This window comes from Girardinichthys multiradiatus, chromosome 11 (assembly GCF_021462225.1).
Source record: "Girardinichthys multiradiatus isolate DD_20200921_A chromosome 11, DD_fGirMul_XY1, whole genome shotgun sequence".
NCBI classification, from domain to species: Eukaryota; Metazoa; Chordata; class Actinopteri; order Cyprinodontiformes; family Goodeidae; genus Girardinichthys; species Girardinichthys multiradiatus.
This window is the reverse complement of record NC_061804.1, coordinates 20,361,156-20,505,334: the sequence shown is the minus strand read 5'-3', so window position 1 is coordinate 20,505,334 and position 144,179 is coordinate 20,361,156. Positions and strand designations below refer to the sequence as shown.

The 144,179-nt window shown below is 39.1% G+C and overlaps 1 protein-coding gene across 1 annotated transcript; it reads right to left on the bottom strand.

Moving 5' to 3' along the window:
- Positions 1 to 28,211: 28,211 nt before the first annotated feature.
- On the bottom strand, positions 28,212 to 137,921 carry LOC124876821 (reticulon-4 receptor-like 1). Its single transcript, XM_047379832.1, has 3 exons — positions 137,681 to 137,921; positions 34,306 to 34,760; positions 28,212 to 32,646 (listed from the first exon to the last, which is right to left on the bottom strand). The coding sequence occupies exons 1-3, from the start codon at positions 137,919 to 137,921 to the stop codon at positions 31,747 to 31,749; spliced, it is 1,596 nt and encodes a 531-aa protein (XP_047235788.1). The 3' UTR covers positions 28,212 to 31,746.
- Between the last annotated feature and the right edge of the window lie 6,258 nt (positions 137,922 to 144,179).

The following is a 144,179-nucleotide window of genomic DNA, read 5'->3' as shown; positions in this document are numbered from 1 at the left end:
ATTTATTCCAGTCCCAATGTTCTCTGCTTGTTTCCAGTTGTTTCCATCTGTGTGGATTTAGGTTTGTTTACTTTGTAATCTGGGTCTCCTTATAGGCTCTTTGTTTATAATTAGGTTGCCTGACCTTAGGTTGTTGTTTGTTCCTCTGTTTCCTTTAGTTCATGGTTATTCTAGTTTTCCTATGCTTCCTTTGATTATTTATCTTTGACTATAAGTTTGCTTGGTCTGTGTGTCTCTTTATTTGTTAGTTAGTTCCTTTGCCATGTGTTAGTCTTGTTATTAGGTTCACCTGCTCCCTCTGCCTCACTGCCTCCTTGTCTCACCTGTTCTCAGTTCCTTTGATTACCTGCCTTTGTTCTCCCTCAGTATATTAGTTGGTTGGATTCTGAGTCGGTCCGCAGTACCGGGAAGGGGGAAGAACGGCTGGCTGCTATGAAGCCGTCATCCAGAACCAGTTACGGCTGCAAAAATTCCCGAGCACACAAAGAAGATCAGATCCGCTACCAATAGGCAGTCTAAAACATTCCACGTTGTTTCTGAACTGTTCTGCTATGGTGGAGCCTCAATGCACTTGCTTTGCTTCTCTCCCCTCGGAGCTCAAGGCTGTTGTGAACGGCCAGCCTTTAAAACGAGCACCGCTACGTTTAATGTCTGTCTGCTCGCTGCTAAATACCCCAGTTAAAAACAAAGGGAGAGTAACTAGTTGTGTTTCATGTTATTTTGCTGAATTACAACAACACAGTACAGCTTGAAAACACCGCTTATGATCAGAGATTTCACATACACTACACGAGAGCGCATGCGCGCTTACCTCCAAAATAGAGCGCTTGCCAAGGAGATCGGTGCATTTGATTTAATGGACTGGGACATTTTACACAGGTGGTACACAGACATAAATAATGCTGCTTGCATTAGGACAGGACAAACAATAAATCACTTACCATCTACAGACTTTTAAATAAAACAACCGAACTGTCGAAGTTTTAATTTAAATGATATCAAAACTTGACCACAATGGAGAGAACAATAACTTCGTGGTTCAAAAGAAAAGACAGGGAAACTGAAGATGGAAAGTTACCCCAGAAAATCAGAAAAAACAGCTGATGAAGATTTTGAGCAAGCTGAGGTTCAGGGTGAGAAGGCACGATGTCAGGAAGAAGAAGTAGAAGCTGCAGGATCTTCAGAACAAAAAACAGGTCATGTTGCTGGGCCTACTGATTATCCCTCTGTCTGGACAAAGGATCAATATGATCAGTTTAAAAGCAAAAATGAATGGTTATACACCCAACATGCAAAACTGGGATTCACTCCATGCCGTGAAGTTAAGAGTCTAGGTCTCATGGCATCCCGTGGTGTCAGTATTCCCAGCCAGTGGGCAGAGGGAAAGATATCACAATTCGGTAATAATTCTAGAGCTATCCAGATTTTATCACTACGCAAAAAAATTCACAAGCACAGAAACTCCCAAGCACACAAAGAAGCAATTAAGATTCTTCAAACAGCAAAGAAAGACATTCAGTCTGCATTTGAGTCTACTGCCAGGGTATTCAGAATGGCGTATTATGTGGCCAAAAAAAACAAGCCATTCACTAACTTTGAGAGTCTGATTCAGCTGCAGGAAGCTAATTCTACTGATTTAGGTCATGTTTTGCACAGCAAAACTGTCTATTGATGTAGTTGATCATGTGTCTTCACAGATGAAGAGCAAACTGCTGAGGGAGATTATAGAAAATAAGTGTAAAATCACAGTGCTAGCTGATGAGTCAACCAGTGTGGGGCACAGGTCAACATTGATTGTGGAACCTATTGCTTTTCCACTGGATCTTGTGTAGCTACAGAGTCTGTGTTGCGGTTCATATCAAAGAACAGCTCATGAACTGTTTGTTCCAGAGTGGCTTCACCATTGAATTGCTGCAGGATGTTTTTATGGGATTTTGCAGTGATGGGGCAAGTGTGATGCCGGGAGTAAAGTCAGGTGTTGGGAAGCCGCTCCAGAATGACTTTCCACACATTGTACTGTGGCACTGTCTTAATCACAGACTGGAGCTGGCTGTGGACCAGGCACTGGAGGCCACGGGGGGAACAAAAGACTTCCAGGCATTCCTTGACAGCCTATATTCACTGTATAGCCAGTCACCAAAAAATATGCGGGAACTACGTGAATGTGCTCACGATTTGCACATGACACTCAGAAGAATTGGAAGAGTGTTCAGTCTCCGCTGGGTTGATTCTTCAGACAGGACAGTCAGTGCAGTTTGGTATTCTTATCCCGCACTGGCTCAGCATTTCCATGAGGCATCAGAGGATGAGACAAGGGACAGCAGAGAGAGGGCTAAATTCCAGGGTCTGCTGTCTAAGGTGTGCTCTATACATTTCCCAAAAAGTCTTGCGCTGATGACAGATGTCCTGACTGAACTAAAGAACCTGTCAGAGTTTCTTCAGAACACGAAGACCACACTCCCAAAGGCCCATGAGATCATGGCAATGTATGTCAAATGCATTGAAAGTCTCAATTCATACCATGGACAACATGTAGATCAAGCTAGACAGGCAGAGGAAGAGATGAAATTTAAGGGAGTACACTTAAGAGTTGGCAGGTTTCCCATCATTGACGCTGCACAGTTTGTTCAAGGAGTGGCAGAGAGTTTGAAAGATAGACTCTCTACAACTGCAGCTAACAAAGCACAGGCAAGTGTCACGGCCAACAGAAAAGAGACTTACAGCAGACTTTTAAATCAAATGACAGTCCTTAACCCTAACAAATGGGACCATGACAATCCCCGACATGGAGAAGATGAGTTAAGGGCTTTGTGTCATGTCCTACACCTGAATGAACATGAGGCCCATCTTGGATTCATTGAGTACAAGGCAAGTGGGGGGAGAAGCATGCCTAACAAGATGAAGCAGTTGCTTGTGGCAGTGGATACATTGTCAGCAAGTAATGCAGACTGTGAGCACAGGTTCAGTACCATGAACAATATCATCACTGAGTATAGGAGCAAACTGACAATCAAGAATGCTACAAACCTCCTCTTTGTCAGCTCAGTTGGACCACCATGCATGCAATGGGACCCAATGCCTTATGTGAAGACCAGGGTGGGTAAAGGAAGAAGAGCAGCTCATGCAACAAGTGGCATGGCATGCCAACATTCCGAAGAGGACAACTACTTTAAGCCTCTGTGGAAAATATTTTAGCTGTTATGTTTTGATGAGGTATGGAACCACTTGGGGTTTTGCTCATGACGGAATGTCTGAATATTGTTCAGGTTTGATTTAGGCCCGAGCAGGAAGCCTGCAAGGGCCTATTGTAATTGTAGGATTTCTTATTACTATTCCGGGGACTTTTGGCAGGGCTGTTTGGGGGCTTTGCCATGCTCCAAAATGCGTGTAACTTTACCCAAAATTGTCCCCCGTGTGAAATTTTTGTTCTTTGTCAGTAGGCGTGACCAAACCTTTTAGCCACACCCCCAAACGTGAGATAGGCCAAACCGTAAATCTTAGAGATCTGAAATTTGGCACACAGGTAGAGCTCCTCAAACCAAGAAAAAAAGTATCTTGGGGGTATGCCCTAAAGCGCACAGGAAGTCAGCCATTTTGGGTCAAAGGCCAATTTTTGGCCGTTTTTCACTTTTACTCACCTCAAACTCCTCCTAGGGATTTTGAGTTATTGGCTTCAAATTTGGTCATTATGCAGTTAAGGCATGGGGGATTAAAAGTTATCAAAATCGTGAGTTTTTGGCCCTGTTTAGGGGAAGTGGCTGAACTTGGCATTCGCGCCAAAAGTGATAAGTTGCAATAACTTTCCCAAATAAATGCGAAATCACACCAAAGTTGGCATGAAGGAGGACCTTCGGGTTCCCAACGATCCTATGGGGTCATATGCTGATATCATCAGAGCCACGCCCCCTGAGAACAGGAAGTCACTTTTTTCACTTGGAAAGATGCCTCTCTGACCCTCTTAACCCAATCAACTTGAATGTGTGTCTGAAGACAGATAACTAGTGGGTCTAACTTCGTTTGAAGCACAGTGACTTTTCATAAAAGGGCGTGGCCATGATGGCGTGGCGAAGTTAGACATCACGCCATGGCCATACGTTTGACTTTAATTTCCGCATACATCATCTGATCTGCACCAAATTCAATGTGGTCGATCCTAGTCTAGTCCCCAACAGAGATCTGATGACATATTTGGTGGGCGTGGTCTAATTCGTCCACAGCGCCCCCTAGAAAATAAAATAAAATCAGCCCCAAGTCACGCTTTGACCAAGGAATCTGAAATTTGGTACACATATGTAACTTCTCAGGGCCTACAAAAAAGTCTCTTGGAGCATTGGTCAAAACCCCACAGGAAGTTGGCCATTTTGGATTGAATTTGTTATTTTGACCCCGGATTTTCCCTTTCTAGCCCGCATATCTGAGCAAACTCCTCCTACAGCTTTTGACTTAGAGACTTGCAAATCACTCAGTATACTCTTAAGGCACTGGGGATCAAAAGTTATCAAACGTTTTTTGATATATGAAAGCGTGTTGTGGCCACGCCTCAAAATATGACTTCTCGCCATGAAAGACAAAATTGATATAGCTCCTACAAGGAAAGTCACAGAGACCTGAAACCTTCTAAGATTGATCTGCCTCTGGCCCTGAACAATATTCACTGATCAGATGCTGACATAATCCAAGCCCCACCCCCTGAGAACAGGAAGTGTCATGTTTTCCTTTAGAGAGTAAATTTTTGATGTTCTTCACCTAATCAACATGAAACTGTCCCAAGTGACAGATGACATGATCGTCTAAGTTTTTGTCTATTACTGACTGGTTTGGCTGGTTTGGCTGGGTGTGGCTATGACGGCATGGCGAAGTCTGATGTCACACCACGGTCATACGTTTGGCTCTAAATTACATACGCATGGTCCGATTCACTCCAAACTGAATATGGTTGATCTTTGTCAGCCTCCAAACAGCTCTATTGGATTACATTGAAATTTGGATCAACAGCGCCACCTAGGACATTTTAAGTGCTGTATCTCCCTCATACATCACCGGATCCACTTGAAATGTAGTATACATCATCAGGGATCAATGCTGAGCAGGTTACCACAGTCTGTTCATGACATTTCAGCTCCGCCCACTAATAAAAGACTCAGTGCAGTTTCCATCTGGAAAGTCGGATTTCCCCAAAATTTTAATTGCTTCTCGCCAGATTAGAACTCTGCATGACCAAAGATCATATGACATGTCGCTCACAGTCCCTCCTAGTGGCGACGTGTGGAACTTACTAGCCTCTTCGGTCGTGCGCAGCTGGCGATGCCAGGCTCCCACGGTCGCTGCACCGGCCAAGTTGCACTGAGGTGTGAAGGCCTTCAAGGCTGCTTGCAGCTTTAATTTGTTATTGTTGTAGTTTGAAAATTTCACATAACTCTGTTAAAAGAAATACTTCTTTGAGTTTTTAAGTAAATGCTGTAATGATCCATTATGGATTAATATTAGGTGTTCATTGTTGTTGCACTGTTACTGTTCTCTGACGACAGATGTTTTTGGTTTACAAGGAATGTTGGGGCGCTTTCTGGAAAGAGGGGGTTGTTGATGAAGGGCTAAAAGTGTTGGCTTTACCATGTTGTGTGAGCTGCCCTGGTATTGTTCGACCTTAATAAATCAGTGTTCAGAGCAAAAGGTCTGTCTGGTGCTTGCGTGTTCTAGCGGAACATTACAATGCATCAGAAAATGGTTTATCATTGTTTCATACATGCTAGTTCTTTAACAATTAAAAAACAACAAAAATAATTATGTATGTATGTATGTATGTATGTTGATTCTAATTTCTGCCTTAAACAGACAGCCTACAGTAAAGTAAAACATTGATACTTTTTAATTAGTTTGAGTTTGGACTTTGCTGAGAGAGAGAAAAGGAGAGAGAGGGATACAGGGGTTGGACAATGAAACTGAAACACCTGTCATTTTAGTGTGGGAGGTCAGTCAGTCAGTCATTTTCTACCGCTTATTCCATAGTGGGTCACAGGGTAGCTGGTGCCTATCTCCAGCAGTCTATGGGCGAGAGGCAGGGTACACCCTGGACAGGTCGCCAGTCCATCGCAGGGCAACATACAAACAACCATGCACACACTCATTCATCTAAGGGCAATTTAGAGCATGTCTTTTGGATTGTGGGAGGAAGCCAGAGTACCCGGTGAGAACCCACGCATGCACAGGGAGAACATGCAAACTCCATGCAGAAAGACCCCAGGTCGGGAATCGAAACCAGGACCTTCTTTCTGCAAGGCAACAGTGCTACCAACTGCGCCACCATGCAGCCATGCAGTGTGGGAGGTTTCATGGCTAAATTGGACCAGCCTGGTAGCCAGTCTTCAATGATTGCACATTGCACCAGTAAGAGCAGAGTGTGAAGGTTCAATTAGTAGGGTAAGAGCACAGTTTTGCTCAAAATATTGAAATGCACACAACATTATGGGTGACATACCAGAGTTCAAAAGAGGACAAATTGTTGGTGCACGTCTTGCTGGCGCATCTGTGACCAAGACAGCAAGTCTTTGTGATGTATCAAGAGCCACGGTATCCAGGGTAATGTCAGCATACCACCTAGAAGGACGAACCACATCCAACAGGATTAACTGTGGATGCAAGAGGAAGCTGTCTGAAAGGGATGTTCAGGTGCTAACCCAGATTGTATCCAAAAAACATAAAATCACAGCTGCCCAAATCAGGCAGAATTAAATGTGCACATCAACTTTCCTGTTTCCACCAGAACTGTCTGTCGGGAGCTCCACAGGGTCAATATACACGGCCGGGCTGCTATAGCCAAACCATTGGTCACTCATGCCAGTGCCAAACGTCGGTTTCAATGGTGCAAGGAGCGCAAATCTTGGGCTGTGGACAATGTGAAACATGTATTGTTCTCTGATGAGTCCACCTTTACTGTTTTCCCCACATCCAGGAGAGTTACAGTGTGGAGAAGCCCCAAAGAAGCTTACCACCCAGACTGTTGCATGCCCAGAGTGAAGCATGGGGGTGGATCAGTGATGGTTTGGGCTGCCATATCATGGCATTCCCTTGGCCCTGTCACTGCCAATGACTACCGAACCATTCTTGAGGACCATGTGCATCCAATGGTTCAAACATTGTATCCTGAAGGCGGTGCCGTGTATCAAGATGGCAATGCACCAATACACACGGCATGACTGGTGAAAGATTGTTTTGATGAACATGAAAGTGAAGTTGAACATCTCCCATGGCCTGCACAGTCACCAGATCTAAATATTATTGAGGCATTTTGGGGTGTTTTGGAGGAGCGAGTCAGGAAACGTTTTCCTCCACCAGTATCACGTAGTGACCTGGCCACTATCCTGCAAGAAGAATGGCTTAAAATCCCTCTGACCACTGTGTGGGACTTGTATATGTCATTCCCAAAACGAATTGACGCTGTATTGGCCGCAAAAGGAGGCTCTACACCATACTAATAAATTGTTGTGGTCTAAAACCAGGTGTTTCAGTTTCATTGTCCAACCCCTGTAGATCTCAAGGGGGCCACTGATATATATATATATATATATATTAATACCTGAGATTTGAGGACATTATCTGCTACGTCCCTCCTCACAGAAGTTCAAACCGCAGAGGTCTAAATCACTACTGTGAGTTGACTTCTCACATCTCAACCTGTGGCTAAGCCTAAAGTGAGTTCCAGCCATAGAACTCAGCTGTTGTAGCTCTGCTCCAAATACTACACCACAGGAACCTCAGACGATAACTCCTTCAGAACTTTAAAGTATGATACAGTCATAGGCAGGGTTGAAAGTAGTTTTAAATTCTTGCTGGTACTCAGGGGCGGAGCTAGACGGGTGGAGGGCGTTGGCACTGGGGCACACACACACACACAATTCGTGGCATTTTGGGGTGTTTTGGAGGAGCGAGTCAGGTATCGTTTTCCTCCACCAGTATCACGTAGTGACCTGGCCACTATCCTGCAAGAAGAATGGCTTAAAATCCCTCTGACCACTGTGCAGGACTTGTATATGTCATTCCCAAAACGAATTGACGCTGTATTGGCCGCAAAAGGAGGCTCTACACCATACTAATAAATTGTTGTGGTCTAAAACCAGGTGTTTCAGTTTCATTGTCCAACCCCTGTAGATCTCAAGGGGGCCACAGATATATATATATATATATATATATATATATATATATATATATTAATACCTGAGATTTGAGGACATTATCAACTACGTCCCTCCTCACAGAAGTTCAAACCGCAGAGGTCTAAATCACTACTGTGAGTTGACTTCTCACATCTCAACCTGTGTCTAAGCCTAAAGTGAGTTCCAGCCATAGAACTCAGCTGTTGTAGCTCTGCTCCAAATACTACACCACAGAAACCTCAGACGATAACTCCTTCAGAGCTTTAAAGTATGATACAGTCATAGCCAGGGTTGAAAGTAGTTTTAAATTCTTGCCGGTACTCAGGGGCGGAGCTAGACGGGTGGAGGGCGTTGGCACTGGGGCACACACACACACACATATATGTATATACATACATACACATACATACATTTATATATATATATATAAATATATATATATAAATATATATATATAGGGGTTGGACAATGAAACTGGTTTTAGACCACAATAATTTATTAGTATTGTGTAGGGCCTCCTTTTGCGGCCAATACAGCGTCAATTCGTCTTGGGAATGACATATACAAGTGGAGGAAAACATTTCCTGACTCGCTCCTCCAAAACACCCCAAAGTGGCTAAGTAATATTTCGATCTGGTGACTGTGCAGGCCATGGGAGATGTTCAACTTCACTTTCATGTTCATCAAACCAATCTTTCACCAGTCTTGCTGTGTGTATTGGTGCATTGTCATCTTGATACACGGCACCACCTTCAGGATACAATGTTTGAACCATTGGATGCACATGGTCCTCAAGAATGGTTCGGTAGTCATTGGGCCAAGGGAATGCCATGATACGGCAGCCCAAACCATCACTGATCCACCCCCATGCTTCACTCTGGGCATGCAACAGTCTGGGTGGTACGCTTCTTTGGGGCTTCTCCACACCGTAACTCTCCCGGATGTGGGGAAAACAGTAAAGGTGGACTCATCAGAGAACAATACATGTTTCACATTGTCCACAGCCCAAGATTTGCGCTCCTTGCACCTTTGAAACCGACGTTTGGCATTGGAATGAGTGACCAAAGGTTTGGCTATAGCAACCCGGCCATGTATATTGACCCTGTAGAGCTCCCGACAGACAGTTCTGGTGGAAACAGGAGAGTTGAGGTGCACATTCTATTCTGCCATGATTCAGGCAGCCGTCGTTTTATGTTTTTTGGATACAATCCGGGTTAGCACCCGAACATCCCTTTCAGACAGCTTCCTCTTGCGTCCACAGTTAATCCTGTTGGATGTGGTTCGTCCTTCTAGGTGGTATGCTGACATTATCCTGGATACCGTGGCTCTTGATACATCACAAAGACTTGCTGTCTTGGTCACAGATGTGCCAGCAAGACGTGCACCAACAATTTGTCCTCTTTTGAACTCTGGCATGTCACCATAATCTTGTGTGCATTTCAATATTTTGAGCAAATCTGTGATCAGGCTGAACAATTGGGAAAACTTTTAAAGTGTCCCCAAGTGCAGTCGCAAAAACCATCAAGCGCTACAAGGAAACTGGCTCACATGAGGACCGCCCCAGGAAAGGAAGACCAAGAGTCACCTCTGCTGCGAACGATAAGTTCATCTGAGTCACCAGCCTCAGAAATCGTAGGTTAACAGCAGCTCAGATTAGAGAACAGGTCAATGCCACACAGAGTTCTAGCAGCAGACACATCTCTAGAACAAGTGTTAAAAGGAGACTGTGTGAATCAGGCCTTCATGGTAAAATAGCTGCTAGGAAACCACTGCTGAGGACAGGCAACAAGCAGAAGAGACTTGTTTGGGCTAAAGAACACAAGGAATGGACATTAGACCAGTGGAAATCTGTGCTTTGGTCTGATGAGTCCAAGTTTGAGATCTTTGGTTCCAACCACCATGTCTTTGTGCGGCGCAGAAGAGGTGAACGGATGGACTCTACATGCATGGTTCCCACCGTGAAGCATGGAGGAGGAGGTGTGATGGTGTGGGGGTGCTTTGCTGGTGACACTGTAGGGGATTTATTCAAAATTGAAGGCATACTGAACCAGCATGGCTACCACATCATCTTGCAGCGGCATGCTATTCCATCCGGTTTGCGTTTAGTTGGACCATCATTTATTTTTCAACAGGACAATGACCCCAAACACACCTCCAGGCTGTGTAAGGGCTATTTGACCAAGAAGGAGAGTGATGGGGTGCTGCGCCAGATGACATGGCCTCCACAGTCACCGGACCTGAAGCCAATCGAGATGGTTTGGGGTGAGCTGGACCGCAGAGTGAAGGCAAAAGGGCCAACAAGTGCTAAGCATCTCTGGGAACTCCTTCAAGACTGTTGGAAAACCATTTCAGGTGACCACCTCTTGAAGCTCATAAACAGAATGCCAAGAGTGTGCGGAGCAGTAATCAAAGCATAAGGTGGCTACTCTGAAGAACCTAGAATATAAGACATATTTTCTGTTGTTTCACTTTTTTGTTCAGTATATAATTCCACAAGTTTTAATTCATAGTTTTGATACCTTCAGTGGGAAGCTACAATATTCATAGTCATGAAAATAAAGAAAACTCTTTGAATGAGAAGGTGTGTCCAACCCTTTGGTCTGTACTGTGTATATATATTGTATATATATATATATATATATATATATACATATAGTGTATATATATATATACAGGTCCTTCTCAAAATATTAGCATATTGTGATAAAGTTCATTATTTTCCATAATGTCATGATGAAAATGTAACCATCATATATTTTAGATTCATTGCCCACTAACTGAAATATTTCAGGTCTTTTATTGTCTTAATACAGATGATTTTGTCATACAGCTCATGAAAACCCAAAATTCCTATCTCACAAAATTAGCATATCATTAAAAGGGTCTCTAAACGAGCTATGAACCTAATCATCTGAATCAACGAGTTAACTCTAAACACCTGCAAAAGATTCATGAGGCCTTTAAAACTCCCAGCCTGGTTCATCACTCAAAACCCCAATCATGGGTAAGACTGCCGACCTGACTGCTGTCCAGAAGGCCACTATTGACACCCTCAAGCAAGAGGGTAAGACACAGAAAGAAATTTCTGAACGAATAGGCTGTTCCCAGAGTGCTGTATCAAGGCACCTCAGTGGGAAGTCTGTGGGAAGGAAAAAGTGTGGCAGAAAACGCTGCACAACGAGAAGAGATGACCGGATCCTGAGGAAGATTGTGGAGAAGGGCCGATTCCAGACCTTGGGGGACCTGCGGAAGCAGTGGACTGAGTCTGGAGTAGAAACATCCAGAGCCACCGTGCACAGGCGTGTGCAGGAAATGGGCTACAGGTGCCGCATTCCCCAGGTCAAGCCACTTTTGAACCAGAAACAGCGGCAGAAGCGCCTGACCTGGGCTACAGAGAAGCAGCACTGGACTGTTGCTCAGTGGTCCAAAGTACTTTTTTTCGGATGAAAGCAAATTCTGCATGTCATTCGGAAATCAAGGTGCCAGAGTCTGGAGGAAGACTGGGGAGAAGGAAATGCCAAAATGCCAGAAGTCCAGTGTCAAGTACCCACAGTCAGTGATGGTCTAGAGTGCCGTGTCAGCTGCTGGTATTGGTCCACTGTGTTTTATCAAGGGCAGGGTCAATGCAGCTAGCTATCAGGAGATTTTGGAGCACTTCATGCTTCCATCTGCTGAAAAGCTTTATGGAGATGAAGATTTCATTTTTCAGCACGACCTGGCACCTGCTCACAGTGCCAAAACCACTGGTAAATGGTTTACTGACCATGGTATCACTGTGCTCAATTGGCCTGCCAACTCTCCTGACCTGAACCCCATAGAGAATCTGTGGGATATTGTGAAGAGAACATTGAGAGACTCAAGACCCAACACTCTGGATGAGCTAAAGGCCGCTATCAAAGCATCCTGGGCCTCCATAAGACCTCAGCAGTGCCACAGGCTGATTGCCTCCATGCCACGCCGCATTGAAGCAGTCATTTCTGCCAAAGGATTCCCGACCAAGTATTGAGTGCATAACTGTACATGATTATTTGAAGGTTGACGTTTTTTGTATTAAAAACACTTTTCTTTTATTGGTCGGATGAAATATGCTAATTTTGTGAGATAGGAATTTTGGGTTTTCATGAGCTGTATGCCAAAATCATCCGTATTAAGACAATAAAAGACCTGAAATATTTCAGTTAGTGTGCAATGAATCTAAAATATATGAATGTTAAATTTTCATCATTACATTATAGAATATAATGAACTTTATCACAATATGCTAATTTTTTGAGAAGGACCTGTATATATATATATATATATATATATATATATATATATATACACTATTTGCTTCCATCGTGTCATCTGTTTTAGGAATGTAATTGCAGAGAAGCAATGTCCAAAAGTTATTTCCCCTAAGAAGCACAAGGTATTTCACAACCTTTCAGTTTATTCTTTTTTTAAATTCTCATACAGATATCTGTCGGACTCAATAATGAAACACTGCTTGGACTTCAGTGCCGGTTTGTTGTGGGTGATATCCTTTTTTATCTCCCTTCTATGATCCATCTTTAAACGTGCTGAACAATGCTTACCATTTACGTTAACCTTATAAATGAGCTTTTTCCACTAGCTCTTTAGCTTGAATGTTAAAGCTGTTTTACAATTACATTCTATAATGTCCAGAATTAAGTTTAAGTTGTATAACTCTTCAAGACACAGACGATTTTGCACATTTAAATATCCTCACAGCTTCATTGTGGGAACAATGTGAAGATAATTTGTTTTTGTTGCTCAAAGAATACATGGTGGCATTAACATTTTCTCCACGTTCTTCATATTAAACCATAATCAGCTGCAGATTTTAAGTGAATATAAAAGGTTTTTGTGACATCATTCTTTACTGTCCTTTTCTTATCATAATTACATCTTAGCGGCTGCTGTTCCACAGTTTTTGCAGTTATAGCTGCAGACATTGTCTGCCCACAGCTTTTCATGTTCTGATGTTCTTATCACTACATTTGATACAAAACATACATTTTTGCTTTTTAATTTTGAATATTTGTATCAGATGTTGTAAATGTGTCTTAGACAGATTCATCCATATAAGCTGTAAAAATATCACAATGTCTACATCGTCTTCAGTTTCTGTCTCTGGAGTGAATACAAAGGGTTCGTGTGATGCACGATTTTGGGCTCCGAAGCTGATATATTTTGTGTAGGTTTATCATTACAATTATCTCTGCTGGGCTGAGCCTGGTATAACTTGGGAAAGATGAAATTACAATGCAGATGTAAGCTTCCGGTTCAGTGTGTCTCCTACAGGAATGCTCTTGACTCACCCAGGGAAGCTGAGCACTCAGGATTTTCTTTTTAAATGCTCATTAGTAAATAAGTTTTATTTAAGCATGCTGAATATTGTTTTTGAGAAAGCAGATGAAAATACATTCATGAATTGAACTATTTTCCTTCACTTTCAATAACTGTAGCAGACATAGGGCTGGTTTATTTGTACTTTGACTCAGCATAGGCTTGGTTTGGGTTTAAAGCTAGAACATAATTTGAAAAATTTAGTTTTTAAAACCATTAGATATTTCTGTCATATTGTTCCTGCATTTATAAGTTCTGTTTAATTAGACACTGTAATCAATGCAGACTTTTTCTTCCAGATATGGAGCTTTGTGTAGCATGACTCCCACCGGCTTGTTGCTTTGAGATGTCAGTCAGAGTGGAAATCTGAAGAGACATTATGAAACCAAACATAACAATTCAACCAAAGCTATCCGCCTGTGTTTGACCCAAACTAAGGGGACAGTATGACAGACCTACACGGCTTATAACAGAGTCTTTTACAGCACAACAGCGAGCATGTGAGACTTCAATGTGAGTACAGTGGATTTTAGGAAAACCCAAAAAGCCTTTCATTGACTGGGAAATGATCAAAGAGTGCATGGAAGCTGTTGGAGAAACACTTTTTGATGGAAAACAACTTAAGTAAAAAGTTAAGGAAATTGCCATACCTGTCACAAGCGCAAATAGTAGACCAGATTATTATACCAATATATACAGACCCAGCTTGACTGTGCCAATCAAAGTGCATTTAATATTGGTACTTAAATTAGATTACACCTTTCTGTTCAGCAGATGATTTAATGGACATATGAATAAATGATCACTAGTTAAAAAACAAAAACTTCAGTGTCAATTAAATGTTAAATAAAAATAAAATAAAACATATTCGGGCCCCAAAGTGTTTGGATGATGGAGGAAGTGGACCTCCTGCTATTTTGTTTGGGGACCCCTGGCCTAGACAAAGACCAGAACCTCTGAAAGTATGTGCTTTAGACAGAAGAGTCTAAAAATGAATTACAGGTCCTTCTCAAAATATTAGCATATTGTGATAAAGTTTATTATTTTCCATAATGTCATGATGAAAATTTAACATTCATATATTTTAGATTCATTGCACACTAACTGAAATATTTCAGGTCTCTTATTGTCTTAATACGGATGATTTTGGCATACAGCTCATGAAAACCCAAAATTCCTATCTCACAAAATTAGCATATCATTAAAAGGGTCTCTAAACGAGCTATGAACCTAATCATCTGAATCAACGAGTTAACTCTAAACACCTGCAAAAGATTCCTGAGGCCTTTAAAACTCCCAGCCTGGTTCATCACTCAAAACCCCAATCATGGGTAAGACTGCCGACCTGACTGCTGTCCAGAAGGCCACTATTGACACCCTCAAGCAAGAGGGTAAGACACAGAAAGAAATTTCTGAACAAATAGGCTGTTCCCAGAGTGCTGTGTCAAGGCACCTCAGTGGGAAGTCTGTGGGAAGGAAAAAGTGTGGCAGAAAACGCTGCACAACGAGAAGAGGTGACCGGACTCTGAGGAAGATTGTGGAGAAGGGCCGATTCCAGACCTTGGATGACCTGCGGAAGCAGTGGACTGAGTCTGGAGTAGAAACATCCAGAGCCACCGTGCACAGGCGTGTGCAGGAAATGGGCTACAGGTGCCGCATTCCCCAGGTCAAGCTACTTTTGAACCAGAAACAGCGGCAGAAGCACCTGACCTGGGCTACAGAGAAGCAGCACTGGACTGTTGCTCAGTGGTCCAAAGTACTTTTTTTCGGATGAAAGCAAATTCTGCATGTCATTCGGAAATCAAGGTGCCAGAGTCTGGAGGAAGACTGGGGAGAAGGAAATGCCAAAACGCCAGAAGTCCAGTGTCAAGTACCCACAGTCAGTGATGGTGTGGGGTGCCCTGTCAGCTGCTGGTGTTGGTCCACTCAGTTTTATCAAGGGCAGGGTCAATGCAGCTAGCTATCAGGAGATTTTGGAGCACTTCATGCTTCCATCTGCTGAAAAGCTTTATGGAGATGAGGATTTCATTTTTCAGCATGACCTGGCACCTTCTCACAGTGCCAAAACCACTGGTAAATGGTTTACTGACCATGGTATCACTGTGCTCAATTGGCCTGCCAACTCTCCTGACCTGAACCCCATAGAGAATCTGTGGGATATTGTGAAGAGAACGTTGAGAGACTCAAGACCCAACACTCTGGATGAGCTAAAGGCCGCTATCGAAGCATCCTGGGCCTCCATAAGACCTCAGCAGTGCCACAGGCTGATTGCCTCCATGCCACGCCGCATTGAAGCAGTCATTTCTGCCAAAGGATTCCCGGCCAAGTATTGAGTGCATAACTGTACATGATTATTTGAAGGTTGACGTTTTTTGTATTAAAAACACTTTTCTTTTATTGGTCGGATGAAATATGCTAATTTTGTGAGATAGGAATTTTGGGTTTTCATGAGCTGTATGCCAAAATCATCTGTATTAAGACAATAAAAGACCTGAAATATTTCAGTTAGTGTGCAATGAATCTAAAATATATGACTGTTAAATTTTCATCATGACATTATGGAAAATAATGAACTTTATCACAATATGCTAATATTTTGAGAAGGACCTGTATATGGACACTAGAACAAAACCAAATACAGTATTCAAGGAAAACAACCTCAAATTAACTGTGAAGCATGGAGGTGGAGTCATCATGGTTTGGGGATGCTTTGCTTTCCAGCTCACCATCATAGAATCAAGCATAAATTCAACTGTGTATCAGAGGCTGCACAGGGAAAATGTTGGACCATCTGTAAAAAAATAAATAAAGCTGAAGCAGAGCTGGACCCTGCAACATAACAAGGATCCCAAATTTGATTAATAAAACTAAGTTTTTTTGTTGTTTAAATAAAGATATGCAAACCATTCCTAACAAAGAACTGAACATATTGTTCAATGTCTGACTCATGTACCATTAACAAATTGGTGAAAAAATCGATTTTCTTTTTGTGCTGTACTTAAACTGCAAGTGTCAAAACAAAACTGGGGCAGTAAATGTGATTTTTCCCAAAGCCTTATTATTATCATGCTGTGCTAGTTGGCAACCTTTTCTACTATATCTTTTTTTAATGTGTTACATCAAATTTACAGAAATGCTTGCAGTTCTGTGCACTGATAAATATTAGTTCATCTGAGCTGTGAGTCCACAGAAGCTGAGAAGCTTTGAAGAAAGAAACAAGCAAGAGCTTGTTAAAAACTTCTCTGTTTATTGATGTGTCTCACACTTTGTTTCAATTCACTTTTGGAGTATGGAGTTGCAAACACTGCAGTATACACTCACCGGCCACTTTATTAGGTACACCTTGCTAGTACCGGGTTGGACCCCCTTTGGCCTTCAGAACTGCCTTAATCCTTCGTGGCATAGATTCAACAAGATACTGGAAACATTCCTCAGAGAGTTTGGTCCATATTGACATGATAGCATCACACAGATGCTGCAGATTTGTTGGCTGCACATCCATGATGCGAATCTCCCATTCCACCACATCCCAAAGGTGCTCTATTGGATTGAGATCTGGTGACTGTGGAGGCCATTTGAGTACAGTGAACTCATTGTCATGTTCAAGAAATCAGTCTAAGATGTTTCGTGCTTTATGACATGGCGCGTTATCCTGCTGGAAGTAACCATCAGAAGATGGGTACACTGTGGTCATAAAGGGATGGACATGGTCAGCAACAATACTCAGGTAGGCTGTGGCGTTGACACGATTCTCAATTGGTACTAAAGGGCCCAAAGTGTGCCAAGAAAATATCCCCCACACCATTAAACCACCAGCCTGAACCGTTGATACAAGGCAGGATGGATCCATGCTTTCATGTTGTTGATGGCAAGTTCTGACCCCATTGAGTTATTTGAGTTACTGTTGCCTTTCTATCAGCTCAAACCAGTCTGGCCATTCTCCTCTGACCTCTGGCATCAACAAGGGATTTGCACCCACAGAACTGCCGCTCACTGGATATTTTCTCTTTTTCGGAACATTCTCTGTAAACCCTAGAGATGGTAGAGCGTGAAAATCCCAGTAGATCAGCAGTTTCTGAAATACTCAGACCAGCCTGTCTGGCACCAACAACCATACCATGTTGAAAGTCACTTAAATCATCTTTCTTCACCATTCTGATACTCGGTTTGAACTGCAGCAGATCGTCTTGACCATGTCTACATGCCTAAATGCATTGAGTTGCTGCCATGTGATTGGCTGATTAGAAATTTGCGTTAACGAGCAGTTGGACAGGTGTACCTAATGAAGTGGCCGGTGAGTGTATTTTACTCATGCGTGTAAACCTAAATGAGCTCATGTATCCAGATATATTTTCATTCCTTAACAGCTAAAATGTTCTGTATAAAACTAAATGTTCTAAACTAATGGTAATGGGAGAGTACAGATTAGGTTCTAAATGTTTATTAATACTTATTAATAAATGTCAAAACTTATTTGGTTTTGCAATTAAAGTTTTGTTTTGCTTTTTATTTGTTTTATTCTTTTACATGTCTGATTACTTTGCTGAGTTACCTTTTCTAACAACATGAAAATGAGCAATGTGAAAACAGGCAAATCAGATTCTTTAACCGGGTCTGATACATTATCTGGATCTGATAAACCATCCACTTTTACTCAGACACTTGTGTATATATTTAGGAAAATGTCTTCTGAATATGCCAAAGAGTTAGGTGGGTTCTGCTGTGTTGGAGAGGTAATAAAAAAAGCAGCAGTAGCATTAACATGCAGAAAAGCAGGCACAAAGGTTTTGATCCTGAATAGTCTGTGCAGATTGGTAGCATCATTATTATATTGCATATATTACAGTGACTACAGTGGTAGCATCCATTCCTACAAATAAACATCCAAGAAGGGAGACAGGCCCCGGAGAGGACAGAGAAAAGCTGATGTCCTTTCGCTGAGACCCAGTTCCTTACCTACACACCAGATGAAGAAGGGTGAATTCTCCTGTCTTTGCACTTAGCCTTGTGCCAGAGGGGCACAGAGTGGACAAGGACAGGAGGTAACAAGCCAAACCCAGCGTTTTGAGCATTTTACATAACCTTGATAAAAGGATGGCTGAATACTTTAAAACTACTGTCCTTTCACAACCTACTGTGGCTTGCAAAAGGATTTACATCCTTTGACTTCTCTACATGTTGTCACATTAGTACTGCCCGCTTCAGTGTATTTTATCATGATGTTATGTCATAGATCAACACAAAAAGAAGCATAATTGTGAAGCAGAGGGAAACTGAAGAGCATTTTGTTTTCCAAATATTTAGAAAATTGGTGTCTGCATTTGTATTCAGCCACCTTTGCTCCGATGCGCCCGAAAAAAATCCAAAGCAATGACTGGCTCTAAAAGTCACTTAATTAGTTAATAGTGTCAATCCATGTGTAACTTAGTTTTAGTTTGAAGGCTTCCAAGGTTTGTCAAACATCATTAGTCAAGATCAAAGAACGCAGCGGACAGGAAAAGGGATGAAGTTGTGGAGATCGTCAAAGCAGAGTTAAGTTATAAAATAATATCCCAAGCTTTGCACATCACACCAAGCACTGTCCAATCCATCATGCATTAATGGAAATAATATGACACTATTACTAAGACATGACCTTCCAGCGAAAAACAAACAGGCCTGGCAGGAATCAATAATTTAAAAAACAGCCAAGGCAAGAAGCCCAAGATACCTCTGAAGGTGACACAGATATCCACAGCTTAGGTGGGAGATACTATTGACTGGACAAGTTATTATTTGTCATGCACTCCATAAATCTGGCTTTATGAAAGAGGGTCAGGAAAACTATAAGAAATACAATATAGAATTTTTCCATGTAAGGTAGACATCATCAAATGTGTTAAGACAAAAATGTAACTTTTTTCACGTCATGCAAATGGCCTTGTGCATGGGAAAGCTAATACTGCACATTATCCTGAACATTCAAACTTTCTTGATGAAACATGGTGGTGGCAGAATCATACCAAGGGATGCATTTCTTCTTCAGGGACCAATAAGTTCTTCTGAGTTGATGGCACAATGGATGGAGATAAATACAAGGCAGTCCTGGAAGAAAGCCTATTAGGGGCTGCAAAAGACTTGAGACTTGGGCGTTGTTTCGCCCTCCACCAAGACAATGACTCTAAACATACAGACAGAGCAACAATTGAATACTTTAGATCAAAGCATTGTCATGTATAAGAAAGGCACAGTTAAAGTTCAGACCTAAATCCAACTGAGAATCTGTGACATGACTTCAAAGTGGATGTTCAAAGACAAATAAGAATAAGAATGAGCAAAATGTGCAAAGCATACCCCAAAAGAACTGCAGCAGTGAAGTGGGGTTCTACAAAGGCTCAAGCAGGCTGAATTACAAATGCCCCTAGAATTTTGCTATATTTTTCTGTCAAAAAAATAAAAACATGTATTTATTTTTTTTTCCGTTTTTGAAAATGTGCTACTGTGTTGTTCAATCAAGTAAAAATCCGATAAAATATTTAATGTCTCTGCAACATGGCAAAACTTGAATAGGCTGGAGGGGTGTGAATACTTTTCAGGGTACTGTATCTCTACAGGCAACTCACTCACCTGCCAACTATTCCACTCACAAGGTTTCACAAGGCACTCACCCAAGTCTCCCGTCATTAAGCCAATTATCCATATCCTCGAAAAGGAAAACACACCGCAAAACTGTCAGGCCCATACACCTTCATCTTTGCTAGAGCATTGACAGCCGTCTGAAAGACGGTGGCACAGGAGGCACTGCAGCACTCAGACCTGCAGTTCTGACTGCTGTATGAGGTATTCATTGTCTGGTCAGTTTAGAGCCAGTGAGGGACAGACGTTCATCCATCTGCTCTGCACTCATCCAAAAATATTGATGATGGTTTTGGCCGCAAAGCCTTGGCTCAGCAAGGTGATAAAAATCCGGTTGTTGGATTGAACCCAGCTCTGGCCCAGGATGTAATTTTAAGATGTAAAAAAAAAAAACTATGGTTTGACATAGCTACATCCTGAAGACAGTGGCCCTATCTGTTAAAAATCCACACATAAGTTGGAATATTATATGTAAATGCAAAAGTGTAGCAGAATGTAATGAAAGATTTGTCTAATAAAAGCAATCCAACCACACCTAGAAGGGTTTAAGCTCATGGTTTCATGCATTAGTTCCGCTGACGCCGCATGGTGCTGTACATTTCTCCGATTTGAAACAGATATTTGCCTGTAATGAGTGTAATGTACCCTGATGGAGTTATGGCAGCCAAAAGAGCGCTGGTGTTAAATGGTGCTTACAAGAGGGCATTGTGAGCAATGTGAGCCGGTGCGTAAGAAAGGAATGTTGATGGGAATAATAACAAAATCGTTTCTTACAGGCAATTTCCTGCATTCTTCTTGGGGTACAACAAAAATGTGGTGGAAACAACAGGAATCTACATTTTGGGAATTGTGTGTCATTGTTCAATTCAATTCAGTTTTATTTATATAGCGCCAATTCACAACACATGTTGTCTCAAGGCACTTCACAACAGTCAGGTACATACATTCCAATTAATCCTAACAATTGAACAGTGCAGTCGGAGTTAGCTTTTTATTCAAATTGGATAAAATGTTTTTCTATCTAAGGAAATCCAGCAGATTGCATCCAGTCAGTGACTTGCAGAGTTCTCTCCTCCCGGATGAGCATGTAGAGACAGTGGACAGTCACTGGTGTTAACTTTGCAGCAATCCCTCATACTGAGCATGCATGTAGCGACAGCGGAGAGGAAAAACTCCCTTTTAACAGGAAGAAACCTCCAGCAGAACCAGGCTCAGTGTGAGTGGCCATCTGCCACGACCGACTGGGGGTTTGAGAGAACAGAGCAGAGACACAAAGAGAACACAGAAGCACTGATCCAGAAGTACTTTATATGGGAAGGAAAAGTAAATGTAAATGGATGTAGCTCCTTTAGTCGTTACACCTAGAAAGAAAGAACAGATAAACTATGAGCCAGTTTTCAAGGTTAGAGTCTGAAAGAGAGCACATATAATTAGTTACAGTAAAAACTCAGTCAAATTCCATGTCTAGGAGAGAGAAAGGGTTAAACACTAAAAGACAGGGCCATGTGGATCATCGGTAGAGGGTGAGCATTAAGTTGTTGCCAGCAGAAGCTCGGACGATTCCCCTCTCCAGAAAGGTGTCACAGGCAGACACAGAGCCAGGCCAGGTGTAGCTTCTAGGAAGAGAAAAGAGAGAACAAGGTTAAAAGCTGAAATAACAGCAAACAATGCAAAATTGGAGAGTAGTGTGAGAATGTAGCGAAGAGGGTGAAAGTGGTCGTTATGTCCTCCAGCAGCCTAAGCCTATAGCAGCAGGGTGTCTGCCTCACGGACTAAAGCTGGGAGCTGGTTCCACAGGAGAGGAGCCTGATAACTAAAGGATCTGCCTCTCATTCTACTTCTAGAGACTCTAGGAACCACCAGTAAACCTGCAGTCTGAGAATGAAGTGCTCTGTTAGGAACATATGGAACAATCAGATCTCTGTATGATGTATGATGGAGCTAGATCATTAAGGGCTTTATATGTGAGGAGGAGAATTTTAAATTCTATTCTGGATTTAACAGGAAGCCAATGAAGGGAAGCTAAAATAGGAGAAATATAATCTCTCTTTTTAATTTTCATCAAAACTCTTGCTGCAGCATTTTGAATCGGCTGAAGGCTTTTAACTGCATTTTGTGGACATCCTGATAGTAACAAATTACAATAGTCCAGCCTTGAAGTAACAAATGCATGGACTAGTTTTTCAGTGTCACTCCTGGATAGGATATTTCTAATTTTGGCAATGTTCCGGAGATGAAAGAAGGAAATCCTAGAAACTTGTTTAATATGGGATTTAAATGACATGTCAAAAAGTAACACCAAGGTTTTTTACTTTATTATCAGAAGTCAATTTAATGCCATCCAGGTTAAGTGATTGACTAAGCAGTTTCTTTTTTAAAGACTCCAGTCCAAAGACGACAACTTCTGTCTTGTCTGAATTTAGAAGCAAAACATTTAACGTCATCTAAGTTTTTATATCTTCAAGACATGCTTGTAGTCTATCTAACTGGTTGGGCTCATCAGGATTTATGGATAAGTAAAGCTGAGTATCATCAGCATAACAGTGAAAATGTATCCCATGCTGCCTGATAATTGGACCTATTGGAAGCATATATATAGTAAAGAGAATTGGCCCAAGTACTGAACCCTGTGGTACTCCACAATTAACCTTGGAGTTTAAAGATGATTTATCATTTACATGGACAAACTGGAATCTGTCAGACAGATAAGATTTAAACCAGCCTAGCGTTGTTCCCCTGATCCCTACAGCATATTCCAGCCTTTCTAAGAGAATCTTGTGATCGACTGTATCAAATGCAGCACTGAGATCTAACAGAACCAGAACAGACACAAGTCCATTATCTGAGGCCATAAGAATATTATTAGTGACTTTCAGCAGAGCTGTTTCAGTGCTATGATGAGCTCTGAAACCTGACTGAAACTCTTCAAACAGGTCATTGCTGTGTAAATGCTCACACATTTGATTAGCAACTATTTTCTCAAGAATTTTAGATAAGAATGGAAGATTGGATATAGGTCTGTAATTTTTCAAGTCATCTCGATCAAGCGAAGGTTTCTTAAGTAAAGGTTTAATTACAGCTAACTTAAAAGCCTGTGGTACATATCCATTTACTAAAGATAGATTAATCATATCTAAAATGGGGCTGGTAATCAGAGGGAACACTTCCTTAAATAATGTGGTTGGGATTGGGTCTAACATACAAGTTGAAGGTTTAGATGAAGCTAATATTTCTGATAACTCAGGAAGCTTCACAGGATCAAAACAGTCCAAAAAAGGTTCAGTATATTGCGCAGACACATGGACAATTTCTTCTTCATTTCTATGATTTCCCTTTTTCTTTTCTTTTCTTTTCTGCTTTGCTTTTCTTTTTCTGAGCCTCAACTCTTGTGGGATTCACACTGAGAGAAATCAATTTTGCCTGGCCCCTTTGCCTTTGGAAGGGAACACAGGCATATATAAATATTCACAGGCGGCTATTTCAGATACCCAGCTTAGGGACTGGATGAGCTGTTCTTGTGTTTGATCATGGAGACTGCGTACATGCGTCTCTGGATGATTTCTCACTTTCTCCGCGCATCCCTCTCTTCTTTAATTTTTTCTTTCCGTAAACTCTCACAGTTCTCTGACTCTTAACAGCAGCCTTCGTACCCTTTGATTTCCCGTTCCTTCTGTCAACTTCTGTTTATGTATTATTTTTTCCTTTATGTTGTTTCAACATTTCTTTTTATGCATTTATCCTGCTTTTCACCACCCCAGTCATTTATCTTAATATTTTCCTCACTCGCCTTTTTTGCTTTGTTCTTCTCTCTTTACTCACTTTGTTATTCTCTTTGTCCTTAACGTTTTATTTATATGTCACATTCATCATAGTTTTCTTTCTTCCTGACCTTTCTTTCTTCTGCTTTTACTGTCTCACTTGCTTTCCTTAATAAGGAGTCGGGAATCTTTAAAATCCTCATTGCCTTTTTCCCTTGCAGCTTTAATGTGGCTTTTTATTGTTTATTTTTTAGTGTTTTTTTCTATAGATGGATCTTACTTCCTTCACCCTGCCAGTCTTTTTCTTTAACAATTCTATTTCATTTATGTTTGAAAATAACAACATTCAGCTTTATCAATAAAACATTTAAATTAAAGCTATGTAAACAAGTTCCAAGGGCTGAGTCTTATTTATATGTGACCTGCTTTAATCTAAACAGTAATAACTTCAGTTTTGAGGAATCAACAGCTCTGTAATATGTAAAACTTTGTTTTTCTCATGAGTTAAGATTAATTGTACAATTAATAAAGAAAATTGTTGAAAGCTTTGTTACCTTCAGTTTTGCACATTCTAAGACAAAAGGGCAAAAACACTGGTAATATTCTAGCAGAAGTATAGTTTATTTATTTATTTTTATTGTGAGGTAAATAAGAGCTGTGAAAACGACCAGACAAAAACAGCAAGAAACCCAAAAAGGACATAAATGCACTTAAACCGAGTCCCGAGTAGTCCATTTTGAGTCTTTCCATTTGTTTTCTATTTCCTACTTTACTCTACTTGACTTTACATGGTTTTGGATGTTTTTCATTACAATTGAGTAATATGAGTAGGGTCGTCAAAGAAAGGCGGCCCGAAAAGTAACGTGACGTGATTTGTGTGCAACACAAATGAATATTTTCTCATTTCGGGTTGCTCTGTCTAGCTCCCTCTGTACTTTCTCATCAGCCAGCAAGCACAAAAATGTCTGCGTCATGTCGTTGGACCATGGGGTTGATTTAGGTGTTGCCATTTACCTTAAATCTTGTAATAGGCAGTCACTGTCGCAAGCTTTTAAAACTCCCTAGTAAATCAGTGACCAGCAGCTTTTTACTGTCGCTTTTTCAGCTCGAATTGGCTGGCTTGGAACCGTGGCTGAGTAGATACCAAAAAAAGGATGTGGTACCAAGTACTATCACCAAACGTCGAGCTGAGTAGGTACTTGTGGTAAAAGGGCTATAGTTGTGTATAGTGCAGTACTGTAATGATTAATGTGACAAAAAATTAAACAAAAACACAGGTACTGACAGTATAGAAAGAAACCACCATTGAATACAATATTGCCAATGACAATAATATTAATTAATAATAATAAGGATTTAATTAATTATAACAAAGTAGTTACATGAGAGGTATTAATATATATAAACATAGACATATGCAACTTTATAAAACAAATATATTTAACAATATGTCCAACGAGTGTATAATATATATGTAAATGTTTAAGTCGCATAAATGCATAAAGTTAAATTATGATTACGTTTTTTTACAACTTAAAAACTGTCAGTTCTAGAGGAAGCCACTGAAGGTGTGTGGGGTGCAGTGCAAATAACGCAGCTAGCAAATCCTAACCCCACAGAAAGGTCCCCAGTATAGGCCATCACTGACATGTCTGCCCTTTTCTTCTGTTGGTATAATAAAAAACTTTCCATACTTTCAGAAGCCATAATCTAGACATGGAAAGATGGGATAGGAATCCTATACATACCCTCTCCTTAATGTACTTTGGAGTTTTTTTTCTTCCTATCATGTTCTACTTCTGACGTTATTTACCTGTTAAAATGCTCCAGTGAATTAGCATGTGTTGGTAAAACTGCTCAGCCTCTTAAGACCCACATTGCTTAGGGTCGCAGGACTACAAGAATTCTCTCCTCCTCCTTTCCATAGCTGTTGATCTCCTTAGGACTGGGGAGCTCCTGGTATCCTTCTCTCCCACCTGCATACTATCAACTAATCAAGAAATAGTATAAGAAGATAAACTGGGCTCCCATTTGGTGCCAGATTATCCGCCTTGGTTACAAATTACCTACCTGGAGTCTACCTTGTATCTCCACCTGACCATCCCTTCAGTCTTACGTCCTGATTCGATAATACTCCTCACTCTTCTGCCCAGGAAACTTACAAATCTCTATGGGGCTTGCAACTGAATCTATAAATTACACAACTTACCATACTCTGCCTGTTTGCCCTAAAATCAAAAACAAACCAACTGCTCAGTGCCACCTACCTGTCCTCTATCACACTCATCTACCCCTGGACTCACAGTACTCCTAAGACTATTAGCATCAACTTACAAAGCCATTCCCAGATTTTATGCTTTGATTTGCTGCCTCTTAACATCAATATTTAAACTTTACAATAAGCTACTGGTAACCTTACTTGTGCATCTGTAAAGTGTTCTTCTGCTGCTCTCACAAAAACCAAACCTGACAGATTTACAGATGGCGCAGTGACATATGACAGATGTAGCCATCTACATTTCATAAAATTAGAGTATCATAAAAAAGTTCAAAAATTTTTGTCCCCCTTTTCAGAAAGTAAAACTCATATTTCACATAGTGTGAAATATTTCAAGTGTTTATTTCTTGTGATTCTGATAGTGGCTTACAGATAATGAATTTAGTGTCTCAGAAAATTCAAGCATTACATAAAGCCGTAAAAAAAGATATAAGTAGAAATGTCAGGCTTCTCAAAAGTATGTACCTTTCTATGCACTCAGTACTTGGTGGGGCTTCTTGTGCTTGAATTTATTTAGTCAGTCTGTGGTTCTGCTGAGGTGTAATTGAAGCCCAGGTTGCTTTGATTGCAGCTCTAAGGTCATCTGCATTGTTGGACCACTGAGCAACAGTCCAGTTCCTTTTCTCCTTAGCCCAGGTAAGACATTTGTAGCCTATGTGTAGGATTCGTCTGTATTTAGTGGCTCTTGATGCTCTGACTCCAGTCTTAGTCCACTCCTTTGAAGCTCCCCGATATTACTGAATTGATTTTTCTTGACAAACCTCTCTAGGCTGCGGTTCTCCAAGATGCTTGTTCACCTTCGCCTACCACATTTTTTCCTTTCACTCAACTTTCTGTGAATACGCCCGGATACAGCACTGTGTGAACAACCAGCTTCTTTAGCAATGACCTTTTGTTGGTTACCCTCCTTGTGGAAGGTGTCAATGACTGCCTTTTGCACATCTGTCAAGTCAGCAGTCTTGAGCAGTTTAAGGTTATTCAGCTGATTAGAGTGTGACACCATGAGTTTCTAATATCTAATATTTTCACAATATTATAATTTTTTAAGACACAGGATTTTGTGTTTTCATTATATGGGAGCCATAATCATCAAAACTGCAAGAAATAAAGAGTGGAAATATTTTACTCTATGTGTAATGAACCTACATATGAGTTGCACTTTCTGAAATGAGCGACACAAATATAAATTTTGTAGATATACCTGCATATCTGCAAGGTGTGACTTAAAGACACTTATTGTTTCAGAAAATAGTGTATTTAAACTGAATTACATGCTTTAAAAATGTTAAGGTTGACCCTGATTTCTTTATTTTGCATAGATACATAGATTTGTGGGTGTTAAAACATGATGGTATTTGGCCTTCAAACATCAGCTTGCGTCATGCAAAGCACCTCTACATGTTTGACACTGATAAATACTTGGCAGACCTCTTGCACAGATTTCTCCATCCCTTTGTGTTTAAATCCTCACTCATTCTCTTTCTCTTCTCATTGTCAGCTCTGTTTTACAAACAGAGTAGTGATACTTTCCACTCCGCACCCCAATCGGCTGTCAGGCTGGATGTGCCATGACAGGCGGGCCTACATGGTGGACAAACACAAACACATGAATATAAAGCATGAGGAAACATTTACGTCCCAGTGCCTTATGTGACCTCACCTTGACCTGACACTGGACACCTCCCCCTTAATCCTCACAGCTGATACACCTCGACAGGTGTGTGTATTATGTGTATAAACTCACAGTCACTTTAATGCATATTTCATATGAGGCTGCTAAATGTGTGGCCAAATGTAGGACATGGGGGGAGGAGGGCGGGGCAACATCTACCCTTGTTAAATGTGAGTGTGCTTTTTCCCCTTCGTAGCAGATGAATGCATGTATTCAATTATCTTTTTTTTATTGCCTTTTAGTTTTTGACCATTTTCTTTCCTTTCATTGCCTTATCATGCAGCCTCAGGGCTCATTTAGAGGTATGTCTATTAACCACACACTCAGACAGATGTGCACACTTGCCCGAACAAAAGAAGGCAAACAAACAGAGACCACCTCAGCCGTTTGAGGACACTATCTGTTTAATGTTATTTATAAACAGCTTCAGTCTGGCATTGTTTGATAACCACATAGAAAACATTTGGGTTCCACAAAGAAGTAGAGGAAAATAATACACAGACATGTGTGTGTATGTGTATATGTGTGTGTGTGTGTGTGCTTGTGTGTGTGTCTGTGTGTGCTCATTGAAAAGAGGGAACGGCAGCAGAGGAAGATGAGACGGTAAAGAGAAACAAGGAGGAGGAAAGATGGAGAAGGAGAATGACAAATGGAAAGCAAGGAAAGACATAAGGAGGAGAAGCACGTAGGACAGTGCAGTGTGTTGTTTATCTTGAGTGACTCAGCAAGACAAAAAGAGTGAAATCCAAACAAATAAGCGATTATAAGAATGTTATAAAAATAACAAAGTTCCAGCCTTTAGCTCTCTGTACATTTTTTATAGGAACAAGTGAGATGTGACAGAGAGTGTCACTTCTCCACTTTTTCTTCCCTTTTATTTATTTTTGTTTTATTACAAAATTCATTCTCACGAGAATAAACAGACACAATTTACATCACCTCTTGATTTACAGCAGCACAAACAAAGTTCACTGGTATAGGGGCCTAGAATCTTATTTGTCAGGACAGTGACACTATAGTAACAGGCCACTGAATGTCCTGACATCAAGATAGACATGAAAAGGTGGGGCTCAGCTGGAAAAACACACAAGCGGGGTACAATTATAGTCCCTGCCCTTGGATTCCTCTACAAACCAGTTCCTATAGGTAGTCTGCAAACTGGACCACACATTTTGGAGCTTTTTGTAACAGCCTGTTATGATTGTAATGTTTTTTAAGCTTAGTCATTGTTTGGTCATAAGTAGAGATGCACCGATCAGAATAATACAGTGATTATAACCAGTGGTCAATGAGCAAGAGGTTGAGTACACCCTAGACATGTGTCCAGCTCATCACAGGACAATGAGACTCCAGATCTTTAGTTGGAACATGGTCGTTCAGCTGAGCAAAAAATGACAAGATCAGGGGTTCACGACGTCCAAGCAGTTCAAGTTCATGGATCTGGAGAACCATGCCAGGGCCTTTGTGAGTGGCAGTAGATGAGGCAGATTGATACAGCTGACAGTCTTTATTAAGGTAACTTTAGCATAGTGATATGGACGTCAATCAGCTAAGAAAACTGCAACAGATTCAACAACAGTGTTGCGAAAGTGTAGACAGTCAACAGAACTGTGTCACATAGATGTGAACATTTTCAGTTTGAGTTATTTTAAATGGCCAAAATAGGTATAAGCAGATAGTTAATCTGATTCGCTTTGAGGATTTAACTTTTTACAAATCTGAGAAATGACATCTGTCTGCAGCAGAAAAGACAGCTGTTACTGATAAGTTCACAGAACTTTGCTTAAGCAATCCAAACTATCCCTTTAACTTTGAGATTTCCAAAAGGCTACCAACATTTTCAAATCCAGCATGTTCCATAGAAGAATGAGGAAGTTTCAAGGGATAGAACGGAGCAATTGTGCTGAACTCAGACTTCCTGTTATCAGCTAAAAATCAAACTTGCTCCCTTTCTTGCAACCTGAAAGAACTACAGACATGTCTCAAAACTAATTTCTTTTTAAGTAGCTTCTGTGCTGTTTTTTTAAACGTGAACCTAACTTTGAGTCTTCTTCACTCAGTAACAGCATCCACACTATTAAATGTTCTTGCTAGTGCAGCAGTAAGCCACTAGTGCTTACTCAGTGATAAGAAAGTGATCAGAATTTTCGAGTTTCCAGTTGCTGGTCATCTGTTTCGGCCAATCCAGCTGAAAACCGTCCACTTCCTGTCACCAGTCAATTTCTTGGTGCATCTCTACTTAAAAGGAGCAACTAGTTCAAATAGTGATGTCACTGCTTTGTTGTGCTGTAGGAAATAATGGATTATTTTGCTTTACCAACTGGTTTCCACCTCTTGCAGTTGAGCTCTTGAGACCTTTGGTGAGTTACACAGAAAAACAGAATGTCTAAAGGAAATCCGAGTGAGTCTCTGGTTCTTGGCTCACCCTGGACTAACTCGGCATAGAGGTTTGCAGTGAGCTGTGAACGTGGTTAATCTTTTTTTTTTTCAGGGGGAAGACCATGCTGGAACTACCCTGTTATCAAAAGGGGTCCTGTGTCCCAGGGTTCCTTCTGTCATTGGTAATTCTTTAAGAAGAGCCCATAGCTTCCAAAAGGGTCGTAGGGATTTTCTCTCTTCAGACCTAGCAGCGATAAAAATCCAACTCTTCAGACAGGCTTGCAGATCAACAAGTCCTCGTTAACACACCAGAGAAGTCCATTCGCTCCTTCATGCTTCACCGACTCTGATCTGACGTTTTACTCAACAGAGGCTGATCAGACCTCTGACACAGAATCTGTTTCTTGTGACTGTTTGGACTGAATGGTGCTTTTGAACAATACACAGCATTACAGAGAGAAGTGCACATTAGTTTTAGTGAATGAGAAGTTATATGACCTAGGCTAAATCCTTAGCTTTTTCTTTTCCTGCAGAGAGGTACTCAAGCAAGAGAAGGTGGGAGTGAATGAAGTCGTCTCTTGCCTCCAGATGTTGTTCTTACTGATTACTGGGTCCGATTAGGCACTCTTGTTATCTAGCTTCGTGTTACCCGCATGGCTTTAGAGTATTTTTTTTTTCTTTTTCCACTTTACACCCCCAGTCATACAACAGTTTCTCAGAAATATTCACTCACTCTAGGACACTGAATGGGACCAGTTGGCTTTTAAAACAATTTGTTGGCTTGGAATGGCTTTTAGGTTTGTATGCAAAGTTGAGGATAAACGATAGCTTTCAACTGGACTGATTTGACAAATTGACACTTATATTGCTGTGTGACAATTTCAGCTGTATTATTTAGATGCCGAAGTGTACAGATGTGCATTAAAACTACTGCGAGACATGGAAGCAGAGCCAATTTGCTGGCAGATTGATAGTGATTACAGCTATTACTGCTGAAACTCTTCACAATGACTCATTTTCATGCCACCAGTGTCTGCGGTACTTTGTTTCCTAATCTTAAGGTGCTGTTGAGTGAGCACAGAGGCAGCTTTAAATGACTGTCTTTGTCCTAGTGTGAGTGACAGATCAAGGCTGTGCTGTGAGAGCACTATTGAGTCAAGAGGGTTAACTGTTTTGATACTTACCATGCTCTTACGTTTATTTGAATGAATAATTGGCTCATTATTTCATGAGGCTGTACAGTTGTCATGAGTACATAATTTTGATGAAGTGACTGATGCCAAAGAGACAGAAGTTTCCCTGTTGTTTCTATGCTGACATCATCAAAACAATGGGCTAAACTGTTTTCCCTGACTCCATTTTTTGACTTAAGGAAGGTTCTTGCATTTTTACCACAGGAATACTCCATAATGTTCTCAATACAGTGTCAAGTACACACTTGGTTATCCATATATATCTCCTTAAATAGCCAGAACAGGGTGTTTTTTTAGGAGCATTAATCATAAGGTTGCATCATAAGCACACGAGTGTCCTGGTCCTGATTCAGCGCAGGATCACAAAATAGATTGACAGAAGCAGAGCTGATGACAAACAGGGAATGTATACTGCTGAGTGGGACCCTGTGTTATTATTAGCTCTCTGGACTCCACTTGGTGGACCAACAGAAGTTCTGGGGATGCACTTGTTCCTCCTTCTTGAGGATCCAGACATGTCGTATTTATCTCCGTCTGGAGAGTAGTCCTTCTCAACCCCATGCTGAAGAACCTGCACCTCATTGAGCCCCACTTTTGCCTTGCGGCCCCGGCGGGTACAGTTTTTGCGGCTTCCCTTTGGCGGTCGCGGCTGGGGTGAAGGTGAAAGCACATTGTGCTGGTCCCCATGCGGCAGGTAAGGCTGCTGATGATGGTTGGGATGGTTTCTGTGGCAGTTCAGTTGGTTTAAATAGTCTCCATGCTCCATCTCCCCTCCTGAGGTACCTCTTCCGTGGCCCTCATTTGACAAGCAGCTGGGTAGCTCTTCCTTCTTCACATTCTTCATGTCCTTTCCTGCCAGCTCCGGCGGAGAAACACAGATCAGAGTGGAGGTGGAGCCCCTAAACCTCTGTAGCCAGTCCCAGAGTGATAGGGCCTTGCAGTCACATTCCCAAGGGTTGTCGTTCAGACGCAGGTACTCCAGGGCGGGCAGCTGCATCAGGGTGACACCGGATAGCTCGGTGATGGAGTTATTAAACAGGAAGAGCGTGGTGAGGCGCCGAAGGTCATGAAAAGCTTGCCGATCAACCCACTGGATTCGGTTCTGGTGCAGAAGGAGTCGATCCAAGACCCCCAGTCCTCTGAAGGTGTTTTGGCGAAGACTCCAAAGTCGATTTCCATGCAGGAAGAGATGACTTAGGTTCAGAAGGTCAATGAATAAATCATCCTCTAAGAACTCTAATTTGTTATCCTAGAAAATAAGAGGGAAGATAGACAAAAAAAAAGAATCTTTAAGTTGGTTATGGATCACTTACAATAACCTTCAAGTTATTTCCAGTAATGTTTAGTATTCTTTATTGGAATAGTGGCTTTAAAGCAATGTATTGGTTTTCAACAGTAGGCTGATCTTGCATTTTATAATAAACACAATATTTGCATTATACCACACAGTAAAATGTTTGTTTGTCATAAAGATTACCTTCACACAGTTGTACACTATGAATTCCAGGGAAAAGATGAACTATGCAGGTTTGTAGGATTACTGGTAATCTGCGCGGCTCACAGAGGCTATAAAATACGCTGAGCTGTTTTGGAGGTCACTAAAATGATTTGTGCATGTCTTCATGTGATTGTTTCTGTTTGAGGAGTCAGTAAAAATGGGGTTAGGCGAGGTCATATCAAACAAACTGGTTTGGCTATTTGGTAGATTTCATGAGCAGTTGCACAAAACTATGAATGTTCTAAGCGTGAACATGTGAGGCTGTGAGTTTTACCCCTTGTTTCAGATTTCATGGACAACCAGCATTGTAGTCAAGGGCGGGCTGATGCTCAGCAGAACTGACAAAACAATAAAAAGCTTTTTGTCTGAGGCAGTTCAGTGAATTTCTACTCCGGTAAAAGGGTCAATACAGCAGATAAACCTCAGCAGTCTGAATGCAGGGTGCATTGTTTGTTTGGTCTGCACACATACTTCTCTGTGACATCATTTCATAACGGGCAGTTGTCAAATTTGCAATTACTACTAATAATATAATAATAACTGTTATTGCAATAAACTTTTTTTTTTTTTTTACATTTTATATTATTATTATTATAATTATGTTAATAATGATGTTGATAAATACATTTTTGCTGACTTCACTCTTAGCCTGTACACTTTTTGCATATTTCACCACATTTTAAGTAAATAATACATTTAATTGTGGTGAATTTGCACACAGTAATCATGATACCTTTCATATCATTTGTACCTAGTTAATGGTTTTTGCATCTATGAATTGGCTATAGAGTCGCTCTATTGGCTCTAATCATTGGCTGTCAGGTCAAATACAGAATAATTTTTTTTTATATCTTAAATACACTAAAACTAAGAACTCTTATCATTTTAGGTCCATAAATGTATCACCTAAAATGTATTGCTTTGATGCATTTTATGGGGTCTTACTGACATATGTTTGGATGCTTAAACGGGTTTATTCTGCCTTTATTTTATGTTGGATTCAAAAGTACCTTCTATCAAAGAACCCATAACACATTCTCTTATAAGTTTCAATCCATAAAAGAAAATCAGAATCATCAGGTCCGACTTCAAAGGAAATAAGATATCAGGGCAATATGCTGTGCATGTTGTTATGTAAAATGGTTTATGTATGTTTTGGTGGTTTCTGTTTTGTTGGGTTATCTGTAATATGTTGTGTATTTGATGATTTTTTCTCCCTGGCTATATGCTTTGCAGGATCAGGCTTCCGTTGATGGGTAAATCATTTTATCTGCTACTGGCATTTTATTAGTGTCGAATTTCGGGCAGTAGGTGCGAAAGCATGCCTAAGTATGGGTAACACCATAAAAACCCTACAGTGTAAGGAATGCAGATGTAAAAGTAAACAGCACAGATAAAAGCTGGCAGTACCTGTAGGTAGAGATACTGGAGATTATGCAGGCCTGCGAAGATCCCTGGAGGCAGGCTGATCAGGCCACAGTGGTACAGGTGCAGGGCGTGTAACCGACCCAGACCCATAAAGGTGTCCGAGGCGACGGCCTTCAGGTGCCGATTATCCCCCAGGTCGAGCTCTTCCAGCCGGTCGAAGCCGTGGAACGTGGACGGCTGTACGTAGGAAATGTTGTTGGAGTACAGCCACAGCATGGTGGTGGTGGGCGAGAAGTGGCCTCGGAGGAGCCGCTGGATCTTGTTGTTTTGTAAGAAGACCCGCTCGCTTTGAGCGGGGATGCCCTCGGGCACGGCGTGGAAGTTGTGGGCCTGGCAGGAAACGGTGCTGGGCGAGGTGTAGCAGATGCAGTGACGAGGGCAGGGCTGGGAGAGATCCAGGCCCCACAGGACCAGCAGTAGCTCCACCCCCCCATAACCTGAGAGAACAAAGAGAGAGGAAGGGAGAGAAAGAGGAGAGTTAATGAAATTCATACAGCAGAGCTTCTGTTATCAGACACATCTTTAATGAAACACTGAATGTAGTCAGTTTACAAGGATTTAAACGGGAACTGTTCTATGTGGGACAAAAGATACACTGCTGACATGATTTTCTCTCACACACACAAACTCAAAACTTACCATTCCCAATGGGTTTGCCTACCTTTTACTACTGTCTTCACTCTAAACTTTTTACAAATCTTTACATATTTCCAAGAAATTTTTTGAGTACCATTTTTATTGTGTGGTGGTACAGTTTTAAGAGAGGTGTATACATCTTATGTTCACATTCCCTGCAACAGTCATGACAGTACTGCACACACATCTGCCTAACATGCACAGCGTTATATCCTTTGGTTATCCTCTAAAGCCGACAGAAAATCGATGTTTCTCCTGCTTACAATACGCCACACACCTGTAATACGTTCCCACAATAAGGGAAAGCCAAAAAGGAGTGAGGAAGGAAGGCAAAAAAATGGGGGGGTTGAGAAGATCCACAGCAGACATCTGACGTGGGTATTACTTTTCTGTTATCAGATTCCCCTCATCTCACTCATTTATTTTTATATTTATTTGACTATTTTTCCCTGCCTTGGATCATTTTAGTGTTTGATGTTTCTTAGAGCTAGAAATAGAGCGAGAGAAGAAAAAAAAAAGTGGGTGAAAGGAGTGGAGGGTGGAGACACACTGATCTTGGAGTAAGATCTGGATTGAACCAGAGATAAAAATCCAACCTCAACATCATTCGTTCAACCCTGTGAGTGCATATATGTTCCCTCCATTTAATTTGAAACCACAGCAAGGATCCAGTTAATACGTATACATATTTGGTCTTTCTAAAAGCACTTAGATTAGCGGCCATTGCATTATATCAATGAGCATCCTCTTAGGGAAGTAAAGGAGATCATGTTACAGGAAAATCGGCAGATGTGATTGACAGATGCCCCTGCAATGCTCTATTAAAGAGCGACATGTTCTCACATGTTAGCAGAGGACTCCAGAGTATAATCCCACAGCTGCATGACCTGGTAACATAATGTGTGTGTGGCAATGTTTGTCGGTATGTCTGTGACAAGACATATGTTGCATTTGACATATCTGACTCTTTCTTCTGAAAAAGTTAAAAGAAAAACATCAGTAGCGGCCGTATTGACAACCTAATTCTTTTTTCAATTCTTTTTGCTCAAACCAAATCAACACTTTCATATTGTATAATAATACAATAATAAAGTGTAATAAAGAATATTTATTATTAGAGTGGTCAGACAACAACTGCTAATTATTTGTGAGTTCGCACGTTTTTACAACTTAATCTGGAATATTAATTAAATGTTAAGTATCAGAAACAAATGATTTAGACAACTAAACTGCTTTATAACCCATAGTACATTTTGTCTTAGTTTCAACTGTCTGCTATCTGCTAAACACTTCAATTTAAGATGTATTTTAAATACAGCTATTATATTTAAAAGTTGCACAATGAGTAAACAAGTCATTTCTGTATGTCATATATGTTAAAATTCATAAGGAGTTGAAATTGTGTTTCTTTTGTCCAGATGTTATGTTCTTCAACCAATAGGGGGAGTTTCTAGAGAAATTAGGGATAAGCATTAACTTTTTTTTAGCCTTGATTTAGTCTCCAGGGTAACTAACTTTTTCACAGTGGTAGCGGTCGCTATCATAATGTGCTGAGGTTGTGCAGGACCAAAGTGCAAGCAGGAGCGTCAGAGCCACACAGTGAGTTGAAGTTATTTAATAAAAAACGGAACTGATACTTTACACAGAGACGTAGGGCATGGAACACGGGCAGAGTTACAGGCATGGAGCTGGTGGGCTAACAGTGACATGGAGCATGTAAACCAACAGTAGGATCCAATGACGAGCAATAAAAACCAAAGTTTAAATACAAAAGCAGGGTGGAGAAATGACCAATAAACTAGAAGATCTAATCAGATGCAATGTGGAACAGTTGGTGGCAGAGGGAATGTAGGGCAACTGAAGAAGGGAGTAAAATTAATACAGAAGAGTGCGAACACAGGTAAGTACAAGGAAGGCAACTATGAACCTAATCTACAATGAATGATTTAAAAAACAACTAGAGAACAAACACATGAGGGGAGAAACAGATCCATAAAGAAACTTACACACCTTGAGATCATGACAGTAACACTAATTATTCCTTTGGGTTTTAACTCAGATATGCATCACCTCAGTGGATAACTCTTTTTTAGTTAAAATACATCCATAGACATCTGAGCTAAAACTGAATATTTCAAAATCTGCTGTTTTTTTAATATTTATAATTGTAAATTCAGACCTTTTTTTTCCCTGACATCGACAAGAATTAGAAAACATTTGAATAAGTGGGCTTAAAACTCAGATCTGACCAGCACAGTCTACCAGATGAGCTGCACGACTACACAGGTAAACCTGTGCAAATAGTATATTAGTCCAGTACTCTTCTCTTGTGATCCAGTCAGGTTTTTGGTCTCCTTGCTAGAGAAGCAATGACTTAATTTAAGCTGTCTCTGTGACATCCTGCACTGCATTGTTTCCGTTTCCATCCATTACGTCAGTACAGAATGTAAATGTATGTCAGCATTTTTAGTAATTTTCTCTTAATCCTTATCTTCAGCAAAAGAACCAACATGCAGAGCACTGCCCCATGTTTGGGAACTGATGCCACTAACTCCTTAAAAGTGATATATGTTTTGTGTTCTTGCTGCTTACCTAAAACCACACAGTTGTTATAATGACTGCAGATATGCTTTGTCACAGACTCAGATGGAAGACAAAAACTGCCATCTGGTTTGTAATACAACTTCCTCCAAAACCTGTAGAAATCATTTACCCTTAATGGCTTCTTCACAGATGTGCAGTTTAACCGTGTGCACTGATACTCCAATATTATGAAAATTTAAACAAATGTCTCAAAGACACGTCAGGAGACAAACATGATGTTTTTGTATTTATAGACTCATAGAAAGGTTAAGAAGAGAATAACAGGTGATTAACAGTAATATAATCAATCAAACAACATTTGTTTCACTATGCCAAATTGATCAAAATATATTAAGTACATCATCTTCTGCTATTCTGTTCTTTCATCAGTTTTACGCACTTATTTTTATTACAGTCCAACAGGCCTGTCGGTCTAATTGGTCAGTAGTTTTCCTTGTAAAGTGACTATATAGCAGATATTCAGCCCTGAAGGCTGTCATGATTTCATCTCTCTGTTCTACCTCTTTTCTCCCCTTCTCTTTTGCTTTGCCGGTTCAGCTGTGTCTGCATGGTTGTTTTATGACTCTATGTCTGGTTTCTCCAGAACAGTTGTCTTCCTCTACCGCTTTATCTTCATCTGCTGCTTCATTCCTCCTGCTGTGTCTGCTAATTAGGTGTAAAACTGCTGTTAGTAACAGAACTCTGTGTGCACGAGGCTATGAACCATAGATTGTGTACATATGTCTTTCAGTTTCTTACAAAGGGTGCAATTGTTTTTATATATAAATGATTCACATTTTGTTCAAAAAAGAAAATTTAGAGGTTCCTATATTAGATGTGTCACAAATTGCGTGATAGTATAAGTTTACAAACTGAATCAAACAATAATGTTTCTCCCACTGTATCCATTGTAATTATTAAACAAATTGTCTCCCGTGGAAATCTGCTTTACACATGGTGATAATAAGCGCTCTGAGCATTAGTTTGAATTTCCAATTGCTTTCAGTCCCTCACTGCCATTTGTTCATGCCTGCAGTCTTCCATTTTTTTTGGTTTACTTTTTTCTTTATCATTTCTATCTGATTTTGACTTTGTCCCATCTAGTTTTTCCAATCAGGCTGGCCTTCTCTATGTTCTATTTTTATGTATTCTTGTAAATTAAGTGCAGATGTTTAAACATTAAAAACAGAGATTGTAATCTAAAACATTATATTCATTAATAATCTGCCTTGCAAAACAATGAATTACTGCAGGAACAGGAGCAATAGATGTTAAGGTGGCTAAAAAAAGAGACAATAGAGGTGTGAACTAGTCATGTAACTTGGAGTCGAGTCATACTTGAGTCACAAAACTGCCTACTTTGGGATTGAGATGATAAAAATCACAAAATCTCAACTTTAAACCCAAAGACTTGTAAATTAACTTGAACTTGAAACTTTTGAATTTAAATACTTGATATTTTACACCAGAAAACATAATTTAAGCAAATGTGTAACTCATACATACAACTTTAATAAAATTTACTAAATTTAGACTAGAATAATTTAATTCTACATACAAAAAAGCATGGAATGATAAGTGAAACCCCCAATTACAATGCCTTAGGTTCATTGGTTCTCAATCCTGGTCTTCAGGATCCACTGTGCTGCATGTTTTAGGTGTTTCCTCGCCACCACACGATTCACTTGAATGAATGAGTGATTTTCAGGCTTCTGCAGTGCTTGATGGCATGCTGAGGAGGCAATGCAATCATTTGAATCAGGTGTGCTGGAGCAGAGACACATCTAAAACATGGAGAACAGTGGGCCCCGAGGACTAGGATTTAGAACCACTTCTTTAGCTCATTTCATTAGTTTAGATACATGTTCAGGTGGTCAACAGGAAATCAACTGCTGTTTGCAAAATGTGTGGGTTGAGAATTATGGATGGAGAGACAGTAACTTTCAACCTTTCTCCTTTTAAGACTGGATCTAATATCTACTTAAATGATCAGAAAGGAGAATTTTATACCATTGAGATACAGTATGTATAAATGCCAGCGTAGTACACTAGTAATTTGAAATTAATAGCGTATTGGAATGCAGTTAATGTTTATTTTTTACAATGCATTAAAATGCTCTACAGTTTGTCAGTTTACTAAATATTGGTTTGAGATATATTTTTTAAATAATTACCTTGTTTGTTCTGATAAACAGTGTAAACCTCAGAGGTAGTAACGTTTCTTTTTTATTGCTGGTTTGTAAATAAATTGAAAAGAAGCAAATCTTTCCTTTTTTGTAAGATTTACCCATAAACTATTTTAAGATAAAAATGTATTTAAATGCAATTGCCAAATTTTCTGTTATCTAATAAGAGCATGCAAATTAATGTTAACACATGTGTTTGTATGCCCAGGACATTTTTATTTTAATTTTACATGTAAAATGCCCATTAACATACAGTGCCATTTTAAAGCAGATATCTCAGACTTTGGTCCTCGAGAGCTGATTGTTCTGCACATTTAGATGTGTCAACACATCTGAAATAAATGATGAAGCAATGTGCAGAACTTCGAAGAACATGACTGCATGCTAAGGAGATAATCTGTTTGATTTAAGTAAGAATAGTCACACAGAAAAACAGAAAATTTACTTTTCTTGAAAGGGATTGTTTTAATATGAAATGGGTAAGGTACAGCAATAGGACAAACAAGGAATGTCCTCTTGTAGAGCTGGGTAATTAATTTTTTTATTCATATAAAGTACCTACTTTATAATATATAGTACTGGGTTTTGTTTACATTACTTTCACTTTCTGCTTGTTCTGACAAATAAATGCATCTTTTGAAAAGCATTCATATGTTTTTGAAAATAATTTCTTAGTATTTTGTTACTGAACTACATAATTGATCAGTGTTCTGACTGGAATTTCAAAGTTCAAGACATCCAATTTAACTCGAGACTTGAGTGGAAAGACTTGAGGGTTGCAAAACAGTGTTTGGTCCAACCTCTGAGAGACAGACATTCAGAGTTTTAGGAAGTAAAAGGGTCTCTTGCTTTCATATTTTTATGAAACAAAGGCTTCCAGGATGGACACGTTTCATCATGCGTGACATCAGCTTTTCCTTTTGTTTACTTCTGTAAACTTTCTACTTTCTTCATCTCCACTCTGAAAATATGCAGCTAATTGTAACTGAAACCGTTGGGAACAACACTAGGATGATGTTACTCCACCTCTCAACATGAGAAAGGTCTTAGCGAGAAGCTTTGAGAATCAGTCTTTATAACACATTTTCCAAATGACTCAATATTAGTTTCACTCAGGTCATTTGTTTCTGAGTGAATGTTTCAAGAATGAGTGTTCATTTGAGCTCTCATTGTGAAAACAACATAAAAATGAAACATTTTCAGATGCAGGTCCTTTATCAAAGGCATTATGGGCTTAAGCATTATTGCTTTATGTTTGCTGTGAATCATTTGCAATTTGGATTCCTTAAAATAAGTGAAGGAGGCACTAAAGGAAAGAAATGCTCCAGTACGCTGCTATGCTTCATTTTTCTCATATGCAGCTACTGCACTCTGTCAGCTGTCTGTCATTAAAGCTTAAAATGCCCAGAAAAATACTTTAAGGGGAAGAAAAAATCATCTGCTGCTATAACAGATTTCCCTATTCTTGGAAAGCTTTTCATAAAAACTATGAGCCTGGCTGCAGGGATTTGCATTAGTGGGGTTGGACACTTATGTTGGATGTTCTTATCTAACTTCTGAGCGTGTTCCCACTTCATCTCTTAAGAGGTGGATTGGATCAAAAACTGATTGGTCAGTCTCACTGAAAAACCTTTTTTCGTCTTGGACATTTTTCTTCTAACAGAGTTCATGGAACCTGTAGAAAGCTTTCTTTTAAATCATTTCTGTTAGTACTTGTAGATGTTTTATCGGTATTTAGCTCATGTTCACTGTGGAGTTGTGTATGGAGCGCAAAGATTAGATTTACATCTTGCTTCAAGTTTTCCGTCTCACACACCTAGACATTAAGCCAACAAATGCACATCTGGCCTCATTTATCTGTTAGACCAAGGCAAAGTGTAAGAGAGGAACTGATAATCAAATAATGGCTACTGTAAGCTAGTTGCACCAACTAGAGGAATATTAGACTAGTCAATTCTAGGGCTCTGATAGACGCACTCACGTGACTACATGTGACAAAACATGTACACCAGGTAGAAATTATAACATTGTGGAAGTATTTTACTAAAGATGATCTTTTTGGGTCAACCACTATCACATGAAAAATCTGCAGGGCTCTTCTGAAATACAACAAAAATAATCAAATGAAGAATCAGCTTTAATGGCCAGGTTTGTGTGTACAAACAGGGAATGTGACTTCAGTTTCCAAATCTCACATCCTACAGACATTAACTATAAATATATAAACCTTAAAGGACAGAAAACAGCATATTTTTTCATTAAGAAAAAAGAAAGGCAGATTGTGTTTGTGCAAATATGCTTTTTTTTTTTTTTTTACAAATTCAACATATTTGCACATTCATTTAAGAAAACATATGGTGTTAAATTCTAAGAGCAAACAGATAGACTACCTGTTTTTTTCTGTTCTATTTTTTTATTCTGCATTGTTACGGCCTGAGGCCATCTGATTTGCATAAGACTGTGCAGTTACACGTCTGGGATTGGCTGGCTTCTCCTAACTCCTACTGATGAACATCTGGAACCAGATTGGACTGTTTATTTACAGCTCTTCCAATCACAGAAGAGACCCTTCTTTTTAAACTTGGCTCACCTGTCACTGAGGGTGGTTTTGATTTAATCTGAGCAGCTTGCATCTTTGTTGGGTGTAAAATTATGTAGTATGTGCCAGGTCTGGGTTGCTAACAAGAGTTTATTTCAGAGCCCTGTCTTGTGTACCTTTAAAAGCATTTGTGAACTTCTGAAGACAGGCTCAGACGTTTCAATTTGGGAAGTGTTTTGTTTGTTTAGCTTTAATTTGTTAAGTGACTGAAAGCTTTTTGTTTCAGCCCTTTTGGTCAACCATACTTTTGACATTTTAGTTTTGGTGAACTACATCTTAAACTTTGTTTTACTGGGGACTGTTCTTGTTTCATCTGATTTTTATTTATTAGAAATTATCTTTGTAAACCTCAACTGATGGTTTGGACTAGTTCTAGTACCCAGCTTTTGTTCTCCTTTTGCCAAAACCTGAAAATGACGTACCAATAAACCGCTTTTTATTTTAAAAACCACCTACATCTAATTTAATAATGGGTGTTTGCTGTAGATTTAGGTAATAAAGCCTGTTGCTGCAAAATCTTCTCTGCTGCGTTTGTATAAGATCACAGTGACTAGTCAACTCGACTTTCACCATATTGGACTTGTCTTGTTTTGCCTCAAAACCTGTTTTGAGGCAAAAAAAGGGTGAGGGTGTTAAAGGTATCACTGCATCTCTTAAAAATACTAGAGCACCTTCAATGTTTAGGTTTATTAAGACCATGTTAGAGTTCATAGTTGAAGCAGAGTTAATGCTTTATATTGACCTAAATGGTTCTTTGCTCTTGCTCAGACAGCAGCAGTGGTATAAAAGACAACCAATTATCTGCTCCTTTTACACAGTTGTTGGTGTTTAACAGGATGAAATATAAACATTCAGAACTTACAATAGTGTGTCATTAACACATGCTTATTTAAGTTAAGTTGTTCGAGGTACAACTACAGACTTGACGATGTATGTGAGACAAAAATACAACACCTTCTAGACCTCTAATATGACTGTTTAAGTAGTGTTGTGAACAATATACTTGACTCTAAAGAGAACTGTCAGGTAGTCAGTCAGGCCTATGGGCTGCACGGTGGCGCAGGTGGTAGCCCTGTTGCCTTGCAGCAAGAAGGTCCTGGGTTTGATTCCCATCCAGTGCTCTTTCTGCATGGAGTTTGCATGTTAGTCCAAAGACATGCCTGTTAGGTTAATTGGTCTTGCAAAATTGCCCTTAGGAGTGTGTGCATGGTTGTTTGTGTGTTGCCCTGTGATGGACTGGTGACCTGTCCAGGGTGTACCCTGCCTCTCGCCCATAGACTGCTGGAGATAGGCACCAGCTTCCCTGTGACCCACTATGGAAGAAGCGGTAGAAAATGACTGACTGACTATATACAATTACAGTAATTGTACCAGATTGCCAGGAATCCCTGCAGGTCACAACTACAGGTCTGTTATTTTGAAAAATGGCAGACATGATGCCCAAGTTAAATTTTTATATATACATATATATATATATATATATATATAAGTTTTTTTAAGTGTTAAACTTTCACAGTATCGCTACAACTTAGGAGGCAGAGACTTATATGAAACCTGAAGAAAAAACACCTTGCTTTCAAAACTAAAACAGTGAAATCCTCAGTGTCTTGTTAAAAAAGGAGTTGATGACACTCTATTTTACACCTTTTGCAAGGACTTGAAATTTCCTCTCTGAAATCTGAAATTAGTATGCAATTATCAAAACAACACAAAGTGTGCTTTTTTTTACACACAATGCCTTGCAGAAGTCAAAATATCTTACTGGGATTGTATGTGATAAACCAACACAGAGTAGTGCATAGAAGGAAAATTTGTTTTTGTTTTTTATGATTAATATTGTCTTGTATGTGTATGAACATGTCTTGGTTGGCTTGGTTGTGCCATAGTTTTATAACTATCAGATGAACAGGATTTTGTGAGATGTTTAATAATTGCAATATCATTTTAAAATCTAACTCCTAACTTTTGGGGGCTGAATGCCACAATGCCACGATGTTTAGAGTTTTATTTAGAAGAACTTATAAAAAACCACATCTTTCCTTCCATTTCACAATAATGCATGACTTTGTGTTGATTCGTCACAAAGAATCCCAGTGAAATACATTGCAGTTTGTGGCGGTAACAGAACAAAATGCAAAAAGTCTCAAAGAGAATGTCTGTCTCTAACATTGTGTACACCATTACAAATTTAATGGAAACGGAAAAACTCTGTCAAATTTCAACATAACCAGCCCCCATGTGATAAAGTGAGTATAGAAAATGGGTGGAAATTTCAACAAGATTGAATAATTTCTTTTTTTTTCTTTTATGTTGTATATATGTGCATGGGTACTTTGTCTAACTCTCTCTTTAGAGTCCATTTCCCTTAGCTTTTTTTGTCCAAGTCCACATCTAAGCTTTCCTGGTTAGATATTAGCTGGAAGCTTTATCAAGCACGGCTAGGATACAATTACAAGATTTCGTCCTTTCACTTTCTCTCATTCGTAGTCCTTCAACCCAGTCATTAATGTGCACACACAAACACACAGTGAAGAGTAGGGGTGAGGTGGGGTGGGGACGAACCAGCAGAAGCACACACGTTGCTTTTCAGGCTGTCGACACAACTGCCTTCCAAGAACAGCTTGGCATCTGCAACAGACACCTGCCACTCATTCTGGCAAACACAAGGAGAAAGTAAGAGAAGGAAGGAAAAGTAATGGAAAGGAAGATGGAGAGAGAGGGAACAGGCAATATCAGGCTCAAAGGGAATGAAGACGTCTTATAACATGAAAGCATAGGGAAGAGGAGAGAGGCACAATGCAGTGGTGTGGGAGGGAAAAAAGAGCAGAGAGAGTGATACTGTAGCTAAAAAAAGAAGACGAGGATGACAGGGATGTACTGTGAAGCACAGACCATTATATAGGTAGGTGTGTGAATGTCTGTCTGCTTGGTGAACAGCACAGTTACGATTTTGGATGAATTTGGATATAATACTGTTACCTTCTGCAGGGTGTTTCTGATAAACACCTGCAAAGCGTTCAGACATCGCAAACCTGCACTGTCACAGAAAGATGAAAAAGGGCATTTAATGAAAACGAAATGTGTGTTCTTTAGGCTTCCACAGATCCAAGCTGCAGGCAAATACACCCACAAGCAGATATAGACAATCAACACTAATTAGCAGCAGTGGTGGGATGTTTCAGGAAAAAAAAAATACAGCAAAACAGAAATCAAAAGAAAAATGTAAAAAATGTAAAAATGGCAAAAAAAAAAGCATAGAATATGATGGGATGAAAGAGGAGGGAGGGCAACAGCTATAGTTCAGATGCTCAATATAGATGCTGCTCCCCTCTTGTTAGTGGTTGATTTAGCTTAGCATAATCCCAAAGATCATTTAGCGTTGCTCATTCAAATGATGATAAATCTCTGGCAGAGTTAATGAGAGATTTAAATGGTGCAATTGCTTTGACGACAGCTGAAAAATGTCTGCTGCAAATAATCCTTTCCTCTCATGTACCACAGCTGGACACAAATCAGGTCAGTACCAGCAGCCCTGCATCGCTGATTTATTTAGGCTGACAAAATACTGTTTGGTTTTGTTCAAATCTACTTTTGTTCAAAGTCCCCATTCTGTAACCCCATAGAAAAACATTCAAACAGCAGCAAAAAGCAGGTCACTGAGAAGGTAAGGCAACTATTGTTTCTTCATTCTTGATGGTATTAGACTGCTTTAAGAGCACATTAGAAGGTAAAGTTGTAATGTATGTAGGATCTTTAAGTGACATCCTAAAATCAGTCAGTCATTTTCTACCACTTATTCCATAGTGGGTCGCGGGGGAGCTGGTGCCTATCTCCAGCAGTCTATGGGCGAGAGGCGGGCTACACCCTGGACAGGTAGCCAGTCCGTCACGGGGCAACACACAAACAACCATGCACACACTCATTCATACACCTAAGGGGAATTTAGAGAGACCAATTAACCTAACAGGCATGTCTTTGGACTGTGGGAGGATGCCAGAGTACCCAGTGAGAACCTACACATGCACGGGGAGAACATGCAAACTCTATGCGGAAAGACCCCCGGACGGGAATCGAACCCAAGACCTTCTTGCTGCAAGGCAACAGTGCTACCAACTGCGCCACACATCCTAAAATCTTAAAAGGTCAAACATTTAGGGTTTCACATTTAAAACTGTCAACATTGGTGCAGTTATTATGCTGGATTTGCCCCTCGTCCATGGAAATTTATTTCTAAAGTAATTTCCAAAGTCAACATTTTGAAAGTCATTTGCAGTATTTCCATGAAGACAAGCTAAACTAAGATTGTATGAAAAATATCTTAAAACAACCTTCTTTGTTTATACCCACTTTTGTTTTGTGTATTGAGCATATGCTAGAAAACGCAAAAACAAAAGTATAATTTTTACCTATTTTTTCTTAATAAACATGCATTGTACTATACTGTTTATCATTAATATTTAATAATGTACTAGGAAGAAATTTGAATAAAAATCTAAATTTCTCTTGAAATAGGTTTGCTATTAAAAAATTTGGCCGTCATTAATCTTGTTTAAAAAAACTCTTTCCATGCATCGGTTGCTGCTGAATATACAAAATTATCTCCAACTTGTTTAAGTGTGAAAAAAATATTGTGGCACGTGTTTCGCAACTTAGACACAATATATATAAAGCCCATGGACTGTATGGCTGTGGGATTTATGCAGGAACTACTCCAATATTTCAGCACTGACCTCTCATTAGCTTTACTTTATCTCTTGCTGCACTTTGACGCTCCTGATTAAGATTCACTTACCTGACGGTGCTAATTGTTTTTGCTGCGGGAAAAACAGTATAAATGTTTTCCAAAGCGAGAAACTTGATAAGAAGTTCTGGTTACTTCACAAAGTTAAGAGTTAGAATAAGTTGGTTTGTCAAAATATTCTCCTTATCTCAACTAACATCTGGATCCTGAAGAAAAAGGTTCATTGGAGAACACTGTCCGGCAGTTTTTAGAGGTCTCCCAGCTGCAACACATCTGCCTTAAATGAATGAGTGATTAACAGTCTTCTGCAGCACTTGATGGCATGCTGAGGGAGTAATACAATTATTTAAACCGGGTGCACTGGAGCAGAGACACATAGACAGTGAGCCCTGAGGACCAGATTGAGAGCCACTGATCTAGAGGATCTGAGCATGTATCACAAATTGTGTATATTTAGGTAAACAGTCAGTGAGTCAGCAGACATGAATTAATAATGATTAAATATTAAGCTTTAAATTCAGTTAATATTTATGCATCTCTGGAAAACAAATTGTAACAGTAAAATATAATTATTACAGAATTAATAGGTTAAATGGTTTTTCTTTAATGATGATTAGAAACAATATTTTTTATCATTATTATTTGCTTTAACAGCATTCTCACAACTGAACGCAATTTGCTTGTAAAGAAAGGACTGAGTTTCACAGTTTCATACTCTCCAGTGACCCCAGCATTGATATTTGCAACATAAGATTAACAACTCTCTTTGACTCTACTTTGTGACTGGAATGTTAAGGACACGGGGAAAGCCCTTGGGTGTTTTGTGACCCTGTAATATATATACTGTTACTCCTAAATAAATTAGGTTTTAATGCATGCACTTTTGGTGTCTAGTTTTTCTACCCCCGAAGGGATGGGTAGGACAGGGGTCAGCAATGTCTGCAATGCAAAGATACATTTTTGCCCTGAATGCAGCTACATAAAACCTGTTTAGCGATGTTAATGTTACCTCACCTCTTGCAAAAAGACAACTTATAACTATATATACATACATATATATATATATATATATATATATATATATATATATATATATATGTATATATATATATATATATATATATATATATATATGTATGTATATATATATATATATATATATATATATAATTGTAAGTTTGTTGTCATTTTTAAAGAACCATACTTATATTATGGAGCCCGCGAGGGGACATGGAGGATTTTTTTTCTTTTGTGTCCCCACGCAATACTTTTGCGTTCGCTTGCAATACTTTATGCGTAAGGGAAATAACGCTACACCTGTTTTTGAGATTTATTGAGTTTTAATTTGAAATCGGCATTAAATATAAGGATATTCAGTAAGACTTAAACACAGTTATTATCCACAAGCTGCCAGACTATTGAACGTTGGACAATAATACTGCACTAAACCACATTTGTGACTCTTTATTAGCTTATTGCTGCTGCACGATGTGTACTTTTTTATTGCATGCCATTAGTGCTTTTATTTTTATAGCGAGTTGAACGGTTCTTCTTATCCCAAGGATTTCATTGCATTATTGACTGTGTGTTAACCTGCATTTGACAAATGTGTTAAGTTACCAATGCCATATCTGTGCTGTTTGTTTTGTGAGCAGTTTGACATGTGTGCTGCTGTTCCAAAATGCACAGCTTTCTCAAGGTGATTTACAACTATTGCGAGGGAAAGCAAAAAGTATTGCGAGCGAACGGAAAAGTATTGCGTGGAGACGCAAAAGAAAAAAATTCCCCCATGTCCATTCGCGGGCTCCGTACTTATTTACTTATATTTCGATTTTTAGGTTTTAAAATAAATAAACTTTGGCAAAAAGAGCATGGATTTTGTTCTACGGGATGTTATTATTTATGGAAAATGATGCAAGAAAATGAATCTAGCTTCCAACCTGATGTCAAGAAAAACAGGTCTAAAAATATATTACTGGTATGTTTAGAGCGATTATCCCTTGAAAAAACAGAAAAACTGCTAAAACCTGCATTTGTTATTCAAGGGTCGTTTCTGACATATTTTTGAATCTCCGCTCCAAACAATCCACATACATGAGGGTGTTTTTTTTAAAGGTGAAACACTTTGGCTATCACACCACAGTATTGTTTCACAGGCAGGGTTTCCACTTTTCCCTCACAACCCTTCGTGTCCTGTGCAAGGACCAAACTGTATAAACTGGGAATGGGAATCCATCAGCAGCTGAATAATTAGCTTGCAATCTTGAGCATTCACATAACATCCTTTTTATAAAAGGCCTTTTCAAAGCAATGACAGCACTTGTCTCCAGCCTATGATGGTTGGCCTTTTAGTAAAAGGGTGGATGTTTATTTGCCGTTCTACAGGTGATAATCCTCTCTTTAACTGTGCTTGACTATAGTTGTTGATTGATGCAATTAGCATAAATCCTGTCATCTTACGCAACAAATAATGTTTTGTCATCTTGTAGTTGCTATTTCTGATTGCCCATTGATTGTTCTCTCTCTCTTTTCAATGTTTGTCCCCCATTAAATTCTTAACAGGCAAATGGAACAGTCCTCTACAGTGGACAATTGAGTTTTCCTAAATAACAAACATCAACAGGTCAAATTAGTTCCTTTTTTAATATGGGAATGAATGGTCAAAGAAAGAAAAAACTTGTTCATTAACATGAAGAACCTTTTCTGGTTCATTGCTTGTTTCACAAATTCAGGAAGACCTGCTTGACAGCCATGTTTTAAGGTATTTTTATTAATTGGCCATGTGCAGTCCAATTTCCAGTGCGTGACAGCCTTGGTGGTGTTGGGTTCTCCCTCGGCCCCAGCAGCCTGACATTCTGACATCTCTTCAGGATGTAACGCAGTGGCTCATTGTGTGTGTGTGTGGCCCCCACAGACAACTCCGATCACTGTGACTGCATATATGTTGCTGTGTGTGTGTGTGTGTGTGTGTGTGTGTGTGTGTGTGTCTATGTGTGTGTGTCTATGTGTGTGTGTGTGAAGTTGACTGAGACAGAAAAGATGAGAACAAATGCCAAAATCACCTCTACCCTATTTACATGCGGTAATTGGGTCATTTGAAAGGCTAAGCTTATCTCAACACTAATCAGGCTCTAATTATACACAGAAAAACTTTGCCCACGCCTTCATCTCTCTTTCCCTTCCTTTATCTCTTCCTCGGACTCACACTCTCACAGACAAACACACACACACACACACACACTCTTGTTTTGCTATATGTAGTGAGGACCATGTGTTGACTCCCATTGACTTCCATTGATTTTCAGTCATTTTCAACCCTTTCTATGCCCTAGCCCTGACAATAACCCTAAACCTAACCATTACCAGTGCATGCCTAACCCTAACCTTAACCTAAACCTAACCGTTAGCAAAATAGGTTGTGAGGACCAGCAAAATGTCCTCACTTTGGTACAAACGGTCCTCAATCTGATGGTGAAATCGGCAAAATGGTTCTCACTGTGATGCCAAGACAGGAACACACACACACGCATATACACACACACACACACACATACCAGATGCTTAATCAAATGATGCAGGTCACAGCTTTCCCAATTTAAATTTGACCTATTAGTGGCAAAATGTAAGCGGGCATTCAGCACAGCTCTCTGTCTTGCTGTGTCTTAGAGAAAATTTTTACCAGCAAGGTGACTTCTGCATATAGGAAGCAAAAGGCATCTTTGCATTAGGAGAAGGTGTGTCATCGCCTTGTAAAGGTGCTAAAACACATTTTCACACAGGCAGAAAGCCAATGTTAACGTACTCTCTAATTGAGAAAAAAATGCAAACATGTATAAACTTGTAAATGTGTTAAAATTAGCTTATTATACCCTTGGATTTATTGGGGAGCATTGGTAAACAACCACAGATCTAAGTAAAATACATCATAAAAGGGCCTACATCTTTCTGGCTTGCTTTGCCTCACTCAGTCATTTTTTGCCAAATCTGTTATGCCTTTTCAACATTTCTCTTCACTTCAAAGTTCCAGTCTAGGCCTTATTGTGTTAAACTGCCAGGTGGATTGGGTAGGGTGGATTCTATCTAGATCCAATTTTTCTTCTTCACATCAAGGCTGATCTGCTTCCGGTTTGTTCTTGTGCACAGGTCGATGCTGGAATTTACGTTAGGCCTCCTTATATTGAGAATACAGTTGAGATATTTACTGTTGGCAAATGTCTGAAGCTTTTTAGTAATGGTGCTGGTCACTTGCACAACTAATACAGGGTCAAAGTCTGAACATGAGTAAAGTTCTGACCAAATTTTTATTTTATTACCTCATTTCTTAATTTATTAATGGTTTAATTCACTGCTTTCAAGTACTCTTGAGTAAAACACATTGCTTCTATAAAGCCATATTTTCATTTAGCGTTGAAATAGACATTCTGGCTAGCTCATGAGTTCAAATTTGTTCAAGTATATGCAACATTTACAAAAAGTTTTAAACTTTTATTGGGCAAGCTTAAACAAAACTGTCTTCACAATGAAATCCCATTTGAATACACACAAGACTACTGCACATAATTTATTAATTTTTCAATTTAAATTTTCTTCCAAACAGTCTGACTTCCTGGTAATTTTTTTCAAGTTGAGCATTAGGTGCTTTGACGCTCTCACCATCTTTTTGAAATTCTACCATAACACAGAAGATGTATTCTGTGCTATGTGCCTCAGTAAAACAGATGTGTTGGTGCCTATGTTTAAAACTGAAGTCTTACTTTTTTGGGACAGTGTCTTTGAGCAGAGATGGGCATTTCTATTGGGTTTTAAACTGGTTGGCATCCGCTGTGTACATGCACATTAATTTCTACTAATTGAAGTCATACTGCTCATGAGCCAGGGCTTTCCCATAGAGGAAAATCCAGTTTTTCCTGAGTCCACGACAACAGTGACTGGGATGTTTTTAAAACCTTACAATGAAAATAAAAATGCTCACCTCTGACTTTGAGGTGTAGGGTTTTGAATTACTCTGACATTCAGAAACTTGCTCATTTGTGTCATTGTGCTTTTTGTTCTTGCCATTCTTATCTCCTTAGATATTTAAGTTCCCGACCTTGGATGTGATTCATGTATTTGGACAAACCTGCACTAATGGTGGAATTTCATTGAAAATTGATGGTCTGCGTTTCAGAGCAAAACACCTAGGGATCGAAGCATCATGCCAGTAGTTTACACACAACCTGCTCTCTACCTATCATGGCTGCCTGTTAACACACATGCTCACAGTAGATATGAAGGCCCTAATACACAAACTGGCACAGATGAGTATCCACACCAGTCAAGGAATAAAAGAGAAATTTCCTAACTGATTGTCTCTGATCTGGCAGCCGGAATCTGTGTTTGTGTATAAAAGTGTGTATGCAGTTTTAACATGTATGCGCGTGCATCTCCAAACATGCAGACTGTGGTTTGGGGGATAAGGGGGTGCTAGTAGCCCTCCGTGTCAGGCCATCACTGGGTCTGGAATGCTCTTTGGCAGATGTCCTCTGTGGAAAACGGCGGAAAATGAGCTTCTCCCACAAACCAATGAAAAGAGGAAGAGAGAGTGAAGCAAGGGGGCGAGCTGCTTCTCCTCTTAATAGCTGTTTGTCTCCCAGCACTTGGAAAAGATCTCATTCCCTGCAATCTGCTCAGCACTACAGGTATGAATCATCCTTTGTTGGCCTCCTCCAATCTCTTCCCTCTTGTTCGTTTAGTTTGCCATCTGTCTCTATTACAAAGCTTGTTAAAGTACATCAGGAATTATTATTACAGGCCTCTCAAATAGTGACCGCATGCACCACCTTGTTTGATCAGTGTTTGTTTTGGAGGCTCTCAGGGCAAGACATTTTTGAAGGGTTGCTAATCCAAGTAGGCAGAATGTGAATATTAACTGAGTATATTTTACCACATTGACATGTTTGAGGTATTATCTGTAACCAGGGTACCGGACTTCCTCTGGACACTTTGATTTGAAACAAACATGAGCTGGCCATTTCTCAGCCCAGTTCGAGAAAACCACTCTGAAAGATCAGTTTTGGGTCTCCAACAGCTGACAAATCCGAGACCTAAAGTGACAAAATGATTGATTTGGAAGCGCAACTACAAAAGCAGTGTACAAAGTGGGAATAAAATATCTTGGATCAACACTTTCAATCAAAATCAACACTGTCAGATTGTTTCTAATGTACTGTTTTTACAAAATGATTAATATAATTACATAGAATTGCTTGCCAAAGTATTCATACCTCTTGAACGTTTTTACATTTTGTCATGTTACAATCACAAACTTGTTGGGATTTTATGTGCCAACCCAAAGTCGTGTAAGTGGTAGGAAAATGTTACACAGTTTTCAAAATTGTTAACAGATTAAAAATCCATAAAATGATGGTGTGAATTTGTATTGAGTTTGTAGAACCTTTAGATTTCTTGTGCTTTTGTTTTTTGCAAAATAGCTCAAGCTTAGTCAGATTGGATGGAGAATATCTGTAAACAGGAGTTTTATCGTACTGCCACAGATCCTCACTTATAAATATCTGGACTTTGACTGGGCCATTGTAAAAAGCAAGTAAGTTTTGATCTAAACGTGTTCCAATGTACCTAACTGTTACTGTATGTTTAGTGACATTTTCCATGTCTTGGAAGCTTACTAGTTTTTCTAATTTGTCCATTTTTTAGAACAAGGCCTTAACAAGGGGCCAGATTATACTGGATGTTTCTTCCTGTTAAAGGGGAGTTGTTTCCACAGGTCACCAAATGCTTTCTTAATATGCGAGATTGATGCAAAGTTAATGACACCTTGCATTGTACTGTCCGCTGTCGCTACATGCTTGTGTAGGAGGATGGATTTCTGCAACATCAGTGACAATGCAGCCTGCTCTCTTTTATAACTAAGCTTAAATTGGAGTGTATGAATGTATCAAATGACTTTGAATCTATTTGTATGATTGGAATGGATTTTGTTGTGAATTGCCGCTTTACAAAATAGGCTGAACTGAACTGAAACAGAACTAAACAATGCTCAGTGAGATGTTAAACAGTTGAAATTCTCAGTTCTACTTTCCATTTCTTGTTGATATTATTAAATTGTAACACTTGTGGGCAACAGGGGAAACACCAGAGATCATTCAATAAGACAAACTGAATGAACAAAAGGTTTCAGCACTTTGTTCCTATCACTCAAATAAAGATTGATGACCAAAGAAAAGCATGTCCGACTCCTGGCTAACCTGAACGTTGTTGGTCAAGCTCTCACATAAGGTGAGACTGGGGAGCATCTTCTCCCGATCCAGATCAATAAGTACTGGTGCCCCCCAGGGGTGTGTTCTATTCCCACTCCTCTTCTCTCTGTACACAAATGACTGCACCTCATCGGACTCGTCCGTGAAACTCTTTAAGTTTGCAGACGACACAACTGTCATTGGACGGTGATGAGTCTGCATACAGACAGCAGGTGGATCGGCTGGTACACTGGTGCGGTCAGAACTACCTTGAACTGAACCCACTCAAGACTGTGGAAATGGTGGTGGACTTTCGGAGAACACCACCCCCATACACCCCCCTCACCATCCTCAACAACACTGTATCGGCCGTGGACCACTTCAGGTTCTTAGGAACCACCATCTCTGAGGACCTGAGATGGTCTTCACACATAGACACTGTTCGAAAGAAGGCCCAGCAGAGACTGTACTTCCTGAGGCAACTCAAGAAGTTTAACCTTCCACAGGAGCTGTTGGTCATCTTCTACACTGCCATCATTCAGTCTGTCCTGTCTTCATCCATCTCAGTGTGGTTTGGCTCATCCACAAAACAGGACAGGTCCAGACTGCAATGAATAATCAGGACTGCAGAGAGAATAATCAGAGCTGACCTTCCCTCCATCCAGGACTTATACAGGTCTAGGGTCAAGAAAAGAGCTGCCAAAATCTCTGCAGACCCCACACACCCTGCACATAAACTGTTTAGAGTTTTACCTTCAGGCCGCCGCTACAGAGCACTGTTCACTAAAACCAGCCGCCACAAAGACAGTTTCTTTCCCCAGGCTGTTTCTCTGATGAACATTCAATAGAGTACAGAACAACAGCATACTGATGTTGCAAATGCACCTTTTCTATTAGATATGTGTATATTGTACATTGTAAATTGTAAATTTGTATATTTTGCAATGCAAAAACAGAACAAAAGAGCAAAGTGTACCGGAGTCAAATTCCTTGTTTGTATGCACGAACTTGGCAATAAAGCTGGTTCTGATTCTGATAAGTCTTGGGGTCTGGCTGCTGTAAAGCTTGTATAAATCTTTAAGTGTATGTTCTTGTGCTTTATCTATACTGCCAAGAAAGTTGAGGCCTATTTATTTCTCATCTGTTCAGATCTTTTTTTGATCTTCTTGATTCTACGCAAGGTTAAAGATTAAAAATGTGACTGAAAAAATTGTTCCCTGCTACTACATAGAGGAGGGCTGCTCTACAGCTTGAATTCACAGTGCTTGCAATAGATTTTTGCAATGACTCAGGCACAGCATGAAAGATGTCTCCAAACATAACAAAACACTTATGGAAACCTTTCAAAGCACTCCTGCAACACAATCATAATCTCTGCTGGTGAGCTTTATGCTCACTTTGCCCCACGAAATCACTAAATATAACAATTCACTTTGAGGGTGCCGGGGAGCTATGCAAACACGGGTGCTTGGAAAGAAACAGTGTTGTTTAAACATTTCATGGGTAACGAAACCAAAAAATCAAAACATTTCATTGAACCTGCATAGAATAATACTTTCTGTTTACCATATTAAGACTCCACACAATGTAAGTGGTGCTTTAGGTAACAAAAATGCTGGACTGCAACGATTCTTCCCTCTGGGAATCACTTCTTTTGTGGTACCCCAGCTTGGAATCTTTAATGAGCCTAACCGTAGGCCTTCGTTTTATATAACTTGAATACAGACAGCCAACACTCTGAACTTGTTAAAAATAAAAAATGAAACTTGGATGAAGAACAGAAATTTAAACATTTGAACAGAGTAACTTTTTTTTATAATGTAAACATCTCGTTGGTTTCAACTCAAATAGCTTTCTTTCTTTCTGTGTGTTGTACAGATAGCAAAACATTCATATATTTGCTCTAAAAAACTTCTTCTCATCCTATCTTCTTCTCATGCTTGCCACATAGGGCTACAGGTGGGAGTATCAAATTTTTTTATGGAAAATGGTCATAGTTGCATTTGGATGCTGCCAGTAGTTTCATGCTAAGCAGCAGGGGGGAAACATGATGTTGCAGTTGTGATTTTATTGAGTCTTAAAAAATCATCCACAATGACCGAGACAAGACCAAGAGTAAAAAAATGTGGACTCAAGACTGGTCTCTAGACCAGTACCAAGACAGGTCTTAAGTACCACACGACTACTCTATTCACAATCTATGAGAACCCCCTAGTGGTAAAATTATTATAATCTGAACTGTTTAAAAGAAAGAGCAAACTACCCCAACGACACACGAATGCAGAGCAATCCACTCCAAGCATTCAGCATACTGAGGTGAGTGAATCTTACATTGACACACACAGAGCATCAGCATGGTAAAGCCTGCAGCTAAGTTATGTAATTTTGGGTCATTGTTACATTGATACATATATGGATAGCACTTAGAGTAGGAGACACCATTTTTGACTTGACAAATAAATCCATAGTAGCCTAGCATAGATGGAGATCAGAAACAAAATATGTTTTATTTGCCAAGTTTGTGCACAAAAACAAGGAATTTGACTTTGGTTCCAGTTAGTTTTCAGTGAAGGCATTTTAAAATATAAAAATATCAAAACATTGTTGGTAAATAAAAGTTTATTCTCTTGTAAATATGTATATATATTTACATTATTTTAACAAAAGAGGAAGACAAGGTTGAATTAGTGCAAATATTTGTAAAACAAGCATTGGAAAGCAGCAGTAACTGGATTTAAATTATTATGTATGTGATATTGTTGTTGGTGACAAATGAGCTAGTGTGAATATTCAGAAACTGCTGATCAACTGGGATTTTCATGCACAGCCAGGTTTATGGACGATGATTTGAAAACGTTCAAATATCCTCTAAGCAACTGTTGACTATAATTTACAAATGCTCACCAATATTGGACATTAACAGACTGGAAAATATGAACTGCGACATACAGGTGGTAGCATCAGAATTTCTTATATAGAACACGATATTGTGTATCAACTGGTCAGGCAGATGGTGTAATGGTGTGGAGGTGTTTTCTTGGTAAATTTTGGGCCCCTTAGTACTAATTGAGCAGTGTTTAAAAGCCAGGGTTTGCCTGATTATTGTTGCCAACCATGTTGATCCTTGTATGGTAAAAAGTGTACCAACTTTCTGATTTCTTCTTACAGCAGGATAATGCTCCACATGACAAAGTTTAAATAATTTTTAATCATTTTTATTTTTTACTCTGACTGTGAGTTTACTATACCTTAGTGGCCTCCAAAGTCACCTGATCTAAATCCAACAGAGCACCTTTATTTCTTTTGGAACAGAAAGTACCTATCATGGATTTGCAGCTGATGGCTATGGAGCAGCTGCAAGATGCTATCATGTCAATATGAACCAAAAAATCTGGGAGGTTTAGATGAAAAAAAGATCTTCTTGTCAAATCTACACCACAAAATATTCAGGCATTTCTGAAGGCAAAAGACAGTCCAGTGTGGTACCTATTAAAGAGGCAGATAAATGCATCAAAGCAATACATTTTATGTGAAACTGCTTTTACATTAATTTTTTTAATTAAGATCATGATTGGATCACATCCATAAGACGTGCTGTGTGAAAGACTATCGTTAAACTGAATTTGTTTTCTTACAAATCTTAAATTCCATCCTTTTTTACCGTTTCAAACACACAAGGATAAGGGTTCTTCAGCTGTGTTATTTAGAATTTTGAGGTAAATTGAAACGTTTTCTTTCTGACAGTGTGGGTTCATTCCTCCCCCGAGGCCAGGAACAAAAAGAGAGAAGCGTGCCCAGAGTGCAGCATGTCCCTGATCTTTTTCAGCACAGGGGCCACCCTGCACTCATCACAACTCCATAAATGCTCTGGTTTTCTTCCTCAAGGCCACACATGTGGTACTGTAACACTTTCAGACACATACAGGCATTAGTTTGAAAACCCAGAAACACAAACACATGCATCCAGTCATCCCTATGAACACATTCCACACCTTTTAAAACACGTAGAACAATCCCACAAAGCGTTCAATCATAATGTTTCAAATATTTACGGGGGTGAACTGAAGTTCTGGGCCAATGCCAACCGTAATATTAGTTGAGTATTTTTTTCTTCAGTTTTCTTTAATACCAACAAAACAATGAAATAAAGTTTTGGACCTTTCCTAGAGTAATTTGTTTTCAGTGTGTTTGACTGACCACAAATCATTCAAAGCAAAGGTATAGACAAATTGTTATTATAACATTTCACATGTAAATGAGAGAAAAGCTTTCTAGAGTTTTTACAATATTACTTAATCAATGCATTTCAAGTGATAATAAGGACCAACATCTAGGCTTGGGCAGTATTACAATGTTAAGATATACTGATAGATTTAAAATAACAACTGTAATGCTTTAAATAATGTAATTAAAACTTCTTCAAATTGGCTGTTGGCCATCCAAAATTAATAATTATAATAATAATAATAATAATGAATATTTCTTTTCGTCTGTAGAGGGTGTTCTTCCTATAAACTGTTTCTCTGCCATTCCTGTTGTGTAGCTGAGTTATTTCTCTCAACAGTGATGTGTTGTGGTTAGTGCAGATGCATCCAGCATTAATCTGTATATTTTCCAGATAAAGATATAAACATTTCTGTGATCACAGAACTACTATTGGGGCAGTTATATATTGAAGGTAAAATGATAGAATTTATGAGAAATAAGGCATACGCATAATACAAACTGGAGAGCTTTAAGCAAAGGAACAATAAACAACAAAGTAACAAATAACTATAGAAGCCTTAGAAAAATCTGCAAACTGACACAACTAGCTTATAACTGCGGAGATTAATGAGAAATACAAAGTTAAAGTGATTAACATGACACAAAACACATGGATCTGTTACGGTTTGTGAGATATAGGACCCCAGAATGCAAACGAGCAGGCAGCGTGATGGTAAGTGCAAAGGTATAATAACAAAAAACTCACTCACAGCAGGAGGCAGGAACAAAACAACAAACGGGCAGACGAGACAGGCATGGCATGAGCAAAAAAACAAGACATGATCTATGAACAAGACATGATCAGAGAAAAATGTTTCCGCCATGAATGACAGAACAGGTGTGTATATATGGAGTGAAAACCAGGTGGAGCAAGGAGACAGATTAACTTGGAGCAGGTGAACCGAATAAACTTAATTGACAGACAGAACAAAAACGTGGCTGTGGCAAAAACTGAGACTAATATACAAACAAAACCAAACTTGACAAAAACATGAACAAGACTAAAACATGACCAGAAAAATGATAAACAGAGGCCTGATTCAAAACCTTAACTGTGAAAAACATAAGAAAAAAACCCGAAACCAAAAACCAAACAACCCCAAATCATAACAGGATCATGAAAACCATTATAAATTAAATCAGAAAATCTTTTAGAACAACAAAATGTCGCTGCGATACTGTCAGAGACTGAAGAGGTGAAGCAATGCATGTAAAAAAAAAAAAAAACAGTGCATGCGAGGTGATCTCTGAACAGTAAAAACACAAAGAAGGTTAGGATGGTAAAGAAGAAGAAGAAGCTAAGAGAGCTAGCTGGATGTTGGTGAGAGATTATAATAGTTTAAATGTAACAAGACCTGCTTCCTTCTGTGTGCATGCTACCATCATCCGTTCAACCATCACAGTTTTGTCTAGACAGATATTAATACTGTATAAACCTGTAGTTTTTTTTTTGTAAATGCTTAACTACCAATAGCCCAACCCCAACAACAGCTATAGTTTAAAAAAACATAAGTGTAACAAAATTTCATCATTTAAAGGCAAAGACGCAGGAGGAAGGTATCAAATATCTGCCAATATTTAACTTTGACCAAAGTTTAGATATATCAATCTTTAAAACTAAATTTAAATGATAAGAAGCATGCTGATTTTTGCTTCAGAAACACATGCAACTTGAAATGTTTCATAAACACAAGCCACCCCACCCATACACACATTCTCTTCAATAAACAAGAACTCCCTAAAAAAAATCACACCAGGTTGGAATGAATTATATATGTATGTCTAGAACTATTTCTGCCCCAATGCTTTGTACCCAGTTCAGTCAATCCACTATCACTATAAGCTCTTAATTTTCTCTTTTGTTTGGCTTTCACATTTCAATGACACTCTGATTGTAGTCATCTGTTTCTTGACTTGCAATTCCTTCTCTCTGTCCCCCTTCTCCACCACAAATTCCTCCACTTTTGTGGCGTAATGTGTTTTTTATTTCTCCAGACTGGGTTTGACTGATGCAGCAAGGTCCGAGATTGCAATACTGACGATAGAGAAGAGCTTTGCTGGATTTTCCGGTTTTTCCTGCTGCTAGCAGAATGCTGGTTTTTAAAGTAATGCGACATGTCTATTTTTACACCATCTATAGATGCTTATAACATCTATGAACAAACACTAAAATCTGTAACAACTGTGTTTACCTGGGTTTTACATGACGATTGCATGGACATAAACTATGAGGCAGAACCATCCCATCTCACAGAGACACACACTTAATTTCAAATTTCACTTTTTCTGTATCTCCTCTTCTGTCTCTCCTTCAATGAGAACCCATATGCTAGAGGCCCCCAGCTCTCCATGTGTCCCCTTTGAAGTGAAGCTGATTTAAAAAACAAATGTTTCAGAAACCCTAATTGAGCTCGCACAGAGCTAAGAATGGGCACAAACCCCCACAAATCCCCTCTAATGTATGCATAGTTATATAGGCTCACTGTACTACAGACTTGTTCGCATACAGAAAGAGTTAGCTCTTAGATGAAACATCTATAAATGTTTTCAGTCTTCCATCTGACATCTGCATGTTTTATGAATGTAGTGTGACGCATGTGCTAGGAGATGGAAATTTCAATTTTCTGTCCTGCATGCAGAGGCAGTTTGAGAAATTGGATTTTTTTTTTTTTTTTTTTGCTTTTCTTTAACTGCACGTCTCTATTGGACACATTTACTGCAAATATTTTCCAGTCATATTACAGAGCATTGTGTGTTTGTCTCTGCCTGGCCTGATAATGGATTTACAGTTTGATGCATAACACTTCTCAGGCAACCACACACACACACACACACACACACACACACACACACACACACACACACACACACACACACACGTTCATTCCAGGCGTATCCACAAAAGTCCCTTTTGTGTTAAGCTGGTGTTTACATCTCATCCCATAAGGCCTGAGGATTGCCCTCACATCATTTTACAGCAAAGTAATTAACCAGAATTATTCTCTGCTGAGAGCCTAAGACAAACAATGCACAAGACTATGTGGAGAGTATGATAAAGTTATTGAGTTTTAATAACAGAAATGCAGTATATACACACAAATATAGTAACAGATTGTGCATTAAATTACAGAAAAGATTGTAGGCTGTGTTCAGTTTAAACCAATTACTGAGCAAGACTAGTCAGCCTAGTTAAAGCCAAGCCTGTCAAGCATGTTATGCATGCTGCGGACATCTGTGGTTTACTGTACAGATTTTTATTCATCCTGAATCGAACAAAATAATCCACCAACAGCATCTGTCTGAAATGACAGCTGTCAAAAACGGATTTTAGCAGCAGCTGCTAGCTAGTGCAGGCTAATAGGATGCTAAAATGCTCAGCTCTGAACAAAATGTTGTCTTTCCACCCATTTCCTTTTACACTCTTTGAAACTAATGTAACATGCTTGGAAAAATTATTATGCATCTCTGTTGTGAATAATCTTTTGAAAAAAACATAAAATAACTTAAAAGTTTGATCTTTGTGGAATAGTGGCCTTTCTAGCTACACAACATCATTTAAGATGTTTTGATCTTCAGTTTCTGTTTACCCATCTTGTAAAAGCATAGTAGATTTGTATCCCCCCTTCATTTGTATAGTATTTATAGAAAATGTTACAGGAGTGTGTTAAAGCTGTATGGATGTTTCCTGTAAAGTAAGTTGCAACCTGGATTAATATTAAGTACTCAATATTAATTGATAAGATACTCCATTTATTCATAAGGAAACCACATAAACAATAGATCATCATGTAATTAGAATAAGTTTCATATTTAAAGGAGAACATATAATAAATAAATTCAAAAGTAAACAAAGTGATAAGTAAAGCAATAACAAAACATGACTTAACAAACATAAGAATCTGGTAAAATATAAAATAACAGGAAGACAGAATTGACCACCCCAGTGACTTACTGAACATAAAACCCTTTAAATCATGACACCCTGAAGTTAAAGATATCATCATGGCATCAGATTTCAAGACCAAACACATATCATAAAAACTGATGTATTGCATTAAAACCCCAGTGCTGAAAATGTAAAAATATATTTCAGTTTTCTGTGTTTAAACTGAGCAGTATCTGCTTAACAATGCCTGATGCCAGGCACTGAGCAGGTCCGACCATTTCTTTATTTGCCAACAATGAATGGGTAACGTCTTCTAGCTATGAACATTAATTATTTATTTTCTAATACAAAAAGGGGCAAAGAAGGCTGCAGGGGAAGAAAAATTTGCTGTTGTAGAGACAGAACTTAATGGACAACTTGAGCTTTGTGAAGAGACTCAGTTTACCCCAATATACATAGTTTTGTCTTACAATAAGAATGATAAATGAATCCCACATTTTTATGAAAGGACCCTAATCATTAGACTGATACAATAGAACTATATTTTAAATTTGGAACTTTTCTAGAAGCAGGTCTCAAGTTGCGAGAGAAGGAAACTTAATTTCTTAACAGGTGAAGAGGATGAGAATTTCAGACTGATAAAAAAATCAATCTGATATTCAGAAATGTTTATTGATTAATTTTTAATAATGAAAGAATGGTTTAACTATTGCATGAAAATGTTCTGGCTTGGCTAAAACCTTAATGTTTAAACACCCTATCAGAAGTACTTCCTGAACGGCACGCAGCAACATGAAGGAAAAAAACTCAAATATAACTGAAATAATGGAAGGCCTTCAATCCTAAATATCTCTTTAAAAAAATCTGAGCTTCTCTAAGCCAATTTAATCATTCTTTTTATGCCACATTTAGGACATCAATAAACCTCTTCACGATTTCACGCTTTGGCTGCATATTTATGTTGTTTAGTCAGAAGGCAATGTCATCTTTTTACCTAAATTTTGATCGTGCAATGGCTCCAGAAAGGTATCAAACTAAGGTGTTTTGATAATTAATCCAACAACTACTTTAAAACCTAGTAAAAACACTATTAATGGCTCATTTCATGGTTAAAACCTTCTCCACTTGATGGCTCAAATGAGAGCCTAATCACTAGAAATACCTGTTTGAAAGCAGGTTGTTCAGGTAATATGAGTACACTGGTAAGATTTACAATGTAGGTGAGTAATTCTCACCCTCAAAATTTAAATAAAAAAGATTTGAACCCTTTCAGCGTTTTAACTCTTTTTTTTGGTATTGTGGGATTTCAGTTTGCTGGATTTAAATGCTACAGCACTGACTGATTTAAACTTTGTTTTGCCTCATTCTTAATCGTAATTAACAGCAGTTACCGTTTAGCTGAGGCATAAATCAGACTCTAATTAGACTGCTAGAACATAAACTACCTGATTATAGGATTTGGGGGGTTGTACGAGAGATTTTTAAAGGAACAACATGCACAGAAATAAAGTTTGTCCTAAATTCTTCCAAATCCATCTGTCTTAATATTTAATAATAACATGGCTGTTATTATTTATAACAGCTATGGATTCTAACATAAAGTAAATACTATTTCTCCATATTTTAGCCTTGCTAATTGTCTTTCGAAACCATTTTTAAGTGATGGTTAAAAAATACTTTAAATATCTACACTGATGAGTCGAACCAAGTTGTTTATTTATATTTTTGCATTTCTTTTTCAGATGAACAACCCTCTGATCTATGAAAACGTTTTTCAGTGCCTTTAATAAGCTCACATATTGAAAACAGAGTGCAGCTGCAGAAATGCTTTACATTTTGGCATTTGAAATGTTTACAGATATGCCTTCTGTTAAACCCACACTGCAGACGTCTTTGCATTATGGTATAAAAGCATATGCATTTCGAAATCTGTTCAATAATGTAAATATGTGAGATGGATATTCCTGCCAGAATGTGAGAAAATCTATTAGGAATAAATAGGTCTTTATAAAACTGTATCATAACTGTCTTATATATGTTAGATGTTTATGACTCAGTTGATTTAGGAGTACCGTAGTAAAAAACATTAGAAAAACTTTTTTGTTGTCAGGTCATTTTCAGAAGGACAAAAACATGTAATACTATGATAAGTGGTTCAAGAATGGTGACAAATGTTTGTGCATGTACTTTATTTTACATACCATAGATAATTAATCTTTACAAATATTACAAATAGTTTTTATGAGTCATAAAATATTTATGAAAGGCTTGCTTTTCTTATTTCTTGCCATAGAACAGTATGTGTGGTAAAACTATTCAGTTCAAAGAGTTAAAATACATTTCTTAAATGGACATTTTCTCCCATGTGTCGGGGTTTGGGGTTCAGTGTGTTTGTGTTTTGTCTGCACTTTTGTTTTCAATTTCATGATGGTGCTGGAGTTCTCAGGTGTGCTGGGTGACAGGTGCAACTGACCTGCTGATTGCATGGAGGAATGTTTAAGCAGGAGGCTGCCAGCACTTCGATGCCAGAGTGTTTGCCTTTTGTGGTAACAAGCTCAGCCACTACTAAGCAATGCTCCGTTCTTTGTCTCTAAGCTGATGTTGTTTATGTTCCTTCGCAAGCAGAAACCTGAACCTTCTGATCATTCTTTGCTGAACTTTGACTTCGGTTCCAGAAGTTTCTGGACGATCAAGATTACCTATGTTTGGTGGATTTTATTTGGATTTCGTTTCCAAGTACCAAGCTGGCAGCTTCCTGTTATCCTCCGTCTCCTGAACCAAGGTAGAAGCGTACCCTGTCCACCCTCCAACGCAAGTACCTCAACATTGAATTAACTCCTGAACTCACCAGAACAAAAAGACATGCATCATCAAGTCTGTATTTTTTTTATTTTCTAGAACTTTAATCTTTGAGCTACAGTGAAATGAAAAATGAAAAGTCATTAGCGGAAAAAAAGAATAAACACAGCTTTTAAGCACAGACTATAAGTTTGGTTTTGCTACTTTCAGAGCACTGCTGGAATTACCGATGCGAGACTGAAAGTAGTTGTCGCCCCTGAAAGTTATTTCAGAATATGACTTCAGTCACATGTGAAGACTGGGTTTGCTGCTTACACAGGTGGCATCAAGATGCTTTCAAGTAACCTCCAAGCATTCCTGAGTCTTCTGTCACAAAGGTTGTTCAGACTCCCTTCGGTTTATACAGAAATTAAAGACGTCACAGTTTCACAGCTAATTTGGATCTAGTTATGCTATAAAACTAATTTGTCTTTCTAGAGGCAGATAGAAATCTGCCTCTAGAAAATGTAGCATCAAAACGTCTTACATTTCTTTGACATTGTGGTAAAAATAGACATTGTAATAATAAAACAAAATTGGCTTTATTAGTTGTTTTTTTCTCACCTTATTTGATTGCAAGGCGCAGTGATTTACAAAGTCCGGACTCAGATCGCGATTCGGACCGAATGACATATTAATCCGGACCCCTTACACCTTATTTATATGGCACTCAACTGAGGTTAGGCAGACAGTAGGCTCCTATAGCACTGTTCATTAATAATTGGGACATACAAAGCAACACATTTAGTTTCTAGAGCAAGAGATCAATTTGAACAACTGGAGGTGTAAATAAGATATCTTATGATCTGAATTATTAGCAGTTCCTATCAGTAAGTAATACTAATGAAATATAGAGTGAACTTTCAGTTCATATCTAAAGAGTTTTAATTTTTTTTTAAATGATTGCTTTACATTCATATGATAAATGTGTGCTACTTTTTATTACAAAAATACTTGGAGAAAAATGGCAGGTGGATGTTTGAAGAGATTTACAAAAAAATGAACTGGAAATAATAATAATGGTCATTTATATAATTATTATTATTGTTATTTATCTTTTTTCTGTGAACTGTTGAAATTGTACATATTAAGATACCTTTTCAGCTTAAATAATTAGTTTAATCTGGAAAACGTTCAATTCTGAAAATTAGGCCCTGTTTACACGACAACAATCTGATGAAAACAGATTTTTTTTTTTTTTTTTTTGGTTTCTCGTAACACACATGACAGCCCTTTAATTACAATCTCTGTTCATTTGGCAACAGTAGAAATGTAAAAACGGCGTGAGTCCCTCGCCATAGGCGGTATGTTCTCTGTAACTCAACAACTCTTCCTGCTAACACATAGGGGAGAAAATGAGCTCTTTGTTTGGAGAATCGTCATTAGATTCAAATAATTAATTAACTATAACAATTACAAACAATAATTTTCAGAGAAAATGTGCACCGGTGTTGTGTAAACGAACAGTAAAAAAAACTGAACTTTTGTGTTTTCACCAGAAACCTTTGTAGTGGGGCCTTAAATTCAGAAACAGTGGAATTTGGGAAAGATTACACAAATTGTATGACGACCCTTAGCTCTATATAGGTCCCATTTTGTTCTCTTATTACTTTGGTTTTCTACTTAGTTTTGTTGCTCTTTATCTAAAAACAAATGTGGTTGCATCTTAAAATATGGCATGCAAAAGAAAAACATAACAGAAACAAATTATCTATGTAAGACACAACATAGGGTCCAGCCTAAATAGCAAAAATTAACTAAAAAGACATAGATAAAGCAATGTTGCCTTCTGGTTTAACAATGTAAAAATATTGTTGAAAAGTGAAAGGAAAAAAGACATCAACATAAACATGTCTGTTGATGTCCTAATGGTTCCACTTCTTAATCAGGCTGGGGATAGAGCAAGTTCTTAAAAGGTTATACAAAACAACCAGTTTGGTTTTCCACACCCTGAGACCCAACTCAAAGTCACACCATAACATCACCACAGTCTCTCATTCAGTAAAATGTCTGATCCTCCTGTTTTATTCTGTCTGGTTGGGGAGGATCATAAGAGAGAGTTTAACTACACGGATTGCAATATATTTGTTTGTATCCCTCCAAACAGATCTAAAATCACCATCTCAATTTACTAACTTTAAAACAGCAATTAATGTCCTATTTGATAGGACATTCACATTTATTTAATGATATATTTATGCAATTCTGTCCCTTTTGGCCCTCCATATACTTCAGGGATCAAGATTCCAAAAATCATCTCCAGACCCCCACTTGGTGTCTCATCATCCCCTGGGGGTCGGGGTGAATCCCGACGCCCAGCTTGGGAACACCTGCATTAAAGTACCTCTGTACAGTACTTTGGTCAGCGTTGAAGTTGTTTTAATAATGTGCTATATGCATAAAGTTGAACTTGATTTACATTATCTTTTTGTGTAAAACAATACATTTTATCTGCTCAAGCATAAAATGTAATTATTTTCATCAAGATTCAGGTAAACATCTGACAGAAAATTATTGTCAGAAATTGGATCAGCTTAGTGGCACAAACTAATACTATAATTGTAGGCTTTTTCTTTTGCTTTTAAGTTGGAAAACAATTTAATAAAAAAGAGCTTGCTCATCACTTGTTTTGGACCTTTGACCTTAATATCTAGAGTCTGATGTATGTACAATGTGTGAGATCTGCACAATGTTACACTTCACTCTGGGCAGTAGAGCAGGCCTTATGGAGATCCTAAAATACTGCTTAGTGAGTTTTCTGCCTAGAGACAGATACATACTCTTAGAGAGATTGAGTAAGGAGGAAAAATGAAAGCAGCAGAGCAACACAGCACATGGCTGGATGGGCCTGAATGAATAATACGCCATATATAATGAATGACAAGTTGACCAAGTTTTTTTTCTACCTCTTCCTTTTTCTTTTTCTTTCTATCTCCTTCTTTCTCTTACTCTTCCCCTCTTCCTTTTGCCTGTTTTTCCTTCCACATTCTCCGCTTGTCGCAAGTGCTCTCCTCTCACTCTGACACCCTGTCACTGCTTTGAGGCACATGTTCTGGAAGAAAACGGTGACTGCCATCCTCCGCTGAGCCTCTTAGCTGCCTTTGGAAGAGAGCAGCTTTACGTTATGGGCTTCTCAAATCTCCTGGAAATGCTTTCCCTTCTCTCCTCTTTACAGCAAAAAAGAAAGTCCGATTAGAGGACAAGTGATGTAAAACCGAGAGAGAGGGGAGGATGGGGGGAGCTTAGAGTAGAGAACAGTGTAAATGGGGGAAAAGACTGAGACGTGAAACATTTACTACCTGTTTATGCTCTGCTGCACCCGGGTGCTTTGTCATTTGGAGAGCAAAATCATTATCCTCCTTAAAAAATTGGATTAATCTTTGCATTTGAAACACTCTGTGAGTCATGTAATGAGTCAGAACCTCAACACATCTCAAAAAACATGATTCATCAATTCCTTTGCTCTTTGCAAGTTCAGGATGACTACAGGTCTGGGCAGTCCCTTACTCACTAAACAAACCTGGTGACATTCTCTAACATTTAACTTTGCTGTCTTCATTGTTTTGAGTGCTTGTCTCTTCGAGTCAATTTATTCTGCTTTGTTATTTAAAAATTCTTTACATTGTGATGGTTGTAAAACCACACTTTCATTAACCAAACTCTACCTCATGGAGATGTGAAAGCTGGCAGGAGAGGCAAAATGTGATTATAAATGGATGAAATGGGTTCATTTCATCGTTCTGCAAGGCAGCAACTGCGGCTGCTCAGTTCTGCTGTGCAGAACTGGCTCTTTTTTTGTCACTCAAAAATGGTCAACAATTTAGTCATGCCCACCAGAAACAGCCAAAGCCTGTGGGACACTCAAATGCCATCTCTTAATGTTTTAGTGCTCTTCGGGGCTTTTTAGGGGAAGCAATAATTGGAACATATGCAGCACACTGAGGATAAGCAAGCTGCTTCTTGCAACAGCAAAGGAGCCCATAGACAAATTTTAGCCCAATAAAACCTTCGTATTTGTGTCCATTTTAATATAAAAATGATATGAGAGTACAGTTCCAGTCAGACGTTTACATGCTGTCATCATAAATGTCATTTTAATTTTATTAGATTTATTATGCATGTGTGCCATTTTGTTTCTGGGTGGAACGATTAGATAACATTCAGCTGCAATCATTTTTAAGAAAACAAGAAACTTAGTGCATAGCTTTGAAGTTACTGTGCATCTTCTCCAATCCACCCAAGGTCATAATTATATATGCAGGCTCAAATATATACATATCCTCCTACTAATATTCTGATAACAGTTTTAGCTGCAATTACTAAGTTTCAAAGAACCCATATGCTTTTTTAGTAGCCATTGACAAGCTTAGTTGGTTTTCTGAAATGGCCTCTAGTGTTAAACATACTCCACATATTTCCAAAGTAGTTCAGTTTTGGGCAAGAAGCGTGAAGTTAAACTTTTTATCAATTCTAATAGCAGTTGAAATGTATTTGGAACCGCTGTCCTGTTGGAACACCTGTGCACAGGTTTCAAACATCTGGGGTTGACACTTTGGATCATATGTTGGATGGAAATTGGACACAGTTGGGTGGTTCAGCAGGGCAATGATGCTAAACCGACATCAAAACTGGTTTAGGACAGCTTACATTAGGCTTCCTCAAACCTCGATCCCAAAACTACAACCCTGTTCAAAATTTTAACTATCCATCCATGCGTCCATCCGTCCTCTATTCCTGCTTCTTCTGTACAGGGTCACGAGGGGAGCTGGTGCCTATCTCAAGCGGTCTACGGGTGAGACACCTTGTTCAGGTTGAAAGTCCATCACAGGGCAATACAGGAACGCACAAGACAAACCATGCACCCTCCCATCCACATCTAAGGGCAATTTTAGCGAGACTGGGTTAACCTAACAGTCATGTTTTTGGTGTGTGGGAGGAAGCCAGAGTACCCGGAGAGAATCCACGCATACACGGGGAAAACATGCAAACTCCATACCGAACGACCCCAGGCCAGGAGTCCAGAATTTTTCTGCTGCAAGGCAACAGTGCTACCAACTCCGTCATTGTGCAAGCCCAACATTTTAACAACTTAGCTTAAAAGCCATGTTTTCTCCTGAAAACCCTCCGATTTCTAATTCTGCCAAGGAGAATAGTCAAAAAAACGTGGTTGAGATTAAACCTGCTAAGAAACATTTAACCACACATTAGTGGAGGTTTACTATCAGTAGATTCAAACACCAAGTTCTTGTTTTAACAATAACTGAAAATGTTGTATTCCACCTAAAGTTTAAATCAATGAATTAAAGCCAGGAAAAAACACAAAATTGTGGCCTGTGATTATTGTATGTAAACTTCTGACCACCAGTTTAAGGAGTGCAATCTGTCATCTGTTTACCAGACTCGTCCTTGCTTCATTCCTTCCTTTCTGCATCCTCTGTATCTAATAAAACACCTGTTACATGAGAGCAGCGCGGCATGATTTACTGCGCTTGGCAGCCAACAAAATGCAGGATTGTCTCTCTCCATGAAGCTTCGTTCTGCAACAGCTGTGTTGGATGTCCATAGGCTCCCAAGCTTCCTTCCCCACCGTGCTGCTCCCAGTGTTGCACAGACCTCCCATGGTGTTCTTCTAGTGGTTGCATTGTATGTATCAAAACAGAGCTCTTAGCATGTTACAACATGAGGGGGAGCTGTAAATAATAACCAGACGTCTACATTCTTTCCTTGGTTTTTTGTGTGTGAAAGTGTCTGTGGTTGACTGCATCTCACTTTTGAGACAGGCAAAAGCAGAGGTGTAGAAGACAAGCTTCAAATATTGGATTTCTGCTTGTTGCTCTGTTTAAATCCTAAAACTGAACAAACACTTAGTCGTAGTGACCAGTGGAGAGACAGCGAGAGCAAACAGGGTTCAGAACGGAGCAAATTAGATAAAGAAGATAATAAAAAAGAAATGTCTGTGGAAAAGAGTGCAGTAGACAAATATTAGCTGCGGTGATTTTGTTTTTCCTCACTGACTCTTGCACAGGAGTCAGATTGGATCAACATCACTCGGCTCTCTGGGAGCTGCTTGGTTTTCCATTTAAGTTTTTCTGGCTCGCACTTTCAGTGAAAGTAAAATGTAATCGTTCCCCTGTAAAAACCAAAGACCAGAAACAGTTGTTGCTACATTATTATTGCTATTTTGGTTCAGTTTGATCTGTCCTCATCCATCTTTCAGCTGTTACACATGAATAGTCTCCCTCTCTTTTTCTCAGTACAGCAAATGCCTATGAGGACATCAGCTAAAATATTTAACACAACCATCCCTGAATCTACACTCAGCATCACAAGCATTTCTACAGAAGCAGCAATCCAAACACTGTTGTGTTGTTTACTGACTTCCATGCAAGAACTTCACAAAAAAACAACAGCACTGTTGCTACAAAAGCAGATAGTTAGGTAATATGTTAAATAAACAGGATCAGAAGCCTTAGGATTTTCTTCAGGTTTAATTTTGGCTTTTCAGTGACACCGTACTGGTTCTGACTGTTGGTGGAAAAACCAACTCAGTAGCATGTCATTTTACTTTCATAGTAAATCTTTTTGAAGGATATCCCAGAAGCACACAGGGTACAAATGCATTTATACATTTTGTCCCATAACAACCATAAGCTTCAGTGTATTTTGAGGGATTTTAGGTGATAGTCGAACACAAAGCACTGCATCTTTTAAAGTGCAGTGAAATGAAATGAAATCCACAGCTCCTGGTGTCAGAAAGTGCCTACCTGACATTTATTGTGCTATTTTACAGCTCACTCTATAAATCTGGCCTTTAAGAGTGGAAATAAGAAAGGTATTGTTGAAGGACAGCCATGAGAAGTCATGTCTGCAGTTTGCCACGAGCTGTGTAGAGGCCACAGGAAACATGTGGAAGAGGTTCTCCCAGTCAGATGAGAGCAAACTGCAACATACAAAACACTATGTGTGGTGGAAAACTAACACTGCACATCACCCTGAACACAGCATTCCCACAGTGAAACACAGTGGTTGCAGAATCATGCAGTGGGAATACTTTCTTTACGAGCAACAGGGACAGCGTTCCAAATCTATGAGGAGTTGGTGATGCTAAAGAAATGCAACAAGACCTGTAAGAGGTTCCAAAAGACTTAAGATGGGCCGCTGAACTTCAAGCAAGACAAAGAGCTTGATCAGACAGTCTACACTGGAATGGTTTAGATCAAAGCATATTCATGTGTTAGAACAACCAAGTCCTGATCTAAATCCAATTAAAATCTAATCTTTAATTCTAACTTAAAGACACCTTAGATATGTTGACTTTTAGCTACCAGGAGAAATCTTCTACCGTTCAACAAAGACAAAGATTTCCTGTGAGATGTTGTAAACCAAAATCAAGAAAATAAAAGCATTTCCCTATTACACCAACATTAGGACAAATACTAGCCCATATTTACACTGTGCATACTGAAAAAAAAAAAAAAAAAAGGGATTAGCCCTTAATTGGTCTTCAAATTAAAATATACAAACTCTGCAAATATTTTGGGCATGGTAGACAATAAACATTTCGAGTTCATGTGACTCTAAGAAACAATTACAATCCTACAGACTTCACAAGAGTTTGGGTTGTGTGTGTGAGAGCGTGCATGAGTGGACACACTGCTATTTGACTGACAGCTGAGGTAATTATAGTTCCTCTGTTGCAGTAACCCCCCGTGCAACCTCTCAGGCCGAATCTTTGCACTCTAGCACTGATGAAACCCAGCACAAAAGCTGCTGCCAAAACTTTCCTGTCTTCTGCCGAGAAGATGTCCATTAAATGGTGAAAGGGAGGACAGGTAGACAAATCACGGAAGATGGTAAACAAAAGGAAGATGATTTACGAGTGAAATAAATGAACTGAACAACTGATAAGAAAAAATAAATCAAAATGTTGATAAAAGTTGGGCTTGTACAAAGAGTGAGGTGTGGGAAGAAAAACAGGGATGACTGCAGATGACCACCATGATATATGGGGCCAAAATAAAACTGCCAGACTGTGCAGAAGTGAGAAAAGGTAACCTTTGTTTATACGGAAGGAGCAGAGATGAAGACATAGGGAGTCAAACGGGGGGGGGAAGAAACTGAAAAAAGGTGACTGAGCTGGGTTGGTACAATGTAAAAAAAAAAGCTTCAGGGAAACAATATATAAGAGGCAAGAGAGCTTGTGCAACACTTTACATTTCTGAGTAATTCTTTCTAAAATTAATCTTATCTCTCTCGTTCTTGTTCTGCACTTTCAAGTTGATTAAATATTCATCTTTTCTTGACAAAATCCTCTACATGCTTTCTCTTTTTACCACTTCAACCTCTTTCCCCCCACCTCGTCTGTCATAAGAACCCAAATTAGTCATTTCTTTCTGAATCCATCTGTGCATCCCCTCCTTTTAAATCGGTCTTCGTCTCTGAATGCCTCCATCTGATGTCTCTTTTGTTTCTTTTAACAGCATTTATCTATATGCCAAATTAATCAGAGGATTTGTCCTCAGTCTTTTAAGCAGTGTCTGCGCTGGGAGTATTTAATGTATGGGGTCAGAGCGGCAGATTATATAAGTTAATATGATGCACCGCACCACGATGCTCTGCTGTTCGGCAGATGGATGATGAGAAAGAAAAGCATAAAGACAGCAATATATCAGAAAGCACAAATACTCCATCATTTCATAGCTTTTTTTTTCTCGCATTTTTCACTGTCTACTGTACCTCATTTTGCTTCAAATGCAAAATTCACAGTTCAGCAGAAAATAGACATATGCCTTTTTTATTGCGTTTGACATTTCAAGGTCAAACTTTGATATATGGTCTTAAAGAACTGAATTGGGTTTGCTTTGACATCTGATCAATCCAGTTTATGCTGTGCTAGATTTTTCCATTAAGTGGATAAAGAAGCACTAAATATCATCCAGGATAGAAATGCATGGGAAATGCACTTTTTCCAAGGCCATACAAATGTTGATGATGCTTTAAAAATAAAAATTGGACAAGGAAGTTTGGAATAAATATTTTAAGAAAAAAGACATGGGATGCGTTCCTTAAGTAGCTAAAAGCTGTATTGGAATGGTCATTAAAACTGCGTATATGAGCAGAATCATAACGTGCCAAAAATGTCGAGAGGTTTTTGTGTAGCAGCAAGAACATCTACACAAAGTCAAAATTTTAATTCAAGGAAGAACAAGCAGTCAATACGGACCCCGTACACAATTTGATTTAGTGCACGCTTAGCTAAAGCTAAACTGACAGTCGTGTGGGAAGGATCTGAACACAGCACTAGTGTTGTAACAATAAACAAATTTCAAACTCGATACGGACACTAATAACAACACTTGATAGCATTTTCAACACCGTGGCAACCCTTTTTTCAAAGCACAGGGTACTTTCTAATAAGGGTCATTCAAATATAACCAATTACAATGTAATAATCTTTTTACAGTATTAATTAGGAACACACCATTAAGTAGTACGCAATTCAGCCTCCATTTAGACAAAAAAAAGTGTAGCTTCCCTGTATAGCAAAATGATAGACAAGAAAACAACTAGTAAAATACCTTTTATGGAAGTATGTCCCTTGGATTTAGTTGTGTAATTAACTGTATCTGCCAGGTCAGTGTTAACAGTTACAAAACTGTGTTTTGGGTCCTTTTACAGTGTAAACAATTATCTGGACTGGGCAACGTTTATTCAGCTGCAGCCCTCTTCAGTTTTTGTTTCTGGTAATTTTGCATCATGTTTCTATGGTGATCAACCAGTCAGAACGGTAGATTGCCACAGGTTCTGACTGTTTTTTTCTCTTATCGTCTGCTTCAGTGTGGGTCCACCATTTGTTAATGTGTGAATGTTTAATTATTAGCCACAATAGCCGCTATTTCCTACATTAATAAAGTAATTTACTGGTGTAATAGAGGGAGGTACAATGTTCATTTTGGCAGTTCAGCTCTTCAACCTAGCTTTGGCTATCTGCTAGGCATCTTGATGTTGCTAATATTTAAACAGATAATGTTAGGTTGTGCCATCCTGTATGTTTACTACTTCGGTGTAGCAGATACAGGAGCTTCATGAAACGTTTTAAAACCCTGTGTTTGTACTTGGCTTTCTAACCCCCGCTCAAGGAGGAAAGATAACACCTGAACTTTTCAGCATCCTTAGGGTGGCAAAAGCTCTTCTCCCGACGTACTTGCAATGTTAGTGGAGTTTTAAAAAGCTCTCTGCTTTAATTTTCAACCGTGACTGTTCAGGTAAGCTAGTGCAGCAAGGGGCAAGGCTCAGCTTCTCTGGATCTGCAGCACTGCTGTGCGAAGTCGTACGACAACTTGAGGAGATAAAAATGGCCAGATTGCTTTTGACGTAAATTAGTATCTTTAAATAATATTTGTTTTAGTATAAATTATTTTGAAATTACACATGGTTATTTGGAACATCAAGAAAAAATATAAATAAATATGTTTGTGTTGCAAAAACGTTGAAGCATTATTATTGTGTGTAAAGAAAAGCCCTTTGAGTGTTGAGGCATGCAAAGTATTTCTGTTGGTCAAGTTTAAGGTAATATTTCTTAGAAACATAGAGTTCTGAACATGCTTTACCTTCAAATATTACAGCTCTTTGGGGTCACAAATTCTAATAATATTTGATAAAGAGGATTTACCAACCTTCTTTCCAGGTCTAGAAAAGGAGATCTAGACCTTTAAACATGACTGACAATCTCTGTTGCAGAGTTTGGATTTCTATCATGTTTTGTTTTCCTTTGTATGGCTACTTTCCCCGTCTTACTAATCAGCACAGCGGTATACCTTTAGTACTTACTTCCATCAGCATTTATATTCTTGGTTTTCTATATTTACTGCCGAGGTCTTGTTTATGTGCATGTGCTCATTTGCCTTATAGTCATGCCCTTTGTCCTGTTCTTTGATTTTATATATATATATTTTTCCCTCTTTTATTCTCCCTGCTGTGGCTTTGTCTCATTAAAAGTTTTGTTGGCGACTCTACAACCCTACCTCCTGTACTTGTGTTCAAACACTCTTACCATTACACATAAATTGGTAATGTAAAAAGCAATATCTTTTTACATCTCACAAAAAAATGACAGAAAGTATACTTCTAAATTGTAGATTGTGAGCTCAAGACAACATAGTGTCTTGAAATGCAGCTGGGTCAAATTTAGTTGTATTGCACCCCAATATTTAAACTGGAAGATGTGCAAATAGTTTAATCTAAAATAGAAACAAAGGAACAAAAATACTTTATTGACATGAGAAGAATGACGCAAGGTATTCAGGATTTCTCCCTGCATATTATGTTGCGACCATAACATGCTAATTTTATTATAGACATCATCACCTCAAAGAGAAAGGAAATCTATCTGAACAATGGGCACTTTTGGTTGGTAGCTGTAGTTTTTATTTTGGTAATCTTCATTATGAACAAAAACCAGAAATCACAGTACGGAGATGTGGTGCCATGAAGGTCATTAAAATGTGGCCAAATGTATTACTAGAAAGCAGAGTTTTCATGCATGGCACCTGAAATTTCATCGCCCACCAGATATCCAAGCAGTCCTATGTGACTAAAGTTGCATGCAGCGATATTTGCAGTGATAATTGATTTAAAAGATTATGCAGCACTATATAAAAGCATCGAACTGTGTAAAAATCCAAACTAAAAGTACTAGCTTTTAATTTAGTTTTTAACTTGAAATGAATCTTTGAGGATCTGAGTTGTATTCAGAGAAATAGTCGATCATTCTTCAGCTGTGTCCTGGCTATTGCATCACTATAGTATTGCCACTGGCAGTGAAAATGCAACAGTAGAAAAGTTCTTAAACAGATGTAGATCCTAGGAAGTCCCCAAAGCTTTTATAGTCAACAGTGCCTTTTGATGTTTCACTTTTGGCCACCACTGTGCAGACCTGGGCTGCCAAGAGCATCTCCAGTGACCGCGTCTGTTCTTGAAAAAGGTTGGCCTTTTCTTTGTAGAACATAGTGATGTGATGATGCATTGTACGTCTTTGGCAAGTTTGATATGATTTGTACATATTTTGAGCTTAAGCTTTAAAGTAAATTGTTTACCATAGTAAGTTGCATTAAGAGCCAAACTGTGTTACTCAGAAAATACAATAGACTCCTTTTTAGAGGCATGCATCTTGTAGTACTGGTGATTAGTTTTGGGAACTGAATGCAGATAATGATTAATTGGATTCAATATATGAATAGTCTGGATATAAAATGCTTGAAAATTGAGTTCCTAATTGAAACTCGTACTCTCTACAAAATACAGAGGAGAATATTCACAAAGCTACCTATGTAGACTAAATGTAGAAAAACCTTTTCATGCAGGTTAAAATATTTTTGCAGGCTAAGTGTGCAAAATGGTAAATATACAGTTGTACATTTAAAATTTGCACCAAAGTTTACTCAATCATCTTATTTTCAAAGCACATATAAAAGATTATCTGGCCAAATCAAATTATAATCTTAAAGATCACCGCTCTTTGCAACACACAGATTGCAAGAAACAAATACAGTCTGCTGAAAGCTGGTGGTAATTTTGATGAAGAATAAGCCAAAGAGGATAAAACCAATTTCAGCACAGCCAATATTACAACAAATAGGGCAGGGAAGTCACAGACAGAAAAATCACAAAGTGTGCTTGATATATTTGCAGATTATTTCTCTAATCAATTGAAGCTTCAAACCATGTTTCAATCCTGTTGTTGCTGATTTTCAAATTCAGATGGAAAAAGACAGTCGTTTATGTGCAGATGTTTATAAAACAGAAATCAAATAAATTAACAGAGCTAGTGGAACTGCAAGGGGATTGTTTAAAACACATAGCACACAGCCAACATCCTATGATAGTCACCAAAGACCTTTTTCAGGGTCGAGTGAAAAAGCAAGAATCACTCTATCATTGTCAATCTGCAGAGGTACTTTTAAAATGTTTAGATAAATTACTGATTAGGAAACTTCAAACTGTGATTCATTTTTGATACAGTGAAAAGTTTTTCTTAATGTTTCAGGAGTGCTTTCTTTTCAGAACCTACAGGTTCTGACCTGGAGATATTAACAAGGTGCAAATGACTTGCATTGGCAGAACTTATTTGCATCATCATGTATTTAATCCAATCTGCTTCCTAAATCCAGTGCAGGTGGTTAACAGACAGCATGTGCATAACATTTATTAATTTGCATAGCTTTGTGAATTCTCCCCAGAGAGTGCACAGCTATGCACAAGCGACTGAGACAGTCCAGCATGGGAGCTTTTCCAATGAAAGAGGAGGTGGAATGAGATGGAAGTAAAATCATTTAGGATCTGGATTTGGAGCAGAAAAAAGAGACTTTCACAAATCATTTAGTTAAATAAAAATACACACACACACCTACATAAGGCTTAGACCTATCATATCTTCTGTTACAGTTGTCATTTCATAATGAGGCACTGGGAAAAAAACTGCAAACAGAACTACACACAACTTATCCCTAATAACTGGGGATAATAATTATGATCCCAAGTTGCTTATTATCTGTTCCATTCTGGTAACTCTGCCTTGTAATAGGCTGTTTCCATGTTGATTGCATTACTTGTACTGAGCCATCTGCCATTATTTTCTCTGCCTGTCCATGTTGCAGGAGTTTTAGATCCGTAAATGCGCAATATACTGTATAAACAAACCGTTGATACCTCAGAGAACTGAAAAATGCCATTTCACACTCACAGCTGAGAACGTAAACCATCCCACATTTTCCCTGATAAATGTATGTTTCCACTTTTAATGGGATCTCTGCTTTTCTGCCTGAAAAGGAGATCCTGTGTCAGATTTGCAATTTAAAAAAAAACAATGTATACAGTATGTAGAGACAGTTTGTTGGTTTCTGTATCTTACTGAAACACACACACACACACATGCTTAAACCCACTAAAGCAGAACTGCTGACAGCCATCCTTGGCTTATCTCTTGAGTTTCTTCCTCCTTTTTTATGATTCACACAACCATTACTGTTTCTCCTTGCCGATTTTTCCACCGTCTTTTTGTCTTCCTGGACTTTTATATATTCATCCTCCCACATAAATGTTTTCATTTCTTTTTTAGCATATTTTGCAAGTCTTTTTACATGAGGCTACAGTGGGTACAACACGAGATTTCACGCACAAACACCAAAGACACAAAGAAATCTACCGTGTGAGTACGACTGTTTATACTTGATAATGGCTATAAGACAATACATTGTATTAGACTGATAAAAAAAATAAGGAGGGACTGTCTGTCTGTTTTTAATAATCAAATGTGATGAGATAGTAGGTTTTCATGTGTTGGCAGCAGGGCTGACATATCTGTGTCATTGCCTTGTGTGTCAGGTGCATTAATCTAAGTGTAGACTGGAGGCTAATGCTGCACTGTAAAACCCAAACTACTACAACCAGTGGTTAATGAGGTGTGTTCAGTGCACTGGCATCTCTAACTATTATCTAGCGTTCAGGGGAACAAAGTGGCGCAAGGCTATTGATTATCTATTTGACACGGTGCAAAAGCAGGGAGGGCAGGAAAAGAACAGAGGTGACAAGGACAGCCGAATAAATCAACTTTGATTTCCAGAGTTTGTGCATTCAGGAAAATCTATGTTTTTTGTGCCAGTATAGAAATAAAACAAAACAGGAAGCAAATAATGTATAAGGCTAACCGTAATTTTTATTTCAAGGCAGAATCGTTTCAAGATCTTTTGTGTTTTGTCTTCATAACTTAGGTTTGCTTGTTAAAGCACAATGACTTTTCCGTTCCACATCTGAAGCAGAGAAAGTGTTCACTTTTCAATGTCACTTTTGCCTAAAAATCCAGCATCTAAGTGATTATTTTATCCCATGTTCCCTTCAACCACAGCGTCGTCTCCATTTATAAGCACCTCAGTTTTGAAAAAACCTTAAAATATTTTCAGCTCATTTTTCAAAAACAAAATTTCATGTTACAAATTTGCCTAGGTACTCTAGTGAGCGGTGGAGATTTGTTTTAACCTCACACCTTTTTTACTGTGTGGTGGAAAGAATAAACCCGGGTTCTTGTCCTGGGTTCTCGCCACAACTTTTACTTTAGATGTGGACAAAATGAAGGGAGAACATATTTTCTTGTAGACATTTCCTGACTGATAAAGATAAAGACACAATAACTTTAGTTGGAATACATGTTCTCGTCTCTTCTACTTTAAAGAATGGCTAAGGGAAACAGAAAGTCACAACTTAAAAGACGACTGACACAAGAATTACATTTAAAAATTATTGTGGGTGCCACTGATCATGGCACCATTAATTTCGTGAGAAAAACATTGTGAACAACAGATGTTTTTCTCACTGAATATACAGTGTCTTCTGAAATTTAAGGTTGGATTTTTCATTTTATGTTAAGGATTTCTACACACCTTTAATATACCCGTACTTGTACTCGTATTCGTCGTCTTCCGCTGTATCCGGGACCGGGTCGCGGGGGCAGCAGACTCAGCAGAGACGCCCAGACGTCCCTCTCCCCAGACATCTCTTCCAGCTCCTCCCCGGGGGAGCCCAAGGCGTTCCCAGGCCAGCCGAGAGACATAGTCCCTCCAGCGTGTCCTGGGCTGTCCCCTGGGCCTCCTCCTGGTGGGACGTGCCTGGAACACCCCCCGAAGAAGGCGTCCAGGAGGCATCCGGTATAGATGCCCGAGCCACCTCAACTGGCTCCTCTCGATGTGGAGAAGCCCTCCCGGATGGCCGAGCTCCTCACCCTATCTCTAAGGGAGTGCCCGGCCGCCCTACGGAGGAAGCTCATTTCAGCCGCTTGTATCCGGGATCTCGTTCTTTCGGTCATGACCCAAAGTTCATGGCCATAGGTGAGGGTAGGAACGTAGACCGATCGGTAAATCGAGAGCTTCGCTTTTCGGCTCAGCTCTCTCTTCACCACAACAGACTGGCACAGCGCCCCCATTACTGTGGCAGCCGCACCGATCCGTCTGTCGATCTCCCGCTCCATTCTTTGTGAACAAGACCCCGAGATATTTAAACTCCTCCACTTGAGGCGGGAACTCCCCTCCAACCTGAAAAGGACAAGCCACCCTTTTCCGGTCGAGAACCATGGCCTCGAACTTGGAGGAGCTGATCTTCTTCCCAGCCGCTTCACACTCAGCTGCGAACCGCCCCAGTGCATGCTGTAGGTCTTGGCTAGATGGGGCCAGCAGGACCACGTCATCTGCAAAAAGAAGAGACGAAATCCTCTGGTCTCCAAACCAGACCCCCTCCGGCCCTTGGCTGCGCCTAGAAATCCTGTCCATAAAAGTTATGAACAGGAACGGACTAAGGGCAGCCCTGCCGGAGTCCAACATGCACCGGAAACAGGTCCGACTTAGTGCCGGCAATGCGAACCAAACTCCTGCTCTGCTTGTACAGAGACCGGATGGCCCCTAGTAAAGAGCCACCGATTCCATACTCCTGGAGCATCCCCCACAGGGCATCACGAGGGACATAGTCATATGCTTTCTCCAGGCCCACAAAACACATGTGGACCGGTTGGGCAAACTCCCATGAACCCTCGAGTACCTTGTAGAGGGTATAGAGCTGGTCCAGTGTCCCACGGCCGGGACGAAAACCACACTGCTCCTCCTGAAGCCGGGGTTCGACTATCGGCCGGACTCTCCTCTCCAATACCCTGGCGTAGGCCTTACCAGGGAGGCTGAGGAGTGTGATCCCCCTGTAGTTGGAACACACCCTCCGGTCACCCTTCTTATGAAGGGGGACCACCACCCCAGTCTGCCAATCCAAAGGCACTGTCCCCGTCCGTCACGCAATGTTGAAGAGGCGTGTCAACCATGACAGCCCCACAACATCCAAAGACTTGAGGTACTCAGGACGGATCTCATCCAACCCCGAAGCCTTACCACCGCGGAGCTTTTTAACCACCTCGGTGACTTCAGCCTGGGTGATGAAAGAGTCCAACCCCGAGTCCCCATTCTCTGTTTCCACCAGGGAATGCATGATGGCAGGATTGAGAAGATCCTCGAAGTACTCCTTCCACCGGCTGATAATGTCCCCAGTCGAGGTCAGCAGCTCCCCACCCCCACTGTAAACAGTGTTGGCGAAGCACTGCTTCCCCCTCCTGAGGTGCCGGACTGTTTGCCAGAATCGCTTCGGGGCCAACCGGTAGTCCTTCTCCATGGCCTCACCGAACTCCTCACAGGTCCGAGTTTGTGCCTCTGCCACTGCCCGGGCCGCGGCACGCTTGGCCCCACGGTACCCGTCAGCCGCCTCAGGAGTCCCACAAGCCAACCACAGCCGATAGGACTCCTTCAGCTTGACAGCGTCCCTTACTGCCGGTGTCCACCACCGGGTTCGGGGATTGCCGCCGCGACAGGCACCGCAGACCTTACGGCCGCAGCTACGAGCAGCAGCATCGACAATAGATGTGGAGAACATGGTCCATTCGGACTCTATGTCTCCAACATCCCTCGGAATCTGGTCAAAGCTCTCCCGGAGGTGAGAGTTGAATACATCCCTGGCCGAGGGTTCTGCCAGACGTTCCCAGCAGACCCTCACTATGCGCTTGGGCCTGCCAAGTCTGTCCAGCTTTCTCCTCCTCAAGCGGATCCAACTCACCACCAGGTGGTGATCAGTGGACCGCTCAGCCCCTCTCTTCACCCGAGTGTCCAAAACATGCGGCCGAAGGTCTGATGATACAACAACAAAGTCGATCATTGACCTCCTGCCTAGGGTGTCCTGGTGCCAAGTGCACTGATGGACACCCTTATGTTTGAACATGGTGTTCATTATGGACAATCCATGACTAGCACGGATGTCCAATAACAAAACACCGCTTGGATTCAGATCGGGGAGGCCATTCCTCCCAATCACGCCTCTCCAGGTGTCACTGTCTTTTCCCACGTGGGCGTTGAAGTCCCCTAGCAGAATAATGGAGTCCCCAGGAGGGGCACTACCCAGCACCCCCGACGCCAAGAAGGCCAGGTACTCCGCACTACCACTCGGCCCGTAGGCCGAAATGATAGTCAGAGACCTCTCCCCAACCCGAAGGCACAGAGATGCGACCCTCTCATCCACTGGGGTAAACCCTAACACGAGACGGCTGAGCTGGGGGGCAACAAGCACACCCACACCAGCCCGCCGCCTCTCCCCGCGGGCCACTCCAGAGTAGAAGAGAGGCCAGCCCCTCTCAAGGAGATGGGTTCCAGAGCCCACGCTGTGCGTGGAGGCGAGCCAGACTATTTCTAGTCGATATGTCTCAACCTCCCGCACAAGCTCAGGCTCCTTCCCCCCCAGCGAGGTGACATTCCACGTCCCTAGAGCCAGCCTAAGCATCTGGGGATCGGGCCGCCGAGGTCTCCACCTTCGTCCGCCGCCCAATCCTCTTTGCACCGGTCCCTCACGGTTCCCCCTGCAGGTGGTGGGCCTCTAAATGTGGAAGCCATTGTACATCTTCAATTACTCAGCACAATAGGTGGTTGTCCTATTTTTCAATTTCAACAAGGAATGCATGCCGTCCAGTCTAGAGCCTATACCCTTATCTTCTGCAGCCATGTTCTCTTGTTAAAAAATACATGGACGTCCTTGGAAGATGTCATCTTGAAAGCAACATATGTTGCTCTAAAATCTCAAAGTACTTTTCTGCATTAATGCAGGCATCAGAAGTGTAAGTGACCTCTCCTAAGGGGACTTACACAACCCTATATACATTAATGCTTTTCTTCTGCATATCATTTTTTGAATGGTTAACTGGGGCAATCGAAGCCTATACAAGGAAAGAAAGATACTCAAGTCATTTTACATAACAGTTGCATTTGTATCTGTTGAAGGATTCTAATATTTCAAACACCTAGGGAAAAATTTTATATTTCCATTTAATTTGTATACTGTGTTGGACAAAAAGAACCAAAATGAATAATTTCTTAAAGCTTTTGTGTGGAGCTCTTTAAGTGAGTGTTTTTTTAAGTGATAAACTATTTTCATTTAATGTGAAACAGTCCTGAGCTTTACTCATAGAGAAACTCAGAAGAAAATGAAGACCTTGGTCTGTGATGTGCTTGACTTTTTTCTTGGCGCTGCTCACTACAATGTTAAGGAGAGATTACATTTCAGGAATTCACATAATAGGATTGTTAAAATAAACCACAAAAGCTGGTTTTAAGCTGGCGATAGAAATAAATATTTTATTCACCAACGATGTCACCCTATGCATGACAGTTTTGGTTTTTGATGAAGAGACAAAGGAATTTTCTCAGACTCAGTCACTCAATACAAGAGGAAAACAAGAACAAAGACCAAAGAGGTAATTTGTATTTAGCTGAATGACTAAATTCACCATTATACTGAATATGACATCTTTCAGTGTAGGGGTATTTTCCTGCTTGATAAAAAAAATCACATTTACATCGTTAAGGTCTGGATTGATGAAAGCTTTTGTGGCGCTGCAATATCACCAACTATAGCCACTCCAGCCAAATAATAAATCAGCCAAGATTAAACTAACAAAATAAAGTAATTCATGAAGTTGGTTTTCAGCATGGTTTTAGTTGTCTTGTCTAAAGTCCTAATAAATATCTTGTTTAACCCAACACACACTTTTGCATTGAGTGGGGCTGCCAGATTTTAATAATTGCGACAGATTTTAAGACCAGAGGGGATATATCCTTTAGAGTTGTGGCCCTCAGATTATGGAATATGTTGTGTTGTGGAAAATGTTATGTATGCTTCAATCTTTGCACTCTCTTGATTGTGTTGATTTTTTTAAGAATGACTCATATTTAGACTGGCTTTTTTATACTGTATGATGTTACATGTCTGCTGTTTTATATTTTCTTTTATGTTTTTATATTCTATGTATTTGCTTGTATTTATTGCAAAGCACTTTGTCGTTTTTCATCTGTGAAAGGTGATAAATAAAGTTTACTTCCTTACTTACTTAATCATTCTCCATCAGAGCTCAGATTGTAGCTTCAGATTAGAGCTTTTCAGAAACATGTTTTAGACCATGGAAGGAAGCAGCAGTACCTGTAGAAAGTCCTCAGGCTGGGATTGTGTCTTATACTTAAACAATGCAAATTTTACCTCACGGTATTAGGGCTGTACTGCTCTTTCTCTACTCTGTTTCAAACAAATGTCTGAGTGCAGGTACATCTAAAAAAAAATTTATATTTTGAAAAGGTACAATATTGTTGTCACTCTTCTCAGAAAGTAAAACTCATATAGACTTATTATACATAGAGTGAAATATATCAAGTCTTTATTTCTTGTAATTTTAATAATTATGGCTTACAAATAATGAAAGCTCCAAATTCTGTGTCTTTGTAAATTAGAATATTATGTAAGGATGTTTTAAACATATGCAATCCATATTTGGTGGGGCACCTTCTGCATGAATTACTGCATCAGTTTGGTATGACTTGGATGCAGTCAGTCTGTGGCACTGCTGAGGTGTAATGGAAGCCCAGGTTGCTTCGAATGCACCCTTCAGGTCATCTGCATTGTTGGGTCTGGTGTCGCCCCAATAGATTCTCTATGGGGTTCAGGTCAGGACAGTTTGCTGGCCAATCAAGCACAGTAACACCATGGCCATTAAACCAGCTTTTGGTAGCTTTGCCAGTGTAGGCATGTGCTACGTTCTGCTGGAAAATGAAATCAGCATCTCCATAAAGCTTGTCAGGTGAAGGAAGAATGAGGTGCTCTAAAATGTCCTGGTACCGCGACAGGCATCAATAACCTTCAGGCCATAGTTCCTGAAAGCAGCATCCGCATTGGAGTTCATGAAAATGGTCCATTGGGATTCAATGTCCCCTTCGGGACACGAAGAAGGTGTGACTTTAAGATCACAGACTGGTTCCTTCACCAGACATTCCCAGCAAACCCTCACCACCCATTTGGGTTTACCATGTCTGTCCAGCACCCCACCCCACCCCACAGACACATTTAACTGTAGATCAGTGATATAAATGAATGTTGTAGGTTCCTGAGCTTCCGTAGAAAGGTTAGTGAGCTGCCAATCACTTTAAGTGTTGTATTTCTGCCCAACACAGCACAATGTGACAGACCATCCATTCCGTCTTAGATGTAGAGCTCCCAGAGGAAAGAGGAGCCCACCTACGCCACTTCCAAAAGTCCTCTCCATACAGGCCCTCTTCTTTAAAGTCAGTAGATAGAGACAGATATCAATATAGATAATTGACCAGCGGTGTAAAAGAGTAGATATGTTGCTTCAGGGTCACAGGGTCAACATCATGTGAATCATAGTCAATCTCCCGGTCATTTAAGTGTACAGGTAGGATCTCATATAACGGTGTGTTTGTCTGCAAGTGTCTCTCTGGGTTTTATGATTAGTGCGCAGAGATAAGAAGAAAGGCATCAAGTAACTGGCTTCATGTTTCATTTCTCATAGGGCTTAGCCAAGGTAATAGGTTATCAAGGATGAAGGAAAATAGGATTTAGTACAGCATGCTTTCTACTTGTAGAAATGTAGAGGCAGACCGTAGGCCAGGATAAAAACAGAGAAAGTAGACAGGAATCCTCAGAAGTGCCAAGAACGCACTAATAATAAAGCATATGAAAAAAATTCACAACATTGCTCTACATTCAGTCTTTAGACTTACAATACATATTTCATATTTTATTCTGTAATCTGCATGATCATATCATTTTGGAGCAGTTTTGATCACAGTGGCATCAGAACTGTGCAAAATCCCGTGAATGCAGCAAATTATATAAACTAGCTCCAGGCCCATCACAAAAAAGCACATAAATTAGATCTTGATAAAATAATAATAAAAAAATAAAACTGTTGCTTTTAAAATAAGTATATAAAATGGAAAACATTATTTTAAGAAAAACAATTGTCTAGAACAGGAAAGGAGATAGCAGTTAATGTTTGCTGCATTACCAAAGTACAATTATTCGGTATTCTAAACATTACATTAGATCTCCAGGTAGAAGATTTCCATTAAAACTGAGCAAAACCGAGCAATCCAGGAACACAAAGTCCTGATGCTGATTCTGCTGAAAAACTTAAATTTGTTCCTGTAAAAAATGAAAGATAAATCTCAAAAAGGATCAGTGTAAAAATGTGCTTTTGTTTTTTTCTAAATACTACTGACATCAAAACTTTCTACCTTCATCTCTGGACCCTAAAAGATATTTGAAAGCAACACAGAAAGAATGAACATGTGAATATGCTGGACATTTAGGAATATCGTAAGATTATAAACTGTGGAAACCCATTGGCGTTAGCTCCCCCTGTGCACACCACATGTTCGATTAATGAAGTGTGACATGCTGTAAGTTACTGGATGGTCAAAGATGCAAGAAAAGACATGAGAGAAGGTTGAGAATAAAAAGGAGTTCAGAGTTTGACTTAAACTGAAAGGAAATAAGGTCTAAATAATGATGTGATAATGATTTAAACATTGGTTAAAAATAAAATTACACTACAGTTTATGAACATTAGGAGTGTAATGGTACAAATACGGTTCAATTCTCAGTTTTAATGGTGATTTGTTATAACAGACAATTTTAACTAAGACAATGCTCAACAGATTCCCAAATTCCCTCTTAATTTAAATGTTGCCGGCTATTTTAAATGTAATGAAATACAACTCAGAGTCATCTTAGTCTAGTTTTTCGTTGCTCCTAAAATGTCCAAGATGGCAGCCGTAAAACAACAAACTCAAGGCGTCAAAAAATCTTCCAAAAAACTACTAGGTCATTAATATAGGGTATGGCGGTTTTTTTTTGGGTTTTTTTTGCATTCTTATTTAGATGTAAGCTGCTAATGCATCTTCCAATTCTCTATGCTACTGATTCATTTAAATCTTCATTTTAAATTTTTGTCCAGCTGTTTTATTTGTTTCCAATAAAACACCTCGCTAACAGTGTTGCAAAAGAAAAGCTCAAGATATCTTAAAACCCTAAACATTTGTCTACTCAACAGAAACAACGCAGGGCAACCAGTACCAAACCAAATGTGTACGAGTCACATGAACACATTACTATGATATGAGTCTTTAATTAAGTACTGCAGTGTTGGATGGTATATTGCCTTGAGAAAATATGCTACGATAAGCATTTCAGTAATTATTGTTAATGTGGAGCACCGAGCTGTGAACTAGACAATCACTACCAGCATAATCCCAAATTTCAGCCTTCATCCAGTGACACGGAAAGAGATTATGATAATTGCGCTTCACAGTGTGGATTTGAGAAACATATGTTCTTTAATGGTTAATGCACAGTATATGCACAAATATTCAGGTCATACTCAATGATCTGCATCCGTGTGTATCTAGAGCTTATGCAAAGGAATATGAACATTAGTTGAGCATAGATTAACACTTTAAAGTGAGTGCATCACTCGAGCTTCAGTGGTCTGACAATTAATTAAATTCTAGTTACTTTGACTGTAGAAAACATGTAGCTACAATACATGGAAAGGACACCTGGGAAAAATTAAACACACAGTACCAAGTAAAAACTCAAATGCCAACATTGTTAGTTTAAAGTTTTTAAAACTGGACTTTATCATTTAAAAAAATATTAAAAACTGAAAGTATAACTAACCAAGTTTAAATTTGAAGACAATTAGAAAATATGTCCAAAGTGACAGAGATGTGCATTTGGATGGTCTAAGAGTAAAAGCTTCTCCTCCCTCAAGCCTTGTATCCCTAATGGGGGATATGGCTTTGTTTGAATTGGCAATGTATGTTAAAAACCATTTCTTCAAATATCCATCCATCCATCCATCATCCATCCATCCATCCATCCATCCATCCATCCATCCATCCTCCATCCATCCATCCATCCATCCATCCATCCGTAAACCCTTCTGTATAAACACAGAAGTACTTTGACACAACCTTGACCTATTAATATCTAAAGATGTACTTGCTTCTTTAAAGGAAGTATTAGAGTATAAATATTCACTACTGATCTAAAAGTGGTACAAATCAAAAGACCAACCCAGCTTTCTAGAATTCCTTTTCTGTGAGTCAAATGTTTAGATGTGATTCAAATGAGATATTCTTATAAACGTTTCAGGAATCTTAAGGAAATTTTATTATGATGACAGGATCAGATCACAACAATGATGCACTTTATTGATCTATGCGCTTCAATGTCTTTTCTAACAAGAACCCTTTTAGGCACATGTTTAATAAATCATGCAGCTCTCTGCATATAATGCAATAAACCATTCTAGGCTGAGAAAACAGTGCACTACAGATAAAAAAAAGAAAACAAGCGAACTGCTAGCGAGATTTGTTGGGCTTCCTACATGTTGGGTGCATAGAGCGTGGGCTTCAATGATAACCTTTTGTCAGATAAAATTGAGAACAGTGTCTTTGAAGCTAGTAGTGACTTTAATCAGTGCTAAAAAAAACGTACACCTGCTTAAAATAGAAGAAGTTGTATATTGGGTGTATCTATGGTTTGTAGGGGGATTTAGTTTTCACAATTTGGAATTGTGGCCTTATCTTTGTTTTAAATTCAATAAGATTGGTAAAAGTTGTGCTGTGTGCTTTTGTACACAATAATTTTAGAACCTGGCAAGACCATGATGCTTGAATTGACATAGCTTACACTTTTTACCATGACTGTCCATTCTTAAACACAGGAAATGTGATAGTTTTAAGCTTCTAACTGAATGGCCTATGTTTTTTCCCCCAGATTATAGTGAACATTGATTATTAGTATTTTACAACAGTTTTAATGCATGGGGTGTGCCAAAATTTTCCAACAAGTAGGGTATCAGGTAAATGTTAGTCTAATTTTTGCTGTGCTTAATGTTATCTTTATGGAAACATGGAAGGAAAATTTACTAAATTCTATAAAAACACCTTCTAAAGGCTCATGTTGTTCATGTTTGGGTAACCTTACTCTGCTTTCTTATTTGCCCTAGTATGTTGATGTATCTGAAGTCTTCTGTTACTTATCTTGAATAAATGAAGCCCATTTTGTGAAACATCAAGTTTGTCTCACAAATAAGAAGTATGGGTAATGCTTACATAGTGTTCCAATTTGTAGTGGGGATGTGTGTTGAGATTAAAGGTATAAATCAGAAGTATGCTTAGTAGGGGTTATATCACTTTTGTAAAACAGAAATCTTCTTATTTTTTCCCCACTTAACAATCATCAGACCCCCTTGGGCTGAAAGTTAAATTCTCTATAAGTGTGCCTAAAATATGAGCCGAAATATTTGGAAAATAGGTAAAGCTACCCATGTTTGTGGAGCAACTCTGAACAATGGGCTTGTTCAGATGAATGAGTCTTTATCACTGTAAACAAAGAGTCTGCATAGCTTAGCATGAGAAAAAAGCAACATTACCAAATGTTCACGATAGCCTGTCTTACCTGAAGATCACATTATGTACGGTTCAGGTGCAAGCAGATAAGAATAATATGGAATTGGAGAAAAAGTGATTCCAAAGTGGAATTCAGTACATTGAAAATTGACCCACACAGAATTTCTAGTCTAACATGATTGTATAGGTGACATATATGTAGATAGCTGAGTATTGCATATATAAACAAACAAATTTATAGGGGATAGCCATTTGTCATAAATTAAATGGTTCCCTTACATACGTTCTTATATATGGGCATATATTTTACTGCTTTTATATAAAATATTTTGAAAATATATACATGTAGGGCATTTTCATTGTGGGGATGCAAATAATATCCTAATTCCAGTTTGTGATTAACTAAGAGTGACATTTAAAATAAGTCATAGAAATGTCTAAATGCTGTTTAAAAATGTGAATGTATGCAGTGGGTTTCTGGTATGGAAACAGACAATAGCTAAAATTTGAGCATTTGTAACTTGAAACAAAATGTTTCAGCGCCTTGCAAACGTTATAACCTCAAGCATTTGCCTGCACTAAAGAAGCTAACAGTGACAGAAACCTGCAGTGATGTGACTCATTTTCCAACATCAAACTCAATTTGTTAAATGTGACAGTCCCTGACTGTATATATCAAATTAATGTACAGTCAGAGGGCAAATAAAGGAACATGGTTTTAGTCCTGTGGGTGACAGGATGTCAGATGTAAAAGCACAACAGCAGTGAAGCATGTGGATAATTACAGCACACATGAAGAAAAAGTTACACATGAATATGTGCAAACAGTTGTGTTGCATCAACACAAATGTCCATATAGAATGAGAACAGTGCTTCATTATTGTTGACCTCTGGAGGGCAGATGGCAAAAAAAGAGTGAAATGGGAAAAAAAACACTCATTATAAAAACATGAGTTTAGAAATAATTATTGCAACATTTTCATTGTGAAATAGTTGAAAGGTTGAAGCCCTCATGTTGTAGACTTTTTTTTAAAATAAAAAAAATAGAAATAAGCTCATTGCTTGAAGATTCAGGCAGAAAAGAGGCATCTGTAAAGCTGAAAGTTAAGTTTAGAAAGCACTTAAAGAATTAAAGTTTCCATTACTGCAGTATGCAATGGAGTCTGTTGTAGGCAGTAATAATTAGATAATAACGTTTACTTAAACGTTCTTTGCTTTGTCTTTAGGTTACAGAGCTGACCTGAGATTATCAGGCTTTTTATGCTTCTTTTCTCTGCTGCCACCCACACAGATAGATTTTTACGTAACATTTGGATTTTAACAGGAAATTGTTGTTCTTTTTATTTGTATGTTAAACTACAAATAAAAAATGAATCTGTAATATCAGAGAATGATTAATACTCTTTATTTCTTTATTTCTTCATCAGGTATTCAGGCTTTAATGCCAGTATGTGCAGGAAGATGTCTTTACCAAACTGTTTCTGTCTATATGAAGTCAGCAAATTAACTGTGAATGTTTTTCTCTAAATATAAAAAAACAAGATACTTTTTAAATCTGGCAACATACGTCATAGCTCACAGTTTTATATTTTTTGATGAGTGCAAGACTCTGATATTAAGCCTTTTTAAGGACTTTTTTTTTCTCTCTGAACTGAAGAGCATATTGTATGTTGTACTATTATTCCCAAAGTGGGGTAAGCGTACCTCTAGGAGTTTTGAGCTCTCTTGATGGGTGCATGAGGAGTTTCTAAATGCAGCATCATTTTATTACCGATGATCCTCATTAACTCTGAGAGTCTTAAAATGCAGGCACTTCTTACTAAAATCCAGAGAATGTTATTCCTAAAAGTGGAGAAGTAGACGTTTTGAGTGTATTTTTTTTTTTCTGTGATGTTTTTAAATCTTTAGGACGTTTTTAGCCCTTTTGCAGGAAGATTAGTTTTTCAGATATGTTTTTCTTTCACTCTTTTGTCTTTTTCCTGGTCCATTCCCCCCCACTATCTCTTGCCTCACTCTGAGCTTTTAACTTCCTCATTGTACATTAGCACGCTCGGATTTCTCCATCAGAAACTATACAGCGAGGATGAATGCGTTTCTTGCTCTTGCTGTGTCATGAAATGATGGTATCTGTCAGATGAGAAGTCGTGAACACTTGTGTTTAAAATCTTGCTGCCACATTTTGCATTTCACCCTTTGATCTGCACTGTTTCTGTGTGCGCCCAAGACAACGGAGGGGCACAAAAGCAGCAGGCAAACCATAGATCGGTCGGGTACAGCAAGGATATTTCATATTTAATCTAAGAGTGATCCGGCCTGTGACAGTGCAAAAAGTGTTTTCACACTGTCAGCCGCCGTCCGTTCCATCTCCTCTCGCATGAGCTTACTGTATGCATTGGTGCCCGGGCAATGAGGCAATTGGATCTTACTTAGTTTAGGCCAGCCAGCTTCAGATTTTGCTTCCTCGCTTTTTTTTTTTTTTTTTTTAGAATCAACATAAAGTCATCAAACGTTGGATGATTAGAAATAAGCAGCTTATATTAATAATTTGTTTACTTTTAGCCGGCCAAACTTAAAAATAAAACAAAACAGGAATCAAATGCTGAATTAACTTAAGGAAGACTTTCTTCTTGCCATGCTCTCACATGCTGTGAGCTCACAGGCAGAAGTGAGAGTGAGCTGCTCTAAATACAGGGTTGCTCTGAGATATACTAACAAAATATACTTTTATACTTACAGTAGAGTATGTATCTAGACAGACAGACAGACAGACAGACAGACAGACAGACAGACAGACAGACAGACAGACAGACAGACAGACAGACAGACAGACAGACAGACAGACAGACAGACAGACAGACAGACAGACAGACAGACAGACAGACAGACAGACAGATAGATAGATAGATAGATAGATAGATAGATAGATAGATAGATAGATAGATAGATAGATAGATAGATAGATAGATAGATAGATAGATAGATAGATAGATATAAAGCAGGTGTAAATGTCTGCATGCACACAGAGTAAGTGCAGGATGTCGGTGTTGATTTCATATCTAATGTCTTTGGTGCAACACAACATTTCTGGCACTAAAACTAAATTTCAGCATTGCTGTATTATAGCATAATTAAGCTAATAAGATTGCCGAAAATAAATACACACATCATATCAATAAGATAATTTCCCTTAAAATAACTGAGTATTGACTTATTCAAATGTAGGCTATTATACAAAAGTTTAATGTACCTGCTCAAAATTAAATCCACATGACAGTTTGGGATTTGCAGAAGGTCTAAACAAATCAAGAAGGGCCCATGAAGAATAAAATGCTATGCCTTATGAAAACAATCTGTTGCTTTGTGAAATACGTGTGGGTATCATGTGGTGCTACTAAAAACGGTAAAACTGAGTCCTCCATTATCAAAGGTCCCGTATTCTTTTGATTTTCTTTGTGAGAAACGTGTCTCTGCATGATGAAAATCGATCATATACAACTTCCATTATTTCTTAGTCTCTTGTGTGTGAGAAAACAGCCCTTTTTTTTAAATAGCTCTGTGTCTGTTAGTGTGCTGCTTCTCAGACAAGGTGCTCAGTGGGCAGCTTATGCTAACAAACGCAAAAAACATTGACCATTGAAACACACCCTGATGCACACTCTTACAGAACAGACAGATGCACACACCCACACACAAACACAGTGTGGGTAATCTCTCTGATTGAAAGAGCTTTCAGATGGGTAATTAAATTTCCCAATGATCCGCTGTGGTGGCTACACAAGAATTCAGCTTTCAGAGGTGAGCAGGAAACCCACTAGGCCCACTGCAGTAACACACAGGTACTGCCACATTCACGGGAGGGTGTGGGGGATTATATTTCATTTTGACAAGGACAAGATAAACAGTGGAGCCTTTAACAACCATTAGCTCAACCCTAACCTCCATCTTTAGCACTTCTGCTATCCGTGAGGAAAACAAACACACGTGAACACACTGTTATCATTGCCTTCTGCCACCACTAACAGCAGCGATGCCATTGGTAGCCCAAACCACATTTGAAATATTCTATGATACGTTTGCCGATGAGCTAAATTATTAGTATTTTACTTCCAATGAGCCGGACATTTTTTGTAGGCACAATAAGCAAAGCCTGGGCAGATTCCCGGTGCCTCACACACACAGATACATCTGCTTGTTTTAAAAAACAATCAATAATCAGTCAAAATCTGAGATACTCCATGTGTTCTGTAATTGTGTTGTGATTATCAGTATAGGAAAGTTGGTCTGTCACTAACTAAGTGGTTAACTTATTCATGTAAAGAGAGCTGGCTTATCTAGAGGCTAAAAAATCTGCAGTTACAACTGCAACCCGTGTTGATCATTGGTGTGAGGTTTTGGATTTGGAGTATCGGCCAGGTGGGGAAGACTCAACTTTGAGAGACACTTTTCATGCCTGATCTTTTGGTGAGTTAGAATTAAAAGTTAACCTAACAGATGCTTTTGGAAGGACACCAAAATACCATGAGAAAACTCGGGTATTGAGAGGATATATGAATACAAGTTAGAAAGTGTTTAGAAAGCCCAGAATATGAACTCAAGACCTTCTTTCTGATTTGTTAACTTTTGTGTCTCAAAATCACAATAAACTATCTATTTCTTATTTTAAAAAAACAAATTAATACACTGAGGAGATTCCTGTTTGCACAACGTTCCACTGTAACTATCTTTTTACAACAAAAAAGTAAAATAAAAAATTTCCCACAGCATTGTCACCAATAAATCCCACTACAGTGTAGTTTAGGGAGAAAAATGTCTCGCTTTTATCTTGATTATGCACAGCAGTTGGTTGGTTTCACTTACAGTACACGTCTTCCTCTGTGGAAATAAATGAGCAGCATTATTAGGAAAACATGTGATCTGTTCACAGCAAACACAGGCTTAGAAAAATAATAACAACTGCCTGTTGAGCTAAATGTAGCATAACAGCAGCAATGAGAAGATCAAAGGTTATAAAAGTTGTGTTATTTGATCACTAATTGGCATGGCAACCAGCCCCAATCAAGCAGCCTAAATTAATTGAGGTCTCCTATGTGACACAAAGGCCAAGCAAATTGAGTTGCTTGGTTGCCATCTAAGCTCAAAAGGTAATGAAAGCGGGTTCAATGCACATCTGGATCCTTCACTGGAGCACCTCTTAGCAGAGCTTTAGAAACTTGGAAGGTGGCTCGTTTTAATAGTGGGAGTTTATTCATTCCTGCAGGGAAACTCTCTTTGCTTATCACTGTCTCCTCTGCACTGGAAGGTCAGCAGAGGTAGCTGAGAACACAGCAGGATCCCTCGAGGTGGCAAAGATACTCTGTGTTCCTCAAGGATACTTAAGTAAAAGTGTGTATGTGTGAGAGAGACAAAAATAGACTCATGTTATTGTCCAATGTCTTGCTGGACCATTTATACCACTCTAACTCATATTTTGTCACATTATAACTACAAAATTCAGTGTATTTTGTTTGGACCTCTGTACTAGAAAAACACAAAGCAGCAGGTAATTATGGAAAGGAGGGAAAATGATATGCAGTTGTAATAAAAACAAAAATCTGAAAAGTGTGGCATTAATTTTAGCCCCTCTGTGTCAATAGTTTGTAGAACCACTTTTAACTGCAATTACAGCTGTTAATCTTTTGGGATATGTGTCTACCAGCTTTGCACATCCAGAAGTTTCCCATTTCTCTTTGCAAATTAAATCAAGTTCATACAGACTGGACAGAGAGTTGGACTGAGGAATGAATTTGACTGGGACATTCTAACCCATGAATATGCTTTGATATGAGCCATTCCATTGTAGCTCAGGCTCTATTTATGCTTGCTTTGTCACTTAAATCTCATTTTTGATGGAGAAATGGGATTTCTTATGACTTATAAACAATGGCCTTTTTCTTGCTTTTCTTTCAGAAGGCCCAATATTGTGGAGCGCACAACTAATAGCTGTGTTGTCAACAGATTCTCCCAGCTAAACTGTGGAACTCTGCAGGTCCTCCTGAGTCCCATGGGACTCTTATTACTCTCCTTGCTTAGCTTGTTAGTTTTGGTGGATGGCCATGTCTTTTAAGTTTGCGGCTACAGTACGCCCAAACATTTGTGCCCAACCATGCTCTTTCTAATTTTGGAGGATGGATTGTTTAAAGCTTGGGACATTGGTTTATAACCTAAATCTGTTTTAAACGTCTCCACAAATTTATCCCTCGAATGTCAGGAGGGTTCCTTGGTTGTCATAATGCTCTTTGTTCTCCAATGTTCTCAAATAAATTTCAGAAAACTCCTGAGAACAGTTGGATTTATCCTGAGATAACATCACATGAAGGTGGACTGTATATACTAGGTGGCTAGTATATACAGCCACTAAGGCTACGTTCACAGTGCAGCTTGAAGTGACCCAAATCCAATTCTTTTTGCCCATATGCGACCTGTATTCAAACTTTTCATGACAGTCTGAACGACAAAGATCCGATTTTTTCAAATGCGACCCAGGCCACTTGGATATGTGGTCCTAAATCCTGTATATATCTGATTTTTTCAAATGCGACCTGTGTCAGTACAGGTCGCATTCATCCGACCTGTACGTCATTGATACTCGACAAACATCACGATTCTGGGTCCAGCTATGCGGAAGCGAGAAGAAAACTATGCACATATGCACATAAAGGTTGCCTTCGTCATTCGAATATTATGAATGAAGTCCGTATCATTAAAACAGCTTACATCACTATCCCACCACTGCTGGTTTTGACTCAGAACCCACACGTTTCTCTGTACCAACGTTGCTGCCACTGCCCCACAAAATACCATGGCCAAAAACCTGGCTCTCTTTCTTTTGGATTTTCTTAAAAATACTGCGTTGTTAATGTGCTGGCTCCGGTTGGAAAACAACTTAAAAATCGTTAAATACAGGCCAACATTCCATCCATATTTACTTCCGCAAACACTAAGCACGCTCGCTACATGTGACGTCATTACCTCGTCTACTGCGCATGCGGGACACTTGAGTTGTATGAATGCATTCACACAGGAGATCACTACAAGTCACATATATTTGGAAATGTGAACGAGCACGCAAAAAAATCGGAATTTCACCAAAAATCGGAATTGATCACTAAGATCTGCAGTGTGAATTTAGCCTAAGGTGGCTGGATAGATATACACACCACACTTGGAAAAACTATGTATCATATTGAGTCTATTTCACGATTAAGCACTACCTTGTGCTGGCCTGTCTGCCAGTGTTTGTGGTTACGAAGTGGTAAAATATGAAAACATGCGAGGGGTGGGAAAATTTTTGCAAGGTGCTGGGTTTATTTCACCTAATGCTGTGTTTCAACTGTCCGTTAACTTGATGCATATAAATGGTAGCTAACCAAACAAGCATACATCTCTTTGCTGCCTTTACTGTAGTTCTTTTCTCCTTTTTTAGCAGTTACTCAAATCTGCTGATGACAGCAGCTCACGTTGTCAGCTTCCTCACCCATCTGGACAATATGGGCCCAGTGCACGACTCAAAGCATGTTTGCATAAGTCTGTGTTTGTGTGTGTGTGTGTGTGTGTGTGTGCGTGTGTGTACGCGTATAAACAGCAGGTAATGACAGAAGACTAAATAAAGTTAAAGACAGCACAGACAAGAGAGAGGATGCTGAAAGATGTGGAGAGATGGATGTATCTTGTTTCTTTCAGGTTCCATCTCTGTTTTTTCGATTGCACCGTAATTAGACAGGTCTGTGTGAGCCGCATAGCAAGCAGACTGATAGAAGAGCCTGAGGGAGGAAGTGGTGGTGCTGAAGGAGGGGGCTTGATGAAGCCGAATACTAGAATGTTACAAGGCAATAAGATTAGATCAGATTGAAAGAGGAAGGTGGTACGACATCAAGTAAACAGTGCCAAGTGAGTCGGCTGAGACAAACAAAAACGAGATATGATATGATGAGATAGAGTGAAAGCACCCTCTTTTGTTTTTTTTTCTTTTTTAAAGAACTTGGCCGTACAATGGCTGCATGACAATCAAGCAATCAGAAGAGGATGCAGGGGCTCAGCGACTAAAGCTACTTAATTTGTTGCATTAATCTGATACCTGATTTCAGCTGCAATGATAAACTGGATTACAAGAGGGGACAGTGGAAAGAGTGTGAATGAAGGGGAGAAAAGGAGAGGTGAAGAGAGGTGGGACTCGGAGCGATTCCCAAGCTTGTTAAAGTACTCCTAATTACCAGCTGGCCTTGCAAAATAATGAGTCTAACTGTGTGCTGAGAGCCTGATGGGCTGCTGTGATGGTTAAAACAGCAGAGCAGGGGACAACAGAGGAAAAAAGAAGGAAGGATGGGAGGGAATGATAAAGCAAAAAACTGAACAACAGACAGGGGTCAATGAGGCACAGTGCTTTCACAAAAAGGCACTGTCACATAAACAAAAATGGTGGAGGCTTAAATTGTTAAAGCAATGTAATGACAAAAACAAATAAATAGGTCAAGTTGTACATTAACTAGACTGGGTATTAGTGGTAATGTATCTCCTAATATGTGCCAACCCTTTTGAATATTTCAAATTTCACAGGAGAAAATCTGTGGTTGAGGAGGATAATATGAAACTGGTGCTTCTATGTAGGTGGAACATCACTTCTAGCGTTTTCAGCTTCATCTATGTTCCTGAGTCACGAATAGGCTAAAGGTTACTCTACTATTCCCCCATGGCTCGAAGCCTTCTAAGAAGTTAAGCCAGGGCTTCAGGCAATGGCACATTTCTCAAAGATTCCTTAAATTCCCTGCATAACTATGCAGTCATAAAGTGGCAAAGTGGTAAATGTTTCCCTTATTCTTTTTAATATATACCTCTTCTTTCTGTTCTGTTCATTTAGGTTAAGTTGTCATTTTATAACATTTAGGAGTAAATAAAGCTTATTAAAAGAAACTGATCAGTTGAACAGCCAAGTCCAAACGATTTCAACATCTCTACCTCAGCATCATCAGAAAACCAATAAGACTGGAATAATGGTTCCAGAACTTGATTATCACCCTTAAAATAAAACAAATGTTCCCAAAATGTGGGAGAACGAAATGGTAACATCTTCAGCAGGACATTTCATATAAACCAATGAGTTAATTCGAATCCTTCAGGGAGAATTTCCTTACCTGCTTGGACAATAGGTGATTCAAAGTAATTTTTACTCAACGTTTAGGAAATATAGGTTAATGACTCCAATAAATAATAATAAATAATCTACCAACAGGAAGTTACTTTATTTAGTTATTTTTGTTTGACCTGGGGTCATAATTTGTCATATTTTACAAGACTCAACTGGACCAAATTGGGATCAGAACCAAAATTAATGGGAATCAAGAGTAATACAAAAATTTTATCATATAATAATATGCAATCAAATTACATGAGACCTGAGCATATTTATGATTATACATGAAAATACTATGATAAAAGATACACCTGTACGGCATGGTATAGGTACATGATTAAAAACAGGTTTGTTTATAAGTAGGAAATAGAAATAGGAAAAACTATTTTGCCGTTATTAATTTGCAGGTACAACCTATAATGCTTTGCAAGGAGTAAAGTTATTTAGAGCTAATACAAGAACGGAAAGGGTTGTCTCAATTCTTGAGTAAAGTGAACAAAAGAATGCTATTAGGCTATGATGGTAACACAAGCATTGTCAACAGCTAATGCACACTTTCAACAATTTATGACAACTACTTTATGGAAAACATTTACCCCAACAGAAGCTCGCGGTTAAGAAATTTTGTTAGTTCCACATAATTAATGTCCATGACAAATTATTCTTTTTAAGCTGCAGTAGGTAACTTTGTAAAGATGTTCTTTTTTTGTATTTGTTGTCACTAAAACTGTCACTGTGTCCTGAAAATATAATATGAAACATGATCTGTGAAAAAAATCAAGCTCCTCTGGCTCCTCCCAGTGGTCCTACTGCCATTTGCAGAAATACACCGCTTCTGGACAGAAACAACCAATCAGTCAGGAGGAATGTCTTAGCAGGGTCAATCACGCTCATCTATGCGCTGCTCACACCCTCCCCGCACTGTGCACACCATTGTTCAAGCTCAAGATTGCTGGTTTGCTGCAGTTGTGCTAATGTCTGTGCTAACGGTGCTCTGCTAATGATTTGAGGACCAAGTTTGTAGTCAAAGTATGGGCAGGCCATAGTCAATGTAAAGCATGCTGTTGATGATTTGTCCCAACCAGTGAATGCGCCATAGCTGTTTATCTGCCATCATCAGTGGCCCTACTTACTAGCTTGCACTCCTTCCCCCACGCTCCGCTGTGGCGGAGGTGCTGTGGAGGAAGCAGATCGGGTGCCAAGGGGTGGGCCTTGGTGGCCAGGCCCACCCATTCAGGTATCTGGGCCTGTCCAAGACAGATTACTACCCCTGTGTGGATTAAATTGCATATATGCATTGTATATACCCAAGGCAACGAGCAAAATCATTTCCACATCTCTTCAGGAGAAGAGAACACGTTTCGGGTGTTAATTTGTTGTAAACACAATGATTATAATGCAATGCTGATTAATTTCTAAGATTTCTGCAACACATAAGCTAAAATTTATGGAGCATAATTACTCAGCATTTTCTGGTGACTGATGCACACTTACATGTCACTGTTTAAGACATTATTATTTAATTGTATTAATAAACAGCATGTTTTTTTTTCATTTAAAAGGCTTCATAAATATTTAATAATGTATTTATATTTAATGAAAATACTTTTTACTGGGCCTGGGAGGCAGGGCTGTAGCACAGCAAAGAGCAAGGGGAGGGACATGTGCTTGTTCAAATTTTCAGGCTAAGTCCACAGTTTTCTCAGAACTCTCTACTGCAGCTTTAAGGGAAACAAACATTCAACACATATTGGAAGCATCGTGCTCCTGAAAATGGATCACTGAACTTAAGCTGCTCATAGTAATTTTTTTATTTGGTTACACTTGGAACTTGGGCAAAACAGATCACTAGAACACTGGTCCACATGTGTGCTTCTTCATGTATACTGGATTTTCTTTATAACAGTGCTTCGTTTTGGGGCTGCTTGCTCTGAACTTCTTCTTTAACTTCCAGATATTGTTTAAGTTGGAGTTTAACTTTGAATTTTTAAGAAGTATTTACCAAAGTTCGTGTTGGCCTGCTTCTGACTAACAGTGATCTTTACCTCTGTACTCTTCTCATGATCATAAAATACTATTATTATTTGCCTTTTGATACAATGCTTGTACATATCTGGTTTCAGCGGTATATGTGTGCAGTTGTATGCAGACCTCTCTGTAAATATGTTTTTTATGCATTTTATTTTTTTAAATTTTGCTCAAATGTTAAAGATGCCACAATACATTACAATCTTCTAGTATTAATAAGATGCATACAGAATACCACAGTGTTAAATGCAAATGTTTTTAAACAAAACATTATTCTGTAAATTAACTGTTTAAAGCAACTAAAACAGATTCATCGGGGGTGGAACAAGTGCTTTCACCAAACTTAGTTCAGTGCTTTACCATTTTAAATTCCAACGTTAAAGCGGCAACTCTGTCTTGGCACAGACACTTAGCAAGGTTGGAGGAGAAATGCACTTTCATCAGGACGTGAAGGCAGGGACATGAAGACCAGTAAGCAAATAAAATGTTTTATGCACAATTCTTTAAAACTTCTGAGACAGTTTATCGTTATATCAGCCAAATTCAATACAAAGCATTAAAAAGATGGGGTTTCAACAGCAACAACAAAAAAAAAAATCGGATAAGCACTGAAACAGCCAGTTCATACATATAATTGCCCATTGTGTTGTTTTTTTTAGCTTAATGTATAAATTTGCACCTTTAAATATCCGGATACTACCAGAAGAAGGGTTAAAAAAACAATGCTTAAAATACTGTGTAGCTAAACTATCTCCCTGTACTATTCATATTATGTGGCTAATCGGGACCAAAGCAGCAACCGGACATTGGCAGGTGAATGGTGGATGGATATAGTTTTATTATGGCTTACTGACATAGAGGAAACACTGGAATCTAGGACCCGACAATGAAGGTACGGAAAACAGGAACTTAAATACACTGAGGTAAAAAGAACAACATGAAAAACAGGTGAGTGCAATTAACAGAAACACAAACAGGTTGGGATTGTGACAGTACTGTAATCTGCAGATATGCAACTTAGATTAAATTTAGGTTTAAACCTTTACTAGACAAATTAGTTTTTTAATTAAAGTAATGACAGCTGGAAACTCAAACTGAGTTTTAAGAGTTTTTAGAAAAACAGGCCAGGTCTAGCACTGGAACTGGAGTCCTTAGGGTCTGCAGTTCTAAATGAGGCACTAAAGTGTGTCTTCTTTTTCTTTGGCTGTGGATGAAGTTTATTATAAAAACCCAAATTTCAACACAATTGTGGCACTTGAAAAGATCACAGAATCACCAGTCTAATTTAATATTTATCTTTTGCAAATTAAAATTGGTGCTCAATCCTAAAAAAATATTTGTTATATGTTCATACAAGAACAAAGAGCACTATTTACACTTTCTCCAACTTAATTCTGTGAGTCAAATGAAAAATCATGTAAATACCCCCACTAACCAGAGTATTTAATAATATCTCTGAGAATGTGTACAGAGCACAACAAAGCTATCAGAAATACATTGGACCCCTCTAACTACAGGTCCTTCTCAAAATATTAGCATATTGTGATAAAGTTCATTATTTTCCATAATGTAATGATGAAAATTTAACATTCATATATTTTAGATTCATTGCACACTAACTGAAATATTTCAGGTCTTTTATTGTCTTAATACGGATGATTTTAGCATACAGCTCATGAAAACCCAAAATTCCTATCTCAAAGAATTAGCATATTTCATCCGACCAATAAAATAAAAGTGTTTTTAATACAAAAAACGTCAACCTTCAAATAATCATGTACAGTTATGCACTCAATACTTGGTCGGGAATCCTTTGGCAGAAATGACTGCTTCAATGCGGCGTGGCATGGAGGCAATCAGCCTGTGGCACTGCTGAGGTCTTATGGAGGCCCAGGATGCTTCGATAGCGGCCTTTAGCTCATCCAGAGTGTTGGGTCTTGAGTCTCTCAACGTTCTCTTCACAATATCCCACAGATTCCCTATGGGGTTCAGGTCAGGAGAGTTGGCAGGCCAATTGAGCACAGTGATACCATAGTCAGTAAACCATTTACCAGTGGTTTTGGCACTGTGAGCAGGTGCCAGGTCGTGCTGAAAAATGAAATCTTCATCTCCATAAAGCTTTTCAGCAGATGGAAGCATGAAGTGCTCCAATATCTCCTGATAGCTAGCTGCATTGACCCTGCCCTTGATAAAACACAGTGGACCAACACCAGCAGCTGACACGACACCCCAGACCATCACTGACTGTGGGTACTTGACACTGGACTTCTGGCATTTTGGCATTTCCTTCTCCCCAGTCTTCCTCCAGAGTCTGGCACCTTGATTTCCGAATGACATGCAGAATTTGCTTTCATCCGAAAAAAGTACTTTGGACCACTGAGCAACAGTCCAGTGCTGCTTCTCTGTAGCCCAGGTCAGGCGCTTCTGCTGCTGTTTCTGGTTCAAAAGTGGCTTGACCTGGGGAATGCGGCACCTGTAGCCCATTTCCTGCACACGCCTGTGCACGGTGGCTCTGAATGTTTCTACTTCAGACTCAGTCCACTGCTTCCGCAGGTCCCCCAAGGTCTGGAATCGGCCCTTCTCCACAATCTTCCTCACCTCTTCTTGTTGTGCAGCGTTTTCTGCCACACTTTTTCCCTCCCACAGACGTCCCACTGAGGTGCCTTGATACAGCACTCTGGGAACAGCCTATTCGTTCAGAAATAAATTTCTGTGTCTTACCCTCTTGCTTGAGGGTGTCAATAGTGGCCTTCTGGACAGCAGTCAGGTCGGCAGTCTTACCCATGATTGGGGTTTTGAGTGATGAACCAGGCTGGGAGTTTTAAAGGCCTCAGGAATCTTTTGCAGGTGTTTAGAGTTAACTTGTTGATTCAGATTATTAGGTTCATAGCTCGTTTAGAGACCCTTTTAATGATATGCTAATTTTGTGAGATAGGAATTTTGGGTTTTCATGAGCTGTATGCCAAAATCATCCATATTAAGACAATAAAAGACCTGAAATATTTCAGTTAGTGTGCAATGAATCTAAAATATATGAATGTTAAATTTTCATCATGACATTATGGAAAATAATTAACTTTATCACAATATGCTAATATTTTGAGAAGGACCTGTATATGTCAGCAGAGGTTTTAAAGTGCAACGTAAGCACAGGTATGAGATAACTTGAGTCATTTTTCAGCTTTATTGGGGAATGTAGTTTCTGCTCTATGAGGCAGATATGCTGAGCAACAAAGGTATAGATGAACTGAAGAGAAGCAGATTTTAAAAGGTCAATGCTTACAGCAGCATTCGCACTGCTAAATGCAGTCACTGTGCAGCGTGACAGCAATAGGGATGAGAAAATGAAAAACAGTACTAAATTTAAAAGGTGTTAATAGTGTTATTGCTAAATAGTAACTTGATGTTACAATTTATTTCAATTTAGCACAAAAATCTGTTATTAAGCATCTGTTTAATAAAATAAAACAGGAAAAAAAAGTTGACTGGATATCACCCTTGGAACTGTTTTATCCTTGCTCTTGCTAAAACAAGCATTATAGGTTGTACCCCTACAATTTATTTCTTTGAATGCACAAGGACAGTTCATATCCTAATATAACATTGGGAGCCTTGGTGTTTAGCTCAAGGACACCTTTCTCCTTCATTTGATGCAGTAATTGATGGAAACATGACAGTGGAAAGATACATCATGCCAAAAGCAAAACTCATAAATTAAAGAGCTTCTTGTCATTTTAGCAGAGCAGAGGAAGTTTAGTACGCAGAGCAGACTCTTATTTTGACAGATCCTTTGTTTAATTAAAACAGGATTTATTGGCCTCTGCAATTATGATGCACTGCGCTACATAAGATCTCTACATTTTCTGGAAAACATAAATAATTTAACCTTTTACTTGCTAAGTTTAATAGCAGTATTTGTTCACAAAGTGAAGCATCATGCAAATTGCGATTTGTCTGTAATTTTCTTCAAGCGCATTCTGCTGTCATGAAAACATGCGAAAACATGTTCAATTAAGTATTCGGGTGAGCATTAAACAGCCCCCCTCCAAACCCTCCACTTGTAAATGATTAATGTGCGAACTCTGTGGGTACATTATTCTGCAGTGAAGGTCAAACTACCCAGTGATGCAACAGTAAGCAAAAGCCTTCTTTTCTTTTTTATAGAACGTTATAAAAAGAGCTAAGTACATCCCATCACTGAAACTGTTTGTTGTTTTTACACTTTGACACACTCACACCTCATAGAATTGAGCCTTTAATAAAGATCTAATATTTAAAACACATTGAAATTTACATTTAACAAGTTTTCATCTATTCCACAACACTGGAACACTTTAGTTAAGGTCAGAAACGGCTCACTGATTGCATCTTTTTCTTATTTGTTTTTAGAAAACTCTTTGTCCCTACTCTACCACCTGCCTTCAGCATTATATCTTGACACTGTTTACAATTATCTATATTCCGTTAATAAGATAAAAACTCCTACAGCTTGGATAAAGTCCTATTCTTTTTACCAATTTTTACATCTTCAAAATACCCAATGAAAATCCTCCCAAATTGCTTTAGGCATTCCCCTGGGCTCAATTCTTGTGCCTTTTTTTGTTTTAATTATTTACCTTTTTTGAAGCAACAAAAAGTACCACGGTCGTGGTGAAGGTGGTAGGGGTTCATCTTGCAACCGGTGGGTTGCCAGTTTGAGCCCCCACTATGTCTCAGTTGTTGTGTCCTGGGGCAAGACACTTCACCCGCCTTGCCTACTGATGGTGGTCAGAGGGCTCAGTGACGCCTGTGTATAGAAGCCTCACTTCTGTCAGTGTGTCCCAGGTCAGCTGTGATTAAAGTATAGCTTACCACTGTCAGTGTGTGAATGTGAGTATAAATGGGTGAAAGACTGAATGTAGTGTGAAGCGCTTTGGGGTCTCTGGGGACTTGATAAAAATCTGTACAAGCCATTTATCATGAAGGGTTAGTTTTTACCTATTGCTCCAATAAAAATTACACCACATAAATCATCAGTTTGCCTAGTTTATTCAACTGTTTTATTTTTTAATGGAGTTTAGACAAAAATTCAACTTTGAAGACTCACTTCTACTTCTGGCTTCATCTAACTACTCCACTATGTTCTCCGCTTCAGCCAATCAGCTTCTAGTAGTCCACAATCCTCTTCAGCCAATCATCCCTCAAGGCTTCGCTTTAAAAGACCTTCATACACAGAATCTCCTGCTCTTCAGCTGAGCATCGACCCTCCTCCACCCTATCTCCACCATCAGGCTTCAAGCTCCTTCTGACTCCCTTTTCATTGAAGCTCATGTCATTATCAGCATCCATGTCTTCCACCGGGGTCCGAGCACCAAAAGAAAACAAACATCAACTAATAAACTTCTCTAATTGCCATCTCGGTGTTTCTCTCATTTGTGAGTCTTTTCAGATTGAATTCACTATTAACAGTTCTATTGTCCATCTTTCCCCTCTTGTTAATAATGTGGGTGTTGTCATCACATAAACACAAGGCTTCTCTTACTCAGACTGTTTATTTTGTGTATTATGAGCAGTCTTTGCCCATCTCTCACACCCAGTTTTAGTAAGATTGGGACTCCTGTAAAAGATGTGTAAAAAGCTTTTAGAATAAATTACTATTTTACGGTGATGCAGTGGTTAGCACTGTTGCCTTGCAGCAAGAAGGTCCTGAGTTTGAACCCTGGGCTGGAGTCTTTCTAGATGGAGTTTGCATGTTCTCCCTGTGCATGCATGGTTTATGTCTGGGTACTCCAGCTTCCTCACACAGTCCGAAAACCAGTACTGTGAGGTTAGGTCAGTGGTTATTGAACTTTTTCTGTTGCGCCCCATTTAAAGAATAAAGATGTTTCAGGCCCTTACAAACATCTTTCTTTAAAACTAAGAAAGAAACATAAAATGAGCTATTAAATACTTTAGAATAGTAACAGTAAGGTTGTTTGTGTGCAAAGAAAAATATATTTTTGGCAACAAAGATAAATCAGTGAATTTGTGCTAACTAACCTAATAGCACAAATTAATCATTGTAGTGAGTATCACTCACTACAATAGGCCTTTTATCCACTGCACACCTTTTCAATGCAAACACAATAAGGTGCAACCTGAGTAAAGAACAAAGACAAGTGCATTTATTTAGCAAAAAATATACATTTTCCTCAGTCATTGTCCTGTCTTTGTTCTGGTTATACCTAGCTCGTTGCCATTTTTTTTTTTTTGCCCCCTGTAATATATTTTACAGAGATAAGACACACTCTGTCCACATTACCCCTGCTCGTTTTGTTTATTGTGTCACCCCTAAATGAGTCAGAGTCCTCTAACATTCACATTAGTTCCGTGACTGCACTGTAATTTCTGGACAAACAGAAAAAAGGCAAGGTTCTCATGCCCACCCCACCCTCCAAGTTATGGAATGGGTGCTATGACTTGTTGCATAATACATTTTGTAAAACAAAAAAAAAAAGAAAAAAAGGCAACCAAACAAAATAACTATTTCTTCAAATTTTCATTTTGTTCCCTCGTGAATTACATGTACATCAATCAGTTGAAGAGTGAGATTATGCTGCTGCAATAAAACATCAATTTATTTAATTTTTCTGACATGCATACTGTGAATGCTACTGTGAAGTAAACCCAAGCCTAGATATAAAAGTATACTGATTTTGTGCTGGGGATTCAAAATATCTATAACAGCAGCAGAAAGCAATGCCCTTAAATGTTTGTAAGTAAGAAAACATGGGATGCTGCAGGGGCCATTCAAAGTATTTAGGCCATCAAATGCCAAAATACAAATTGTTTATAGTGTTTCCTAGTCCCTAATCGGCTTGTTATCTTGCCAAAATACTTTTTGATTATATAATGTACAGAAACAAAATCCACAGTGTCTGATCTTTTTTGCTACTTAAGATCAGCTGGCCAGTACATATCACTGACCTGAATGATGTATGCACCAGGACAGGAAGCATTGCTTCAAATTTGTTGTCACGATGCATGATAATGACAGGCTTAACAGAAAGAGCAGGTTACAAAACACATGATTCATAAGCAACATTCTGCCACGTTGATGAGTAATTGTGGTTTTGCTTGCATAAGTAGAATATGCATAATTAAATTCTCAGTTATTTTGGTTCATGCAGTTTGCACTGTGCCAAAACAATGTTGGTAAAGCATGTTGACCTGAGCTGAAATACTTTCACCAGTTTACAGCTTAACATTACATATTTAGGGGGGAAAACTCCCATGCTGCACCATGTTTTTTACTTAATTTGTAGCTGTTGTGTTAGTATTATGAGATTCATTAGTAAAAGCTGATTTAGACATTAATAATCACAGATCTACAGTACTGTGAAAAAGTGCTTGCTCCTTACAGATTTCCCTGGTCTTGGGCTGCTTCCTTTCCAGGATCAGTTTAGGCCCCCTATCAAATGTGGGGCCTATTTCCTTCCCTGCCATGCTCCGTGCTGGTGGCTGGTGCCTCTGCTCGTTGGTGAATTGGTGGTTCTCAGTGTCCAGGGCTGGGTGCTTTGGTGTGTGCCAGCTCACTCCCGGTGGTTGCTTGCCTGGACCTGGGCCCCCTGGCTCTGTTGGGCCTCTGCTTGGGGGGGATCAGCCCCAGGGACTCAGGTCTCTATGTCCATGGCTGGATCTGCTCCGGCGTATACTGCTGGCGGTCCTGTGGGCTTGTCGCTGCAGGTCCCTGGGGCTTCCGCACTATGGTTGCTGGGTGGTTTCCCTGGGGCTCTACTCTGCTCTTCTCTGGGAGGGTTGCTGTAGTCCTGGCGGTGGGCCTCCCGAGGTACCTCTGCTCTGGGCGGCCTTTGGATGTCTGTGGCTCAGATCTCGCCCGTGTCTGTCTTGGGTCCAGGGGTGCAGGTCTGTGGATCCTCACACTCACTATTGCATATTTTTATGGAGAAACCTTGTATACACAACCACGCTCACACTCAGACCAACAGGTGTTAGATAAAGGTATTAACAGATATACAGGTGTTCAGTCTTCTAGGGTGTTATATTGTATTCTCTTCACCCTTTTTTTCTTTTTGCCCCACCTCTCTTTCCTTCTTGCTTTTTTTTTCCTTTTCCTTTCTGTTTCCATGCCCATTGTAATTGAAATAATCCAAAAGCAGTTTCAAAAAGTTTAGTTTATAAATATCAAGTGGAGCATTATAGCGTTAGCCGTGATGCTCCACTTGTGAAAGTAAATCAGTTACAGTGCTACTCTGGCTGGGTACAGGACAAGGTAAAAATTGCATGAGTAGAAATATGCATAATTCAATTCTGAGTTATTTTGGTTCAAGCAGTTTGCACTGTGCCAAATTGGTGTTGGATAAGCAAGTTGACCTGAGCTCAAATACTTTCACACGTTTACAGCTTAACAGTACATATTTAGAGGGGAAACTCTCAGGCTGCACCATGTTTTTTACTTTATTTGTTTTTATTTTTGAGTGTTTTGATATTCATTAGTAAACTTTGATGCATTAGTAAAAGTTGATGCAGATAATAATCACATATCTAAGTACTGTGAAAAAGTGCTTGCCCCTTTTTCTTCAGTTTTGTTTTGTGTTTTAGATTATCAAACACATTTTAATATCAGAGAAAGAACCTGAATATATGCAAAATACAGTTTCCAAAAGGCCATTTAATTTACTGATGGAAAAAAGTAATATAAGCCAACCAGGCCCTATGGGAAAATATAATTTGTCCCCTTGTTAAATTGTGAATTACCTGTGATTAACTCCATTTATTTGTTAAGCTGAGTTCAGTTTCATTTGCTACACCCCGGCCCAATTACTAATAAGATTTAAGATTCTTTATTGTCATTATGTCACCATAATGAAATTTAGCTGAGACCCGGCTCAAAGGATACACATGTAGGTTATAGACACTTGCAAAATTTACAAAAGTTAAAAAGAAATAGAGAACATATGTACATGGAATGTGGCATGTAGCATTTAGTATTTAAATAAATTGCAGCTTGTGCTGAAACAGTCTGAGATGGGCTGGTGGTTGATGTTTAGTATCTGCCTGCAGGGAGACAATTGCCTTCACTGCTTTGGGAAAGAAACTGTTTCTGAGTCTATTTGTTTTTTATGTGATGTTCCTAAATAATTTTCCTGACAAACAGTGCAATGCCCGGGTGGGTATGGTCTGTAGCAATGTGTCCGGCCCTTTTCTGGACTAGTGCACCATAAACCTAGTCCAGAACCGGTAGACAACATCCCACAATCCCCCCTGTGCTGTCCTCACCACCCGTGCTAAGTCCTTTCTCTCCTGTGCCATAATAAACCTATATAATAAAGGAATTATTTAAAGAGAAGCTGTCTGCCAATATAAAGTAGGCTAAAATATCTCAAAAAGGAACACATTATGCCCCATTCTAAAGAAAGTCATGAACAGATGTGAAACAGGAGAACTAACTGGCTCACCAACATTACTCCAAAAGTGCAACAACGACTCATCAAGGAGGTCACAGAAGACCCAGAATAGCATCTAACGCTTTGCAGGCCTCACTTGCTTCCATTGAGGACAGGGTTTCAAATCCAACTCAACAATAACAAGAGACTGGGCAAAAATGGCATGGCAGAGTTTTAAGGTGGAAACCAAAGTTGACAAAAAAAGAACACACAGGCCTGTCCCACATTTGCAAAAACAACAACCTGATAATCCTCAAGATTTTTAAGAAGATATTCTGTGGAGTGACAGGACTATGGTAAAATGATTTGGAAGGTTTGCATCCTTTTACATTTGGCATAAAGCTATCACAGAATTTCACAAAAGGAACTCCATACATACACTAAAACATGGTGATGGTAGTTTAAAGGTCTGAGGCTGCTTCGCTGTTGTTTTTTATTTCTCTTAAAAAAATGAAATAATTTGAAAACATGCATTTTACAGTTCATGTGCATAAATTTAATAAGTCATTGACAGTCTGAAAGTTTGACAAGAAATCTATATGGGCAAATACTTTTCTCACGGCACTAGATTGTTTGTATAGTTTTAATTGTTTAAGGAAATATGACTGGGAGACACGTGCACATAGGGGGCCATGAACTCATGCGTTTGACTTCATGCATCATACTTCATTTCAAAAGCTCATCAAGACCTAACAGATTCTGTCTTCATAGCTCAGTCATCTGCCACAACAGGGCAAGCAGTATACCTAAAAAAAAAACAGAACAGCGTTTTGTACTTTGTAATCGTCCCCTACACAAAGAGTCAGTATTCAGCTGGGGCTTGCCATGTTTTGAAACAACCCAATATTTTAGGGTTTGGTGGAATCCATAGGATGTTCTCCAGCTGCTTTGCATGCAGCACCATGAACACAGGATCAAGGGAGCTCAAGTGTCTGACAGCAGCACACATCAGAGCACCTCTCGCAATCAACATTTCACTGACGGTGGCAGCGAAGAAAAATCTTCATCCGCTTTAAGCTCCACTGCTTTTTTGGGTAATTGCATGATGCGGTGTTCATAGCTATTATTTGTGAAAAGAATCAATTTCTTGATCACAATGTTGTCAAGGTGGCTCAATTTTAAATGTCGATAGGTATCTTTCACTTTCCACTCTAGTGTAAGAGCCTGTTTTTCACACTAAGTAGGCAACTGCTGGGGGATCTATTAGAAATTTCAGGAGATTTCAGAGTGTTAGCTGCACTGCAATAAAATGGAAAGTTTACATGGGGTGCCTGCCTTCATCCAACTCATGTTCAGAAACAGCAGTGGCTTTTTCCAGAGTACTGTAGAGAACTTGCTGATGAGGTGGATGAGGGCTCTTTGACATCTCAGTGGCTGAGAATCTACTCTAGCATGCTACTCAGCTCTTAAATTTTTCAAGCATCCGTTGACACAAAGCTTTGAAGGAAATTTGAAAGGAAACAGCAATGAGGAAAAAGACATCAAGTAGGACATCAATAAAAAGTTAGTAAGTTGCTTATGGGGTTCTCAGTGTCTCTGTTTGAAAACTCTTTAAGTGTTGCTCTCATCCATCTGTTCAGCCTCACATCTGCAGTCCTAATGCAAAGCCCACAGTGCAATGTTGTGCACAGACATCATTTCAATACAACAGCTCTGATTCCCTGGTATAGTGACCTAATTATGGATTTTTTTTTTTCAAGTTTCCAGTACCTTCTAAGCTGGTAGATTTGGTGACATTTTGGCCACTAATGCCTGTTAAAATCTGAGGCCAAAATGTTGTTAAGGGACTACAATTTAATTATTCAGCCTTGAGTCTTAGCATTTTCAAATCCAACCTTCAATTTAAATTAAATAACAACTCCATAACTTTCTTTAACTGTAAACTTAGTTCTGAAACATTTCATATTATTTTTTCCCCTATAAAGACAAATCAAAAGGTACAAACCAAACCGTGCAAAAAACATCCCCACTGGAGCACATTTTGGGAAAAATAACAATTAACCTATGGTTCCCTATACATTTACTGGCAATACATCAACAAGAGATGAGCAAGAAGCCTTAAAATAAATATATATAATATGGTAGTATTATTATCTAACATATGGGGGTTTGGAAAAAGCCGACCTTTAATTTGAGAAGTTTTATTCATTGTGAAAAAATCCCAAAGTTTTTTACAGAACACCGTAAAAAAATACAAGGATTGATTAAAGTTTAAATTAAAGGTTAATTACAGTTTAGATATTTCTAAAATTGCGTAACATCTATAAATAGAAATTAACACAAGATTTACCATTACAACTGTCCTCACAACATAAAAAAGTTGCCTCCTCTAACATTTGCTTGTTAGAGCAAATGTTAGTGAATAGTGAAAAGTGAAAAACTTTAATAAAATCTGTTCAAAATTATGATTACTCCTTAGATATCAAATATAGTGTTTGTCATGTGTGTCTCTGTGTTGCCCTGTGATGGACTGGTGACCTGTCCTGGATGTACTCGGGCTCACATCTGATGAGCGCTGGATATATACGTGCACTCCACAACCCTGTAAGGATAAGTGGGTATAGGTGACGGACGAACGGATGGACAGACAAATATAGTTTGTACTGATCAATTTCCACCTTCTCCTGGTAATCAAATGCATATTTTCCATTAAAGAACCGCTAACCGCTTTTATTTATTTTATATAGAGTTGTTTTGGTAAAGCAAACACTGATGGTTTGAAAAGATGTCTTATGACTTACACATTGTGTTTTAAATGCTTGACTTTTCACCACTGTCTGGTCCATCGATCTGTTCATTTATTAAGTTGACCTGCTTTATTGCAAATGGGCCAGACGCTTTCCCAAGGGGTCCAAGGAACAAAAGCCCCAGACAGATTACCGGCACTTCAAAAGGCTTTTTAGCACAAAGAGACCGCCTGTGCATACTAACACTCATGCTTGCAGCCAATGTGGGATTCCCATCCAAAGCAACATGCAAGTCTTCGGAGAATGCAACGAAGCTGAAGCATCTGGCGAGAACCCTGACAGACACTGAACGGATTCAGTCTCCTCATACACACAAAGTCCCCATCTGACCGCTAGTTTGAATCTATGGCTCTGAAATGCTAAGAGGCAGACATGGCTGAAAAGACTCATAAATCAGCTTGTGGAAACACAAGGACAAGTTAAACAGCTTCTTTGTTATCAGATATGACAAGAGAACACACTGAAATATTGTTCAATGAATCTCTTTACCACTTGAAATATGTGTGCAGAAAAAACTTTAAATTCTCAATATTTTCTAGACTGAATAAAAAAAAAAAATCCCAAGAAACATTTAACAGTCCCACAAATAAAGTGGACTATTTGGATGCTTTTATAATGCATTTGCATTGGTCAGTATTAAACAATACATTTTTTCTAATGGTGCCACAAAAGTAAAAACAATCAGGGAGGCTGGGGTTGGTGTGAACCAAACTGTAAAACATGAAAGGTTGCTGGATTTCTTGTGCAATTAGAGAATGCAGTCACTAGCCAAACAATGCCAACCGGTCCCATTGTTTGATAACATAAACAGTAAATCTGACAACTGAGCAAGCAACTCAGTGCATTTAGGCATCTAGACGTGATGGAGTTGACTCAAGTTGAAACTGAGCTTAAGAATGGGTAAGGAAGAAGATTTAAGCTTTAAGTTTGAACGCTGCATGGTCATTGGTGACAGATAGGTAAGTCTGGGTATTTTAGAGACTCCTCTTATACTCAGATATTCACTCATAACCATCTCTCAGAATACAGAGTATAATCCAAGAAAGAGAAAATATTCAGTTGTCTGAATGAAAATACCTTGTTGATGTCAGAGATCAGAGAAGAATGGAAATTTTGGTTCAAGACGATTGAGAGGCAACACCAGTTGCATTAACCACTCGTTACATTAAAAGTATGAGGAATAATCTTTTGTACGCAAAGTAAATTAAAGGTGTAATGGTGAGGAGGTTTTTTATTTAGCACACTTTTGGCCCTCAGTGCCAACCGAGCATCGTTTAGAAACCGCATCCTACTTGTGTGTTGTTTCTGACCATGTCTATCCCTTTGTGACCACAGTGTACCCATCTTTTGATGGCTAAATCCAGCAAGATAAAAGGCTTAAATCATCTCAAACTGATTTATCAAACATGAAAATTAGTTAAGTGTACTCCGAGCCAATCCAACTCCCTTGATATATGGTAAAACGGGTGACTTCAATCATGGATGTGCAGCCAACTCACCTGCAGCAACTGCCTAATGCTATCATGTCAATGTGAACCAAAATCTTCTTGTTAAATGTATGTCTCATGAAGTTCTGAAGGCCAAATGCGATCAATCCCATTACTTACAAGGTTTCCCTAATAAAGCGCTAAACTGCAACAACATCTTAAAAACATTTGGAAAAATTAACCTGCTGCTTAAAACCTTGTAGGTGCGGTCCAGTCTTATGGAGACCTGGTGTTTGTAACACAGACTTAAAGGCATGTCTTATTTTTGACTAATATTGTATTAGTTTCAACCACTGCTGAAATCCCGTTTTCAGACTGTTTTTTTAAATGCTTGTTTAAGGACATGCCATCACTCTGGGTTAACTGTTTGGCTACCCACTGAACAGAGACAACAGACCAAAACATGGAGTTGAGTTTTGTTGCAAAAGATAAACAGAAGTTTTGTGAGTTCAGCATGTGGCAACATTTGCTTCTGAATGTGAATACGGGATGAGACAAGCATGAGCAGATGCTGAATAAGAAGCTGATGATCTGGAGAATTTCTGCTTCATGCACTGCTGCTTCTGAGAATAAAACCCTAAAACTAATAAAGTACAGCAGCTGTTGGGGTGGCCCCCCTCCTGTGCATGTGTCACAAACTTATCGTTTCTTTTTTCAACACTGTAGAAAAGCGAAGCATTGATGCTTCTCTGATCTACAGTTGGTGTTCACTGAGGGCAACCTTCAGCTGGTTTATTTTTTCAAACAAAGGGGTTTTGCATGATCTGAAAATCACTTTCAAGTTGGTCTGGTGAATAATATTTTAAAATTGTTTTTGCCTTTTCAAAACCTATTCTTGCCATTATACTAATTGTTTATCACCTAATTTTAGAGCACAGTTACACTCCATTCGCAATGAAACATTTAATTTGTATTTTTAGGTATTAGTTGCATAATTAGTCCTTTATTACAGCCGTTATATTTGAAAATCTTTCATATTTTACACTTATCACCTTGAGTGTGTGGCAGTGTTACCATCCACCCTGTAAGCTAAATATTTAAAGGAACCAGCGCAGAGGAGTAATATATTTATGAGTTCAAAATATTGAATTTTTAACTGAACAATGAAGTGTGAAAAAGCTAAACCAGAATTTAACACATCTCCCACAGAAAAGCTACTGCAAACACAGCTGCTGTTTGTTTATCTTTCTCCCACAGCAGACAAAGGATAATTCATTTTCATCCTTATTACCATTGCTGTTGTCTTCTGTTTTCTATCACAAAATAAACCATGCAGTTATTATTTAATGGTAGCTCAATTTGAAACAATAACATGTAGAATTTGGCTCACAAATTGATTAGCCTGATTTGTAATGCTTTAAATGGAGAATCAGTTATGAACAGCACCAGGCGCGTAGTTAGACCTGGGCTTCTGGGGCAGAAGCCCCAGATGTTTTCCAAACAGCCCCGGACTTCTTGATAGAAGAAATTTAGAAGTATTAAAAAGATGCAGCCACAAAATGGTATTGGACTTCAAATTTTTATTTAAAAACAATCTAATTTTTTCAATTGTGTTCCATATAATCAGGTCCTGCTCCACCTAACCTGACAATGAGTTAAAAGGAGAAGACAAAAAGTTTTTATTTGTGCACTCGCAGCACCATGAATGCGCAACTATGCGCACAGCCATAACAGCAGTTTACTCCAGGTCGACCTGCCTCCTTCATTACCTGAAAAGTTACACTGAGCGCCTCAAACAGGGCTCATTTCAGAGCAACCACGGAGCCAACCGGAGAGAGGGAGCCTGGTGCGTGTGTGTGTTCAGGAACAGGTGGAAGCAGAGCGGTATAACCCAGACAAAGAAAGTGGTAAAACCTGAATGCTGACTCGGATTGGGCTAATTGTAAGTTACAGCTAATCACTGATTCACCCAGCAAGACATGAGGTGGAGGTTCACTCTAATGAGCATCATCAGGGTCATGATGAGGAACTTTCACCTGAGCTACAAATGAAGTTAAATGTGGCTGTGATAGAAAACAGTAGCAACCTTCTCTGTGAGCTTCTAGCTAGATTGGCATCATTATGGGAAATTAAAGCTGCAAGCAGCATTGAAGGCCCTCGCACCTCAGCGCAACTCGGCCTGTGCAGTGACCGTGGGAGCTTGGCATCACCGGCTGCAAGCCCCCAACAAGGCCACCATTAAATTCCAAATGTCGCCTCTAGGTGGCGCTGTGAGTGTCATGTCATGATCTTCACTCATGCAGAATTCTGATCTGGCGAGAAGCATTAAAAATTTGGGGGAAATCCGACATTCCAGATGGAAGCTGCACTCACTTGTTTGTTTGTGGGTGGGGCTAAAATGATGTCATCAGTTCACTGTGTGAACATGTCCATCATGAACTCATGATCATGTATACTACATTTCAAGTGGATCCGATGATGTATGAGGGAGATTTAGCCCTTGAAGTGTCCTAGGGGGTGCTGTTGATCCAAATTCCAATGTAATCCAATAGAGCTGTTTGGGGGTTGACAAACATCAACCATATTCAGTTTGGAGTGAATTAGACCTTCCATATGGAAGCTACATTCATTTGTTTATTAGTGGGCGGGGCTAAAGTGATGTCATCAATTGACTGTATCAACATGTCCATCACTAACTCATGATCATGTATACTGCATTTCAAGTGGATCCGATGATGTATGAGGGAGATATAGCCCTTGTAGTATCCTAGGGGGTGCTGTTGATCCAAATTCCAATGTAATCCAATAGAGGTGTTTGGGGGCTGACAAAGATCAACCATAATCAGTTTGGAATAAATTGGACAATGCATGTGTAATTTAGAGGCAAACGTATGGCCATGGCGTGACATCAGAATTCGCCACGCCGCCACAGCCACAACCTCAAGCCAAGCCAGTCAATACTGGCGACTGTCTTACACCATCATGTTATCTGTTACTTGGGACAGTTTCACATCGATTAGGTGAAGAACATCAAAAATTTACTCGCTAAAGGAAAACATGACACTTCCTGTTCTCAGTGGGCGTGGCTTCGATTATGTCAGCATCTGATCAGTGAATATTGTTCAGGGCCAGAGGCAGATCAATCTTAGAAGGTTTCAGGGCTCTGTGACTTTCCTTGTAGGAGCTATATCAATTTCGTGTTTTATGGCGAGAAGTCATATATTGAGGCGTGGCCACGCCCACTCGGTTTCATGTATCAAAAAGCTTTTAATAAATTTTGATCCCCTTTGCCTTAAGAGTATACTGAGTGATTTTCAAGTCTCTAAGTCAAAAGCTGTAGGAGGAGTTCGCTCAGATATGCGGGCTAGAAACGGCCAGACCGGGGTCAAAATGGCAACTTTAATCCAAATGGCCGACTTCCTGTGAGGTTTGGACCAATGCTCCAAGAGACTTTTTTGTAGGTCCTTAGAAGCTACATATGTGTACCAAATGTCAGATTCTTCGGTCAAAGCATGGCTGGGGGTTAATTTTTTTAAATTTTCCAGGGGACGTGTGGACGAATTAGGCCACGCCCACCAAATATGTTATCAGATCTCTGTTGGGGACTAGACTAGGATCAATTACATTGAATTTGGCGTTTCTTTGGGAAAGTTATTACATTTTTTTCACTTTGGGCGTGAACGCCAAGTTCGTGCCCCGGCCATGCCCCCTAAACATGGCCAAAAAAACTGCCAAAAATTGGCATTTGCCCAAAAATGTCCGACTTCCTGTGCACTTTAGGGCATACCCCTGAGAGACTTTTTTTCTTGGTTTGAGGAGCTCTACCTGTGTGCCAAATTTCAGATCTCTACGACTTACGGCCTTTGCAGCCTTCCTGTTCGGGCCTAAATATCTGGTCCTTTACGTCAGTCAAAATAAAAGCATTTAATCCTAACGTAGCTGAACACATTAAAAGGTCCTTCAGATCCACACATTGATCTCATAGCTGCAGCCGGTTCTATGGTCCAGTTCTACAGGTGGACAGAAAAAAGTGTTGCTCAATAAACCAGGAAAATCTCCTGGTTCTAGTAAGACGTAGTAGAAAGAGCAAAAGTAAGCCTCCCTCTTCTCTTTCATATCTTCGGTGCTGATTCTAAACACACAGCTCTGGCTTCAAAGATGCAGCATAATTAATAAATAAATCATAGCAATCAATCACAGGTTGATTAGGTAACTATTTTATTTTTCTGAATTACACATGAAATATTATATAAACTAAACTAATTAAACAAGGATACAGTTTTACTGAAAGTGAGACATACATACCAAATGTATACAGTTATTAATAACTGTAATATTAGTACTTATAAGGTCCAAGATGAGGCTCTATGCTATATTTTAAACACCACAACTTAACACCCTTTCCTCTCAAGGTGTTTAATAGTAAGAACTGCACAAATGTCTCAGTGCTCAGTGCAGAACAAAAGACTGTGTTGTAAAATGCCAGTCATTTTCTACCAATTATTCCATAGTGGGTCACAGGGGAGCTGGTGCCTATCTCCAGCAGTCTATGGGCAAGAGGCAGGATACACCCTGGACAGGTCACCAGTCCATCACAGGGCAACACACAAACAACCATGCACACACTTAAGGGCAATTTAAAGAGACCACTTAACCTAACAGGCATGTATGTCTTTGGACTGTTGGAGGAAGCCAAAGTCCCCAGTGAGAACCCACACATGCACAGGGAGAACATGCAAACTCCATGCAGAAAGACCCCAGGCTGGGAATCAAACCCAGGACCTTCTTGGTGCAAGGCAACAGCTCTACCAACTGCGCCACCATGCAGCACGTTTCTTTTATTATTTGTGGCAGGCCAAATTTCTTCAGAAGTGGAATGAAGGGCTGAAAAGATGGCAGTAAAAGAGAACAGGTTCAGAAAAGAAGGAACAATTTTAATAAAATGTTTCGAAAGCTCTTGGCATAATAAAATAAATGTCTGACTAAGATTTAGGAAAATCAACTTTATATCACTTTCCTTTTTTGAAATATAAGAATAAAGACAATGGAGCCTCAGGAGTGTAACACTTTGATGAGAATGTAACGTTTAAAAAAGGTAATTTATGTAGATGACAAAAGAAGCACATTTATCTGGCCCAAAGTAAACATCTCTGAGTTTAAGAAAAACGTGTCAGCAAAAATTCAAATTAAGTTCTTTTCTAAATACCTCAACATGTGTCATTATTTGCTTCAGCAAAATGGTTTTTCATCAGGCCTAAACTCTGTTTCTCCTTGTCTTTCATTCAGCTTCTGACAAAAATAAAAAGTAAAATTATTGAGAACCTTTTTTGTTTGATTCACAATAATTTACATTCAGTCTAAAACCAGCCGAGACAGAGAACTGGTACAATATGTCCTACATTATTTAAATTTTATTTAAAATTACCTATAAATCTAATTATTTTGGATTTGGCCTAAAGCCCCCAAATGTTTTAAGACCCTAAAAACGCCCCTGAACCACACAATCATCACCTTTTCAAAGACAGATTGTGTTGTCCTGTCTTGTTATGCAAAGGTTAAAGCAATTTCCACCTCTCAACTTCTTTGAAACCAGTCTGTTGTGGTCAAAAAGTGAGATTTTCCTTTTTTACACCAAAGTGCAGTGTCAGAGACATGAGTAGAATGGATGTGAGTGGCTGTGGAGACTGCGTCTGTTTTGGAAAAATCTTGACATGAGTTACATTTGTCAGCAGTAATGGAAAGGATTTCTTCACTGTGATTCAGCGATGGGCCCGAAATGGACAGAGCTGCCACGAATGACAGGATCCTGGTACACGTCTTGAGTCACAGTGGGTTTATGGGTGAGGACTGTATGTGCCAACACTTCTGTGGAAGACCTAGATTCTAGCTGTCTGTTGAACTCAGTCACACTGATAAAGTAAATCCACTGCACCCTATAGGCAGTCAATTACAATTTAAACAGGAAACTTGATATTAATGGATGTAACTGATGTTACATTTTCAGCACCTTGCAGTGGTATTCACACCCTTTGAACTTTCTCCACATTTTATAAAATTTCAACCACAATGTATTTTTTGGGGACTTTATGTGACACCTCAGTAAATACTATGCATTCCAAGTACCGACATACAGATGGAAATTTTAAAGAAAAGCTACACAACAGGACCAGGGCTTATTTATTCTCATGAGTTAGAAAAAAAGACAAAAACAACATTCTAATTCAGTGTGAAGGCTTGATTGGTTGAAGGATGTGGAGTAATTATCTGTTGAACGGTTTGAAGTGGGAATACCTAAATAAGGATAATGTTGATTCACAGAAATGTCGATGGTTTCTCACCAACATGGACCTTAAAATCCAATATGACTTCCTCTCATTAAATTTGGCTAGACAGATTCATGGGGGTTGAATGAAAATGCATTTCACAATCATCACACTTTTATTTACAAAATAAATTTAAACAATGCATTCCTGTTGCTTTCTGTTGGTCTGGCACATAGAATTCCAGTGAAATACGTTGATGTTTGTGGTTTCAACATGAAAATATGTGGAAAAGTTTACATCGTACGCAAACGTTTGCAAATCATGTGACATTTCTTTGTAAAATATGTCAAAAATTAGACAGGGTAGTTTTTTTTTATGTTTCTGTGTTAAACACTCTAAATCAGTTGTTTTACTCTGCACTGTCTCACTCTCCTTTACTAAATTTGAATCTATTATCATTTTTTACATTTCACAGCACACAACACACCTGTGCACAGGCATATCTTGTTTACAGACTTTACACTTTACTCTGCAGGCCACTTCTAAAGGAGAGCGCTGCAAAGGTACGACGCAATGCCACAGCTGTCTTATCATTTACAGTGGGGGAAGACTTTTTATTGCCATTTTGTTTCTCCCAGTTTGTCACTGTTGAGGTTTTAGTCTATTTAGTCTCTCGTTGTTGTGCAATGTTGCCGCAGGAGTGTGTGAAACAAACACAGGCCAGACTAACCACACATTTTATGCTTTTTAATGGTAATAAATTCATAGAAATAAGAGAATTTGCATTAAGAGATCATAATGAAAACCTTAGCAAAATCTCCCTCGTAATTAACATTTTGTGCATCTGGGACACAAACGAGAGTGAAAAAGCTTGTGCACACATACGCAGATGTGAACGTATACATGAATGCGTGTGTCTCAATTTTGTGCGTGCTGGGCGCCTTTTTGCATAAAAGCCTTTCTCCAGCGGACCTGCGAAAGAAGATGTGGACTTGGACAATAAAGAAGGATTAGATTGTGTCTCAGGGTTGAGTGTCTGCATGTGTGTGTTGGCAGTGCTCTGCTGCATATGGGTAAACGAATTTAATATGGCGCTCCAGGCGATGAAAAAGGAAAGTTGATGAGAAAGCATCTCACACAAAGGCATTAAACAGGCAGTATTGGAGTATTAGAGAAGTTCTGGTTTTGATTAGAAAAGGGACACAAATGCGACACAAATTGCGAGTCATTTTTTCTTCCACGATGATTTGGATGGAGTTTAAAGATTTGGATCTTTGCATTTATAAACAGAAAGAGATTACTATGAGATTATGTTTCAGGGTGTTGATCCTCACAAATGGGACTGAATCGAACAATTGAACAATACCCACTGAGGAATATTGTTCTGTCATCTCCTGTTAGCTTCTTTATGAGATTACACATTTTCCACAATACACAGATGAAAAAAAACAAAATATTTAAAAAATGGGGAAGGGACTTTATTTCTACACAGATCAATGGTTTCAGTTTAACCTCACCAGATGTGTGGGATTTAAGCCATCGGGTCAGATCCATCAAGGAGTAAGTCACAGAAAAAGTATGTCTAAATTTGGGAGAGCCAAATGCCCCCTTCTCAGCAAAAAACATCCTTTAATTTGGAAAACACTCGGAAAGTTACTGTGAACTGAAAGGCTTCTCTAAATGTACTTATGACCCAGGTCTCTATATATGCTTGGGTGTTTTACTTAGTCACTTCAGCTGCCTGCCTCTTCAGTGCCTCCACCTCAGTGTGTCGGTCAGAACTCCGGCAGTTCTCTATCTTCAATTTGCAAAGGATTTTGTGTCAAGAGCCGTGGCTGAAATAGACACATACAAAATATGAAGCAGGGATTCAGGTAGCTGTTGAGCAATGAATTGTGTTTTCTTATACAAGAAAACATGTTCCCTGGTAGAAACTAATCAAAGCTCCCCAAACATGGGCATTGCATTGCAAACGTTTTCATATCTCTTAAACTTCACCACATTTAGTAACATTACAAGCACAAACTTCAGTGGATTTTATTTTGTGTGCTAGACCAAAGCAAAGTAGGGCACATTTGCACATAGAGAGGAAATTATACATTGCTTCATAATTGCTTTTTTCAAATGAAAATCTCCAATGGCTGTTTTCAGCCACATTTACTCTGATACCCCCAAGTAAGTAGTTCAAACAGTTGCCTACAGAAATCCTCAAATTAATAATCAGAGTCCACATTTTTGTAATTCTTTTTCAGTATCAATAAGCTGTTCTGTAAAGCAGGGATGTCAAACAGTGTATTGCAACCTTTAGATATGCCTCTGGTCCAACAAACTTGAATGAAATGGCTGAATTAACTCCTTAGCATGCTGTCAAGTTCTACAGTGACCTGCTTATGTCATATTTGTTTAATTCAGGTGTGTTTAAGCAGAGAAACATGTAGCTGCAGCCACCTTTTGAGAACTGGAGTTTGACACCTGTGCCCTAGAGGATTGACAAAACATTAGAGAAAAACCAGCATCATAAAAACACATTAAGGTCATGAATAAGGTGCTCAGGTCAGAGGACACCAAAATGTAACTTTTTGGCATACAACTAAAATTTTGTGTGGTGGAAGACTATCAACATGGGCACACCATCCACATGGTGGAACATGGTGGTGTCTGCATCCCGGGGTGGAGATACTTTTCTTTAGAAAAGGCTTTAGAAAAGAAGGGAAACTGATTGGAGTTTATTGGAAAATTGATGGATCTAAAATCAGAGCAATTCTTGTAAAAAATCTGTTCGCAGTTGAGACTGGGTGGTGGTTCACCTTCCAGCATTAGAACAAACCTAAAAATACAGCAAGGTCTACAATGGAATAGTTTTGATCAAAGCCCAATCAGGTGTAAGAATGGCCCAGTCAAAGTCCAGCTGACAATCTATGCCAAGATTTGGTAAAATCGTGAATTAGTAAAACATGTTGAAACACATGTATCATTTTCCTTTAATTACACATGTATGCATCACTTTGTGTTTGTTTATTACATTATGTTTCAATAATATACACTGAAATTTGTGTTTATAATGTGGCAAAAATGTAAAAAAAAAAGTTTAAAGAGTAAACACTTTTGGAAGGCACTGTACAGGTCCACCAAATAAGCTAGAATACATGACCCTCCTGTAAGGAAGTTCAGCCACAGCAGCAACAACCAACAATTGTTCTAAATAAAAGGTTGATTCTTCAATTTATGTCCTATGTGGGAAAATCCACTTGTCCCAAATTGTCCACAACTGAGCAGAAAGTATGCATCTGAATAGTGTGGTTTGCATTTGTATTCATTATGTATTTACTCTGATACCCCCGAATAAAATCTAGTGCAACTATTTGGCTTCAACAGTTGTCAAATTAGTAAATAAAGGCCTAATGTGTGTAATTTATTCTCAGTATGAATCCAGCTGTTCTGTGAAGGCCTCAGAGGTTTGTTAGAGAACATTAGCGAAGAAACAACATCAGATGAGGAGAGCCTGGGAAGGCTGGGGAGCATCTTCTCCCACACAAGAACCATCAGCAACGGCGCCCCCCCAGGGGTGTGTTCCCTCCCCACTCCTCTTCTCCCTCTACACAAATGACTGCACCTCAGCAGACCCATCTGTGAAACTCCTGAAGTTGGCAGATGTCACCATTGTTGTTGGACTGATCCAGGACGATGACAAGTCTGCATTAAGACAGGAAGTGGATTGGCTGGTCCACTGGTGTGTTCAGAACCACCTTGAACTTAACTCACTCAAGACTGTGGAGATGATGGTGGGTTTCCAGAGAACACCCCCCTCACTCCGTCCCCTCATCATCCTCAACAACACTGTGCCTACTGTGAACCACTTCCGGTTTCTAGGAACCACCATTTCTCAGGACCTGAGGTGGTCCTCACACATAAATAATGTTCGGAATAAGGTCCATCAGAGACTTAACTTCCTGCGGCAACTCAAGAAGTACACCTTCAACAGGAGCTGCTGGTCTTCTTCTAAATGGCCATTTTTCAGGCTGTCCTATGGACATTCATCACTGAGTGGTTTAGTTCATCCACGAAACAGGTCCAGACTGCAAAGAACATTGGGTCTGCAGAGAGGACCTTACCACCATCCAGGACTTATAATGGTCTAGGGTTAGGAAAAGACAGCTAACATCTCTGCAGACCCATCACATCCTGCATACAAACTGTTTAGGCTTTCACCTTCGAGGTGGCGTTACAGAGCGCTAATGGCAAAAACACAGAGACAGTTTCTTCCCCCAGGCTGTCTTTCTAATGAACACTTTACAGCCTGAGGAGTCAGCTATTCTGCTGTGAAACAAAATAAGCATATCTGCACTATGACAACCTGCCTTTTCTTATTTTCTTGGCTGTACATACACATATGTACTGTTCCTTTTATTCTTTATACCCTCTATAGTTTACATATTTATACTTAATGTCTGTATGTTGTGAGCATTTGAAACCAAATTCAAATTCCTTGATTATCCACACTATCTTCGCCAGCAAAGCTGATTCCTATAGCCACAGTTCAGGTGGAAAACTCTACTGAAACTACAAGTATTAGTTTTGACCTCCACAAATCTGCCCTTTATGGGAGAGTGGCAAAAAGAAATGCAATGTTAAGGTAAAGTGCTAAAAATTGCTGTTATCAATTTGCCCTAGATCATGTAGGGGTAACTGGAAACATGTGGAAGATGCTATTCTGGTCGAAAAATTTACATTCTTTATTACCTGAAACACACTGCAGATCACCCTGAACACACCAACCCCAAAGTGAAATGGGTCGTGGTAGTATCATGCTGTGGCAAGGCTTTTCTTCAGCAGGGAGAAGGAAGCTGATTGGAGTTGATAGAAGGATGGAAGGAGCTAAATACAGGCCAATTCTGGAAGAAAACTTGTTAGATGCTGCAAAAGACTAGAGACTAGGGAGAAGGTTCATCTTTCAGTGGAACAATGACTCTAAACATATGGCCAGAGATACAACTGAAGGGTTTAGATCAAAGCGTATTAATGTATTAGAATGGCCCAGTCGAAGTCTAAAGTAGAGAGACTGTAATTCTGGCAGTTCTCAGGTTGAATTTCATCTATCCAGGTCTTTAGGTAAAGAGTTAGCAATTTCTCTGCATACATGCTTAGGTTTTCTCCGAGTTCTCCCACAGTTCAAAAACATAAACGTTAAGATAGGTGATGATTTGATTAGATTTTGACAGACTTGTTTGCACTGTACATGCCCCTCAACAGGTAGCTGCTGGGATAGGCTCCAGTTTCCTCATGATCTTGTTTAAACCAACCATGGAAAACAAATAAATGTAATAACATTTTTGGAAATTCAGACAAAATCCAATTTGTGGATGTTGTGTCATAAGAGTATAACTCACAATGCACATTTTTCCCAACAAATATTTTTTAAGGTTTATAAAGTCCCATTTGATCTTCAAAGCATCTTTTTTCCGTGCCTTTGTCTTTGCCAGCATGACATTGTGACATTTCCAACAATTGTGAATCACTGAATAATGTTACAACTGTGGCAGGAGTATGCCTTGTCACCTGCAGCTTTATGCAGGGAGCTTAAAAAGCAGGTCCACTTGTAAAGTAGTGTTACAAAGTGCTAGTGGTGGTCAAAAACTCCACAGGGTGCCCTTGAGGTCATATTGTTGCAAAAACCCTAGAAATCCAATAAAACCAAAATGTTTCAAAGGTCTCCCCAAGGAATGTAAAAAGAGGTGGGAAGTGAATAAAGCAGTGAATATGAACTTTGCCTGCTTTATAGTAGTCCAAAGAATATCCATAGGTCTATAAAGGTTACAAATACCTTTAAGCTTTCCCTCGTTTTCATAAGGAAAATATGTGCTTATTATTTCAGGATATCAGAGATAAATTCAATCTTTAACCCTCTTATAAAACAATACTGACAACAGACTTTCAATGTTTTTCAAATGTATTCTATCTTATTTGAAAATAGTACTGCATATCATCATCCTCATATACAACTGCCTATTCACTTTGTTCCACATTAAAAAAACTTTACAGGTATCACTTTAGCATTTATAGAGTTGCTTCATTCTTTCATATTAAAATGTCCAAATGTTTTACAGCTGTTTCCTTCAGTGTAAAATAAAACAGTAATCGAAGCGGTTCATAGAAAGGAAAGAGACACAAAAATGTGGAGCTTCCAGTTTAAATAAGTACAAGTATAGTAATGTAGTATCACAGCATAAAACCTGGAGCTATTAATGCCCGTTTCATAAAAACTTCCATGAAAAACTTTTTTAAAACATTACATTATTATTTATGTTGATGTACATGTAAAAACATGGTTGTCTATAGTGTGTTAACAATAATAAAAACAGCACGTGCTGCGTTTTTTTTAGGCTAACCAGGTTTTCTATGGTAACTTTGAGATTAGAGTCATTTTAACACTGCCACAGTGTAATCAGCTGTTAGCTCTACTTAAAATGTATTTCTGTTTTTCAGGATTGGGATTAGCTAATGCTTGCATAATGGCTGCTTTGACACACCTCAAACATAACACCCAGATTGCTCAATCTAACAGACCACCAGCTTCGTTAGTTATGCTAAAATATTCCAAAATGAAGTAGGGAAACTATCAATGAGCCTGATGTGCTGTTTAGTTCCTTCTGCTTTCGGTCAATTGAAATCAGATGATGCACATCATATGCAAATTAAAATTTTATTTTATTTTTTTGTAAATGGATTTAGTAATGGAAACGATTCAACAAGACATTTTCCTCTGGATCCCTGTTGTTTTTAAAGGATCTTTTTCAGCCAAGGTTGCCCAATTAGTCCGCCACACGTGAGCGAGCCCATTAGCTTTGTATTTCTAGCATTTCTTTGATGTCCCTCTTTTGCAGTCTTTGCAGAAATTAGCTTTCAATCTGATTTCAATGCGCGTCACACTTCAAGCTCGCTCTTAGCTCCCTCTTGATTCTCCCTCTCACAGCAGCCTTTCCTGGTCCAACCCAAACAAGCTCCTAATGAGGCCAAACCTCCATTTTCGTGCTGAGACAGACTAACAGACACGTGGCTCGGGACCAAGATCTCCTCACCATCTGTCAGCATTTTACACATCTCAGTTTCTGCATCGCAGTCTCACTCTGTATCCTTGTCCTTTGTTTTCACCTCTCCCTCTGGGGAGACAAGTGTTAGTGCACCTGTGGGCTTAAAGCCTCCAGAAAAGTGGGACAGCACAGAATCGCTGGTACAGGTGGTGTTGATAAGATGGAGACCGGAACATGGTGGAAAGAACCTAGTTTCTGGCAGTGCGCTTTTACCTGACAAGACAGATGTAGATGTGGATTTAAGCTGTAATCGTACTGCTTTAGTTGCTTACATTCTGAAACACCAGCACCCTCTTCACTGTGCAAGAAGACCTTTTTTTTCCCCGATAGACTCTTCGCTTTAATGTTTTTCATTTCCATCTACCTCTTTCTGTTTTCTAAACTGATTCCTCTCTTTTCCATGAATAGAAATGATTTTTTTCCCATTATTTTTTCAACATCATCAATCTAACTTTATGCACAGTCTCTCTGTGCAGTCATCCTTCCCTATTTCAATCCTCTGCCACAGATTCCCATCCTCACACTGAGCTGCTTCTCTATTTCTTAATTCGTGTGTCCATAATGCATGATACCGGTACATTGACATTCCCAGAGTCTTCCTCGTCTCCAAGGAGATGAAGAAGAATTGATTGATTTATCCCTTATACAATGGTGACAAACTCAATGAGCATACTCAGTGGATTGAACTTTAGGCAGTGAAGCCAACAATCTGCCGGCTGTCTGCAAGTTTGAGCTGGCAAGCTCTCTGAGGCTAAAAATAATACATTAGGGTCCTGCCTGGCTTGCAAAGGGAAGCTTTTCTTTCCTGGGAACACTTCATCAAATTTTAAATTTATTATAACACTGAGTATTTTGCATTTAGTTTGGCACTTTTTCCAAAAAAAAAAAAAAGAATGATTGTGATAATTGTGATAGGCACATGTGGAGCAGCAAATGTGATCCTTTTTTATCCCTGGGGATCACATAACCTCTCCTTCACCTCATATTTAAAGCATATTGTACACTATCGCTCATGTACCTTTAAAAAGTTACACTGGTGCAAAACATAAAAGCGTAGCCATAAAATTAAGATATTTAATGAAAGTCATGAATAAAATTTACACTTCATTACCCAGTTTTCTTTCTGTAAATGGCACATTAGGGAACATTTGCATGGTTTGGAAGTTGTTTTCCTTTCTCCAAATGTGGTAGTTTAAGGATTTACAATTGTATCTTTCTGTGCACAGGAAAGTGGAGAAAGTGCAAACTTTAAGCAACTGCCACACTGTTCCTTATGTTATCTATTCTGGCATTTAAAAAAAATATTGCATATTTAAAAAAAAAATCATCATCATGAACAACAGCCTTAACATCCTGTTATGTTTACAAAGAATGTGTTGATTTGCAGCAGCCCTCTTACATACACTCACTGGGCATGTTATTACGTACACCTATTCAGTTGCTTTTTAATCCAACTGGGGAATCACTAAATCACATGGCAGCACCTCCATGTATTTAGACATTTACAAGTAGAGAAGACGATTTGCTGAAGCATAAACTAAGCACCAGAATAGGGAAGAAAGAGGATTTGTGTGACTTAGTATGTGGCATAAATTTGGGTGCCAGACAGGCTTTTCAAAAAAAAAATAAAAAAATCAAGAAATTGCTGATCTACAGAGATTCTCTGAGTTTTAAAGAGAATAAACTGAAAAAGACACAATATCCATATACAAAGTGGAAGTTATATGACCAAAAATTCCTCTATTATCTTGAACCAAACTGGTTCAAGATAATAGAAAGGAAACAGAAACTCAAAGAAGCACTTATCACAAGCAGCTCTGAATGCACAACACAACAAACCTTGGAGCAGAAGGGCTACAGTAGCTGAAGACCACTGGGTGCCACCTGGAACAGGCAATTGAATCTTCAGTTCACACAGGCTCAAGAAAATTGGACAAACACATGTTGGAAAAATGTTTCTTGGTCTAATGAGTCAATTTCAGCAGCGATATTCAGATCGTAATAACAGTACATGGTAAAAATATATAAAATCATGCATCCATCCTGCTTTGTATTAATGATTTAGACTGGTGGTGGTGGAACAGTCTGGGACACTGAGTGCCAATGTGAGCATCATGTAACACCACAGTATACCTTTGTATTGTATTCATCTTCCTATAATGTACCATGGAAAATGCACCGTGTCACAGCTCAGTTCTTCCAAAAACTAATTTCTTAAAAATCTCTATCAGTGTGCTGTACTCCAAAGGCCTTAACAGTTAACACATCTCAATATAATGGAGATGAGGTGAAACAGAAGATTTCCATTTATGGATGTGCAGCCCACAAGTCTGCAGCAAAGTTGCATGATGTCATCATGTCAGTAAAGGGCACAAGGCAAATACACAATAATGTGAAAGGGATATTAGGTAAATCAGGCATGAAAGCTAAAACTCTTGCTGATTTCATTAGCAACGCTGGTAGATATGTATCTTTCATTGTGTTTTTCACCTAGACACCATTGTAAGACGTTACTATATTTTTTTAAACTGATCACCAGTTGAGCTGACATACTGGAATTATTTTTATTACCCTGTCTAAATATTTGTTGTTTTTTCTTCCATATTTCCCTGATTTTATATTTACTGATCTCTGTCCTACATAGTTTTGTGTTTCTTCTGTTTCTACCCTCTTCAGCCTGGATACCAAGGAGGAGACATAAATTATTGGGAGATCTATTGGGAGGCAGGAAATAGCATAACTTCTGAGAAACGAAGAAATATTACAGCCCAGTTGAGACTCAGAGGGGATCCTTTTTCCAGTGTTTGGTGTGTTCATAACAATTTTATCTCATTATGGCCGGATAAGGAGATGAACTCTCTCAAAATAGTTTTGTGATCACGTATTGTTTTTAAACAGGTTAATTTAAGCAACATATTAAAATTCTTGTTATATGTTAAAACAGGAACAGTAGTGTCTAACATCATGACTACCAATCGCTGACCATTATATTACTTGTTAGAAACAAATATTGAGGAACCAGAAATATTTAGATATCTGCATCAAAGTTTCACTTTGATAAAGATTTGGGAAGACATACCAGTTTATTGTACTTTGCTTTGTAAAGTTTTCATTACCCATAATATTAAACAATTTTGTCATGTCTCAACCACAAGCTACAATCTATTTTAATGGGCTTTAATGTGACAGACCAACACAAAGCAGTGCAGAATTGTAAACTGGATGGTTCAGATTGGTATTGACACATTTGGGTGTCATGCTTGTGGTTGTAAAGTACCCAAATGCAGAGCGAGGTTGTGGCAAAAAGGAAATTTCGTTTAATAATGAAACAATAAGGAAACTTACAAGAAGCCTTACAATAGGAACAAGTCATGAGGTACGGACAGGGAATCGGTCATGGAACGGGCAGGCAAACAGAATAATCCGGCAACAATCTGGGAGATAAAACGAGTGCAAACTATGGAGACAATGAGGTAGGGCAGTTGAGCTAAATCATCTAATTGCATTGTGGCTAAGGGAATGCAGAGCAGAAGAAGGGTGAAACTGATTGTTATTGGAGCTAAACAGAGACATAAGACTAAATAAAGACATAAAAGAGAAATATAAACCTAAAGGGAACAAACTGGAACACACATGGAGTAAACTAAGGCTATGTTCACACTGCAGGTCTTGATGCTCAGTTCTGATGTTTAGCTGAAATCTGATTATTTTTGAGTGGTGGTCCAAACTACTAATTAAATGTGACCGCCATCAGACTTCAGTAAGAACGGTTCAAAACCCCAAAGCGACCTGCACGCACAGATAGAGAATGTGCCCTCCTGAAATCTTTTTTTTTTTTTTTTTTTTTTTTACAGTGTATAGTGTGGGGCCCAAGGTAAAATTTCTGAATTTAAAGGCCTATAATACCAGTGCCCCACGTTTTGAAATTCCCCCTCTTCGCCAACACACATACGTGTCCCACCTCATGTGTCTCTCAACGGAGACGGGCTGCGTGCAGATCGGAGAGTTGGACCTGCGCTGGTCCAGCTTACCTCTTCTCTCCTCCCCTCCGCCGTCAGATAGAGCCCTGCCGACAGGCCGGCTAACCATCCAGGAAACAAACAAAACGAATATACTTGCTTCCTAAACTTCAGATGAAAAAGTTAAAACTTCACCTGCCTCCATTTTATCTAAACAGAACAGGCCAATCAATGGCATAGCTTTACCAGCTATGTCTTCTATGGCCGCCACCATGCGCCAGGAGAATGTCTACGATTTAACTCTTAAATTAAATTAAAAGAAAAAAATAAATTCAAATCTATCTCATAGATGTACGTATTACATTTGCTATTATGGTCCATGATGACTTCTGTTTGACTCATGTGTTTTTTTAATTGCAAATACGGCCAAATGAGCTGGTTAACATTACAATTCATGCACTACTAATATATCTTTAATAAAGTTCAGTAAATGTGGGGCATGTAGGCTAAGTTGTATTTTCTACTTCTGTGTGTGTAAAAATGATGATGTGATCAGAATATTTTATTTTCTAAATAGCAGACATCTTATCAGTTCTCAGGACTTGTAATCTCATTAATTTTTATTCTCTAAGAATAATTTCTGACATATATCACACTGGCTACATGCAGACGTATAGATGATTGTTCTTATGATCATATTCTCCGATGTTGGTTACATTGGACTATAAAGATTTTATAACTCATTTTCTGGGTATAGTTGATTTACACTGTAGAATGGTCACTGGCTACTCACATTACTGAAGATAACTCATTTAGTGTGACCTACCTGGTAAATTTGGCAGTGTAACCTGCTTTGCTACAACAGACGGTTATTTGGTGCAGAAGACATTTTGTGATAAAAGTACAGAATGATATAGTCAAGACAAACACGTTACAGGAGATCCTTCCTGCCCACAGCCATCAGCATCTACAACGGCTCTTTGAGGAAACCTTCATAATATGAGCTATAACAATATTTAATTTCCGTTTGGGATTAATAAAGTAATTTTGAATTGAATTGAATTGTTGTGCTCAGTGTGTAAAAAGAAAAAAAATGAAGGATAACGTAAGTTTCAAATTTGACTCAGGAAGTTCAGGTTGTGAATCAGTAATCTAACTTTAAATCAGTCTATGATAATTTTGTTGCCTTATTAATCTTAAGAATTTTGTCAAATGCATTCTTGTTTTGAGTTTTTTTTTCCTAGGTGGTCATTTCCCTACATCCCACAGGACAGTTTGTTTTGGGGGTGCTTAGTAATACATAAAAATTATGTTCATGTTGTGCCTGTAATAAATCTCACACTACAAAGGCAACCAACAGCTCCATGTGCCGCACAAGGTGCCCTTTTTTTCCACTTGAGCACCTGCCCCCCAAAATGTCTGTGCACGCCACTGAGTACCACATATCAAGTGGCACAATTCGGATTTATTTGTAGGTGAAAAGATTGGTATTGGGCCATTCTGACTGCCATGAAAAAGTCAGATTTGCGTTGCATTTGCCTGTGGTGTGAATGTAGCCAAAGACACTAAGCACTAGGAATAACTAAGAAAGCAACATCTAACTAACGATAAAGAACACTGAATAGAGCAAAATAAGGAACATGATGAAAAAAATGAGACACGCAAATAAGAACAAACACCCCAGATCATGACAGTGGGATTTAATTACCAGCTTCCTTTACCCTAATGTCCCTAAATAAAATCATACAATTTAACGTGCCCTAAAATGTGACAGAATAGCCCAGCGATATCCTAGCAATCTGTCCAGAGTGTATGGATAAGTGTGGATGGATGGACGGACGGATGTGACCAATGTGGGAAAACGCTAAGGTTTTAAACATTTTGCATGTGTTGAGAAAGAAAGCAGTGATAGAAAATTTTGTTATTCTAGCTAAAGATGTTAATGTCCTTTTTCATCCAGAATAGTTACATCAAAACCAAAAAAACCTTTTTGATACGCCAGTGAAAATCAAAGTTAAGTTGTTGTCTGACCAAACCTTCACAGTTTGCTCTCACGTGTTAAAGTTTCCAGTATTAACAGATAAAAACAGTTCCTAGGAGAAATTAATACGATGAATGACCGCTTTCTATGTCCTGCGAGAGCCTAGATCTGCATGCACACAGACCCGTGGGGATATCACATGATTTAAACCGAACTAATGCTCAGTCGGATAAGAAGCTTATAGCGAGGTGAGACCATCACTTTAATAAATCAGAATATGGATAATCTCTGCAGACCATGTTTCATTAATGCAGCAAACTTGTGTGTTTGCTCCAGCATTTAAGCAATGCCTTGGTCATTCTGTAAAAATACAAAACATTTCCATCAGCAGGTCCTGTAAACTGACCACAGAGATTACAGACTTTGAAAAAATCACTGAAATATTTGTCAATGGTGCCATCTGAAAATATTTAAACAACCTGCAAAAAACTTCCCCCTGAATGAATTGATTAATTGATCGTCTATTTTTCTGCCCCAGTAGAGAAGCTTTCAATTAAAAATGTAAACCTGTGCAAAGCTACAGGAGTGCTTGAATAAGCTCACACAGAGAGGGATTGATAAACAATAAGCTGTCAGGATGATAAAATATGCCCTTTTAAATTAAGTTTTGTAAAGACCACACACACAAACACCTTTGGAAATGATGAGAGAGAGCTCCGCTTTCGAACTGAAGCTGCCCATCTACGGTCGGCCCGTAAAATTCCCTGCTGATTCAGGTCTGAACTGTAAAATTTCCTGTGATAAAGGGAATATATGACAGCCCCCATTCCTTTCTGTCTCTCCCTTCCCTTTATCCTCTGCACTTTCTGAGAGATTGCTGTGGATGGCCTGTCCCCTTTGATGTGAGCAGAGCGAGGACTTAACTGTGCTCTGGCCTCGCTGACTGGTTCCAATTCCTGAAGGTATTACCATGCTAACTCTTTAAGGGAGGCCTGTGCTCCATAGCTGGCAGACCACATGGGGGTTTTAGGGTTCAAACGAAAACGCTTGTAGCAGGTAAAAATAGACTGAGTTGCGAAGTTAAACTGGAGGTGTAAACAAAATAAAGCTCATGTACAGTTTTAGTAACTTTTAATCCAATTTTTCACCCTCTGTGAAGTCATATTAATGTTTTCAAAATAGACAACTGCTGGTAGCAGGAAAGGAGTGAAGAAGTGGATTATATCGTATTACCATCTTTTCTTGTGACATCTTGAGGTTATTTAAGAGGGGTTAAGTCTTTTACCCATTTTGTATTCAATCATCTCGATAACACTTTTTTCAACCTTACATCCTATTTCTTTTTCTGCAGTGTTAATATCGAGGGCCTTACAAAAGGTCATTCCAAAAGCATTCATAGCCCTTGAACCTTTCAACATTTTACCACGTTACATCCACAAACACCAATGTATTTTATTGGGATTTTATCTTCTACACCAACACAAAGTAGAATCTAAAGACTATTTAGAAATAGAAATCTGTTGTGCACATATGCTTGTTGTGCAGCCTCTGCTCTGATTCCCCAAAATAAAATTAATGCAACCTACCTTGAGAAGTCTTCTAATTAGTCTACCTGTATGTAATCTAACCTCTATATGCCATGTAGAGGGAACAATAAAATTTGATAGTAGACACTCAATCCAGAAGTGTTTAAACTAAACTTTGTATGTTGAAAAGCTAAAAGGCACATAGTGGTGGCAGCATCATGCTGTGGAAATGCTTCACCGATTTTGTAAGAGTAATGAAAGATGGATGGTAATAAATATAGGGTGCAGGCAGAAAACCTGTTAGAGGCTGAAAAAGAGTTGAGACTGGGGTGGAGTTGTCAGGATCTGCCATTGTAGACTTTGTTTTGGTTTTGTGTTTATTTACTCTTAGGTGTTTCCATTTCTTTGGGTTTAGTAGTCATGTTTGTTTATTGCTTTCTCATTTATTTATAACTTAGAATGGTTTTCTCTTATTAATATTATTAATATTATTATTATTATTATTACAGTTCTCTTTGCTTCTTTGGGTTTTCTAGTTTAGTTTCTCGCTTAGTGTTTCTGTACTTGTTTTCTGTTAGGTTATTTGTTCTTGCTGCATTCTTCTTGTTTATTAGTTTCTTTTCCCTGTTCCTCCCCTTGTCCTTAGATCCCCTTCAGTTATTATTTACCCAGAGGTTTGTTTCCCTTTAGATTATTTGTGCAATGTATCTCGTGAAAAGACTCATGTAAGTTTGGAAACTATTCTTGTTAACTTTGGAACTAACCTTTAAATTAAAGATGAAGCCTTCCTTTAACATGCTGCTGCCCAGCTCTTGTCTGCATTTTGGGCCACAACAACCACAGAACCTGACAGGAGTATAATCTTCCAACAAGACAATGACCCTAAACATAAAGGTAAGGCTATAATGGAATGGTTTAAATCAAAGCATATTCATGTGTTGGAAAGGCCCAGTCATTGTCCAGAACTAAATTCAATTGGGAAAATTTGAAAATTGATGCTCACAGATCTTCTCCATTCAATCAGAGTGTGCTTAAGGTATTCTTTAAAAGTAGAAAAGGCTTTGGTGCCTAGATGTGCAAAGCTGTTAGAGACCTAACCCAAAAGACTTGCAGCTGTAATTGCAGCAAAGAGTGGTTCTAGAAAGAATAGACACAGGAAGGTTGAATACAAAATGCACGGCACACTTTTTTGTTAAAAAATAAAAATAAAATTTTAAAGAACTTCTCCTTCCATTTCAAAAAGATGCACAACTTTCTGATGGTCTATCCCATAAATCCTAGTAAAGAACATTAAGGTTTATTGTTGTAACACTACAAAATGTGACAAACTTGAAAGGATATGAATAGTTTTGATAATGGATAACAAATAATCACTTCATTTGATCTAGACAAACATATAGCATCATTAGAAGTGGACTCAGCTCCATCATGTTGCAGCGCTCTTACATGTGAGTACACGAAAAACCTCTCTCCATGAAGGAGTCTGGGGAAAAGCTTGCAAGATGACATTTGGTGAGGATGTAGCTGCCTCGATCTGTTGCTGAGCGGAGCGTGTAAGCTCCTTCAGACCGGCGGAGGAGACAGATGGGATGAGGCAAGGCAGGTAAGCGTAGGAGGAGGAAAATGCAGACCAAAACACATCCAGAGATGTGGGCAGAAACCCTGGCATTCTTTGTGTTACTGTCATGTTTATAAAGATATCATGTGTTAACATGTGATTGCATACTAGAATCTATTATTAAAGCTAATTACATTTTTCATGCTTCATGATTTTTTTCCTTCTCCATCTGTGTTGTTCTCTGTAAAAACCAGCTTTCTTCACTCCAGTACTGAAGAAATTAGCCACCACAAAAATTGCTTTGTTGTTCCTTTGACTTCCAGTATAAGCAAAAGAGACCAATAATATTTCTTGCAGCCCACTGAGCCATGTATTTCTATGTAAATAAATTGGCATAAAAACACTCTTCAGCACTGCAACACATCCTGTGACGTGTCCACTTCAGTTAGACTTTTCTCCCTAAATCAATAAAAGCAAGTGACGCTAATTAGGTTCAATACAATCGCAGAGTTTTCCAGGACTAGATGTTCAGATCGATGACCACTGACTGATTAGATTAGGCAAAAGACTCACTTATATTGATTAGACAGATTTATCTTCGCAATCATGTTTGTTAACATGGATGGTTAAGTGTGATATTCACATATCTGTGAGTCACAGCTCAGTGTGGACTCATTGTCACTGAGTGTTACAAAAAAAGTACACCCGGCCTCAACAATATAGACAAATGCACTCATCTTCTCTGCCCCAAATTTGAAGCAGTGAAGCATAAATCTGCCCCAGAGATGGATGATTTGCTCTGAGAGTCAGTGGCCGAATTGTGTTAGTCACATATTCGGGGAGAAGGAGAAAGAAAAAGACCTATGATGAAGAAATATGATGAATAGATACAGTCATATTAAACAGTGCAAATAGTTAAAAAAGACTTGGCAGTCAAACAAATTTTCCCTCGTTGAATTGCACCTCTTAATAAAGATTCTATTTTGTGGTTCCATGACTCATAAAAACTGTTCACTTTGCAGCCTTGGCCATTTTATCTGGCCCATACTGCCCCCCTCATAAGAAAGGAAAGTGATGAGGATGTTCAGAAAAACCAGAGAACCCCTAAGAGTTTAGTCTGACATTATTTGGAACTTGTTAGAACATGAATGCCCCTGTCCACAGTGAAGTGACTTTAACATTGCGGTGGACTAAGAGCACGTTGACCAACAATAAGCCTTTGGTCCAAAATGGACACCTTTAGGGCTTAAAATGGACAGATTGAACTATTTGTCCACAATGACACTGGCATTGTCAGATGCTAGGAGGAAAACACAATATATTTACTGCAAGCATGGTGGTGGCAGTATTGTACTGTGGGCCTGTCTTCCTGTTACAGTTACAGGTAAATGGAATATTGAAGAAAACGTCTCCAAATTGTTCAACTACACCTTAAATCAACAACTAGATGGTTAGAGCCTGGACACCATTGGTTGTATCAACAGGACAATGATCATAAACATAAATAAACTTCCACATTTAAAACAGGGGCTTGATTCACATATTTAAAACTTCCAGGGTGTATTGTTTTTCTCTGTATGTGTCCTCATGCCCAGGCTTAAAGAGCAATCTGAATTGCTTTGAATAATTTACATTTTACAGAAAACCCCTCAAGCAATACAACTTTTTTTAAACCAAGCCCTGTGCCTAATTTGTCACTAAACCCTAAGCAGTTCAGTGGACAGAAAAACAGAAATGCAGTAACAATGTTTACTTTAAATGAAAGGTAGCGTCTGATTTATTCTCATTCCCACTTTAACATTTACCTCAAGACCTACACTCAGACCTCAAGGCAGAGCAGGTGATGAAAATGTGTCAGAAATAACTGGTTGTTATATATAGCATTATGCTTTTTGTGTGGCTGCATACTCCTCTTGCTGTTACAAGACTGATTGCAGCTGTATTGATTTGACCAGCACAGAAATCGACCTGAAACATGTTTGACTTCATCCTCTCCTCCCACCCAGTCCATCTCTTTCACACAGCGTCCTTCATGTTTTTTATCATTCTTCAAAGCAGGCCATTTTTCCTTCACCTCAAGCTGTCTTTTTTGCTTTTTGTTACAAATTGCTTCTCCTCGAGTTATCAGCCTCACCGTCGTCACCCCTTTTTCGAAGCGCTCACCTTTTTACCCTGTCTTCATCCATCTGGACATTTCCTCCATTTACTTCTTTGTTTTCATCAAGCAAACGGTTCTCAAATGCATCACTATCATCTTCGTTTCAACCCCTTACCCACTGGTCCTCCATTGTTTTTTGCTCTTTTTACCTATTTCCTCTCTCACTTTCAACACATGCCCTCTCTTTTTATATTCTGTCTCCTCATGGCCCCCTTCGCCCTTCCCAGCCCCTGTACCTTCTTCCTTCTCTGGTGATTAAGCAATGGTTGGGCAGGCACAGCTGGTGTAGCTGGGCAGGCTGCCCATCTAGGACAGCTGTGCTGTTGTGTCGTTGCCAGATCCTCACTGGGGCAGTAGCTCTATATCCCAACAACAAGATAGGTCAAACAAGCTTTTAGGGAAACAGTTTATCATTGATTATGTGTTGAAATTGTATTTTAGGTAATTAGATAATAGGCATCTATGCAAGATATAAAACTTCGCTCCCTGTGCATGTGTTGCTGCCGATCTCTCTCATCCAGAGCTTTGGCTTGGCTTCACATCCCTTACTGTGTGGGTGCACTGACATTAACTATTTGGCTAGAGAGGCCAACTGTGACATTGCATCTGGAGAAAAGGTCTGGCCTACAGCGGTTCATGTGGGGGTCACACGTTCCACTTGAAAGGTTAGACTGAGTTGAGCGTTAACAGAAAACAACCGACGTTTAAAACCTTTCTAACAGCATTTAAAGTAAGTTTGGACGGTGCCTCCTAACTCCATGAAGAGCTTGATGAACTGTGCTAAGCTTCAATGTTCTTGCCAGGAGTTTTTCCAGCTTCTCTGCTCACTTGCCCATCATTACTTTTAGGTCATGTTGACGGCTTAAGGAGATTAAGACAGTATTAGTTAAAAAGGAGGAGAAGGGGAGGATGTGGATGTCCTCATCCGGCCTACATCTGTCTGCTGATGTACTTTATTCTGCTCGGTGTTGTAATCAGATTCTAGAAGACACTAGATTCTGACAAACCCCTTTTGTTTTATTGGCCCTTTATAAATGTCATTTACATTCACATGCACTCTAGTTGTATGGTTTGATGATCAAAAGCACAATTATCAGTTTCAAACCCGAAATGTGAAAAAGTAAATACAATTTTGGTCACAGGATCTAATTTCTGATCAAATCCAAAAACAGAAATACCCTCACTTTTACTAATGCTGCTAAATAATTATTAAAATATTGAATATTGTTATAGTAAAAAGTTATAGTTATAATAATATTTTTAGCTATTTTATATTTGGATGCACAGGTACTAATAAGTTGTGAAATAAATTGTGAAATAAAAATCAGCAATTTTATGAACTCATGAAACTGATTTTAAAGTATACATATTTTGAAGATCAAGACCGAAAATCTAAATCAATTTCAAATCTAATCTTCAGTATTCAGATAAACGTTTTCGTCAAAGTCAGTGATCTGTTTCATTTGGGCTTGGCTATCTGCCTATTAGCCCAGCATCATGGTGAGACATCCAGCTCGACAACGATTGGTATCATCTGATCCTGGATGCAAATGTGAAACCCTATATGGTTTCAGGCTGAATATACAAGTTTGTTAAAAGGTCATTTTATGTATATTTATACTGCCCCTCCTGCAATGTTTTTTAAAGATCTCTTCTCTATGGAGGGTTCGGATGTTTTTCTGAATTTCTGCTGTAAAAACATCTTTTGTAGAAAAAAGGTTTTGTCATCTATAGATCCATTGTTTTTAACAGAGTTACAAAATGGTGGAAACATTCTAAACACATATATGAATAAAATACCAGACTCACTGGTTGTGCTTTAAATAAGATGTTGTATTACTTATTATTTATCCTTTCATGAATGCCCTGAATCTCACACAGCATCAACATGTTTGAACATAACTTATTTACATGCTTATGATTATTTTGATTTGCTTACTATTATGTGTACTCACCATGCTGGTCGTTTTCATACTGTATCTATTTCATTTCAACCTGGAAAGACTCACAAATAGAAAACAGTGATGCAATTAGAAGTTTATTAGCGAATGATTATTTCTTTGGCGCTCAGACCCCAGTGGAAGACGTGAATGCTGAGAATGACATGCACTTGAATGAACATCTTAGGGTTAGATTTAGAGATGTCTTCCCCCCCTGGGATCCGATCCTGGTGGTGGAGTGGAGGCCTGAGGAGATTTGGAAGGAGTTTGGAAGCCAGATGGTGGAGATGGGGTGGAGGAGGGTGAAAGTTCAGCTGAAGAACGCAGGGTTTCATGGATGAAGATCTTTTAAAGCGGAACCTTGAAGGATGATTGGTCGGGGAGAAATACGGACTTGACGCTGATTGGTGGAGCAGAGCCACATGGAGGAGTAATTAGACAAAGCTGGAGGTGATAGTGAGTGTTCCATGATGAATTTTCGTTTAAACTCCATATTAATTAATTTCATATTAATATTATAATTTAGCATTTTATTGTCATTGCCTTCTTCTATAATGAGGTTTAGTTTAGTATAATGACCAAAACAAACCGAAGAACAAAAGGTAGAGAAAACCGGACAGAGGAGCAGAACCTTCTGGAATCACGGTGCGAACAAACAGGCATTCCCGAGCAGACCAATGCGTCGTTCCGTCTGCTTTCAGCACCATCCTGGAATGTGAGCAGCTCTGATTCCTGCTGCAATCACAAGCTAGAGAGGAGATTGCAGCACACCAGCAAACGTCTTGACAGACGGGGGGTGTTGTAGATGACCATTTAGGCTTAAGCTACTGATATCATCATGTACAATACAGCAAATACTTATTAATCTCATTCACATATTCCTTCTATGTATATAGTGTTTAGATTATTGTACTTTATTTTGTCTAGAGTTTCTATTCATGTATATATATATAAATATACAGGGGTTAGACAATGAAATGGAAACACCTGTCATTTTAGTGTGGGAGGTTTCATGGCTAAATTGGACCAGCCTGGTAGCCAGTCTTCATTGATTGCACATTGCACCAGTAAGAGCAGAGTGTGAAGGTTCAATTAGCAGGGTAAGAGCACAGTTTTGCTCAAAATATTGAAATGCACACAACATTATGGGTGACATACCAGAGTTCAAAAGAGGACAAATTGTTGGTGCACGTCTTGCTGGCGCAAGACAGCAAGTCTTTGTGATGTATCAAGAGCCACGGTATCCAGGGTAATGTCAGCATACCACCAAGAAGGACGAACCACATCCAACAGAATTAACTGTGGACGCAAGAGGAAGCTGTATGAAAGGGATGTTCGGGTGCCAACCCGGATTGTGTCCAAAAAACATAAAACCACGGCTGGCCAAATCACGGCAGAATTAAATGTGCACCTCAACTCTCCTGTTTCCACCAGAACTGTCCGTCAGGAGCTCCACAGGGTCAATATACACGGCCGGGCTGCTATAGCCAAACCTTTGGTCACTCATGCCAATGCCAAACGTCGGTTTCAATGGTGCAAGGAGCGCAAATCTTGGGCTGTGGACAATATGAAACATGTATTGTTCTCTGATGAGTCCACCTTTACTGTTTTCCCCACATCTGGAAGAGTTACGGTGTGGAGAAGCCCCAAAGAAGCGTACCACCCAGACTGTTGCATGCCCAGAGTGACGCTTGGGGGGCATTCCCTTGGTCCAATACTTGTGCTAGATGGGCGCGTCACTGCCAAGGACTACCGAACCATTCTTGAGGACCATGTGCATCCAACGGTTCAAACATTGTATCCTGAAGGCGGTGCCATGTATCAGGATGACCATGCACCAATACACATAGCAAGACTGGTGAAAGATTGGTTTGATGAACATGAAAGTGAAGTTGAACATCTCCCATGGCCTGCACAGTCACCAGATCTAAATATTATTGAGCCACTTTGGGATGTTTTGGAGGAGCGAGTCAGGAAACGTTTTCCTCCACCAGTATCACGTAGTGACCTGGCCACTATCCTGCAAGAAGAATGGCTTAAAATCCATCTGACCTCTGTGCAGGACTTGTATATGTCATTCCCAAGACGAATTGATGCTGTATTGGCTGCAAAAGGAGGCCCTACACCATACTAATAAATTATTGTGGTCTAAAACCAGGTGTTTCAGTTTCATTGTCCAACCCCTGTACATATATGTATATATGTATATATATATATAAGACATTTTCAAAATGTTTCCAAATGGATTTTTTGTATAAATAATATTGTTTGTTTGTTGCAATATTGTTT

What these genes read in the sequence shown, in the direction of transcription:
- LOC124876821 (XM_047379832.1), bottom strand. Translation starts at nt 137,921, where the DNA reads ATGACAGTAACACAAAGAATGCCAGGGTTTCTGCCCACATCTCTGGAT. An exon ending in GGTTTTTCGTGTACTCACAT is followed by an intron (nt 34,761 to 137,680) that starts GTAAGAGCGCTG and finishes TTGTTCTCTCAG; the next exon opens with GTTATGGGGGGGTGGAGCTA. An exon ending in TCCAGTATCTCTACCTACAG is followed by an intron (nt 32,647 to 34,305) that starts GTACTGCCAGCT and finishes CTTATTTTCTAG; the next exon opens with GATAACAAATTAGAGTTCTT.